The sequence below is a fragment of the Phoca vitulina genome, unplaced genomic scaffold (genome assembly GCF_004348235.1).
Source record: "Phoca vitulina isolate PV1807 unplaced genomic scaffold, GSC_HSeal_1.0 scaffold5, whole genome shotgun sequence".
Classification (NCBI taxonomy): Eukaryota; Metazoa; Chordata; class Mammalia; order Carnivora; family Phocidae; genus Phoca; species Phoca vitulina.
The window spans coordinates 12,899,923-13,024,050 of record NW_022589708.1 but is presented as its reverse complement, the minus strand read 5'-3'; the positions used below and the strand labels follow the sequence as shown (position 1 = coordinate 13,024,050).

The window sequence follows — 124,128 nt, the reverse complement described above, 5'->3', positions numbered from 1 at the left end:
TTTCTTTCTTTCTTTCTTTCTTTCTTTCTTTCTTTCTTTCTTTCTTTTGCAGTCAGAAAGGAAAGCTCTGAAGAGGCTACCGGTGAAGTTTATCCTTAAACAAGAGCTGGGGAGGACCTGAGACCACCTAGGGGAGCGTGAGAAAACCAGCAAGGGTTGAGAAGGGGAGGGAGTGGGTCCCCAGCTCCTGGAGGAGCAGAGCGGCCTCAGGACAGCCTGGCCCTAACCAGGTGAACGAGTTTAGTCCAGGCACTGAAAGTGGGCTGGGGACAACAGCACTGCTTGTTGCTCTAAGAAGCTGCGGTGGTGTTGCTTTGTCTTCAGGGGGCCTCCCAGGCAACACTGAGCAAAGTGCCAGGTGACCCCCAGCAGCTTCCGACTTTGCACAGCCCATCCGGACTTGTCCAGGACCGAGGACACGTGCATATGTTCCTGAATGCACCCTGATTCTTGAGTAAAGTGCCACCTATCTCTAATGGTTGTTTTAAGGATGCAGGAACACCCCCCCGAAAGCACCCGGAACAACGTCAATCTCAGCTCTGTGGGTGTCCATCTTCCTCCCTCTAAGGCAGGCCCATCTCTCACCCCAATTATACATTAATTGGCAGAGTGCCAATGTCACTTGGACAAAGCACCCTATTCTCTGATAACTCAGAAGCTTACAAGAAAGGAAAAAGACACAGAATTAACCACATTGTGTGAGTGTAAGTGATGAGGTTGATTCTCCTAAACATCTCCTAAACATGGCAATCTGACTGAACACAATTCCCAACATGAAATTTCCATATTGTTTTGAGCAAGGGTGCAATCACTGGAAAAAGCATAGTCTCCCTACTTTGAAGATAGCCCTCATTTAGGTGTGTAAACTCTGGTGTCTGTCATTCCGTTTTCTAAGTCTTGTTATTATGTAATTGGCCTCATGAATATCCTATTTGTCATTGCCAAAGGTGCTTTTAATTAGCTTTTAAGGTCCTCAGAAATCATTAGGCCCACAAAAAAAAATCTATCTGGACTGCAAAATTTTCATTTTTATGTTTACATTTACCAGTTGAATCTCTTCCATTACCAGGCAACAACTAACATCAGGACTTACTGAGTAAATACCAGGTACATGCATTGTTATAGGCACTGAGGTGTTACAGAGGAGAAATCAGACACAGTCCCTTGACCTCCCGTGTCTGCGATCTGACCAAAAACATAAGACGGCTTAACAGTGAAATCAATAGAGCTGTGCAGGAAGGGTCAACTAGAAATATCCTTAACAATTTTTACAATTCACATGGACTTTTACAAGGCCAAATTCAAAAGGAAAATATTTTATTAATTTTTTTAGGTTCTTCACTTTATTCACATTTCATTTTCATGTCTGCTTTAAGTTTTACTATGCCTTGTTCATTAAGTTTAAGAGGAGATGAGAAGACCAAAGTGAAATGGGTCCCAAAAAAAAAAAAATTAGATGATGTAAGTTTTTTGAAGGAAAGAAGCCTGTCAATGACAGTGTTTTTGTTTTGAACTCCATATAAACCATTGTTAAAATCTTTGCATTACAATATTTGATCATTTAATCATTCAATGGGAACATGTCTTAGGAGCAAGGCATGCAGATTTTACGATGTCCACTTTACATAAAAGAAAGTGTACGTGAAAGGTCATTTGACTTCTCCAAAATCTTCCCATGAGTCATAAAAGCAGATATCAAGTGTCCTACCTTTTAGTCTTTTGCTGTGCCCACTTCACCCTATGTTCACTTATTTCAAAACATTGCTACTTCCATGTATTTCCAGGTTCTTTTCATAGCTGATTAGTTATGCCTGCAATGGCTCAAGAAAATATCTTTATCTTGGGGCGCCTAGGTGGCTCAGTCGTTAAGCGTCTGCCTTCGGCTCAGGTCATGATCCCAGGGTCCTGGGATCGAGCCCCGCATCGGGCTCCCTGCTCAGCGGGAAGCCTGCTTCTCCCTCTCCCGCTCCCCCTGCTTGTGTTCCCTCTCTATGTCTCTCTCTGTCAAATAAATAAAATCTTTAAAAAAAAAAAAGAAAATATCTTTATCTTATATGTCCATGCTTTCTCAAAGGATACTGGCATTCACACAACTTCAGAGCTGGGAGGGGTCTTTGAAATCTAGCCCAATGTTCTCATTTTAAAGATGAAGGCCCTGAGGCCCAGAGGTTAAGAAGCAACAAGAGCAACAAGATCACAAAGGCGATCAATGGTGTAAAAATGGATTCTACGAGAAAAGGTTAAAGACACTGAAATTGGTTCCCCTAAACAGATAATTTAATAATGACCTTTTTGTATTAGAATTATGATTCAAGGTAAGGATTTTTTTTTTTTTTTTTTTACTTCTCTCTGTCATTAGCAAAACAAGAAGGAATGAGTTTTGATTACAGTGAGCAAAAATAGTGAGGCTGAATATAAAAAAGAATTTTCTGGCAATCAGTATAATCAAAAACTGAGCTAGGAAACCTGGAGATATAATTTACATAACCTACAATTCACCCACTTAAAGTGCACCATTGGGGGCACCTGGGTGGTTCAGTTGGTAAAGTGTCCAACTCCTGGCTCTTGATCTCAGCTCAGGTCTTGATCTCAGGGCCATGAGTTCAAGCCCTGCATTGGGCTCCATGCTGGGTGTGGAGCCTACTTAAAAGATAGATAGATAGATAGATGATAGATAGATAGATAGATAGATAGATAGATAGATAGATAGATAGATAATAGATAGATAGATGATAGATAGATAGATAGATATAGAACAATGGTTTTTAGTATATTCATAGTTGTGCAACAATAAACGGAACCCATTTTAGAATATTTTAATCAACTCAAAAAAACCTCTGTACCCCCATCTTCCCCAGCCCTAGGCAACCACTAATCTACTTTGTCTCTATGGATTGGCCATTCTAAAAATTACATGTAAATAGAATCATATAACATGCAGTCTTCTGTGACTGTCTTCTTTCCCTAGCATAATGTTTTCAAAGTTCATTCTTGTGCCATGTATCAGTACTCTATTCCTTTTTATTGCCAAATAATACTCCATTGTATGGATAGACCACATTTTGCTTATCCATTCATTGGTTGTTAGACATTTGGGTTGTTTCCACCTTTTGGCTTTTATGAATATGCTGCTATGAATATTCATGTGCAAGTGCTTGTGTGGACATATGCTTTTATTTCACTTGGGTATATACCTAGAAGTAGAAAAGCTGGGTCAAATGGTAACTCTTTATTTAGCTTTTTAAGGAACTGCCAGACTGCTTTCCAAATTGGCTGCACCATTTTGTATACCCACCAGCAGTGAAGAAGGGTTCCAATTTCTCTACATCCTCACCAACACTGTTATTATGACTTTTTTATCATAACCATTTTAGTGAGTGAAGTGGTATCTCATTGTGGTTTTGCTTTGCATCTCTTTGATGACTAATGATGCTGAACATCTTTCCATGTGCTAATGGTTACTTATATATCTTCTTTGGAGAAATGTCTATTCAGATCCTTTTCCCATGAAAAATTTCTTTTTTTTTAAGATTTATTTATTTATTTTGAGAGAGAAAGTGAGCGCGCACATGTGTGCATGAGGGGGGAGGGGCAGAGGAGAGAATCTCAAGCAGACTCCCCACTGAGCAAGGAGCCTGATGCAGGGCTCAATCCCACAACCCATGAGATCAAAACCCGAGCCAAAACCAAGAGTTGGACGCTCAGCCAATTGAGCCACCCAGAAGCCCAGAAAAATTTCTTTTTGAAAGGTTAAGTGTAGACTAGATTTTTTTTTTTTTTAAGATTTTATTTATTTATTTGACAGAGAGAAAGAGACAGTGAGAGGGAACACAAGCAGGGGGAGTGGGAGAGGGAGAAGCAGGCTTCCTGCTGAGCAGGGAGCCTGATGCGGGGCTTGATCTCAGGACCCTGGGATCATGACCTGAGCCAAAGGCAGACACAACGACTGAGCCACCCAGGCGCCCCCTGCATACTAGATTCTTAATCTCTGGGTTGCTTCACACCTAATCCTCCATTATATAAATTATATGAGTCCTAATCAAATGAGTTTGATTTATTCCAGTTCTTTCTAGTTCTATGAATCTATGGTTTGCAAGAATTTTCATATCTCATGTCAGATTTTCATAGAATGGAAGCTGAAGATAAAATGAGTCAAAAGGTCCCCACTTCCTGCAGAGAAGAACTTTTGAGTAGAGGATCATGGAGATACATTTCAGGAAGGCCCTTTGAGCAGTGAGTCCTGCAAAACAGGCTCTCTATATTGGTGCAAAAACTGACACAGAAGGGGCCAGTGGGCAAATATGCTTCATTTTCTATGACACTTTGAAATTATTGCCTGAAAAGATAAACCCGGTTTTTGTCTGAATTACATTATGAGGTGATCCATCTTCAACCCCAGCTGAGAGTATAGCTGAGCTGTTTCCCTAAATGAATGATGTAACATGAAAACGTGCATCTCAAGATAAGCAGTTCAGCAGGGGCTCAGTGCGAACATGTTCATGAAAGGTACAGCCATGGATGGGCAAACCCAGCCCTCTGCTTCCAGGCCTTTCCCTTCATCTCTATAATAATTTATCATGTTGCTTCATTTAAATGTGAACATTTCAAAAATATTTTTTAAGTTTTTTTTTAAGTCTGTAGGCTCAACAGTCCCAAAAATAAGGCTCATGATGGTAGGAAGGAAATAAGGATGTACCCACTTGTGAGTGGGTAGATGTAAGATTTAAGAGTTAAGAGTAAAAAAATTATGACCAGTTCTGGGGCAGCTGAACGCACCACAGTTGATCACTTGAACACAATATGAGTTATTAAATATTTAAGAATTGAGGATAGGAGTTTTTCTTTTTTTTCTTTTAAGACAAAAGGCCACTTATATTATCCATCACTGACATGCACACCACCATCCCAAATAGTAGTATTAAAGGAAATGTTATGAAGGTTACATGAACAGCTTGAAGGATCTGAACTATTGTTAACTGAAGAAGGGCAAAATATCTAAATGATAATTAGAAATTTTACATTTTAGAAAGGAGAAGAAAAACAAGTCACAGAGCTTTCTGATTACCCAAGACTCTTCTGGCTCATCTGTGGCTAGATACTGAGTGGCATAAAAGGCAAACAGGGCCATAATGCAAAACACCCATCACAGCCCTCCCCATACCTGATTCTCCAGCCTACCTTTATCTACTGTGATGCTTCCTACTCAACTATTCTTGCACTTGTTGTGCCTGCTGCTGAACAAATCAATAGACATTCCCCTGAATCCAGTCTTTGGTGTAGGTTTGTAATGCCCGAAGTTCAGCCATGGCAGCCAAGGTCAGCAAGCACCTTCTAAAAAACAAAACAACTGTCAGTATCATAGGGGTTGGAGGAAAGACTGGAATTCTTTCTTTTAATGTGTTCTTCATACATCTTATAATCACCTTATAATTCAGTCAGTGATTCTTAAGCTGCAAAAGTTCTGGTTTTGGATTCTTGGTAGGATCCTTGAGCAAAAAGCCACGAGGACACCTCACGGCCATCACCCCTGCCTATGGGCCAAAACATCAGAACATGTGATGGAAATGAGGACAAAGAAGCAAGGAATGGAGCCGAGGAACTTTCAGGATTTGCAGAGACTTTGAAAGTGCTTAGACCTCACACGTCACCAATAAAAAATATGACCCATCCAGAAGGGTCTGAACATGTCCTATGAAACAATTTTAAAAACCAAAAAGTTGAGTTTTAATTAAAGTTTAGCTTTAATTAATTACAAAAATAAATAAACAGAATGATGGAATGCTAGATGTAGCAAAACTAGGTCACGGAGGACCAGGACAATCTAGGCCAAACTTGGTAAGTGAATATATCATATAAGAACTTGAGCTATAAACCAAACTGCCAAAAATACATTTAATAGGGAATTTCTTGGGCGCCTGGGCGGCTCAGTTGGTTAAGCGACTGCCTTCAGCTCAGGTCATGATCCTGGAGTCCCAGGATCGAGTCCCACATCGGGCTCCCTGCTCGGCGGGGGGTCTGCTTCTCCCTCTGATCCTCTTCCCTCTCGTGCTCTCTGTCTCTCATTCTCTCTCTCTCAAATAAATAAATAAAATCTTTAAAAAAAAATAGGGAATTTCTCTTGTTTCCATAGAAATTTATCTTTATCTATTTTAGAAATCAGTTTCTCTTTTTAGTGTTGATTACTAGAATAGAATTGAAATCCATAGATAAGGAAACCACTCCTATAGTTTCAAAGCTGAAGTCCATGACAACATGTGTACCCAATCTGAGTAGCCCTCAACAGCATGAGTTTTGTGTTCCCAAAGGTCAGAACTCCCTTTGCCTTCTGTGGCTTTGGGAACAGATTGGTTAACCTACAGTATCTGAATGCCTGGATGGACTATAAAGCTTGTACGGTGGGCAAATTGAAACAGGCCAACAGCATGACACTGCTTGCCTACAGCGGGTCATAATTGCAGTCAGTGTCTCCATGGTGACCTCTCTGAGCCATGAAGCCGGAACTGGGGATTAATGACATCCCACGACTGGAGCAACCACAGTGCCGAGAACAGCTCTGACTACTGTAAGTAATCCCCAAACCTCAAATTTAGATGAAAAATTTTAAGAACCTAATCCATACCAAGGGACCGATTTGGGTGGTTTTGGATGGAGAAGTCTCTCTGTGTGAGATCCAGGAAGCCCTGTTAGCCCTCTTACCTTCCGGAGGCCCCATGGTAGTATCGACAAGGAAGGGAAAGGACAGAGAACTTACTAGACAGAAACCAAGAATGAAAGAATGAGAATACCATGACTGCTCAATGTTCCTTGACACTGTGTCTTCTTAGATTAGCTGTCAACTGCTTTCATGTACTTAAAGCATAATTTGTTTAGGGTTGCCCAAAAGAATGTAGACCGTTGTCTTAATTATGTGTGTAACCACCCCAAAACAGTAAGAAATGAGGTTTTATTTCATTTAGGTGGTTCCAGGGAGAAACCTTTCCAGGACCCATGTATGGGCACAGCTGTTCTCCCTGATCAGGATCCTTGCAGTACCTAAGTAAGACTATCGCTGTCCGACCTTGTTCTGTCTCTGGCCGCTGCTAATTGTGTTACTTCTTTTATGACAAAAAGGTCCTACTTTTTCCTACAATTGTGATATTCATGATCATTTCACCATTTATTCACCGACTAACCAAAATCCAGTCCACCAGGATTTTCTATCCTACTTTCCTATAGACTCTTAATTTCTCAAGTGCCTCAAAATAAATCCTATTTAAAATCTTTAGAGGTCCTACCTTAGGCCTCTAAAAATATTAAAAATATTTAAATATCTTATGGTTGTGTCCTCTCAGAGGCTGAGTATATTTCATCTTAATTTTCACCTCACTAGTCAAGTAAATGAGGGAAAACATAATTCATATTCATTGTGGGAAAACTAAATCAACCACTAAGTAGTAAAAAGACTACTAACCTAATGGATTACCTTACTTAATTGCTTCTCCTAGAGTTTAATCCCCTAACTACGTCTAAAAAAGTCAGGATGCCTGGCTGGCTCAGTCGGTTATGTATCTGACTCTTGGTTTCAGCCCAGGTCATGATCTCAGGGTCATGATCTCAGGGTCATGAAATCAAGCCCCGCTTTAAGCTCTGGGATTCCCCCTCCTCCTCCTTCCCCTTCCTCCACTCACACATGCCCTCTCTCTAAAATAAATAAATAAATAAAAACTTAAAAAAAAAAAGACAAAATTACAAAGAAAACTATTAGAGGCAGGGGACTTGTCAATGGCAATGCCTTTATTACACAGAGATTAATTTAGACTTTTCTGATCAGTTTTGCTCTATTCTGTCACTTGCTTATACGTATATGTGTTGGAACATCCATAACTCTAGTCGTGGGAGACGGCATTGTGTTAGCATCTTAGGAGAGTTATGCAACTGGAACACACTTATGAACCCTCAAATTAAAAATACCTGGGCGGCCAAATAATAATTGTCATAAAGCTCATGCGGGGTGGTACTCTATAGGCTCTGCTCTGTCCTCTGTGCCTGTTTCATAGCCTTTTAAGGTTACCTGGTTTCCAAAGCACGGCAAACCAGATGATGAGAGCAGGTGACAAGCAGAGACAGCCATCATTTTATGTTGGCAGCTACATTAAGTGGCAGATGACTGACAGGAAAATGAAAAAAAAAAAAAAACTTTGAGAAAAGCAGGCAGTGATATAAGACCTCAAATCTCAGAGATCCAGAGGAATTTCATTTTCAGGATGAGCATCCCTAAGTGGCTTCCGTACTCATCACCCTATTTGAACACAGTGTGATAATTGACTTAATGACCCTCAAATGCTGGGACTGGGAAGATAATCCTAGGGATCGAGTCCAACACTCCCGATTTACAGACGAGCAAATGGAGGCCTAGAGAAGCCTTCAGGGCCAAGTTCAGGATCATAGCTGGTTGGTGGTGGAACTCCCACTAGAACCGGGATCCCCTGACCCTAGTGCATCTTTTTTTTTTTTTTTTATGAAAACATGGTTGAAGCCTCATTGGTTAAACATGACAGTTGATGAAATAATGTACAGAAGGGTAGCACTCAGACACAGAAGGGAGGGAAGTCTTGTTGGCTAGGATATTGTGAATCTGATACATAAAACGGTGGAGCATTTTTAATATTAATATTTGAAATAACTTTGCTCTTTCAGAAAATTAATTTCCATGAAGCAGTCCCTTCTCAGATGTTAAAATGTCCGCTCTTCAGAAAGGTCTCCCCTGACCACCCTGTTAAAAATAGGACCACTATCACTTTCTATCTCCTTACCTTGACTTAATATACTCTATAAACTATCACTTATAGATACCTTTCCTCTAAAGCTTCTTTTCAAGTTAACAGCTTAAGTCTTGTCGTTTTCTTCTAGTTTTTAAATAGAATAAATAGTTTTCTTTCCTTGGAAGAGATTAGCCCTGATTCTGAAGCTCAGAACCACTAAACAGTCAAGGCATATGGGCCGAGCCCCCGGAAGAAGTCCCTGCAACTGATTCTGCCTGAATCCAACCTGAATAAGAAACGATGGAATCCCTTTATCATGATGGTATTTAGACACAAGTACCAATCAATATTCCAGCTTTAAGCTTGTGCCTCTGTCAAGATTTTCTATAGGCAGTTCTGTTTTAAAAGAAAAGACTTGACTTACAGCTGAATCCAAGTAACACAAGCCTTTCTACAACATGGTTTCAGTATCATTCTTATTTTACTTGGCACTGAGAGCTTAAAACACATTCCTGCTTTTCCCCACTCCCTTCCCACATTCTTTAAAAGGGCAGGAACTATTATCTCTTTGATAATAGAGCAAAAACGTCAGCATAAAGCTAATTAGATACACACTTCTATTGAGATGGGAGGACAGCATCTGACATCTCCGTATTAGTTTGAACTAATGTCTTTAAATAATTATTTTAATTCCATATTGTTATAGCCTTGTTTCTAAGTGAGAGGTAGAGAGGTAGATTAGATGGTAAGAGAGCTGAGTAGCTGAAGAAAATTTAGAGAAAATAGTATTTCCTTAGCACCAAATAAATACTATTACTCCTGAAGTACAAAAAAAATACAGATAAAAAATAATCCTTTCAAATAAAATGTTATAGGATTGACTTTTTCTTTAACATCTGTGCCTACTTGTTCTTCCAACTATCTTGACATTAATTAGTGGATTCCTAGGTGTCAGTCCCTTGCCAACCTGAGATCAAAAGGGAATTAGAATTTAAGATGACTAATCATGTTCAATGTACTACCATCGGTTCCCCCTTAGGATTATATTTATATTATGTGTAAATTATAAACCTCCTCTGCAGACGAACCATGAGAGACGATGGACTCTGAGAAACAAACTGAGGGTTCTAGAGGGGAGGGGGGTGGGGGGATGGGTTAGCCTGGTGATGGGTATTAAGGAGGGCACGTTCTGCATGGAGCACTGGGTGTTATACGCAAACAATGAATCATGGTGTACATCAAAAACTAATGATGTAATGTATGGTGATTATCATAACATAATAAAAAAAATTTAAAAAAATAATAAACCTCCTCTGCCTGGCCTCTTAAATGTTGGGATGTCTCAGGGCTGAGTCCTTAACCCTCTTGTCTCTTCCCCAGGTGATGCCATCCATTTCCACAGCCTTAAATGCCATGAATATGATGCCTCAATTGGTATTTCCAGCCCCACCCTCTTCCTGAGCTCCAGGCATCCCTGTCCAACTGCTTGCTGGACATCCCCCACTTGGATGTCTCCTAGGCATCTCAAACTTACCATGAATGAAACTCGCCTCTCAATTTCTTCTCGCCAGAACTTACCCCACACACATCCTCATTTTAGTGGCATTGTCGTTGCTCAGACCCAAATCCTAGGCAGCCTCGACTTCTCTATCTCACTTCCTCCAGAGGAGGATTCACCACGGAGCTCGAGAAGCTTAAACTTCCAGATCTTTCGCTCGCACGAAGCCCCTCCAGAGGACCTCATTTTATGTTCGGTGTTTCGTTTTTCTTATAGAGGGGCCTCAAATTGTGTTAGGTTTCAGGTCCCACAAAACTTGGATCTGCCTCTGCACCCTACATCCTGCTCTATTTCGGAAAGCCAACTATCTCGATCAGACCACTCTGGACACTGTCAATTGCTGTAGTCCAAGCCACCTTATTCTCTGGCCTGGAGTACCACAGTGACCTCCTCATGCTCCCCCAGCCTCCTCACTCCCTCCTACTGTTTTCTATATTACTCCAAAATCACCTTTTATAACTGTTTAAATGTTAAATGATCTGTTAAAACCAGTCATATCCCTTACTTAACCCGTTCCACTTAGAATAAGTCATACTACTGAAGGATTACAATGCCCCCGGCGATCTGGCCCCGGTTTGCCTCTCAGCCCTCCCCTCATGGCTTACTCCTCTCTGGCTGTACTCTTCTTTCCTCCCTGGAATACACCAGACTCCATTTTGTCTTGGGACTTTTACACTTGCTGTGTCCTCTGCTGGAAATAGGAATTTCTCCCATTTCTTTAATCGTCTCATCTTTTAAGTCTCTGCTCAAGTATCTCCCCCAACGTAGCACCCAACTCCACCCAGTCATTCTTGACCCACTGTCTTCCTTTCACTGGTCACCATATGAGTTATCTAATCTACTCAGTTGACTTTTTTATTGTCTGGCTTCTTCTAAAAGATAAGCTCCATGAAGTTGGGAACCCAGTCCTGCTCACTACTGAATCCCCACAAGGAGTGCCCACTGCCGAGAAAGTGCCCAATAAATATTTGCTAAATAAGTGAATAAGTAAAATGTTAAAAAAAAAATGCTAACAGAGTAAAGCGTGGCATAAAGCAGTACAACACATAGTGTGGATGGAATTAAAGAGTATGAACTATATTATGAGGTTCCTTTTGTTTCTACTTCATTAACTACAGACAGCTAAAACTCTCTCCTGCCAGTACATGAAAATTTGAGTTGTAGATTGATGTCACAATTGATATTCCATGTGAATGCCATCATAATGCATGAGGTAAAATGTGCACATCATAGTATCCAAACTGTGAGATGCTTGCTATAAATAGCAAATGCATGGAGAGGAAAATAGATAGACTAAATCATATCAGTATCTCTCTAGTCCCTTTCCTCCAAAATAATGGCTTAGGAATGATCAGGTTTGAAGGTGAGGAATGCTATCATCCGTGTATTCTGAATTGAATTAAAAACAGTGTGAAAATAGGAAAAAAAATAGTAATTGAGGTCTGGATCAATTTCCTTCAGATCACTAAGGAAAAACAGTTTTTAAAATAACAGTTTTTTGAGGTATCATTCACGTACCATAAAGTTCACACTTTTTAGATATACAGTTGTTTACTCATAGAGTTTCGCATCCATCACCACTGTCACATTCCAGAACATCTTCATTGCCCCAAAAAGAAACTAGCAGTCACTCCACCTTCCCTCCCTTCCCCTCCAGGCCCCTGGCAAACACGAATCTACTTTCTGTGTCTATGGATTGGCTGCTTCTGGACATTTCACATAAATGGAACCAAAAAATATGTGACTTTTTGTGTCTGGCTTCTTTCACTTGGCATAATATTTTTAAGGTTCATCCCTGTTGCAATATGTATCAGTACTTTGTTCCTTTTATTGCCAAATAGATATGCCACATTTTGTCTGTCTATTCATCAGTTTATGGATATTTTGGATTATTTCCACGTTTTGGCTATCATGAATAATGTTGCTATGAACATTCATGTAAAAGTTTTTGTGTAGACATATGTTTCCATTTCTCTTGAGCATGTATTTAGTAGAATTGCTGGGTCATATGGTAACTTTTTGCATAACTTTTGAAGAACTGCCAAACTGTTTGTCAGCTTGACTGCACCATTTTATGGTCTGATCAGCAATGTGCCCGGGGTCCAGGATGAGGGGTCCCAATTTCTCCACATCCTCATCAATACTTGCTATTGTCTTTTTTATTATAGTTATCCTAGCAGTATACCCTTTTTTGCTTTTGACTTATATTTCCCTAATGACTAATGATGTTGAACATTTTTAACATACTCTCTAGCCATTTGCATTCATGTATCTTTTGTGGGGAAAGGTCTATTCAAATGTCTGTTTTGCCTACTTTTTAATCGGGTGTCTTTTCGTTATTGAGTGTAACAGTTCATTATATATTCTGGATACAAGTCTCTTATCAGATATAGGATGAGCAAATATTCTCTCCCATTCTATGGGTTGTCTTTTCACTCTCTTGATGGTTTCCTTTGAAGCACGGAAGTTTTTAATTTTGATGAAGTCCAATTTATCTTTCCTCTTTTTTTGTCTTTTGTAATTTTGGTGCCATATCTAAGAAACCATTGCCTAATCAAAGGCCTTATGCTTTCTTCTAAGAATTTTACAGTTTTATCTCCTATATTTAGGTCTATGCCCCATTTTGAGATTCGCATATGGTACAAGGTAGCAGTTCAGCTTCATTCTTTTGCATGTGGATATCCAGTTGTACCAGCAACATTTGTTGAGAAGACTGTTCTTTTGCATGAATGGCCTTGGCACCTGTATTTGTCAGGGTTCTCCAGAGAAAATGAACCAATAGGATATATATAAAGAGATCTATTTTAAGGAACTAGCTCATGTGATTATGGGGACTGGCATGTCTGAAATCCTTAGGGCAGGACAGCAAGTGTAAATTCAGGCAAGAGTTGATTTTGCAGTATGGAGTCTGAAATTTGCAGACCAAGCCAAAAGGTGTTTCTATGTCCTGAAGCAGAAATGCTTCTTCCTCTGGAAACCTGCCTTTGCTATAAAGGCTTTCCACTGGTTAGATGAGACCCACCCATTATGGAGGGTAATCTACTTAGAGCCAACTGATTGTAAATGTTAATCACATCTACAAACATCTTCACAGAAACATCTAGTGTTTGACCAAACAACTGGGCACCATAGCCTAGCCAAGCTGAAACCTAAAATCAACCATCATAGCACCCTTCTCAAAAATCAATTGACCACAAATATAAGGTTTATTTCTGAAGTCCTCATTCAAGTTCACTGATCTTTGTGTCTATCATTATGCCAGTATCACAGTGTAGCTTTATAATAAGCTTTAAAATCAAGGTGTGAGTCTTTCAACTTTTGTTTGGTTTGAGATTATTTTGGCTATGTGTAGTCTCTTGCAATTCATATGAATTTTAGGATCAGCTTTTTCTGAAGAAAAAAAGCAGTTGAAATTTTGATAGGTATTGCTTAAATCTGTAGATCAGTTTGGGGAGTATTGCCATCTTAATATTAAGTCTTCCAATTCATGCACATGGAATGTCTTTCCATTTATTCAGATATTTCTAAATTTCTTTAGCCATGTTTTATAATTTTTGGTGTATAAGTCTTATATGTTTGTTAAACTTGCTCTGAGTATTTTATTATTTTTTGATGCTATCGTAGAGATTTTTTATTTCATTTTTTGATTGTTCATTGCTAGTACATGATACATGATTTCTGTGTATTAATCTTGTATCCTGCAACCTTGCTGAATTCATTTATTTGTTTTAATAAAATTTTTGTGGATTCATCAGGATTTTCTCTATACAAGACCATACCATCTGTGACTCTCCAGTATAATGTTGAATAGAAATGATGACAATGGACATTCTTGTCTTTTTCTTGATCTCAGGAAGAAAGCATTCATTTTTTACCCCAGTAAGTATGATATTAGCTGTGGGTTTTTCATAGATGGAAATTTTAGGAAGTTGCCTTCTATTCCTAGTCTGTTGAGTGTTTTTATCGTGAAAGAGTGTTGGATTCTGTCAAAGGTTTTTTCTGCATCAATTTCGATGATCATGTGGTCTTTATACTTTATTCCATTAATATGGTATATTACATTGATTGATTTTCTTATGTTATACCAACTTCACATTCCTAGGATAAATCCCACCTAGTCATGATATATGATTCTTTTTATATGTTGCTGAATGCAGTATGCTAGGATTTTGTTGAGAATTTTTGCATCAATATTTATGTTGGTATGCAGTTTCCTTGTGATGTCTTTGGTTTTGGTATCAAGTTAAAACTGGCCTCATAGAATAAATATTCACTCTGCTTCTAGTTTTTGGAAGACCTTAGAAAGGATTGGTATTAATTCTTCTTTAAATGTTTGGTAAAATTCCCCAATAAGGCCATCTAGCCCTGGAATTTTGTGGGAAATTTTATTACTAATTCAGTCTCTCTGCTTGTTATGGGTCTATTCAGATTTTCTTTACTTTTTTTAAGATTCTATTTATTTGTTTGAGAAAGAGAGCAGGAGCAAGGAAGCAGGGGGAGGAGCAGAGGGAGAGGGACAAGTAGACTCCACACTGAGCATGGAGCTGGATGTGGGACTCCATCTCAGGACCCTAAGATCATGACCTGAGCCGAAATCAAGAGTTGGACACTTAGCCAACTGAGCCACCCAGGCACCCCACTATTCAGATTTTCTATTTCTTCTCGATTTCATTTTGTAGTTGTGACTTTTTAGGGATTTCCATTTCATCCATGTTATCTAATTTGTTAGCATACAACTGTTCATAGCATTTCATTATAATTTTTTTATTCCAGAAAGTTCGGTATTAATAGCCCCTTTTATTTTTAATTTTAGTAATTCAGTTTTTTTTTCTTGATCTAGCTAAAGGTTTGTCAATTTTGTTGATCTTTTCAAAGGAACAGCTTTTTTTCCTCTTGGTTTTTTAATTCTCATTTCACTTATTTCCTTTCTCGGTTGTATTATCTCTTCTGCTTGCTTGGGTTTAGTTTGCCCTTTCTCTAGTTTTGAAGAAACTGGGTGACATTATTGATTTGAGCTCTCTTTTCTTTTTTACCAAAGATGTTTGCAACTCTGAAGTTTCCCAAGAGCACTGCTTTCACTGTATCCCTTAAGTTTTGGTCTCCTGTGGTTTTTTCATTCATCTTAAAGTATTTCCTAATTTCTCTTGTGATTCCTTCTTCAACCCATTTGTTATTTAGAAGGGATGCTGGCCCACTTTTTTGTGAATTCCTCAGATTTCCTTTTGTTCTTGATTTCGAATTTCATTTCACTGAGGATGGAGAACATACTTTGTATGATTTGAGTCTTTTTAAATCTACCAAGACTTGTTTTATGGCCCAACATGTGATCTCTTCTGGAGAATGTTCCCTGTGCACTTGAGAAGAATATGTATCCTGTTGTTGTTGGATGGTGTGTCCTACAGATGTTTGTTAGGTCTAGATGGTGTATAGTGTTCTTCATGTCTTCTGTTTGTTGTTCATCTTCTGCCTAGAGGTCCTATCCATTATTAAGAGTGGAGATTGAGAGGAGTTCCCTGGTTTCTGCTGATTCTTGAGGCCTAGGAAGGCACCCTCCCCCAACAGAATTCAAAGACCTGACAATGTCCCTGTATTGTGGAATTGCCTGCAGGAGAAACTCTTTTTGGTACTTTAGGCTGCTGTCAACTTATGTCACTAAGACTCGGTATTTATTTGAACTGAAGGAAGATGATGATGCATGTAAAAAAGCCCAGCAGACAGGAGCATTTTATCTCTTTCATAGCCTGGCTCCTTTGCTTCAGAAATCGGGACACCAATACCAGGCCTCCAGGCATAGCCTACTAGAGTTGGAAAGGCTCCTGGCAAGGTTTGGACAGGACACACAAAGAATAGAAGACTCTGTGCTGACTGGATGCTCTGAACAGCATGAAGCGTGGTTTGCTCTGGATCTAGGTCTAAAAAGCTCCTCTTCCATAAATGCTTCCTTACAGAAACCAGAAATGGAGACAGAGCTCAAGGGCTCTTTCACTGAGCTGAGGAAGGCTCTTTCAGCTGAATACAAAGGATGCCTCCTTGCTGACCACGGCTCAGGCTCTTCTCCGTTGGCATGATGCTCATCAGTACTGTAGCAGAAGCAGGCAGCCCACCAAGAAGAATATGGCTGGCAGCAAGCGTGTGTGCCCTTCCAATAAGATTCTCTATTATCCACAGATGGCTCCTGGGGTGATCACTCTGGTGTCAGATGGGACTCGATGTCTGCTTGCCCGCCAGAGTTCCTCTCCCAAGGGAATGTATTCTGTCTTGGCAGGTTTTTGTGATATAGGTGAAAGTCTAGAAGAGGCTGTCCGGAGAGAAGTTGCAGAAGAGGTGGGATTGGAGGTGGAAAGACTGCAGTACTCTGCATCCCAGCACTGGCCCTTTCCTAATAGCTCACTCATGATTGCTTGTCATGCAACTGTGCAAGCAGGGCAGACAGAGATCCAGGTGAACTTGAAAGAACTAGAGGCAGCTGGCTGGTTCAGTCATGATGAGGTAGCCACAGCCCTGAGGAAAAACAATCCATATACTCAGCAACAGTATGGGACATTCTGGTTGCCCCCTAAGTTAGCCATTGCCCACCAACTGATTAAGGAGTGGGTGGAAAAGCCGTCCTGCTCTACTCTGCCCGCTTAGCTCAGATTGAGCCACGTAGATCAGTATCCTGGAGGTGCATAAAAGAGATCAGTTGATAAAGGGGAGGTGACCAAAGGCCATCTCCAACTTTATACTAAGGCAGAGCGAGGATGAATATAGCAGTGTAAGGAAGTTCCTGTTCATAGGTAATCAAAGTGCCAAACTGATAATGACACTCGTCGAAATCAGAGGGAAGTTTGAAGCATTAGTTTGGATATAGGCCCCCATGCACCCATTTTCACTGTCTTGGAAGCAAACATCTTTTGGCATGTATCTCGTTAATGCTGGGTTTACACTAACTGCCAAAATGTGCCTGGTATAATTTTAATTTTATCTTAGTATTGAAGATACATAGCAAATCTCAACCCACTACTGAGTTACCTTTCATCCTCATAGGACTAAGAAAAATGGCACAATATAACATTAAAAAATTCATGTACAGGTATTTTGTACATGGTATTTAAGTAAAAGCCTTATTTAAGGCATCTGAAGGGATGAAGAAAGTGGGAGCCAAGGTCTTCCTCAGAGTACTCTGTAATAAATCAGACGCAGTGATGTTCTGCTGGGGTAATTGCATCCCAGTGGTGCTTAAGAGAGCTATGTCTTTTGCTGTTACTTGCTCAGCTTGTGACCCAAGGAAAAGATGATCACTTTGCCGTGTCCGATTTCCTAAATATAAAATGGTCACTGCCATTTGCATACTGTTAAGTGTTGTAACTTCAGCTAAGGGATTAATGAGAGCGAACCATTTCTTGTTTTATGGGATAAACTAAATTTAGGATTGCTCATCATTCATGTATGTCATTCTATACCTTGTCATAAGGGAGAATTTATCTGGAGGAAATAAAATAAATTTCCACACACACACACAAAAAGAGTGGAGATTGAAGTCTCCAACTATTTTGTTGAATTTCTCCCTTCAGTTCTGTCAAGTTTTGCTTCATGTATTTTGGGGCTCTGTTGGTAGGTACGTGTATATGTAACTGCTGTGTCTTCCTGGCTGATTGACCCTTTGATCATAATAAAATATCCTACTTTGTCTTAGATAATTTTATCTTAAAATCTATTTTGTCTGATACAGGATAGCCATTTTGGCTCTCTTTTGGATACTGTTTACATGGGATATCTTTTTCCGTCCTTTTACTTTCAACCTACCTTGTTCTACAGAAAAACACTTAAAACTAAATTCTTCTGCTATGTATATTTTTATTTCAGGTGTGAATGATGGCTTTTAAACCATTCACCACATTTAAATGAAAATCAACATTAAAAAAATAAAAAATAAAAAGAGTTCTTCTTTCCCCCAGCTCTTAACTAGTTCTTGACTTAACTTATAAGGATTTATTCTAGAGGATCAAATTTGGAGTCTTACTTTCTAGAGGTTCACAAATCTCTTTAATGTCCAACCAGCAGGGAAAGGAAATTCCTAAGCAAGGAACACTGCTCAGGAAGTACTGTACCATGTCTCCAAATCCCTGAGAATCAAGTCGGAAAACTGGAAGCAACAGAAAGCACTATAAGGTAACTTATTTTCACTTTGTTGACAAGTCACTTCCTAAATCTAAATTAACAAAGTATGTAGGACACTTGCGTATAGCTAGTTGGTTATTTTACTCTCTAGCGAAGTACTGTTGAATAGAAATAACATGTGAACCACAAATGCAAGTCACACATGTAATTTTAAAGTTTCTAACAGTCATATTTTTAAAAGTAAAAACGGAAAAATTGTTAATGTAGTTAATAATTATCACTTATTAATAAGTATAATTAACATATTTTATTTAACCCAGTATGTTATCATTTCTGCATGTGATCAACATAAAACTGTTAATTATTCCTTTTTTTAAGATTTATTTATTTAGGGCACCTGGGTGGCTCAGTCGGTTAAGCATCTGTCTTCGGCTCAGGTCATGATCCCAGGGACCTGGGATCTCAGCAGAGAGTCTGCTTCTCCCTCTCTCTCTGTCCCTCCCCCTTCATGCGCGCTCTCTTTCTCTCTCTCAAATAAATAAGAGAGAGAGCAGGAGTGGGAGAGGCAGAGGGAGAGGGAGAGAGAGAATCTCAAGCTGACTCCCCTCTGAGCACAGAGCCAGACTCAGGGCTCCATCTTACAACCCTGAGATCATGACCTGAGCCGAAATCAAGAGTTGGACACTTAACCGACTGACCCAGCCAGGCACCCCAAAATTGTTATTCTTAATTTTCTACTAAGTCTCTGAAATTTAGTCTGCACCTTACTCTTAAAGCACACTTAATTTCAAACTAGCTACATTTCAAGTGATCAATAACCACAATGGCTAGTGGCTACCACTCTGGACAAAGAACTATAGCATTTAAAACTGAAAATGGCCTTAAAATGCTCTATTTTGATCACATCAAACTTAAATAATTTTTTCTTAACCACAATTTATTATACATTGCAATAGCATGACTGCTTATATAATAGGAGTATAAAAACATAATAACCTAACAAGTAGATGTACAATCAGAATTAAATTTACAAATCTTGGAGGTTTCAATCTGAATCAGTAATGACAGCTAACATTTACTGATGACATTTATTAATGACAACTAACATTAAGCATTTACTCTGTGCTAGGCACTATGCCAAGTATTTTAACACATGGTGGAAGGTACTTCTGTTATCTCCATTTCATAGAAGAGGGAACTGGGGCTGAGAAAGTTTAATTAACTTGGGCAAGATCACAGCATGCAAGTTGTCAAGTCATTATTTGATTTCTCATTCTGGCTGGCTCTTGGAGCCTGTGATCCTAGCCTCCAAACTCTACACCTCCCTAAAATGTATCCAAAAACCTGCAGAATTCAGTAATTTTCATATATAAAACTATGAGAGAGAGAAACAGAGAAAGAGCAAAAGAAACTAATTGAATCCAAATATCCCCTGCTTGTGTTCAATTTAACAATTTGCTGACTATTGTGTGCAGTAGCCTTTGGGAATATGAAGGTTTCACTTGCCCCTGGTTGGCATGCTCTCACTGTAACAGACAGCTTCAGACTGGGGTTTGAAAGTCTTGATAAAAAGCAGCTGAAGAAATGTAAACAGTTCAGCATTTTATTTTCAGCAAACAACTTTTCTCAACAGTTCTCATCTCTTTTGCTGGCTCTTATCTAAGCAACAAATAGCATCAATATTAGAAAGAGTTAGAAATCTTATTTATCAGTCCAATGCCTATTAACTATCCTTAATCCATCAATGTACTATTTTATTCTGCATAATTGGGAGGGAGACTAACAGAAAATATACAGATACACTTTCTACACACACAGTGTGATGCATACATCCATATCACATGTAGCTGTCTGAGGTCTATTCCTTATTTAATCCTAAAATCCGTCTAATTAATAATAGCTGATAATTATTGAGTACTATACAGACACCATGCCATGAGCATTTACAAATATTATCCTAACTTTTACAATACCCCTATGAAGAAGTGTTATTCCCCTTTTACAAATGAAAAAACAAAGCCAACTTTTTTCATTGTACCAAGTTAACTATTAATACAAACACCTGTAAAGAATACCATCACCTCATATCTGTATAGTTATAGATTATAATATTTTCATTTATATTATTTAAACTGACCCTCATAATAAGTTGTGATACAGAGAGCACATGTGCTTACAACTACCAGGACAAGTAGTTGAGGTTCTTTTGGAGTCCTGGGGCAACTTTTAAAAATTTACAGATTGCTCATTTGGGAGAATCTTATTTTATTTACACTCAGCATCCAATAAACCAGAAATGACAGACAAGACCAAATTCTACTCCAGCTGAGAGAAGCTTTCGCAGGGTTTTTAAAAGCCTAACTTCTCCAACCACTCCCATTAACATGAAAACCCATAAAACCAAGAGCAGTACCTGAAGAAGATTCTGATGCTCTCTCGTTAAGGAGTCTTGCCTCCTGTATTATGATAAATAGGTCATGACCAGGCTGTGCAGTACCTTCTGACGAACATCAAAAATCCCAAATTACCAGAGCACCTTGGTGGCTCAGTCAATTAAGCACCAACTCTCGATTTTGGCTCAGGTCATGACCTCAGGGTTTGTGAGATCGAGCCCCAAGCCCCATGTGGGGCTCTGCACTCAGCGGGGAGTCTGCTTAAAGATTCTCTCCATCTGCCCCTCTCCCCACTCCCTCTATCTCTAAAATAAATAAATCTTAAAAAAAAAGAAAAAAACTAAATTACCTAGATTTCATGTCCTAGTTGAGAGAAACTTCAAGTCTTCCATTTTCCCAACCTCACCCTTTTTCACAAGGGGTTGTAAATGCTCTGAGCAAATATGCCCCCAGTATTTAATAGAGGTAGGGTCAGGTCTAATAAGCTGAAGTGAAAGGTATCAGGAGCTGGCTGTTCACAGTTAACTGGGCCAAAGCAATGACAGCTAATCGGGAGTGAACAAAACTTAAGGTTTTCCACCCCTCCATTTCATTTCCAATTATAATTTAATGTCAGAACTGTTGTGATTAATATCATACCTTAACAGCCATTATTATTCCATTTTATAGATGAAAAATCGAGGCTTAGAGACATTAAGTGCTCACTCATGTGCACATAAGTAGTAAGAGACCAAATACCCAAATTCACTCAACTCAAGTTCAAGGTTCTTTACCTTCCAACATCTAATCTCGTTGGGAAATAAACCTATATTCCTGTGGGCTGCCATTATACAATATCCGAGCTATTTTCTTATGGGGAGATAATACTCATAAAACAAACAGGACTCTCTCCATGGGAAATGGGTTTCTAAGTGCCATAAATTCCAAAAGGCTGAGCATTTAGGAACTCTCCAAACTGGCAGGCCTGCTGTTGAAAATGCAGTTCCCACTTTGGAGGCTTCCTGGACACCAGAACTGGTCTCAGTTGTCAGGATGGCTGATAATCACCCCAAGTTTACAGAAATTTCTCCCATTTGGGGATCTCTTTATTCCTTACCCTTAAAAATCTCCTTCCCTTTTGACTGGAAACTTACCATATTAAAATAAGGGTAGGCTGACATTTCATATTCTAGCAGTTGATGTCACCATTAACTTGTTTTATTTATAACCTGAAATAATAAGTTTATGCTTTGCCTCACCAAAAAAACAAGCTCCCTACCTTGACATATCTGTAGACTTACATTGGAATTTCTATTATTTAATAATTATTAAACAAATATATGTAATCTACAGAGTCATTGCCAATAAAACACATACCACAGATTTTTAAAAAGTAACTGGAGATCAGGCCATACCTAAGCAAGCCTCTAGACAGGTCATCTTATTTCCCTGGTAACCTAGTCATAAAATGGTTTTGGTAAGTAATTCCCAAAATCTTAATAATCTTGAGTGAGGAAGAAGACTCCTCAGAATCCAGACATGACCACCGCTGACCTAAATAAATAAATATCAAGCAAAAAAAAAAAAAGAACTACCCCAAATTAATCTACATAACGGTCTATCTTTAAAGAAATAATGTGTCATAAGAACAACAAATTGTCACATCTAAGAAACATCAATTCTACAAAGATAAGTCTGCAGACCTCTTGTGGAGAACGCATCACTGACACAGCTAAAACTTTCTAAGGGAGTTTTCTCCACCAATTCGTTAGAATCCTTTAAAAGATCTTGGCTGGCAATCACAATTGCATAGCGATCCCAGGGTCTCAGCCCAGAGATTCTGGACCCACTGGCCTGGATTCTAACATACAGCTAAAGCTTAAAATCATTCACTTAAAAGCAAATGTTTTAAGTAAATTTCCAGAGAGCAGAACTTCAGGATAGCCAATAGGAAATTAAATTCCCTACGGGCTACCCGAAGTGTAGTACTCTCACCTAATGTGGAACCTCCTCCCTACCACTGTCCTTTAGAGGCAAAAATGAATTCTTTTCTTCACTATCACCCTTAGCTCAAAACACTGGACTCGGTAGGGGCTCAAGAGAAGTGCCCTTTGATTTAAACATTGATTTCTCCGATTTGGGCAGCTCCAGTAGTAAAGGAAGATTGGGTGTATTGTTCATGCCATTGAAATCAGGTCTCTGGGCCCCTCAGTACCGGTAGGAACCCATAAACATTTAGATCAGCTCTGCAAACCAGTGTTGCTTTAGGGAGGGGTTCTTTCTCCCAACTCCTCCCGATCATTGAAAGAATGGGACCCCAAAACAAGGAATTCAAGGAATAGTCTCGGATCCTGGGTGGGGAGGGGCTGGAGGCACATGCGCTACGTGGACAACTCCCGACGACCCTGGGCTGGAGAGGGGAGGGGAGGCCTGGCGGGAGAGCCCAGGGCTGAGTAACACCTCTGCCGGACAAGCCGAAGGTGTGAGTCACTGGTGAGCACCGCGGGAGGAAGGGGCGGCTTGAGTCATAGTCCCGGGGGAGGTCGGAGGGTCTGAAGGATGAAGAAGCCTGCGAACCCGGGAGTGGAATTTAAGTGGGAAGTGGGCTTCAAAGGAGCTCCTCCCAGGGGAGTGGGGGTTTAGGGTTCCAGAGACCTAGGGGGCTGGAGCTGGGGGGCACTCCTCGGGCCGCCGGGAGGGGCTCGCAGGCGGCAGAGGAGGAGGCCGGACAGCCCGCGGCGCCGAAATCTCCCGCGCTCTGAAGCTAGCCCCACCTCCCCAGCCGGACCTCACGCCCCTCGGCGCGGCGCGGCGCGGCGCGGCCCGCCAGCCAGCCCCTCCCGCCACCTTCCCGACGTCACCCCAGGCCCCAGCTGGCCGGCAAAGTCCCCGCCCCACCTCGCCCGCGACTAGCCGGGCTGCCCGCCGCGAGTCGCCAGTGACGGCACTGCAGGGTGCGTGGCCAATCGGCGCGGCCCCGGAGGAGGCGGCCTCGGCCCCGCCTCCCGCGCCCAGAGCCAATGAGAAGCTGGCGCTGGGGGCCGCGGCGGGGTGAGGGGTCGCGAGGCCCCGCCCCATCCTCCCCTTTCCCCTTTGCCCCGCCCTTTCCCGCCCGGCCCCCCCCCCCCCCAGCCCCGCGCCGCCGCTGGTGCAGGTCCCCGCGCTGGGCCCGCCCCCACCCCTCCCGCCGGCCCGCCAGCGCGCCTCACGGCTCCTGTCTCCCCTCCCTCCTTCTCTCTCACACGCCTAGCGCAATGGCGGCGGCCGCGGCGGAGCAGCAACAGTTCTACCTGCTCCTGGGAAACCTGCTCAGCCCCGACAATGTGGTCCGGAAACAGGCAGAGGTAACCGAGCTCGCCACCCCCGACTCCGCGCCCCGGCCGGCGCGCAGCCCTTCCCCCGACGCCGCCCCGCCGGGCCTCGGCTGCTCAGCCGTGGCCGCGCAGGCCGGGCCGGGCGGCGGCAGCGCAGCCCACGTGTGAGGCGGCCCGCGGCTCCTGGCCGTGCCCCCGGGCCCTTCCGGCCCTTGTCCCCGCGGCGCCCGGCGCCAGTTACCACCCCGCCACCCCTCGCACACACGTGCGGCCACTCCTGACACGCTGCCCCCGCCCAGATGGGGAAGCCGGGCGGCGGGGAGGGATGTGGGGTGTGGGGCGGGCCCGGGGTTCCCCTCGCCCCTTTCCCGCTTTCTCCCGGTGGGATCCTCCCCCGCCCTTCCAATCTCGGTCTCCACCCAGCCTAGCCCTCCTGGTGCCCCAAACCCCAGCTGCTCCCTGACCCATCACCTCTGTTTCTCTCCTGTCCTCGTCTTTCCCTCCCTCCCCCATCCTCTCCTTTTGAAATGTGTGTCTTCTCTTGCCTTTCCACTTCCATTTAGTCCTCTTTTTCTTGTCTAGTTCCCAGCATCGGAAGCTGGATTTCCCTCTCCCTTCCACCCGCCCACGGTTTTGTGAGTTGCCTTTAGGGTTTCTTTCCAAGCACCTTCCACCTTTATTCTTCCTTCGGACAAATTTTCTTTGATCTCTAGAGATTTGTGGTCTCATAACATAACTGCGATGTCCTGGGACTTCGTTGTTTAAGTGGGCCAGTGCCACCGTATGTTTAAGTCTTTAATTTCATTAAATCTAACCTGAATCTCTCTCTTTTCTTTTTTTTTTTTTTAAAGCCACCTCTGGCTTCTGGCCTCCAAATTGTGGAGCTGTGGATATATTTTCAAGAGACAGTATTTCAGATGTATCTGCAAGTTCCTTTACCAAGTAGCAGCAAGACACACGTAGTTCAGTATAAGACTAATAATGTTAATGCTGTCAGTGTCGAGACCACGATATATATGGGAGACACTAAAAGGGAAGGGCAGAAACTTTCTAGATTCTTTTAAGTGCATTATAAGAACCTGTCTTCAAACTTGATTATATGTAGAGTTCTCTGCCACCACGAGATTAAAGATTTTTATAAGATTCAGTGAAGGATGTTCAGCCAGATATTTTTACAGAGATTTATTTTACATGTGGCTGATGAAATTGGGGGACAAGTCCTCTTGTCATGAATTTTTACATGTCTTTAGAATCACAATGTTGTTGATATTTACTTTGACTAGATTAAGATAGGCTGGCTACGCTTAGTGGTTTTATAATATGTAAAGTAAATACAATGGAAGTTCAGTTCTGTATGAAAAAGCACTTTAAACAATTATTAACTTTAGTCTAATGATTTTTGATTCATGTATTATACATGTGATATGTGTTCAGGGTAAAAATTTAAACAGCGCAAATCGTTTTTTTCCCATTCCCCAAAGACAACTACTTTTAAGTGTCTTGTGAGTAGTATTCCCCAAAGATAACTACTTTTAAGTGTCTTGTGAGTAGTCCCTGAAAATATCTTTACTAGTGCAAATGTATACATTCATTTTTACATGAATGGGTCTTTCATACGCATACTGTTGTGCAACTTGGATTTTTCACTCAACGTATTTCACATTGCCACATAAGAGATTTTGTTAAAGCAGCTATGTAGTATTCCATCGTATGGATGTATTATTTATTCAGTCAACCTTCCTATGAATGGACATTAGGTTTCCATTGTCCTCTTAAAAATGGGAATACATGCATACCTATCTTTTCAGACTTTGCCGGGTTTACTTGTGGAATACTTAAAAGTAGCATTTGTCCTTGGAAGTAATGTGCATTGATTAGTTGCATCAGTTTGCACTCCTGTCAGAGGGATGTGATGATGCCTATAAAAACACTTTAATGCATTTTGCTAACTCTGGAGGTAATTTTTCACCAAAATAAGTTCTTAATCCCAACCCATAATAGAAATTGCCATGCAATTACAAAGCAGAACAGCATTGTAATTAGTAAGCGAGTTTAATTCTCCCTCTTCCCTCCAGTTGCTTAAGTCTCTATTGTCAAGCCTAGTGGGGAATCTCTTTTCTATTGAACTAAATACCAGTGTCTGGTTCAGCTTGAATTCCAATTGGTGCCTGTTGTAAATCTTTTATCACTTCCATCACTTTGGGGATAGTTAGGAGCATTCAGCACATTTTCTCATAAAGAACAATTGAAAAGTACAGTTGACCCTTGAACAACTCAGAGGTCAGGGACACCAGCCCCCACACCCCCGACTCCCCAAAAACTTAACTAATAGCCTCCTGTTGACTGGAAGTCTTACCAATAACATAAACAGCCAATTAACACATATATTGTATGTTATGCATATTATATACTATATTTTTACAACAAACTAAGCTAGAGAAAAAATGTTAAGAAAATCAAAAGCGGAGAAGAGACATTCCAGTACTGTACTGTATTCATAAAAAATCCATATATAAGTGGACCCGCACAGTTCAAACCCATGTTGCTCAAGGATCAACTGTACTGTTAGTCTCTATTCCTATCATTCAGGTAGTACATTTTGACTTTCTTTGTATATACTGAAAACATTAATATGTAAATTAGGTACTATAAAATAGAATTTTTTTTTTTTTTTTAAGATTTTATTTATGTATTTGACAGAGAGACACAGCGAGAGAGGGAACACAAGCGGGGGAGTGGGAGAGGGAGAAGCAGGCTTCCCGTGGAGCAGGGAGCCCGATGTGGGGCTCGACCCCAGGACCCTGGGATCATGACCTGAGCCGAAGGCAGACCTTAATGACTGAGCCACCCAGGTGCCCCAGAATATTCTTAATTTGACACCAAAAAAGGTAAATGTTAGAGGGGAAGTTTCCTGGTCTCATATAACACAAAGCTGGACTGTAAATAGAGCTTCTTAAGAAAGCAAAATATTATTTGAAAAATAAATAGCTGCATATAATGATATTTTAATACCCCTTTTTTTGCCTTATGAAATGAGCTGTTTATAAGTAATCAAACTAAATTAAATGGAGTATTACTGTCTGAAATAGCAAATAAATTTTTTTTAACTAAAGAATTGGCAGAAGGTCAGTAAATATCTTTGTAATTTACTCCGTCAAAATAAAAATACTTAATTGAGGGCGCCTGGCTCAGTTGTTAAGCATCTGCCTTCGGCTCAGGTCATGATCCCAGGGTCCTGGGATAGAGCCCCGCATTGGGCTTCCTGCTCCGCGGGGAGCCTGCTTCTCCCTCTCCCACTCCCCCTGCTTGTGTTCCCTTTCTCGCTGTGTCTCTCTCTGTCAGATAATAAAAAAAAAAAATCTTAAAAAAAAAAATTAAATACTTAATTGACACAAATACCAAACTGTCGAGTAAGGTGACTTCTTTTATATTCAAATGTGAAATCAAGTACAGTAGAAGACTTTTATTGTAATATATTGAAAACATTAAAGTTCTTCAAAACTTTTAAAAGTTTTTAAAACTTCATTGTATAAACAATGTGGTGGGCTTTATATTTTCTTTCTGTTAAATCTTCAAGGATTTTTTCTCTTTAACTTTACAAAAAATATTTCTGATGCTTGAAGAAATGATTTCAATTCTCCTAAGTCTCAAAATACAATAACATGAATAAACAGTTGAATAAGTAGTTGACAGGTAATACAAAGTTGAATGTCCATGGCATTCATGACTAGACATTTTTATGACATAAGCTTAAGTATTTTATTAATCATATGCATGGATTTTACATTCTTATTTTTTCCATTGACTTTGTTTTTCATTGATTCTAATATAGAACTTCATTAATGAGATTTTAATTGGAGGAAGGTAACATGGAAAAATGTACTTGATTTTTGAGGAACCAGGGTGTTTACTAGGTAAAACTTGTCCCCTCTTCATATGCAAGGTAGGCTCATGATAAATATTTATGGAATGAGTGAAGTAAGTACTTATTAGCATTTCTTCTTTGTGGGCAGGAAAGGGGGAGGTGAAATCTGCTTTACATTGTGTGATTGCACACGGTGAAATCAAATGGAGTTGAAATTCTATTTGCCATGACACTGGCAACATTCACTGAACCTGCCTGGCCTGGTGCTAGGAATATTCTTAGAAAGAGTCTTTATATTTTTATATAGTCTTTATATATGTGTTCTTTGTATTTGCTGCACTCCGATGTGCTGGGAATACGAGGAGAAAGAGATACCATCCCTGTTTTGGTGGAACTCAGTCTATTTAGGCTAATAACTTGATTTTAAGGCTGTGTTCTTTTTGCCAAACTGTTATCCTTGACCAGTGTTATGGTGTAAATGTAATACAATATCTGGATTGCCACAGTGGAACATAACAAATGGGGAGAACCCTCTCTCAGGAATCAGATGTCACTCATACTAAACTCTTTCTCCATTGACTTTTAATTCCTTATGGAATAGAGTTCAGTATTTGACTTAATGTTTGTAAGTGTCTACTAGAATTAGCATAGTAGAACTGTCAAACTTATAGTCCCAGCTGGGCAAGGTTTTCTGAGAGTGATATCCTAGTAAGGAATTTTTTTTCTGAAACTTGATTTAGACCACTGGAAATGAAAGTGTTAAACATTTATAGCATCTAAGATAGGTACAAAGAATAAAAAGGCATTTTTATGTACTGTGAGAGACTGTTTAAATGAAAAGGCCATAACCCGTCTTTCAGTCGCATTCATAAAGATTAAGTGAGAAACCTCAAGGTACATATCCATTTTTGCAATCGTCTTATGAGTATCTCTACATAAATCACCTCATTTCTGTCTACATGAATCCAGACCATCTTCTCTCCTCAGCTGTAAATGCTTGTCACAGTTTTCTGCATCATTGTGTTCCTGTGTGCTTATGTACTTGAGAAGAACTTGAGGTTATCGGAAGATTTTGAATTCTTCTTTCCCCCACATGTATTCTTCGGATTGAGATATGCTTGAGAAGTTTGAGAACTGTGTAGCACTGTATAAATAGAACTGGTTGGTTGGTGGAGTCAGACAGACCCCAGGAGTGAAACCCGGAAAGAGCGTTCAGTGCTAAGGAGATTTTGAGTACAGCTGGCCTCAGAAAACCAGAGTTCTTTCTACTGCTTATTGTATGTGACCTTGGGCAGGTCATTTCACTTCTGAGCCTTTATTTCCTTATCTGTCAATATTTCAGGGATGCCACAGAACACTTAATAAAAGTTATAATAAGGTAGATGTGGATTCAGGGAGACCCTTTGTTCCCTCCCTTGTCCTTGTCACTTCTGTCCAGAGAAACCAAGTAGTTATAGGGGTTGGTAGCTCTTAGAGAGCAGACAAGGTAAACGTCTTCTGGGGGAAAACAATTCCAAGTGTATTTCAAAGAATGATGTATTTTCCACAGTAAAAGACTACTCTTGTTAGAATTGGTATATGTGCACCTGACAATCCATATTTTGATTAGTGTCAACTTTTTATTGTTAACCAATTTGTTCTCATTTTACATTATTCATGGAGAAGGAAAGAAGTGCCCTGACTCACAAAACCTAGATTTAAGTCTCCTGGCCATATTCATTTATTTATGTATATAAGTTTTAGTATAATCCTTGCTTGAAAGAAAAAGTAGCATAAAGAATTTGAATACTTTCTTTCCCTTTCTTGGATTTACTTCATCTGAGATATGTCTGTGGTGGTTGTAAGTAGTGGTAACTTGAACCAATTCTACATCATCTGATCTAGAAAATGTTGACAAGATAAGTAGTTTTCCATGATGTAAAGGGATATTAGGTGAGGACTTACTTTACAGCATGGTAGCTCAGGTCACATTTAAGAATTTTTTGGCCCTCTTTCACCTTGAGTTTTGTTCATAAAATAAGCAAAAGTTGGGAAAATGTGCACATACATTAGAAAAACCTAAGAGCTAAAGGTGGAAGGGAGCTTGAAAGTCACTCTCTGGACATCCTTTCCTAAACAGCTGAAGTGTATTTTGTGTCACAGGGGGAAATTTTACCAACAGACCTAGATTACATGATTTCTCGTGCATGGACCTTGCCCAGTCTTCGTTTCATTTCTTTTCACTCATGTGCTCATGACATTTTTTTAACATATTCTAACCTTAAACGTTTTTCTTTCTCCTATAGGAAACCTATGAGAATATCCCAGGCCAGTCAAAGATCACATTTCTCTTACAAGCCATCAGAAATACAACAGCTGCTGAGGAGGTACTAATTTAGTATTTGAGAATATGACATTATTACAAAACAAGTTGGGTATTAGATGGTGGTCCGTGTGGGTAATGAGAACTGTTATTTACTGCATAGACGTTACCAGAACTTTGAACTTAGTATTTGCTAAAAGCTGTTTTGCAGTTATAGTTTTTTTGAGTACCCTGTATTAAGAATGAAATTTCTTTTTTCTGTGTCAGGTGATGTGTCCAGGATATTTAAGTTAATGGTTTTCAAATAATTACATAAAATTTTATTAAATTTAAGTGATTTCTGTAGCTATAAAAAAATTTTCTTCCTTGAAACAATTCATTCTGAGGGAGGAAATTAATTCATTCCGTGTTTTAATGTGTTGCCAAATGTTTCTGAGAAAATATGTATTCTGTCTTTAAAATTTTTATGCTTATAGTCGTCTCTAAGTAATGAAGAATATATGCTAAAGATGTTTAGGAACAAAGAGACACTTTGTTGAATCCTTTATAAATCATGGTTTTTAGCAAATGACCTTGTTACTATGCCAAATTCAAATTTATTGTTTCTTATTGCTTTTCTATGCATTTAGTGGATTTTTTTTCTTCCCAAAAATAATATCCTTATATATATTAAATGTTAAGTGAATGTTTTCTTTATTTTGGAAAATTTGTCAAAATATCCCAAGTCTAGAAAACCAATCCCACCTATGAAACATGGAATTGAGAATTTGTAAAGTGAGGGAAGCCTGGCCGGCTCAGTTGATAGAGCATACAACTATTGATCTTGGGATCATGAGTTCAAGCCCCACATTGGGCATAAAGATAATTTAAAAAAGGGGGGGGGATTTGTATAGTGAGACTTCTTTACTAATATTAAAACATGATGGAAATGGAGTCACACTAAACTTCCACATAGTATTACACCTGACTTCTTGTGGTCAATTAGTTTAAATTGGCAATTTGAAATTCTTTGGTAATGCTTAGAAAACAGTATACAAGTGCCCCAGTTTTTAAAAATAGATGACAGAAGGCGCTTCTTCACCTTTGTATTCTTTAATTCAAAATGAGTCAAATATGAAGAACAAACATAAGTTAAATCTCTAAAAACAGTTGGCTATTTTAATTATGGAAGATTGAATCAAGTTAGTTATGAAACAGATTTTTTTTTTTTTTAAGGTATTTATTTGAGAGAGAGAGAAAACTCACGAGAGAGAGGGAATGAGCAGGGGAAAGGGGCAGAGGGAGAGGAAGAAGCAGACTCCCCGCTGAGCCCAATATGGGGTTCGATCCCAGGACCCTGGGATCATACCTGAGCCGAAGGCAGACACTTAACCAACTTAGCCACCCAGGCACACCCACTATGAAACAAATTTTAAAGCCAAGAATAAATACTACTAAAAACTATCGAATTTTATTTTAAAAAACCTATATTGAACCCTTTTTAAATCTTGATTTGATTTAGGAATTAGATGATTGTGAACTAGCCTCAGGATCTTGATTGTGGCTTCATAGTTGTCAATGTAAGTGTGAGAACTGCATAAACTTGAACTACTTTTACAGGGATTTTAACCATTTTGAATCCTTTCTAGAGCATTAAAGATTTCTTTAAAAGTTTGCTCTTTGCCAAAAGTAATTCAAATAAAAAGATTCATTGAAAAGTGACTTGAGAAAAAAATTGGCACGTTTTATTTGTGTAGCTTAACTCCTTTTTTTTGGTCACAGTCCCATACTGATTATAGTGATAATGAGTTGCTGCAGCCCGGAAATGAAAGAAAACATGAAAAATTGGGTTTAATAGTTTCAATGGCCTATTGATTTAATATGATAAAATTTTAGAACGGTATTTGTCTTTGGGTAATCTAAGGGAATATTATACAGAAAATGCCAAACTTAAATATATTTTACAGATTTTTAAATGGGATAAGTATACACATTGAGATTGATTAGCACTTTTAGGCATTAGAAACTTGTAATGTTTGTTTGCTCGAATGAAGCATAAAGATAAATGGATTTGATAGCATGTTATCTAAGAGGCTAATGAAAGGGCTGTGATACAGCGAGATAGGCCAGGCTGGGAGTAAGATTAGGTACACTAGAATGAGAGCCAGATGGAGGAGTAGGAAAAGAGCATTCTAAGGTTTGCAGTTTATATTAATTTCTTTTTCTTTAAAGAATGTATTAAAAATAGAAATTAAAGACAGGTTCATCATTGCTAAGATGTTTCCTATTTGTAATCTGATGTGTTCAGGGGTTTTTCCTTAGCTATGAACAAAAAATAGCTTTGGGGTAGCATTTTCTATACAGTAGGCTAATGTGATAGAGTTTTCTGTATTTTACCTATTTAAAAAAAAATCTAAGTGCTTTTGAAATGAATTGTAAAAATAGAATAGTAAAATACATCAATGGTAGAGTGAATGTAGTTTGTTGGAAATTTTTTTCTCTTGTAAGACACCAAGTTATTAACCATGTTATCCATTTATAGGCTAGACAAATGGCTGCCGTTCTCCTAAGACGTCTTTTGTCCTCTGCATTTGATGAAGTCTATCCAACTCTTCCTTCTGATGTTCAGACTGCCATCAAGAGTGAACTACTGATGATTATTCAAATGGAAACCCAGTCTAGCATGAGGAAAAAAATTTGTGATATTGCTGCAGAGCTGGCCAGGAATTTAATAGGTGTGTATGCAGATACATTCATTATTATGTTATAGAAGAAAATGAGTATATCCTTTTTTTAAGTGGAGTCTTCTCAAAGGAAGATTCGCAAGTACCTGAGTACCATTTATTCTGTTCGAATTGAGAGTGATTATGGATTCTGCATTTAGAGCCAAAAATTACAGATGTTTGTGGAGTATAGTCATAACACCTACCTGTTGGTCTTCAGAACATCTGTATGGAGAAATAATTTTGTAGTTTGCTTAAAAATTGTCAGTTTTATTTCCTCCTTAATCTGTAAAGTTTTGAAAGCACAGTGTAATTTACAACCTACTTTGTAGATTAAACTTTCCAACAGAAGTAAAAATCAGTGGACTCCTGGAGCTTTTGCTGTTACATTTGTGTATTAGTAAATTATGCACATAGGCTATTATACCACTATACCATATACTTTATGAAATACCCCCAAAATATTTTTAAACAATGAAATAAAAGGAAAATCTCTAAAAATGCATTTTACCAACAATCAAAACCCTTTTTGGTCACACTAAAAAATACTAAGTAATTGAATATGCTTTGTTATTTTTTTTGACAGATTCAGATATGATTTTTTTTTAAAAAAAGATTTATTTAGGGCACCTGGGGGGCTCAGCCGTTAAGCATCTGCCTTCGGCTCAGGTCATGATCCCAGAGTCCTGGGATCGAGCCCCGCATCAGGCTCCCCGCTCCGCAGGAAGCCTGCTTCTCCCTCTCCCACTCCCCCTGCTTGTGTTCCATCTCTCACTGTATCTCTTTCTGTCAAATAAATAAATAAAATCTTTAAAAAAAAAAAAAAAAAAGATTTATTTATTAGAGAGTTGTGGAGGAGGGGCAAAGGGAGAGGGGAGAGAGAATCTTAAGCAGACTCCACGCTGAGCATGAACATGCCCAGCACAGGGCTCAATTTCACGACCTGAGCTGAAACCAAGAGATGCTTAACCGACTGCACCACCCAGCCACCCCATTCATAGATATGATTTTTAACTGAGTTCATATTAGGCAGCATTTTTAAAGGTTGAAAAGGATGCCTCACTAAGATAAGGGCTAAATGGGAGAATATTGTTGGTGTGCTTATTAGTAAATCATGACACTAATTTTTTTTTTAATTTAATACTTAGTTAACATATAATGTAGGATTGGTTTCAGGAGTAAATTTAGTGATTCATCCCTGAAATACAACACCTAGTGCTCATCACAACAAGTACTCTCCTTAATACCCATCACCCATCTAGCCTATACCCAGCCCACCTCCCCTCCAGCAACCCTCGGTTTGTTCTCTATAGCTAAGAGTCTCTATGGTTTGCCTCCTTCTCTGTTTTTATCTTATTTTTCCTTCCTTTCTCTTGTGTTCATCTGTTTTATTTCTTAAATTCCACATATGAGTGAAATCATATGGTATTTGTCTCTCTCTGACTTACTTCACTTAGCATAATACACTGTAGCTCCATCCATTTCATTGCAAGTGGCAAGATTTTGTTCTTTTTGATGGCTGAGTAATACTACAGTGTGTGTGTGTACCATATCTTTATCCATTCATCAGTCGGTGGATATTTGGGCTCTTTCCATAATTTGGCTACTGTTGATAGTGCTGCTATAAATGTTGGGATGCATGTGCCCCTTTGAATCCACTTTTTTGTATCCTTTGGATAAATACCTAGTAGTGCAATTGTTGGGTATTAGGGTATGACCCTAATTTTTTAATCTCCACTACCAATAATGCCAAAATTCTTGTTCAAGTCAGTTGACTGATACCAACCAATTCTTAAAAATATTCCTGTACGTTAAATTTTTTACTTTAAGTTCAAAACCCACTGAAGCCTTTAAATTTGAATTTTTGGGTAGCCTAGAAAATCTCTTTTCACGTTTTTTTAAGTGTGCAGATAAGATTTTTATAGGTGACATATCTAATTGAAAATCACAATAATGGAAAGGTTTCCAAAATGTTTCAAAGTGCTCTCTCCATAGATTTTTTTTTTTTTTAATAGAGCTTTCATTCCCCTTGACCCCCAAGCACAATCTTTATGTTTAAAGGGACTGATTAGGGTATTTTTTTTTAATGTCAGCTGAGTAGCACATTTGTCATTTCAGAAAAGTTCAGCAAATATGGAGGGAAATTTTTTTAAAAGAAAAAGTGCATACATAACTCACTGTAATTTCTACAACTCTTAAAATTCTCTGTGACAGTATGATTGTTGAGTCTTTTAACTGGTACAAATTTGTGTGGTCGCTCATTTTTATTACAAAGTACCACAAAAATTCTTTATTTTAAAATCTTGTTTAAAAATAAACACCTTAGTAGCATGAGTGCTGCTCTGGGTCCTGGGATTCCCACTCCTGGGTCTTCCCCAGTTTGAAGGCATATTTACAGTATTTTGGCTTCAAGACCTTGATACCAAATATTAACTTTGCCTACTTTTTAAACTCTTTAATAGCAATAGTATATATAAATAAATAAAATCTTAAAACAAAAAAACCCACAAGGGTGCCTGGGTGGCTCTGTTGGTTAAGCGTCTGCCTGCGGCTCAGGTCATGATCCCAGGATCCTGGGATCGAGTCCCACATCGGGCTCCCTGCTCAGCAGGGTGTCTGCTTCTCCCTTTGCCCCCCCCCACACACACACACTCTCTCGCAAAAATAAATAAAATCTTAAAAAACTCTTTAATAGCAATAGTATAAATAAAAGATTTAACCAATCAAATAGTCATAGTGCTGCCTTTTCTCCAAATGCTATTCCTTAGAAATAACCACTGCCGATAATCTGTGCTTATGTAATCCAAAAGCACAGTTGCTTTTTACAAGATTAGATTGCCATGTTTATGGGTAAAGAATCTAATTTTATTAGGATTTTTTAAAAATATAGAGCATGTGACATTTCCTACTACTACCTACTTTGAGGCTTATGAAATGAAAAGATTCACCCTTCATTTTTTTGAAGTTTTGATTTACACATTTTGTGCCTGGATTTCTTTACTTTTAGATGAGGATGGCAACAACCAGTGGCCTGAAGGTTTGAAGTTCCTTTTTGATTCAGTGAGCTCTCAAAATATGGGACTGCGGGAAGCTGCCCTTCACATTTTCTGGTACATTCATTGATCTTATTTTCCTGAAAAATTGAATGTCATAAATGTGCAAAGCACATTTTAATTGATTTGTTTTAGTCTGACTTTTTAGACTTAAATAAGGCCTTTAGATGAGCTTTGTATTTGTGTTGGAAGTAAAATTGAAAAAACACAAAGCTTTTAATTTTATTTTATAATCCTTTTTTGTATACAAGGGTCCTCTGCAATTTTTTTCTTTCCTTGGTCTTTTATGATTCCATGAAAGACAGTTTCTTCTCCTTTATTTGGAGATTGACACAGTAGTAAATATAAATATATCTTTTAAAAAGCCACTTGAATGATGAAATCTTGAAGAGAGAAAAGGCTGGTGAATCCCCATTGTTTTCTGGGTCTTTTATAACTAAACTTTATAAAAATACAGTATTTTAATAAACTCCTGTATATTTATAAGCAAATGGTCTAAGTTTAGAATTACAATTATCTGCACTAAGAAAAATTTTGTCCATGTTATACAGTTCTACAGTAAAAATATAATTGGATTTATAACTTTTCAAGATTGTATACTTTTAAAAATGAGATCTACCTTGAGCATCAGAAGAGGATAAGGGTAGATATTACACCATTTTCTACTTCTGTTGTCAGATATATCTTACCTATATTGGTAATCCAGAGTAGAGAATGAATTAATTGAAAGTATTCAGTGTAATTGTTAACCACATTTAAAGTAAAGCAGAATTTGGACGACCTGGAGCACTGACCGAGCCTAGGAGCAGATTGTCAGGCAGTACTGCAGCTACCATCTGAAACCTTGTACTTGCTCTTGTCCCGTCCTGCACTCCAGGTCACCTTCCTAAGGAGACAGAGTGATAAGGATAAAGCATGGGGCTGGGATTGGCCGCTGAGTCACGGGTGCGCGCACCTGGATTGCCCCTGCTCCCAGCCTAATCCTCTCTGCTCTGTTTGTTGCATTTGCCCAACCCCAAAAGAGGATTGCTTGGAGGATGGGTAGATGATGTTCAGCCTTCAAGGTTAATGCACACTTGGGTCAGGCTGATGTTTAAGGTTAGATTAGAGCATTAGATGTTCTAGCTGACGCTTTACTAAAATATGATGTCATTTTGGATCTTTTTTAGGAATTTTCCTGGAATTTTTGGGAACCAACAGCAGCACTATTTAGACGTTATCAAACGGATGTTAGTTCAGTGTATGCAAGATCAGGAACATCCCTCGGTAAATAATTTCAATGCCATTAATATTAACACCTAATTTAATATAACATTTAACTTGTGAAAGAAATACACGTATTTTGGAGATTGTCTTTAGTTTTAATACTTTAAAATATAAATACTAGTTTTACTGATGAAGAAAATTTTCATCTTAAGAAATCTTGAACCTGCATCCATCAGAAATTGGGCCTGATTAGTACTTGGATGGGAGAAATTTCTCATGTTTGACATATTTTACTGTCTTCATTTTAGATCAGGACATTATCTGCTAGAGCAACTGCTGCATTTATACTTGCAAATGAGCATAACGTTGCTCTATTCAAACATTTTGCAGACTTGTTACCCGGATTCTTACAGGTAAGGAAACAGTATAAAATAAGTGATAATTGTATGTTTATGGGTTTTCTGTAGTTCAAAGTCTCATCAGAGTTTTCTAGTGCATTCATTTATTCAGTATATCTGTTGCCTACTGTGTGCTGGCATTAGATGCCAGGGACTCAGCAGTGCACAAAACATGCAAATCTCTGTCCCCATTGAACTTAGATCTCTTGCCCTTCATAGACTCTTAGTCTCTTAAAATATTTAGGGTTTCAAAATTTTTCTATAACATAAATGATGAAAGCAATTTATGGCTATTATTGAATATGTAATCACATAGGTTATTGCCTTAGAATCAACCAAATAACCTATAAAATGTAATGCCCCTTTTACATAAGGAGAAACTAAAGAGGGTGGGATAAGAAACTTGCCCAAGATCACAGTGTTGGTAAGTGATGGATACATGATTCAAACCCAAATTGGATAGCAGTCCTTACTCTTAAACCCAGGTCTTGTAATGGTTTATACTATGAAGTGACTAGTTTATGGTTAATTGTCACTATTGAATCCAAAGGGTGTTATTATTTTAAGGTTACCTTCTGCCTCATTCAGAAAGTAAAATAAGATTGGGTAAGTTAGAGCAACTTGTTAGACCCATATTTTGTAATAACTGCATATTCTATTTTGAAGTGCATGGGTAACATGCTTATGTACACATACAAGTTATAAAAATAAAAATATATTGCCCTAAGTTAACACAAAGAAGAAATAAAAAGAAAGAACTAAACCGTAAAATGGCATGCTTTTCAATTTATAAATGGTAGGGCATGACTATAACGAAAGACATAGACTAGGTGATTTTTAAGTGACTTATACAAACACGGTAGCTAAACATGTGGACTGATAGATATCATTGGCAAGGCAAACACCAGGAATGCTGTTAGTATTGATGATTTGATTTCCAGAAATGGTAAAGAGCTGGACAAAACAAAGTATGTGTTCATTCTCCCCCCCCGCAAATGAGTGTGTGTGTGTGCGCGTGCACGTGTGCGTGCTTTGTGCAATTTGTTTTTTTTAATTTTATTTTATTATGTTATGTTAATCACCATACATTGCATCATTAGTTTTTGATGTAGTGTTCCATGATTCATTGTTTGCGTATAACACCCAGAGCTCCATTCAAAACGTGCCCTCTTTAATACCCATCACCAGGCTAACCCATCCCCTCTAGAACCCTCAGTTTGTTTCTCAGAGTCCATAGTCTCTCATGGTTCGTCTCCCCCTCTGAATCCCCCCTTCATTTTTCTCTTCCTACTATCTTCTTTTTTTTTTTTTTTTTTAACATATACAGTATATACATTTGGGGGCAGGGGGAGTCCTGGTACATTAAAACCAGACAAAAAATAATTGTGAGTTGGGTTTTAGGTTCAGATCATTATAAATGAGTTTTTCATTTTTAGAAGTATCTGACTTTTACGATCATGTGAGATGCATGGTAAGGTCATATGAGTTCGTCAGAAGCATTTGCATCACAGATGTGGGACATCTAGGAACCCTGACTTTTGCCCTTCCTCGGTCATTGTGACAACCAAAAAATCTGGGAGAAATAGTGTCCCCGTTGAGAACCACTGGGTTAGAGAGGATTTGACTGAAAAGTTCTGTGTGAATTCTGCATGTTTCAGGTTAATTTTGCAGGATTTAGTAGAAACTTTTCTCCCTATGCCGTCAAGCTGAAAAGATGGTTTAGGTCAGTGACAAACACGAACTTTTCCATTATATCGTTTTAGTAGATTATTACCTAAAAATTTTGTGAGGTACTCACTGCTTAAGTCTAATCTCAGATTTTTCTTCCCCTGAATTTAAAGTAAGTTAAAATGTTAGCCAGAACTTCTAGGAGTTGTCACTCTGAAACAGGCAATGGTAGATGCAGATGTACACTTAAATAGCACAGTGAGCTAACCTGATGTCAAAGAGAAATAAATTGAGTAATAATGGACACCTTTTTTTTTTTTAATTTATTTGTCAGAGCACAAGCAGGGTGAGCGGCAGGCAGAGGGAGAAGCAGGCTCCCCGCTGAGCAGGGAGCCCGATGTGGGGCTCAATCCCAGGACCCTGGGATCATGACCTGAGCCGAAGGCAGACACTTAACTGACTGAGCCGCCGAGGTGTCCCTGGACACTTTAAATGTATCACAGGGTCTAGTATTTACTGCATGTCTGAAAAAGACAAAGATATGGTTATTGGAGGGACAGAGGAAGGGGATTCCTTCTGGTTATGAAAAGAATTCCTTGATAGCCTTAAGTTTGTTGTGCTGGTTCCTATAATTCTGACTTAGATTTAAATCTTTGTATGTTTCTAGTGAATATTAGTCAAAAGGAAGGTATACATGTGGCTATGAGATTTTGCGTTCTGTAGATTGATAAGTTATTTAGTGAAAAATACTCTTTGATAATATTATTCTGTTGTCTGCCTCTTAATGTTTTGACAGTGAGGCATCACATCTATAAAGTGACTCTTGAACGTAGACTTTTTTTCTTTTCTCTTTGATTTTTTCCAGGCTGTGAATGACTCATGCTACCAGAATGACGATTCAGTCCTAAAATCCCTTGTTGAGATTGCGGATACCGTTCCAAAGTATTTGCGTCCTCACTTAGAAGCTACTTTACAGCTAAGTTTAAAGGTAAATTTGGCATTTCGGTAAATGTTCTGTTTATTCTTTTCAGTGAATAATCTACACTACTAACTATGTACAAATACATTTTCTCTGTAGTTGTGTGGAGACACCAGCCTGAACAATATGCAGCGCCAGCTTGCCCTTGAAGTCATCGTGACCCTCTCTGAGACTGCGGCTGCCATGTTACGAAAACATACCAACATCGTTGCACAGACTAGTAAGTCAAAGGTCTTTAAATAATTGTGTTAAAAGTGGAAAAATTGTTGGATGAACTTGCTGAGAATTGTGTAAGCTCAGATTTGTTGAGAATATAATGAATGTCCTTTTACAGGCGGATGAATGTGGAGAAATGTATCTCTGTACGTATTTATGTGCATGGACCCAACACGGTGGCTATGCCGCAGATATTCTGAAATCCCACAGTTGTAGGCGTGACTTATGATACATGGAAATAAATCAAAAGATGTAGAAGACTTTTATGGGGGAAATAGGGTAACATGTTGAAAGACTGATAGAAGAACTAAATATCAGTTCTCAAATTAATCTATAAACTAATAACAATTTCAGTCAAAATCCCAATAGAGTTGGTCATAAGGTTGATCCTAAAATTCATGTAAAATAACATAGGGCCCCAAGTAGCGAAGACAATTTTGACAAGCAAAGTGGAGATCTTGCCTTCTCAGCTATGAAGATTTAGAAATTGTTGGTGGTAAAGGTGTAGACAAATGGATCGTAGGAAACAGAGGGATCTATGAGCAGATCCACTCACACGGAAACAAAGCTGACTTTAAAAGATAGATGGTTGACCAAAGGTCATTTCCGTGGCAAAAATATATCCCAACCTCAGATACCCTATAAAAACCAATTTGGGGTTGATTAAACACCTCATTTTTAAAAGTGAATTCGCAAGGGAGGAATCGGAAGGAGCTAATGAGGGCTGCTCAGTGTCAGTAAACACCAGTGCAGTTGTGGAATCGAGTTGCCATAAAGTTCAACAGTTATCAAGTGTTGGTGAAAGGTGTGAAGCAGAGGACTCCTGTAGCTTCAGGGCATTTCACACATGGTCGAGAAGTAAGACAGGTCTGTCTTCAAACTTCCTGGAGCAGTGCACGTTTATGCATCCACTATGCAGAACAGTTAGTCTTTCTTAGTAATATTGAAGATAGCTGTAACAATTTCATGCCCTGAACTCAAACTTGTCAAGGATATGTGGGTAGGAATCTCATCAAAGGAAATTTTGTAATAGGGAGAAAATTAGAAACAACTAAAATGTCCCATCAGTAGGGTAGTGTGTTTATGTAATAGAATGCTGTGGAGTAATTAAGTTGAAATCCATGTGTGTTGAGAAGAAAGCAAATTGCCAAAGGATACATGTGTAGTATGGTACCATTTATTGTGTAAAAATTAAAATCTTAATATAGTACTATGTTTTGTATACAGAGAAATCTATAGTTCAAGTGTAAAAACACTTGGGAATAAAAAGCATCGATTTTATGCAGTGCTCACCTCTGGTGAGTAAAGGAGAGCATATAATAGGATCTGGGAAGTTTGACTTTTATCTTTAATGTTACTTCTTAAACAGAACAAGATCTAAAGCAAATACGGCAAAAAGGTTAAAATTTAACAAATTTTCTCTGGGCTAGATGAATAAAATTTTCTTATCTGTGAGTAAATAGGTCTTAAGTATATTTTCAAGATGCGTTTGAATATATTCTAAAGATCATTTACAGCTTCCTCTTTATAGTCTCCTCCTGACAAAAAGGTTAAAATTTAACAAACCAGATGTTGGGGGAACAGGCAAATAATTTTTCTGTCTTAGAGGCAAAGTAAATCCTTTGTTTTTTACTTCTTAAAATTCTTGTTAATAAATGGTGATATTGATAAAAATTAAAAAGCCACAGTATGCAGGTATGAAGTGATGATTCGCTTTAGTTCCTCAGATGTTAGCAATGATGGTTGACCTTGAAGAGGATGAGGACTGGGCAAATGCAGATGAGCTGGAAGATGATGACTTTGACAGGTAATCGCGCCTGCCAGACACTTTGTTGGAGGCTCCGTTGGCAGAATGAGCTCGGGTGGCAGCGAGAGTTTGGGGTTCTAGGGCCTGTCTCTCACCACTATATTCTGTAATCTAAAGTTAGACTTCTAAGTTTGGAAACTGGGACACCTTAGCTTTCTTCCATTGTTTTTTTTTTGTTTTTTGTTTTTTTAAGATTTTATTTATTTGAGAGAGAAAGCACAAGAGGGGGGAGGGTCAGAGGGAGAAGCAGACTCTCCAGTGAGCAGGGAGCCCAATGCAGGACTCTATCCTGGGACTCTGGGATCACGACCTGAGCTGAAAGCAGACGCTTAACTGACTGAGCCACCCAGACACCTGACACTTTGGCTTTCTGTGTCAAATTTTGTAAATAATTTATTTTTAATAAAATAGATACCTTTTCTACTCCATTTTACTCTAAATTTTCAAGATTTTTTTAGTATGAGTATCTTAAAATATGTATAAAAAAGCTTTATTGTGAAAAATTTCTTTATATGCATAGACCTCACTTATAATAGTTGTTTCCACACAGTTCCCTGCAAAATGCCCTGTATTCCCAGTTTCGCAAAAGTTAACTTTAGACTAGAGAGGAGACAGTGGTAGCAAGATTTGTACTCTAGGGTAGAGTGACACTGGAGCTACTTTTTAACTTAGACTCGGGAGGCCCTCATGTACAGAGATACCTATTGCAGACTCCACCAGAATCTAAATCACTGTCCAGTGGTGTTGATGGCCTCTTCTTACATGCGTATGAGACGCAGCACTTCAGAGCTCTTTTATCTTCGTGGATTCTTTCAGTGGTCCTAAAGGTATATTCTTAGGTAGATTCAGGAGTGGAGAGGGGGGTTTGAGTGATTTGTCCAGGTTTTATAGACTGAGGTTTAATGCCATTTCTCTTACTCTTCCCAGTGCATTATACTACTCCCTTTCTTAAAGAGAACCAAAAGTATTCCCCTGAAAGACTGGTAGTCAGTATAAGCTACTGTAACAGGTATTAGGTAAAATTAAAGACATTTGACTTACACAATATACAGTGTGTTTTGCAGCTTAGTCCCATTATTAAAAATGACTCCTCTGGCTTAAATGCCATTTTGAAGTATATGAAAGTAATCCTTCACTGGAAATTACTTCATAGGGCTGAAGGGAAGACCACGCACAGATTGGGTTTCCTTTCCCTGGTTCATTTACTATAATGTGCTGCTCCCTGGCTTTTAACTTTCCCTGTACAAGGCACTTCATTTATATGACTTAGGAAGCTATTTTTCTCTGGGCTAGATGAATAAAATTTTCTTATCTGTGAGTAAATAGGTCTTAAGTATATTTTCAAGATGCGTTTGAATATATTCTAAAGATCATTTACAGCTTCCTCTTTATAGTCTCCTCCTGACAGTTTGAGATGATGCACATGCACGTGAGACACTCACTACTAATGTTGCAGTTCAAAGACAGTGCAAAAGGCTCTTATGGCCAGGTTTCTTCCGTTTTCAGTGAAAACACTGGAATCGAGTTTCACCTGCCCATAATTTGTGGCAATGCAGTTTGCACCCCTTTAAAAGCAAATAAGCTCACAGCAAGGAAGACATCCTCCAGAGTCTCAGCATGGCTTTCAATTTTCTGTGTTTTGTCCATTGAGGAGTTTGAAGGATGTATGTCCAGGAAATGAGATAACATGGCTCTCCTAAACTGCTCCTATCTCTGAGTCTTGAAAGCATCAAAGCTTGAGTGTCAGCCAGTGAGGGGTGTGTGCAGGGAGAGGAAGAGAAAGAACAAAGTCTTGAAAATTAAGATTGAGACATAGGACTTTTTACACCATGGTGAATGAATCATGAAAATGTTATGTGCCTTCCCCCTTTAACTCTGGATTTTTAACCCATAACTTCATACATTCGGAAGACTGCTTGAATTGGTCTTTCTCAGCCTTAGTTTAATGTGATAATGTGTTTAGATGTACATGTGTACAGTGCACTGTTCTTGCGTCTGTTGACTGAGGTGAATCCATTCTCTGGTCTGTGTGCAGCAATGCGGTTGCTGGGGAGAGCGCCCTGGACCGAATGGCATGTGGACTTGGTGGGAAGCTGGTGCTGCCGATGATCAAGGAACACATCATGCAGATGCTCCAAAATCGTAAGCCGGATCTCCCTCAAATGCTAGAGTAGTGTGGTGTGGCTTTCTAAATCCTAAACTCTGACAGGCGCTTAGACTTAATCTTTCTTCGCCTTTTTTATCCTGTGTTTAGCCCAATTTTTATATTATACTGATAAAATCCTATTTAGTCCTCTTTTGGAACCATTCAGTCTTATGCTAAAGAATGTTTTTCCTCACTACTGCAAATGTTCGATTCCCTCTTTGGAATTGGCTTCGATGCATAGGAAAAAATTGTAATTCCAAGGAAAAACTATAGATTTTCTCCCTAGCCAGAAATATCTAGGTTTTAATTTTTAAATAAGACATCTTTATTTAATGTTTATAAAATATTAGCATATTTGAGTCATATCGTCTTCCTTTATTTTTGTTTTTGTTTTTAAAAATGTATAATCAGAAGAAAAGCCACTTCTCTATTTCTGCTATTGTTTCCATAGCAAATATTTGGTCATTTGTCAGTCTCTGTACCTGTAATTTACATCAATATCGAAAATTGTTGTATAGATGTTATATTTTTGCCTTTTTTTTTTTAAGATGTTATTTTTAAGTAATCTCTACACCCAGTGTGGAGTGCCAGCTCGCAATCTCAAGATCAAGAGTCACATGCTCCACCAACTGAGTGGCGCCCCTTATTTTTGTCTTTTTAATTACAGAGTTAAGGTGCTTAACTTTTTTTAAAAATTCAAATACAGAAATGTAAAAACTAAAAGTCCTTTAACTTAAGATTTAGAGATGGCCACCGTTAATAGGTCTCTGAGACTTTTCTCTGACCTCCTTTGTGCATACATGCAGTTTTTAAAAAAAAAAGTGAACATACCATATGGACACACCATACTTACTTTAAGCTTTTACCCCAGGATGTATCGTATCACCATATAATAGCTCCCCCTCATTTTTTTTTAACAACCACGGAGCCTTCTACAATACCCCATTAAATGTTAATAGTTTTTGTTAACTACAAATAATGCTAAGGCATACACTCTCCTACAGAAATCCTGGCCTACTTGTATAGATATTTATATCTATAGGGTACATTACATACAAGAGACACACTTGAGGGTCAGACCATTGATTCAGCATCTTTAAGTAGTAAAACGGAGTTGTAACAAAATACCAGCTTCAAATGAAGTGAACCGTTGAGAACTAGAGGCCTTATGCAATATACCTAATTCTTTCTTACCCTATATAAGATTCTTCTCTTGAAGAGGCATGGCCCAAAACCATTATCCCTTTTTAATGATGTGATTGTATATCTGGGTCTTGAATAATTGTCTTCCCCTTTTTTTCCCTCCTAAATTTCTTGACTTTTTTTTTTTCCCCTCAAAGGGATGGAGACAGCATCAAAGATTGCTTAAGTTATAAGAGCTGCTAGAACGTATTTAGCTTGTCCATTTTTAAAATGAAGAAAGTAGCCCAGAGACCATAAAAGATTGCACGAGGTCACCCAGCTGCTGCTGTTTCACCCTTGGCTCACGCTATTCTTCAAATCAGTGTGGATGTGATTATGATTTGTAGTTCAAGAATTTGGCTTTTAAATTTCTGCTACAGCTTACTAGCTGGATGCCTAAGGCTTTATATATATGGCAATGAACTCTTAATAAGATTTGTTACTGTTAACTATATGGCTTTGAGGGCGCCTGGGTGGCTCAGTTGGTTAAGCGACTGCCTTCGGCTCAGGTCATGATCCTGGAGTCCCGGGATCGAGTCCCGCATCGGGCTCCCTGCTCAGCGGGGGGTCTGCTTCTCCCTCTGACCCTCTTCCCGCTCGTGCTCTCTGTCTCTCATTCTCTCTCTCTCAAATAAATGGATAAAATCTTTAAAAAAAAAAAAAAAAAAACTATATGGCTTTGAGCAAGCCTTTTGCACCTTAATTTCCTCGTCTGTAAAAGAGGAAAAAATGATGCAAAGATGTATTTCATGTGTGCAAAAAGTGCTTCAGCAACAGCAAACACTATGTATCTCCTAGTAACTTAACATGCGCCCCACTTTATTTTTAAAGATAGTTTTACTGGTTTTGCTTTAAATAATAAAAAGCAAATTTTAAAGGAGAAAAACCATTTCCAAATCCCCATACCAAAGCATCACATTCTGCTGAACATACTTTCAGGAACTCTGCCTGTTGGAGTTATGTAGGCATATCTTTTTTTTATTCCCTGAGCCAAATATGAACATCTTTAGTATTTATTGCATCTTTTCTTTAAATTAGTAAATTCAGTGTGCAGAGATGAGCATCTTATTTACCAGTTTCCTAGGATGATTATTCCTCAGTTGAAAATTTTTGGCTTACTGGTCTATTGAGTAATTGAAACACATTAAAAGTAAATATTTTAGTAAGGTTTTAATAATTAACAGCAAAATTAGGAATTTTTCAGAAATTCTTTCAAGTAGATTTAGTCACAACAGAGTTCATCTTTATGTGGGTTTTGGACTCCCCAAAGTGAACAATTAAGTTCAGCCTTTCCTACAACTTAACCCTTATGCCAGCAGTTCTCAAACATTCTGTTCTCAAGACCCCTTTACACTCTTAAAACTACTGAAGACCCCAGAGTGCTTTTGTTTATGTGGGTTATATTAATGTTTATACCATTAGAAATGAAAACAAACATTTAAAATATGCACTTAAAGATAACAGTAATAAACCCATTACACATTAACAAAAATAACATTTTTCATGAAGAATGACTCCTCCAAAACAAAAACATGTTAGTGAGAAGAATGTCTTAGGCATTTTTTTAGATATCTTAGCTGAGTTCCTATTTCTGCTTCTTCATTCAGTCTCATGGGATTTTACACGTGTTGTAATCCTTGGAGTACTCCACTGGAGCCTCAGAATGAGAGTGAAAGAATATTATCAGGCGAATAATTTTGATTCAGAGAATCCCAGGGTTTTTGGGCCCCACTTTGAGAACTATTGCTTTACACAGATACTAGCTTTCTATATTTATATATCTCTTGTTTTGTGCCACAAGTTAGGTGAAACAGCTTAGAGGGAACAATAATGTAGTAAATATAAATATTTAGAAATGAGAGGGAATTATATGTTAGAATATGATGGGAAGGTTCAGTAAAATAAATATTGCTTAGCTAATATTCTGTTAGTCTAAAATCACATAGCCTTTAGTAATAGAATACAAATAAAGTTCAACTATCGTCATTTACCATATTGTTAAATAAAAATTCTTTAAAAGCATCTGTCCTCCATGGCTTTTTTTTTTTTTCTCTTTAAAGAAATGTGACTGGGGCACCTGGCTGGCTCAGCCAGTAGAGCATGCAACTCTTGATCTTGGGGTTATGAGTTCAAGCCCCATGTTGGGTGTGGAGATTGCTTTAAATAAATAAAATAATAAAATGTGACTGTGGATGGAGATCAGTGAATCTTTATTCAGTAAATAGCAGTGTGTGACACAAAATCCAGATATTTGTTGCTTACGGTAAATCTTAGGGGGAAAGCCTTATTTTCAGTAGTTGGTATAAATACTAATAAGCTCTTTGCTTCCATATTGCCTTTGAACTACTTTTAGAATAGAAATGCTCATGTGATGTAACCGTCGTCACTTTAATGAAATAGTCCCAGTCAGGCACTCTTTCTGTTCATTTTTCTAATTAGTGTATAAAAATATTTTGATAGTCTTTTCCAAATAAAAAAAACTTTGTTTTATGCTTCTGACTACCAGAGTGCATGTTTGTACTGGTTAATTGCTCTTCTTTCATGTGTAATTATTTTCTGTAGCTGACTGGAAATACCGGCATGCAGGATTAATGGCCTTATCTGCCATTGGTGAAGGATGCCACCAGCAAATGGAAGGAATTTTAAATGAGATAGTAAATTTTGTTTTGCTTTTTCTTCAGGATCCTGTAAGTACCAGTAAATATCTGACTCATAGTTGTTACCATAGTTTCACATGGGAACCCATTGCCTTTACTTATACAAAGTAACCTATTCCAGCATCCAAGAGTCAGGTATGCAGCCTGTAATGCCGTGGGACAGATGGCTACAGATTTTGCACCTGGTTTCCAAAAGAAATTTCATGAGAAGGTAAGTAACAAGGCCCCAAACACTCAAGAAGAGCGGTGGCATTTTGTGTGTATACTTTGAAATGTGGCATTTCAAAATGTGTGCTTATCTGTTTCATTTCACAGGTGATTGCAGCACTGCTGCAGACAATGGAAGACCAAGGCAATCAGCGAGTGCAGGCCCACGCCGCTGCCGCTCTTATTAACTTCACTGAGGACTGTCCCAAATCACTACTTATCCCATATTTAGACAATCTGGTGAAACATCTGCATTCCATCATGGTACTTAAGCTTCAAGAGGTAAGTTTCTAGGTCTTCCAGCTCCTTATCTAGAGATTAACGTAGGTTAATTTGTTGGGTAAGACCTAGAGAAAGAGAAACTTTTCGGCATGGCCATAAAGAATAGAAAGTTAGGTTCAGCTATTTGAAGTAATTCAGTCTTGATGAGAGAATAGGCCAATACTGGAGTTGGGGAAGATGATAGAGCCTAAAGGTTAGGTAAAATCAGTATTTGAAGTGCCTTGAAATCAAGGCAATTATTTTGAATTCTGATTTATGTAAATTGGAAGAACCATTTTGTTCTTAACTGCTGCAAGAAATCATGATAATGTGATTGCAGGAAATTAGCATGGTAGCATTGTGAGGCGTAAACAAAAAGGGAGAAGATTTAAGTCAAGACTCAGAAGATTATTGCTCAGAGAGCTTAGGTGGAAATTGGGGAAGAGGATTCTAAAAGTCATTTCTCCTTTCTGCTGGTTTGAATTTAAAAAGAAGTAGTAAAAAATGTTGACTATTCTTCTCACCTGGATGACCGAAGTAAAGAGATGAGAAAAAATACCTTTTTTGCTTTAAATATGTTGAATTTCAAACAAGGCCTGGCTATCCAAATAGAAGAAAGTTTATAGTTATAGCTTAAATAAGAGGTGCAGCCTAAAAACTATTGGCTGAACGATGTTTAGTACAGCAGTGTGTGAGAAAGAGGTTGCAGGTGAGAAAGGTGAAGATTTAGGCTTAGTTTGTTGTCAGATACAATGAAAATGCTGTAAAAATGACAGGAATAAAAAGGACAAATAAAAGCCTTTTTTTAGCTATTATATTTAACAGTCATAAAGTTACTGTCAAGTTGCTGTAAAAGTAAAGCCTAATATTAGAAACTCGGTTCTTTTTCTTTTCTTTTTTTTTTTTTTAAGATTTATTTGAGATGGGGGAGGGGCAGAAGGAGAGAGAAAATCTCAAGCAGACTCTCCACTGAGTGCGGAGCCCAGCGCTGGGCTCCATCCCAGGACCCTGAGATCGTGACCTGAGCCAAAACCAGGAGTCAGACACTCAATCAACTGAGCCACCCAGGCACCCCTAGAATCTCAATTCTTGTACATTAATTCATTGTGAACCAGTGACAGTTTGCCTAGCCCTGTTCTAAAGGAGAACAGGGTGGAAGACAGATACAGTGTCTCAGAAGGCAAAGAAAGGGGTTTGAAACAGGATGGGTGTTCAGTGTCAGATGACAGCAGACTAAGAACATGAAAAAGGAACTTGAGTTAATCTGAAGACAAAAGAAGTAGACCCAAGTGGAAGGCAGATGAGTTGGTTATTCAGGAATAGATGGATCAAACGTGACTTTACAAGTAGGTTTGGGTCGAGGGTTGAAGTGTAAAGAAAGTTTCTGTTGCATCCCCTAACCCCAGATGGGCAACATGTCAGATTTTTAAAGACTAAAAGAAGGAATTGCTAAGATGGGATGGGAAAGAGGATAAGGTATGTGGTCAAGAGCTGTACAAAGAGAGGGTAGCCAAGGAAGAACGGCATTCCTCTGAGATCAGAGGTAGGCTCAAGACCTGAAATGTGGAGCAGATGCAGAAGGTAGTAGGGTACCCTCTGAGAGGGGCGGAGGAAGTGGTAGTCCAAGTTGAAGAGCTCTGTGGAGAGTGGCTGGAGTTGATGAGCGGAATGAAAAAAATTTGGAGTACTCACTGGGCCAGGTATTCATATGAAGCCACAGGGATTATAAAATAGTATTACCAGGTGACAGCGTGAGCCCAGCTGCGAATACCCACTGCTTGTTACCAGCCAGGTCAGAGAACACCACAGGTCTTCGGTGTAGGAGCAATGTGAGCTCATCAGTCTCACCAGACAGTGGGACCATTTGTGAGAGGACTCTGGCACCGGTGGTGCTACTGGGGGGACCTTCCGGGGAGAGGCAGGTTAGAAGACAGAGGGAATTCTCCCCACACGGGCCAGCACAGCACCAAGTGTACAGTAAGGAGTGGGAGGACTAACACACACAGGCACTAAGCTGGGGATACAAAAATTGGAAGAGGAATCAGATTCGTGCTTGAGCACGAGCTGCTCGGAGATGAAGCAGACATGAGAAAGGAGCGCTGCGTCACCAGGGGAGCGAGGAGACCCTCAGTAGTTCCACAGGGGTCCTTTCATCTGCTCTGGAACCTGCGCTCTGCACTCTGGCTGCTGGACGGTGGTCTCAGCTTGCTGTTGCAGGGAAGCGTTTGGAGAACGCACAGGGGGTGTTTCTTCCAGTTTCTCATTTCCACGACTTAATTTGTGTGTCTTCCTTCTCCTAGTTGATTCAGAAAGGCACCAAGTTAGTGTTGGAACAAGTTGTGACATCTATCGCATCAGTTGCAGATACTGCAGAGGAAAAATTTGTCCCCTACTATGATTTATTTATGCCATCACTAAAGCACATTGTCGAGAATGCAGTTCAAAAGGAACTCAGACTTCTCAGAGGAAAAACTATTGAGTGCATCAGCCTCATTGGTCTGGCCGTTGGGAAGGAAAAAGTAAGTGATTTTTCGAAGGTTGAATTTACTGTAAGTAATTTGGCTGTGGAGGCATTGAGGGTACTAGAGGGCTTTTTCTTCGGATAAACGGTTTTCTGGATGCTTGATTTTTTCCCATCATCTTACTCTCCTTTCACTGCTACTTTGTATATAAATTCATTTTATCAGTGTTAATATTAAGGCTTTTTCTTAATTATGGTCTTGAAACTTCCTCCTTTTCCTACCCCATGTACAATCTATCTCCTGGGAGGCATGTGGAGTTCAAGATCCATACCATATGTTTAGTTTCATCCATTTCAACACGTACATTCCACTTGCTTTCTTGTTAATCCAAAAGCCTCAGGTGTTCCAAGAGAGAAATCCTACATGCATGTAGCTCTTCAGAAAATAATTAGCAAGGACCATTCGCCAATGTATTTTTCTTCCCCCGCCAGCATCTCAGAGTTGTCAAAGCTGATCCAAAGAAGTTCCTCTGTCACTGACCCCTCAGGTTCCAATTCTCAGAACTATCAATGTTAGAACCTCTGGTGGGTTTCTCCGAAACGAGCATCAGTATTAACTTACCCTGTAAATTGCTTTCTGTGGGATATTGAGAACCTAACCAATAATTTATGTCCCATATTCTCTGTATCTGGCCTTCAAACTGTCTTTGAAACACTGCCTGTTTACACAGTGGAGATTGCCAGAACTACAGAGTTAAATGAAAATCATATGGTTCTAGGGAGCAATCCAAAATTTTATTTCTGGATTCGGATTATCTTTTTACTGCTGGAAATGCATAAACCATAGACCAAAACTTGATGTCATTAGAAATACCTCTATTCCACAGTTCACCCTGACCTTTACTGGAGAATATATTTTTCTAGAAAGAGCACTAAGTCTGTGCAATATATAGATGAAAATTTGTCAGTGTAACTTTTGTCTGAGGGGTTATGACCCATGTGGGAAATGTAATAGATTTTCTTTTGGAAAGTTTTGTTACTATACAAGAAACAAAATTGGGTAGCAATAAGCACCTCTCTGATCTGGTAGCCACAAGTACCACTAGCGTTGATTTTCCCAAATATTTTCTTCTAGTTCATGCAAGATGCATCAGATGTGATGCAGCTCTTATTGAAGACCCAGACAGACTTCAGCGATATGGAAGATGATGATCCTCAGGTAAAGCAGCTTGCACACATTCACCTTGATCCATTTGGGAGTTGTGGCTAGTGCAGGGTTAATGTACTCAAAAAAGAAACAGTAATAGGCTTCTTAAGATAACCCCTGGTGTCAGAGACCGTCTTCACTGGTTTTCCTTCACTTGTCCTCCCACCTTTTTCTCAGTCTGCCCCCTCTGCCCTGACTCTCAATTTATTTTTGGTGCTCTTAGGGTTCTGTCCTGGACCCTCTTATCTCCTGAGCAGTGTCATCTACACCGTGGCTTCAGTTTCCCTCTGTATGCTGTGACTTCCAGATCTTTCTCTGAATTAAAGGTTCATTTATCCAACAACTTACTAGACATCTCCATTTGGATGTCTCCCAGCCTTCTCAGTGCCACATGACTTCCTTCCCCTGTCAAAGAAATACAGAAACCTAACAATCTTAGAACATGCTCTGCTTTTCTCTTTCTGCCTGCGAACAAACATTCGTTTCACTTAGAACCTGCCCCCCATTCGCCTCATTCCTGCTCATATTTCACGTCTGGTCTAAGTCTCGAAAGTGAGTCCTTATGGCACCGTGTTGTAAATTGTGTGTGTCGTAATTCTAGTCGTAGTCACTGTGCCTGACGTGTAACAGGCACTCTAACTGTTGAGTCACATTTTGACTTCATGGAGCCACGCTGTAATTGTTTCCCGTAAACTTAAAATTGGTTTGGTTTTGTTTTGTTTTAGAGTAGGAGTGGGTCATTTGCGTCAATATATGCGACATAGATATGTTGGGGAGTAGTAAAAAACCACTTTCTGGGTTACCGGGATGATGAATTACAAACTAGATTTTCTGTAGGAATTTGCAGGTGACTAAGTACGTGACCACAGTGGTAGAAGAGGTGTCTTTAGCATACCCAGCCGCTTAGAAAATTAAAACCGCTACGAGAAAGGGATGTTTTGTTTCTTGGGTGTTAATAAATGTTTAATGAATGGAATGCAAGGCAGTAGGGATACGGTCAGATGAAATAGGTTCCTACCTTCAAAAAATTAGTGCCTAGGAGTTGCTGTGGTTAACTGGGTTTTATTTATGTGGTCTAGATGCTATTAGAGAAAAACTATGTATTGCTTTTTGAAAGTAAGAAACAATAAGACATAGTCCTGGTCTTTCTCTTTTGTCTCACTTGCTGTCTGTATCAGAAGGTAAAGGTTCACAATGATTTTGTTGTTGTTTCTGAATGTTTTAAGTATATGACCTTAGAAACTGTACTTACTTCTTAAAGAGGGTGAATGTAAAATAAAACATTGTTTTTATGAAATAGGGAAATGGCTTTCTTTGTGATCTCTTTTTATCCATTGTCTTAAAATCAATTTTAATTTTCCCCCCCAGATCTCTTACATGATCTCAGCATGGGCCAGAATGTGCAAAATTCTTGGAAAAGAATTTCAGCAGTACCTTCCAGTGGTTATGGGGCCTTTAATGAAGACTGCTTCGATTAAGCCTGAAGTAGCCCTTTTAGATAGTAGGTATCTTCATAAAGATATAGCAGTTGTAAGGTTCTTCTCTGTAATTATTTTTAACATAAATTTGTTTTCTTTCCTGTTAATAGCCCAAGACATGGAGAATATGAGTGATGATGATGGTTGGGAGTTTGTGAACCTTGGGGATCAGCAAAGTTTTGGTATTAAAACTGCAGGACTGGAGGAAAAGTCTACTGCTTGTCAGATGCTGGTGAGTGTGTACAATGTTTACCAGACGTCAGTTGACAACCTCCCATAACACATACGTACACATTCCAGAGGAGTTCTTTTCATAGATGCTAAAGAAATTATTTTAAAGAGCAGGAATATATTCTTTAAAATGTAGAAACCTTCTGACCCAATATTTCTACTTCTGGATAAAGAAATCATGTAGGTGGAGCATCTGGGTAGCTCAGTCAGCTAAACAGCCTACTCTTGATTTTGGCTCAGGTCATGATCTCAGGGCCCTGGGATCAAGCCCCACATAGGGCTCCTCCGTGCTCAGCAGGGAGTCTGCTTGAGGATTCTCTCCCTCTGCCCCTCTCCTTGTTCGCCCTCTCTCTCTTTCTAAAATAAATCTTTTTAAAAAAGGGAATCATGTAGGTAAGCTTCATTATCAGTGCTGTTTCTAACAAGAACAAAAAACAAGCAGCTTGAATGCCTATTAGTAGGAAGATAATAGTAATGTACCCTAGACTGTTACACAGCTGATACAGAGCTACGTGGGGGCAAGGACTTTTGTCTGTTTTGTGCTTAGTGTATAGTAGATAAGATGACCAAGAAATATTTTTTTGAATGAATGAACAGAAATGTGCTCATGATACTGAAAATAAAACTGTATGGTTTCACTTGTTAAAAAAAATATATATAAACATGGTAGGGACATCAAAATGTTTGCAATGATTATCTCTTACAGTATTATGGGGTCTTGCGTGTAAGTTCTCTTTGAGTTGTTTTTTTCCCCTTTATGAGCATATTGTTATAGACAGGGACAATATATTTTTTAAAGGAATTTAAAAATTACGGCTTTGGGTTACAAATTTAGCAGTTAAGTAAGCCTAAGTAAAAGTTAATTGCTTACATTTTATTTTGTATTAATAAAGCACTGTTGTGTTCTCGAATTCATTTAAACTTTATTTCTTAAACTTACGCTTATCAGTACTTGCTATATTTTATAAATATTTGTCTATAATTTATAAACATTTTGGATTTTTGTGGTATCTCAACTAGAGAGCAATTATAAATGTCACATCTCTAAACAAAACTATCAAATCTTTTAATGTAGTGGAAGAAAGTAAAGAAACAATTATTTTTAAAACCGCGTTGTTTGGAGCACCTGGGTGGCTTGGTCATTTGGGCATCCAACTCTTGGTTTCAGCTCAGGTCATGGTCTGGGGGTCGTGAGATTGAGCTGCATCAGACTCTGCACTGAGCATGGAGCCTGCAACCCCTGTTCACAGGGGCTCTCTCTCTCAAAATAAATAAGTAAACAGCACTGTTTTTTGTTTCACTGCCAAAATTATTTCTTTTTTAAGATTTATTTGAGGGGCACCTGGGTGGCTCAGTCGTTAAGCGTCTGCCTTCGGCTCAAGTCATGGTCCCAGGGTTCTGGGATCGAGCCCCGCATCGGGCTCCCTGCTCAGCGGGAAGCCTGCTTCTCCCTCTCCTACTCCCGCTGCTTGTGTTCCCTCTCTTGCTGTGTCTCTCTCTCAAATAAATAAAATCTTTAAAAAAAAAAAGATTTATTTATTTGAGGGGGAGAGAGAATACTCAAGCAGACTCCCCACTGAGCACGGAGCCCGAAGTGGGGCTAGATCCCAAGATTCTGAGATCATGACCTGAGCTGAAACCAAGAGCTGGAAGCTCAACTGAATGAGTCACCCAGTCACCCCTGAAATGATTAAAAAAAAAAAAAAATACAAGATAACATTTGCAGTTTTACAGAGTAAGTGATACGCTACAATTACATATTTAGATTTTTTTTTTTTTTTTTGAAAGCGAGAGGATGAGCGTGGAGGGAGAGGCTCCTTGCTCAGAGCATAGCCTGACACAAGGATCGATCTCATGACCCTGAGATCACGACAGGAGCCAAAATCAAGAGTTGGACACTTAACCAACTGAGCCACCCAGGAGCCCCTATATCTTTTTTTTGTTTTTTTAATATTTTATTTATTTGAGAGAGAGAGAGTGTGCACAAGCAGGGGGAGGGGCAGCGGGAGAGGGAGAAGCAGACTCCCCACCAAGCAGGTTGCCCAATGTGGGGCTCGATTCTAGGCCCCTGAGATCATGACCTAAGCTGAAAGCAGCTGCTTAACCAACTGAGCCACCCAGGTGCCCCTTATCTTTTTAAATTATTTTCCTTAATTGATACATTTTGTTTAAGGTTTCTCAGAGTGCCAAAACTTGCAAAATTCTCCCATGCATAAGAACTAAAATGTTTCGTGTGTGAGCCTTTGAACAACAGTGTATACTGCAGTCACGCCATGGCCCTTTCCCATTTTACAGTTCTTTTTACATTTATATTTGTGTTTCCCAAACACCTTTCACAGTACTGCATGCAGCTTTTTTTTTCCTTAAGATTTTATTTATTTGAGAGACAGAGTGTGTGCAAGCAGGGGGAGGGGCAGAGGGACTCTCCAGGAGACTCCGTGCTGAACACAGAGCCCAACACAGGGCCTGATCTCACAACCCTGAGATCATGACCTGAGTAGAAATCATGGGTGGGATGCTTAATGAACTGAGCCACCCACGTACCCCCCTGCATGCAGCTTTAAATGTATTTCTAGTCAGGATGCAGCATTATGTGGTCTTTATGATTCTGCTATTTGTTAATAAATATTAATATCTTAAAACTAACGTGGATCTTGATGTCTTTTCCAATATTTTGTTTTCAGGTTTGCTATGCTAAAGAGTTGAAGGAAGGCTTTGTGGAATATACCGAGCAAGTTGTCAAACTGATGGTCCCTCTACTGAAATTTTACTTCCACGATGATATCCTGCAACTTTTGAACGCAAGACGTTTCTAGAATTAGTTAAATTATAGCTTGTTCAAGTATTAGACTTTGTGTTAACTGAAGCCTACGTCACCGTTACTGTTTGCACGAAGCTTCATTTTTTGCATGTGCTTTAGTTTCATGGTTTTTGCTTGTGCCAAAAACATGAAAAAGAAAATGTTACCGAACTACTAGTTGACAGCTTTTTCTGTGAACCTCTGAAGGATTTTAAGGATTGATATTTTATTAGCGTATGTTTGCAGTTATATATAATTGCTATTTTTCTCAAGTATTTTTTGGTGATGTTAAGAAACTAAGATCTTTCTTAATAGGTTAGAGACCCACTGATAATTTTCTGTGGTTCTACATTGGGGAGAAATATTTCTTAATAAATCTACATGTTAAAGGTTTTCTTCTCAACGTGATAATAGCAATTAATATATACAGAAACATTTTTATGCCTTTACACACACACACGCACGCAATTTCATAGATGGATTTTGAAAAAAGGACAGCCCAACAGTGTTGGGAGTCCAGACCCAAACCGAGATCTGCCTGACTCCACAGCCCGTTTGTTGTAGTTCTTCATGCAGTATTCTGTAGTGGCATCCTTAACAAAAGACAGCTTTTGCCCAACAGAAACTTACCATGATGCCAGAGGACGAGCTAGTCTCAGGACCTTATTTTACAAATGATATTAGATAGGGAGGGGCAACTTGATCTTTAGTGAAAACCGAAAAGGCTCTGACAGGAGGAGAGCCTCATTAGTTTTCCCAGGAGAATCATAGCTTTGGTTGCATTTATTAGAAACCTATACTGCCTAAAGTTTTGAGATAGGAACATCTTGAGATATGCTCTAAGGATCCCAGATCCTTTCACATTTCAGACTCATTGGTGCTGTATTATAGGTGACAGAAAAGACAGGAGATAAGTCACATGGGTAGGGAGATGTCTGTTTTTGTACCCATATTCTACTTACCACAAGCTCCTGTGTAGCAATCTCGGATAAACAGTCGTTCCTGGTGCTCAGTGAGCACTTTAATGTTCACATAAGCAAAGAAAGTGATAGAATGATCTTTTGAGGATAGGGAGTACACTAAGTGTATCTAAGAATAGTGATTATGTTTCCTTAACAATAAAACGTGTTCGAGTGGCAGCAGCAGAATCCATGCCTCTTCTCCTGGAATGTGCGAGAGTTCGTGGTCCTGAGTATCTCACACAGATGTGGCATTTTATGTGTGATGCTCTAATCAAGGCCATTGGCACAGAACCAGATTCAGATGTCCTCTCAGAAATAATGCATTCTTTTGCGAAGGTAAATATTTTTCTCTTAAAAATATGTATAAGGTTATGTGTTCATTTATTAGTCTTGCTAAATAAATTGAATCTTTTTGTGCTATAACAGATGATTTTCTTATTTACTGGAATTGTTTAATTCTTTTTTAGTTTAATGTTTTGGTATTGTCATTCTTTTTGTTTTGTGTTCGTTTTTTTCCAGAGTCGCTGCTCTTATAGTCCAGTCTTGATTAGTTTCCACCATCATTTCCCTAATAATCCAGCTGCAGAATCTTGGCTCATTTCCAGCCCACACCTAGTTTGTCCTATTCTCTCCTATATCCCTCTGCTCTTCACATTGCCTATGTCTTCTTTGTGCTGAGCTAGCCTTTCTTGGTCTGTTCCAGAAGTCTTTGTCCTTACTCTCCCTCTCAGTTCACTCTCCTTTTCTCAGGCGTGAATTTGCTTGTTACTTGTCACTCCTCTTCCCATATTCTTGTTCAGCTCCGTGGCGTGCCCCTAGTTCGTTTTAAAAGTTCTTCATCACCTTTGTTTGTCCCTATTTACACCCCTGCAGTTTGAATTTTCTTCTATTTTTCCAAAGAATGCCTGCTGCTGGGCCTTTGCACATATCATCTCCCCCAGCTGCAGTGCCCTCCCAGCACACGCTTGCCCTTTCTCCAGCTGGGTTCGTGTAGAAGTCTGTGTGTGGTGATTGAACTCCCTAGAGGCTGGGTGCTCTGCTCCATCTTTGAGACCTCAGCACCTAGCAGTAATGCCTGGCATTTAAGATAGGCTCAGGATCTGTTTCATATAAAAATATTGCTTAAATTTTTTTCTTTGAAGTACTATCATTGTAACACACACCAAGCATTATCTACTCATTCAATCATTAGTCTTCCAGGGTACCGGCTTAGTGAATTTTTCTCATGCTTCCATGTGATTCTTAATGGAATTTAACTTTTGGACTCTAAAACCCTTAAATCCCATGGCTTGCTTTCTTTCCTCAATTTCATTGCAGTGCATTGAAGTTATGGGAGATGGATGCCTTAATAATGAACATTTTGAAGAATTGGGAGGAATATTGAAAGCTAAACTCGAAGAACATTTTAAAAATCAAGAATTGCGGCAAGGTAAGTTTTCCACGCTTTTCTTTCTGAAAGTAATCCTTGACCATTTTGGCGACATTTAAAAAGACATTTATTTGGGTGTGTTTTAGTTAAAAGACAAGATGAAGACTATGATGAGCAGGTGGAAGAGTCACTACAAGATGAGGTAAATTATTCCCTTCAGAACTTAATTTATATGATCATTTGCATTTGGAAGATTTTTAAATGCTTAAGTTTCTAATTCATCTGACTTGTCATTCTGATGGTAATGATCAGTAATTTTTAGCAGAAGAATCTGACATGTGTTGCATTTACAAATTTAGAGAATAAGTAATTGAAATTAGCTGATTGTGGTTTGGATGCTGTGTGTGAGTTCTTGTTGCAGAATCTCACGTATAACAGCGCTTGTCAGTTCACCTAGTATTTCATTTACATACTGCTCTGAACAACTTTTTATTTGGTGGTGCTTTCAGCATTTTAAAGATAAGTGAACTCAAATTCAGATGTTGAATGACTGTCTAATGCCACACACTATTGACAGTCTGGGGCTTAAGGCCAGATCTTTTTGTAACATCAGCTGTTTTTCTCCCGGACCACAGAATATAATACAGATTTCCTTATAAATAATACACATAGAGTGGCTGATGTAAGTCTTCTTTACCTTGTTACTCAGTTCTCTCCTCATCGAATCACTTGATGCCATCAATTCTATTTCTGCTGTGTGTTCAGGGTCCAAAGTGTGGCATGTAGCCATCCTGGTGGACCCAGGTCAGCCCATTTCTGTGCGGGTTGCTCACATGCTGACAGGCGCGAATTATGAGTAACTGACCCCACGTCTCCGCCAGTCTGCTCCAAGATTAGAAACATTCTTGCAGAAAACAAAAAATAGTACTCAAGTAAAAACACTTCTGTCTCAGAATCTTTTGAAACTTTCAAGAAAACTCTTTGGAATAAGTACAATACTTGCCCATACCTTTATCTGTCTATAGGCAGGTAGGAGATGCCACCCCCAATCATCGAGGTAACCGCAGTCTCCAGATGTTTGCTATGCCCTTAAGAAAATGATGAGAAATTTAATTTTCTATATTTCTTAAGATTTTTTTAAGTAAATGTAACTGTTCGTCATAGTGGAGATACTTTTTAATACATAAGGGTGTTGTGTGTGTTTTTTTGTTTTTGTTTTTAGGATGATAATGATGTTTATATTCTGACCAAAGTGTCAGACATTTTACACTCAATATTCAGTAGCTACAAGGAAAAGGTGTTACCATGGTTTGAACAGCTGCTTCCATTAATTGTCAACCTAATTGTAAGTGTTGCCTCTCTTTGACAGTTATTTTAGATAGTTGCCTGGAATGTTTTCAGTGCAGCACTTGAAAACACACTTTCAGGTTAAAATGGATCTTAGAAATCATAAAGACCTTCCAGAGTACATCTTTAATTTTATCAAGTTTATTGCATTGCCCTTGATATTTTCTCATTTAAGGTTTGCTAATTAGGTTTTCCATAGTTCAATTAAATTACAATGCGTTCCAGAGACCTACAAATGACTTTTCATTATTTGAGGTTACGTGTGCCCTGCTAAATTAACAAAATGATTACTTTTTTTGGTGGACCCTAGAGGATTCAGTTAAAATCCTTGTTACGTACAACCAGCAATCATACATTGTGGATGATGGCCTTACGTATTCAGTTTTTAAAATATGCATGAAAAGCAATCAATAGAAGTTTGTCTTGCTTTGGCTTTTAATTTTGCATTGTATTTAGTAGCACAGCACATTTTTTAAAACGTTTAGGCCCATGTGACTTAGCCTGTTGAGTGGATATATAAAGCTAAAACCTGTTCACAGCTTTTCTTGTTGTTTCTTAAAGACAGCATTATTATCTTTTTTTGAAGCAAATGTACATATGTTGCTGCTGCAGCTGGTTCTTCCTGGTATATGGTAATGTCAGATTGTGGGATTCTATAGAAAATCATGCAAAGTCTTTTAAACTTGTAGTTTATTAAATCTCTGTTGTAAGTTGAAGATTGTTATTCATAAGAAGTAATTATTACTGTGTTGTTTTTCATTGCTTGTTTCAGGAATATCCATGTAAGCTGATAGTCTATAGTGAAATTTTTTTTTTTTACATTCTTTATGTACTCCAGTATTCAAAGCTTAAAAGATTCTCTCTTTTATAGTGTCCACATAGACCATGGCCAGACAGACAATGGGGATTGTGCATCTTTGATGATGTCATAGAACACTGTAGTCCAGCCTCATTTAAATATGCAGAATATTTCTTAAGGCCAATGCTCCAATATGTATGTGACAACAGCCCAGAAGTCAGGCAAGCAGCTGCATATGGCTTGGGAGTCATGGCACAGTATGGTGGAGATAACTATCGTCCTTTTTGTACAGGTACTTCCGTTTGTTTGGTTCCAGGCATTCCTTTTATCGCTTCCTTGTTATCTTTTCCACACCCCCAAACCCCCAAACATTATATAGCTATTTTTGCTGTCACCTTCCCTTTCTTAAACATCTCACCTATAGCGCATACGTGGTGACCTCTTTATTCTCCTAGAAATGGGAATGAAGTCTGAATGGAATCTGAGCCTCCCCACCCCGTCCTCCAGAGTACAGTTCTTGTGGGTTTGGGAGTTACACCCTGGCTCTAGCAAAGGACCTTTTTTTTTTTTTAAGATTCTTTTGAGAGAGAGCACACACGAGCGGGGAGGGGGGGCAGAGGGAGAGGGAGAAGCAGGCTCCCCACTGAGCGCAGAGCCCAATGAGGGGGCTCGATCCCAGGACCCTGAGATCATGATCTGAGCCGAAGGCAGACACTTAACTGACTGAGCCACCCAGGCGCCCCTAGCATAGAACTTTTCAGACATACTGGGGTCCCTGTAGGGTTAGCACAGGAATGTAGCTGGGGGCTTTTAAAAGCTGAAATACCCTGAGGTGGTCAGGGGTATAAATCTGGAGACTCCTGACCTTGACATCATGGGGTTCTCGGTAGAGTGAGTGCTGGTACTCCTGGCCACGTTGGGGCAGCCTGCCTTTCTTACTTCTGGTTTTGCAGCCAAGAAGACAAAACATGCCTTAGACCTTACTAATTCTTCACTGTAATCGATAACTGGGCCAAAGATAGAAAAAGGAATATTGCCATGAAAATGTGAGGTTTTAACTGACCTTCTTGCAATTGCCTATTTTAGAAGCACTTCCACTGCTGGTAAGAGTTATTCAGTCAGCCGATTCTAAGACCAAAGAAAATGTCAATGCTACAGAGAACTGCATCTCAGCAGTAGGGAAAATTATGAAGTTCAAGCCCGACTGTGTGAACGTTGAAGAAGTCCTGCCACACTGGTTGTCTTGGCTTCCACTACATGAAGATAAAGAAGAAGCTGTTCAGACCTTCAATTATCTGTGTGACTTGATTGAAAGGTAAGAAAAAAAGGACAAATAGACCTTATTTCTTCCTCTTTCTGTAAAACAGTGTTTCCTGTGCACTGCCCTCAAATACAGTATAGGTTTCTAATAATGTTGTCTTTATAAATCATGCTAAACCATATCACAGTTAATGCTGCCTTACAGTTAGATCTAATTTTGACTTATTCTTTATGGAATTAGATTCAACAGTTGAGGGATTGTAGAACATAATGTTTTAAGAAGGTTCCCTTTTAATATTGTCACCCACCCCATTTATCTGTTTTTTGTTTATTTGGCTTTAGATTTTTTTTTTTTTTTCAAAGATATTTATTTGACAGAGAGAGCACAAGCAGAGGGAGAAGCAGGCTCCCCGCTGAGCAAGGAGCCCAATGCGGGGCTTGATCCCAGCACCCTGGGATCATGACCTGAGCTGGAAGCAGATGCCACCCAGGCGCCCCACTTTAGATTTTTTTTTTTTTTAATTTCAGCTTTACTGACGTGTAATTGACCTGTATCACTTACTAGTAGAATGAGATTGAAGAATGTTGGTAGTGCCATTATTTGACCCTCTAGAATTTTGGTGTTTTTCTTTGGATTCAGGAATCAGTGGTATAAGGAAAGTATTCCAGACAGGTAATCAAGATCTGGCCCTGGGCCCTGGCATTATTAATGCTATTTTGTGTCCATGAGTGTATCTTAAGAATTGCAACAACTGGGAGGCTATAGAAGCTATCAGATCCCAAGGCGTGTTCTTTGGTGTCTGTTTTTCTAAATCCAAGTTCTCCTAAATATTAATCAGATCTAGGCTCTGTCGCTCTTAATTACTGCTTTTATTCATGAATAACTCTAAGGGCTACAACCACTCCTTTCCTGGAATTTGTAGAAATAGGCCAGTGGGCATATTCCTTCATGCCCGTTTAAGTTCAGGTTCACACAAATGTTGTGGTTGAGTGTTCCCACAGAGAACTATCATTTAGGGATGTGGTGGCCATCCTGGAGACTATACACTCCTTATCTGCTCCTGCCTCTGAAGCCACCACTTCTCCATCATGCTATTTGATCATCTCCCTTGGAAATGAGTATTCCGAAAGTCTCTTAATGAAAGACTAGAATTCTAGTTAAATTCACTGTTACGTTTCTTTCCATGAAACTTGCCTAAAGTTTATTTCCCAGCTTACTCTTGAAATGCTCCTAAATCCTTTTGAACTTCAAATTTATTTGGAAACCATTTTGCCATATATAAATTCTTAGTAATAGCTCTTTTTTTCTTTAAATAAGTCATAAATTATAAAGCACTTAGAACATTCTTTCCTTGGCCCTTAAACCTGAGAGATGAGCCAAGTATTTTTCCTCATTTACATGGGGAGACCCTGAAGAGCTAATAAATACAATTAGCTTGTTTTCCTTCCACTGAATTTTATTTTAGTGAATGCATAATTATAACAAAATTCTGTAACAATTCTATGTTGGAGGAAGGATGTAGGAAAGTATGAGTGCTTGAGTGATTTCTCCTTATAATTTTCATTTATAATGGCTTTCTTCTTTTTGGTCAGTAATCACCCCATCGTTCTTGGCCCAAACAATACCAATCTGCCCAAAATATTCAGTATAATTGCAGAAGGAGAAATGCATGAGGCAATTAAACATGAAGATCCTTGTGCCAAACGTCTGGCTAATGTAGTTCGTCAAGTACAGGTAAGCTGTTCTGCTTAAATTGGGGCAGGGGAAATAAAATAGTTTTTTGGGAGGTGTTTTGGTTTTGTTTTTTGGGGTTTTTTTTTCTTTTTTTCTACATTAGAAGAAAGGAAGCCACACTTTTTTTTTTTTTTTTTTTTAAGATTTTTATTTATTTATTTGTCAGAGAGAGAACCCAAGCAGGGGGAGCGGCAGAGGGAGAAGCAGGCTCCCCACTGAGCAGGGAGCCCGATGCAGGACTCGATCCGAGGACCCCAGGATCATGACCTGAGCTGAAGGCAGACGCTTAACAAACTGAGCCACCCAGGCGCCCCATAGAAAAAAGAAATAGATACCCAATTTCATTTTTATATTCTCTCGTCTCCAAGGCTCAAATTACTTAACATATAATCTGTCCATATGGTCTTTTTTTTTTTTAGCGCTAAAACATCTGTCCTAAACTTGACACATTTTGAACCTTCCAGTTGGTGCATAGCATATACTCGTGTAGGTTTTTTTTTTTTTCATTGTCTGAAGAAAAATAAAGATGAGATTTTAATAGTAAATAAGCTGTCAGCTGCCGAAGTTTTTTAAGTGACTTATGCTCCCTGAATTCTTAACATGTTGTTTCCTTGACTGTGTCCTCTACCTGGTACAGTTTTATCAAGTCAGACTGAATGAAGAAAACTTAGTGTAAATGAAATGAACTTTAAAGATATGAACAGATTTCTTGCTTTTATAATGATACTCGTGAAACTACCTGAAAAGAAAGAATTGGGCGTTCTCATAGTCTACGGAAGGATGAGTAGCACAGTGCGTCTAAGTGACCGCTGCACTGAATCTAAATGCCTCAAACTGTTTCTTCCTAGACTTCTGGAGGACTGTGGGCCGAGTGCGTGGCACAGCTGAGTCCCGAGCAGCAGGCGGCCATACAGGAGCTCCTGAACGCTGCTTGAAGGGCCTTGACCTCTCCACCAGAAAGCTAACTCCAAATAAACGTTTACCCTTTTGTTTAGGTTTCTCTGTTTTGTTTTTGAGCACAAGAAAACGGTAGAGTTGTGTCGTGTAGGCCGTTCTCCTGCAAAGCCACAGCGGCGAGAAGAGAAGCACTGGGTTTCAGAGTGGTGTTTGAAAGGATTCCCTCGCACCACAGAAGAGGTTCCCCGTAAGCCCTGCGCTAGCACTGAAGAGTATTTTTCTATTGGTATAAGCCACCCACATGAAAGTGAAAGGGAAGTGAAATTAAGTTTTCTCATTAGACATAAGGAAATTTAAGACAAAACAGCTTTAAGATCAGTTATTCAGCGTAGATGTGTGTTAAAACAATTTGCTATACACCTAGTGTTAATTTTATTAATTGGAGTGTGAGTCTTTTTGTAGGGTAGAAAGAAACCTTCTACCCAACAAACTAGTAGATCTAAAATTTGAAAAAAGAAAAAAAAAAGCTGAAGACAAAAACAAGCATGAAGATGTCATATTTGATGTCACTTTCGGTTTTTTCCCAGAAGGCTTATGCAGTGACTCAATCTGGAAAGCTGCTCAGCTTCCAGCCCTTGAATGTGAAGTGTCGTTGGCATGTCCGGCAGTAGTCTCTCATTCACTCCTCAATAAACAACATTGAAATACAAAAGAAGTTCGTGTAAAAATTCAGTACCGTCTGGCTTTGATTCATTTAATGTTTTTAATATAAGAATAAGCTAGTATTTTTTTAGCGTTAGTAATTGTGGCTTTGAATGTTTTCTTTTTCCCCTAATATTTTCCTTGTGCAGTTGGAACATTAAAAGCATCTAGTTTTTACCATCTTCCACTTTAATTTAAGCTAAGTTATATACCTAGTCCTTCACAACTGGTATCCTTTTAAGGTTTGCAAATTTCAACCAATAGTTTTTTAAAATTAGGATTGTTCTGGTAGATAAAAAAAGATTTGGCTTAGAATTTTCACTGCAAATTGTAATTGACACGGAGCCACACACAACTTTCAAACTTTTAATTTTATGATAAATATTCTGCCTAAAATTATTTACTGGTAAATTCAGTAAAATGTGTGAATTTTTTTCCTTTGTGTGTTAACCTCATACCAGTAAATGACTTGCTGTTGTTTCTTTACATAATTTTTCTAAGGGATCTTAATAGATTTCTGTTGAAGCTTCAGTGTTAACATTTTTATAGTTTGTACTAAATTTAACCGTGATAAAAAAATGAATTTTATGCATAGATCAGAATTTAAAATTAAAGATTTTTTCTTTAAGTGATTTGCTTTACTTTATTAAAATTAAATCTGAAATGGAATAGAAAGAATGAATTATCTTAAGATGGTTCAATTGGTAGCAGATACCCTGCAAATATATTTTCCGCTTTCAGCACAACATCGTTAGCCCAGCAGCTTCAGTCTCTGGCAGAACAGCACTGAATGACTTCACCAGCACAAGGCAGTTGCTTTCAGTGGGTACCGACGTGGGGACTGTTCTGTAATGTGAGGGGGGCAGTGTTTGGAGCTCCTTTATAGCCTGTGTTCCTGTTGGAGTAAAACGTGTCAAGACAACTCCTTTGTGCTTTCTTACGTAGAATAGAGTTTGAAAAGCCAGTTTGTGTACTGATGCCAACTGCAGATTTCGCTTTTGTTTTTAATTTAAATTATTACTTACACTTGAAAGAAAACATGTTAAAAATGTGGCACACTTGCCTAAGTTGAGATGGACGTGTGGTCGGAGGATGGCTGCATGTTTTTGGAAAATCTAGTGTCTGCGGAGCTTTGTTCTAAGCACTTTCAGGTACGACTCTTCGTAGCTTCTGGTTTAAACATTAATGGACAAGTGAAGAGTCGGTAAGATCCCTGAAGGAAGTAAAGGGGTGCAAATCCATCCTCTGGATAGACGTAGAGAAAGAGACATGTCATTGAAATTGAATCAAATTCATCGGGGAATGTTGGTATTAAAGGCTGTTAATGTGACGTGATCCTGAAGTCCAGGACTCATAGCTCATTGTAATATGGTCCTGAACTAACAATTCTTTGGATTATCTGGGGAAACATTTTTAATACCTCATTTTGTCTACACAAGATGAAAATTCATGTTTTTTCCTTTTGTACCAAATTTAGTTGCCTAGTGTGTGTCAGCCAGTGATGATGTATTTATGAATCCAAGCTATTTCTGGGAGGAAATAATGTGTGTGGCTCTTACATTTTCTGGGTATTTTGTAACAAAGGATTAAGTTACGTGCACAAGTGTTAGAAATTTGTAGCAGAACTCATTTGGAGTATTTTTTTAATGCTGTAAATTTAAAGAAAAGTAAATTGTCTTAAAGCTAATTTGACACTTCTGTAATGGGAAGGCAACTTTATCATGACTCTGGAGTTGTAGTTTGACTAACAGAACCATCACTAAATACATAAGCAAATAAACATTCTTGATGCACCTGGTCTCATAATAAATAAGGGGGGTGCATATTTATAGTGGTGTGAGCATTATAGTTTTATGATCTAATCTTGAATGCCTATTTGGAATTTTAAGCAGTTTGAGAGACTAAGGGGCTAGCTAAATGTTTTAGTATGGCTTCATTCTGCCTATGAATGTCGTATCAATTTTTTGGCTCTCATCTTGTTCCATAGAAATCACTTTGCCACCTCGTATCCCTCTTTGCCTCAAAGGAGTGATGGCCAAAATCTGCGCCATCTTTCATTTCCTTCACTGCAAACGTTATGAGTACCACTGTTGAAGAAGAGAGTGAATTACCTGCAAGGAGTAGGCTCAGCTTTTTATTTCCAACACTTGAACTTCTGAAGCACAGGGGCAGGGGTAACTCTAAGACCATCCTGGACTAGACTGCCCCCCCACACACATTTTTTTTACTTCTACAGCTCTATAATCCTGACAGCCATTGACAATATTTGACCTTGTACTACATATTCTATTTATTTGAATAGAACACTGTGAAGATAAATTATAGCTCAATTGTTAACTTTATAAAAAATGAATCTAGAAGCAGTGCAATATGTATGGTTTTTATGCATAACACACAGAAAAATTTTTTAAAGATTTCATTAGTGCCAGTGAGAGGACAAGCAAGCAGAGGGAGAGGGGGGAGGAGACTCCCCGCTCTCCCTCTGACCCTCCACCCGCTCATGCTCTCACGCACGCTCCCTCAAATAAATTTTTTAAAAATCTTAAAAAATATATTTCAAGTTTATTATTATAGGGTCAGAAAAGATACTTTAAGAAAAGCAACATAATTTTTAGTGTTCTTGAATTGGGTCTCAAAAGAAAAAAGGTTACCACTATAAATGATCAATAAGCCATAACCAGAAGTTCACATTGTGGCTGGTGTTTAAAGAAGAAAGTAAGTAAAGGAGTACCTGGGTGGCTCAGATGGTTAAGTGTCTGCCTTCGGCTCAGGTCATGATCCCAGGGTCCTGGGATCGAGTCCCACATCAGGCTCCCTGCTTGTCGGGGAGCCCGCTTCTCCCTCTCCTGCTGCTGCTCCCCCTGCTTGTACTCTCTGTGTCAAATAAAATCTTTTTAAAAATGAATAGAATATAAAATAGGAACACTAATGTGGAGACATTACAATGGATTGAATTTATAACCGTTTCTTTGAAGAGCAGTGACTCTCCTGAATAGCAGTAGGAAGGATTCTGAGGCTCAATGAAGATTGCTTTGGAGATACCAAGGGGCCTTTTCTGATTTGCAATGGAGATCACCCCTTGCTCGCCTTCTGAGATGGAAGCCTCCAGGTCTGTCACCAGAGACTGAGTGTGAGGCCCCGCACCGGCCTTCAGGGATTCCACTCATCCCAAAACAGCTTGCTTTCCCAGTGCAGAGGCCAGTTCCCAGAAGTCATTCCCGGAGGCCTGCGAGGCTGGGGGCCGGCCAGTGGGGCCTGGTTCCACCCTGCCACATGACTCCAGTCCACAGCCCCCCACAGCCCTGCCTCCCCAAGTCCCCAGCAGCCCCAACTCCCTTCCCTCCTGGGAGGGAGCCCTGGCCCCACAGGCTTCCTGCTGTTTTGAAAACTGCTTAGACCTGCAGGTCAGGGGCTGTTTCCCTTCATCCCCGCTCCGCTTTGTTGTGCCAGACCATTTGTTTCTTGCCTGGGCCTGTTTTCGTGGCAAACATCCCATCCTGGCCTTTATCTGAGCTAACTAGAATAGATGACATTATTTCCAAGTAGTTTCTCTTGGATGCTCCAAAGGCTTCCTCTGATGTGTGGTGGAGAGTGCTGGTGACAGTTTGGTGGAATGATGTAACCCAAGTGGCCAGGGGGTTCAGGGTAGTGGCCTCACTGGGACTGTTCCGCCTGGGCCCCTGGGGACCAGCCCCCAGTCAGTCAAACATTCCCAAACCAAGATTGAAAACCTCCTGATAATCTGAGCTTTCTGCTCAGGAACTCATCCGAACATTTCACTGGAAATACTTTAATTATTTATGAAAAGATCCTTGACATATTTTCTGCAACAGATGGCAATGGATAAGTAAGGAACGCTCTCTTCCTCAGTTCGTATATGTGTATTTTTGAGAAGAGGCTCACATTCTGCCAAGTCTTAATTCTTTTTAAATTAACTTTTTACACAAAGGGCCACCTCTACCTGGTTCAAAATTCAAGATTTATAAAACATTATTCAGGGAAAAGTCTCTCTTCACTCTCGTGCCTTGGCTAGCCCCTCTCAGCTTTCCTTGTGAAAGAAAAATTCATAGACTTGGTCCCAACAGAACATTCTTGCTCTGTGTAATTCATAACCACCTTCTGGAAGGAAATTAGCATTCCTGATGAAAAGCCTATGTGTCTTTCTGGTGGACAGGAGTTGGGGTAAAAACGGTTCTAAGAGAGGGGATGGGCTGGCTCAGTGAGTAGAGTGTGCAACTCTTCATCTCAGGGTTGAGTTTGAGTTCCACACTGGCTGTAGAGAGTACCAAAAAAAAGTTTTTTTTAATGTATTTCTAAAAAAATGTAACTGTTCTGAGAAACTACCCACCTGCCTAGTTAACCCAGCCTAAACCCTAACCAGATATTTGGGGTTTTTTGTTTGTTTGTTTGTTTTTAATAAGGCAACAGTGATCAACCTTCTAACCTAATTTTTTGGTCTCTAAATACCTCTGCTTTGAAAGAAATCTTTGAAATTGGCCTGCTCAAGGTCTGTGTTCCTGCAATAAATTTATACTAAAGTTCCAACATAACTAAATTGTCTGAAAGGATTTTTTAAACATCTTCCACAGAAGGAAAATGATCTATTTGTATGTTATCCTTCCAGGGTGATAAATATTCAAATGGATTTTAGGAATAAAAATTACATCATTTTGGCTAGGAATTAGCAATAACCAGCTCTATTAAAGATGGAGGTTAAACGTCTTTTGCCTTTTAAATTAACATGCTCAGTACCGGTTATCATCAAAATGTTAAAACTAGATCATCATATTGATTTAGAACCTTTTTTCATTTTAAACCAAGTGGCATCAGGCTAAATATCCTTTTATAACTAAATCAGCAGAGAAAGTCTCACTCTCATTAGGGAACATATTTTCAAGTATGCATTTTCACAAAATAATTATCTTTACTAGCATTTCATTTTATTTTTAAAAATTTAATATCAGAGTTCTGTTTTTAATGTGTTTATTTTTGTGGTTGCCTGCTATTTATAGCAAATGATACCAGTTTTTCATTTGGGGTAACCATTTAAAATTTTAAAGTGCTTTAAAAAAAAGTGAGTTGATTTTTTTTTTTTAAGATTATTTTGAGAGAGAGAGAGCACAAGCTGGGGGAGAGGCAGAGGGAGAGAGAGAAGCAGGCTCCCTGCTGATATGGGGATCATGACCTGAGCCGAAGGCAGACACTTAACCGACTGAGCTACCCAGGCGCCCCAGTGAGTTGATTTTTAAAATTATAATGTAAACAGAGGCACAGTTGCTGTGAGGGTACAACAAAAATCATGCAGATGGTACTCATGATTGAAGTCTAGTCTATGAGATACTTTTTCTTGACCAAGGTTCGCAATGCAGTCCTACAGGATCAACAAGTTTTGTTCTTAGTGATGAGAAGTGCGATGCACTGATAATTCTGTCAGGTTAGACGAACAAAACTCAGCAAGATTATGGCTTGGCCAACAGACATTCGGTTGCATGAACCAAAAACTAAAGAACTGTACAGGTTTGGGGGTTTTTATTTTTTATTTCAAAACAATTTCAAATTCATAGGTAAGTGTAAGAAATAGCACAAAAGAACTCCCATAAAGCCTTTCTCCAGATTCGCCACCTTCAAGTTACCTCCGGAATCCCTTGAGGGAGACGAAGATTGCCTCCTTGACCCAAGCCCTGATCGGGCTCCTCTGAGCTCTTTTGGGCTTCCGTGGTCCTCCCTGCCTTGTCCAATGTGGCGAGAATCATGCTGTCAGGGGAGCGCCCTCCATGTCCAGTCGGGTTCCCCGTGCCCCACCCCATCCCCCTGGTGAGGCAGCAAGGGTCCTGCCAGGTTAGTTCAGCCGGAACCCCAGTACCCCTGATGTCACCTCTTCCCAGTTTCCCATGCGCCGAGCTCCACCCTGCCCCTGGGCTAGAAATCCCCACTTGTCCTTGTTGGGGTGACAGTTGAGCCCCGTCTCTGACCCTGCAGAGCCCCATTGCACTGGACCCTACACCTATCGCAATGGTCTCCCTGAATACAGTCTGCCTTGCCTTCCTTAGCAAGTGTCACCAACAATCTTTTCTTTGGCAAAAGTTACAGAATCCTAACCCCTTGTTCCTTAATACTTCAGCACGCATCTCCTAAGAATAAAGACATGTCCCTAAATACCACAGTATGCGCACTGTCGGGAAACTTCCCATTACTACCCTATTACCTGATAGAACATCCAGGCTGCAAATTCACCAGTTGTGCTGGTCACTCACGTGCGGTCTCTTGGCTCCAAGCTTACCTCGCTCTGCTCCCCCACACTGGGGCTGGGACTTTGCCCAGTGCATTTGCAGGACTCCCTGGCCAGCTGGCCTCTGTTTGGATCCCACGGATGGGAGGCCCTGGTGGGAGATGTGGCAGGGAGAGGAGAAGGGGCATCCTCCCGTTTCAGCTCCCGGCAGCGCCCCTGAGCAGCGGGAGTCGGGCCCCAGCCCCTCTGTGCTCCGGTTCTGGCCAGCCCTCCGCTGCTCCCTGCTTCCCCGAGCAGTGACATCGCGCTTACCTCCGCCCCACGCATCATGGCTCATTTCTGAACATAGCACATTTAAGTATCCCCTTTCTTCCTGCTTCAGCCTTCCAACATCTCTACATAACCGATTTTTTATTTGTTCCTTGTCTCATTTTTTTCTAATTGAATTTTTAAAATTGTGGTAAATACACATAAGGTAGAAGGTACCGTCTTAGCCATTTTTAAGGGTGCAGTCGAGTAGTGTGAAGTGCATTCACATTGTTGTGCAGCATCGGCGCCTGGGGGTCCGGGCATTAGATCTGCCTTCCAAACCGGAGGGATTTCAACTCTTACCTTCACGGCCCAGGAAGGGCAGGTGCTCCATGAACGGCTTGAATGGAGGGGTGAATGGAAAGCAGGAGCCTAAGTGAAAGAGGGAACGAATGCGTGTTTTCTCCTAGGACTAGCGTGCCGTGTGGGAAAGTGCGGGCACTTTGAAGGCATCTGAATTGCACATATGCTGTTTATTAAGTGGGGGATTTGGAAAACGTACTTGACTTGTGGATGCCCAGTTTGCTTACTGGGAAATGGCAGGCTTGCAGTGAGAGCTAAGTGAGGTCAGGAGTGCAGGGGGCTGGGAAGTCATAGGTGCACAGTGGGCCCTGCCCGCCCCCAGGCCCTTCATGCCTAGTACAATTCTGGAAAATTCTTTTTTATCTCAGAACAAAAACGGACTTGATAGGTTGATGGTAGACACAGTGAAACAATAATCAGGAGGGAATTTGTGACTCATTCATACTGTGGGTATCCTAACTAAAACCTAAGAATATTAGATTCCGAAAAAAGGTTTTGCTCTTTTACCTTAAAATGTATGCAAAATGTATCTTTTAATTGTATATCTTAAAGATTCATCATCCTGAAAGATGCTAGTAGGAAGTAAATAGCCACCCCACGAAATAAGTATGTGGAAGATAGTATTACTGTTTTTTAATAATTGAGACTATCAGTTTGTCTTATGAGCAGCTTACGGGTGATTTTCATATTCTATTTTGTGTGGTGTTTTGGGTTATTTAAAAACTTGTCTTTCTAGAGAAAAATCTGAGAACCTTGAGGGGGCAGCAGAGGAACATCATGACTTCAAAAGGTAAAGAACAATGACTTCTGAGTTGCATCATTTTGGGGAAGAAATACTAACATATTTGAAGCTGTTTCTAAAGAAATTACCAATTCTAGGGGCGCCTGGGTGGCTCAGTCGGTGAAGCGTCTGCCTTGAGCTCAGGTCGTGATCTCAGGGTCCTGGGATCAAGCCCCGTGTTGGGCTCCTTGCTTAGTGGGAAGCCCATTTCTCCCTCTGCTTCTGCCCCTCTCCCCTCCTGCTCCCTCGTTCTTCCTTTCTCTCTCTCTCTAAAATAAAATAAATGAATAAAATCTTTGAAAAAAAAAGAATATACCAATTGTATTTGAAATACCTGAACACGAGGCCTTCTCTTCAGTCATCATGTGTACAAGGTGGCTGCCATTTCCTGTTCCTGGTCAGAATTCTACTTTCGTCCTTCCATGGCCAACTTTCAGAGCATAAATAGGCAAGAAATACAGGCTATGGTGAATAATTAGAGCCCGTGGGGCAAAAAGAGTAGCAGATGATTCTCAAGTGGAATAATCCTCTCCTGAGTTAATTGTCAGTGTGTTTCGATTGTATCATCCTTTCTGATCCTCCTTCACTGTTGGGACGAATAATCTGATTAACAGCATAAACTTGGTAAAGCTTGAGGCCTGAGCTGCTCCTTATGTAAAGTTATTTTGAAAATTTTCCCAGTGGAGGATTTCTTAAAAACCCTTTCCATATAGTCAGTGCATGATAAATGCCAACTAATTATTTGACCTTCAATAAATATATGGCAAATAATTCATTGCATTTGAATTACGCATACTCTTTTTTTTTTTTAAAGATTTTATTTATTTGAAAGAGAATGAGAGATAGAGAGCACGAGAGGGAAGAGGGTCAGAGGGAGAAGCAGACTCCCTGCTGAGCAGGGAGCCTGATGTGGGCCTCGATCCTGGGACTTGAGGATCATGACCTGAGCCAAAGGCAGTCGCTTAACCAACTGAGCCACCCAGGCGCCCGCGCATACACTCTTTATTAAGTGGGGGGATTTGGAAAATGTACTAGCGTTATTCTTTAAAGCAATGTGTTTATTTTAAAGATTTTATTTATTTGAGAGAGAGAGAGAGAGACAGCACGAGCAGTGGGGGAGGGGCCGGGGGAGAGGGAAAGCAGACTCCCTGCTGAGCAGGAAGCCCGATGTGGACTCAGGACCCTGGGACCCTGGACCACAGGACCACAACCTGAGCTGAAAGCAGATGCTTAACTGACTGAGCCAACCAGGTGCCCTTTAAAGTAATGCTTAAATCACAGGTTCTGCCCATTCCCATCAGAATTATGGCCTGGTACAATACGGTTAAACAAATAAGTAAGAAGTTGGAGAAACCATGAGAGTTTTACAATCAAAATAACAGCATAGTAGGATTAAGGGGATCAGTGAGGACAAATATTAGAAAATATGAAAACTAACATCTGCTACCCTAAAATACAGGTTAAGCTAGCTCTATGTACTTAACACATTTTTGAAAAGGAATATACGTACCATATGGTGATTACCCTTTACATTGTTATAAATTTGGCATATGGCTCTAGAGAAAACAATAGCATTTCTATGTGGTAAAAACACACCATTTTGACATAATACTGGATTTGTTCGATTCTTCCCTTTGTCATCAGTGGCCAATATGAATGCATCTAATTCTCCCACACTAAGCCGTCAACATGAACGCTCAATTTATTAATGTCTGTGCATGATCAAAGCTTGTGTGTACTAAACTATGACGTGGCTAATGACGTTGAACATCTTTTTTCATGTGCTTATTTGCCATTCATACTCCTATTTGGTGAAACATCCATTTATATGTTTTGCTATTTTACAATTAGATTGTTAATTTGTCTGGTTTCTTTTACTCTCAAGTTTTGAGAGCTCTTCATATATCACAGGTGTAAGATCTTCGTGAGATATGTGATTTGCAAATACTTTTCCCGGCCAAGAGCTTATCTTTCACCCTCTTAACAGGGTCGTTTGCAGCGCAAAACAGGATAGGATCTGTATGCTGAGAATCACATCACGTGGTCGAAATAAATGCAAGAAGATCTAAATAAATGGAGAGGTATTAGGTACTAATGAATTGGAAGACTCAGTTTAGGAAGACTCATTTCCCCCCAAAATGATTTATAGGTTCAACATAGTTCCTATAAAAATCTGAGCAAGATTTTTTTTTGCAGATATAGACAATCCAATTCTAAAATTTATATGGAATGACAGAAGAGCTAGAATAGCCAACATCACTTTGAAAAAGTAGAATTCAGTGGGAAGAAATACTCTACCTGATGTTAAGACTTACTATATAGTCTTAGTAACCAAGACTGCGTAATACTGGAAGAGGAAGAGACACATAAATCGATGGAAGAGAAAAGAGAACCCAAAAATAGATCAATGCAATATGTCCAATGAATTCTTAGGAAAGGTACAAAAAAAAAACAAAAAAAAAAGGAAAGGTACAAATCAATTCAATGGAGGAAGGACAGTGTTTTCAACAAACAATGCTGGAAAATTGGACATCCAGAGACCAAAAAATGAAGTTCAACCTAAAATTCACACTGAATACAAAAATTAATTCAAAAATGGATCATGAATTTAAATGCAAAATGTAAAGCTCTAATAATTGCAGAAGAAAACTTAGGGAAAAAAAATCTTTGGATCCTAGAGCTAGGCAAACAGTTCTTAGACATGATACCAAAAGCGCAAACCATAAAAAAATTTTTTAATAAATTAGATCTCATTAAAATTTGTGTGTCTATCTCCTTTTGAGGAGACATTCTTTCTCCCTCCCTCCCTAGATATGGGAGCTGCCATTGGCTACAAGGGATAGAACATCTGACCCAAGCGGGGCTGGTTGATATACCAGTCTCTTGGTCATGGGAATTGGTGGGAAACATGAACACATGCTGCAAACCTGGCTAATCGGACTATCCCTGGGATTTTTCTACCTGTGGCCTGGGGGAGTGAGCCTCCTTTCTTCTCCAGCCCTGGGCTGTGAGGATAGGAGCCCATGAGGGTCACTGGTCACATGAGATAGCAGGTGTGTAGTGGGAAAGCAGAGTGACCAGTTTCACATGTTCTTATGTCAAGGCGTCAGCCCTGGAAGACCCCACTATCTCCCCAGGGCTGAGGGGAAGAGTACCACCGCCCACCTATAACCCATGTACAACACCCCGTTCGGGAAGCTTTGCCATCGTCAGCAAGTCTCCTTTTGTTTGCATGGGCTGTTTGAGTTGGGTTCTTGTCACTTGCAATGGAAGTAATTCTGACTTCCTCGAAGCAAAGTTAGTTTGAAGACCTAGGACTGTCTGCTTTCAAAGGCTGTGCTTTTTACCACCGTGTGGCATACTGCCCCCACCACGGGAGCCCTCTTCTTGTTGAAATTATACTTCACAGAGACACGTGTTCTTTGGAAACTCTCCCTTTTGGGGGGAATCATCATTTGTATGTCCATCATGGTTTCCACTATCTTTTCAGCTACATTGAATGCTCCTGTTCATAAAGGACGTTGAGGTTCAGCTAACTCTTGTCTACACTGTGCCAGCAAGGATGCTTTCTCATGTTGTTTTCATTTAATACCCAAGTATTCTGTGATGTCATGGTCTCTGTGTTTCACCAATGAGGAAACTGAGGCTCCATGTAAGTAAGGAATTGGGCCAAGGCCAAAGGTAATTTTCATCCCGCTGATATCGCTGTGCCCCCTGTAAACACTGCCCTTAATGAGCTCTGAGAATTTATGACCTCTCTAGTGCCTTTCCTTTTTATTTTTTAATTAAAAAAATCCTGTTGAGCCATCCTATATTCCTGGTGGGAATGCAAAATGGTTCAACCACTGTGGAAAACAGTTGGATAGTTCCTTAAAAATTAAACATAGAATTGCCATATGATCGGAAGAGAGGAAAAAATAAAACAAGATGAAATCGGAGAGGAAGACAAACCATAAGACTCTTAATCATAGGAAACAAACTGAGGGTTGCTGGAGGGGAGGGGGGGTGGGGGGATGGGGTACTGGGTCCTGGACATTAAGGAGGGCACGTAATGTAATGAGCACCGGGTATTGTATAAGACTGATGAATCACTGACCTCTACCTCTGAAACCAATAACACCTTATATGTTAATTAATTGAATTTAAATAAAACAAAATTAAACTAAAAATAAAAAATAAAAATTACCATATGATCCAGCAATTCCACTCCTAAGTATGTACCCCAAAGAATTGAAAGCAAGTACTCAAACAAATACAGGTACACACATGTTCAAAGCAGCACTTTTTCACTGCCAAAAGGTGGAAACATCCCAAATGTCCATCAGTGAATGAATGGATAAATCAATTGGTGTATATTCATACCCTAATAATTCATACCCCTAAATAATGGAATATTATTTAGCCATGGAAAGGAACAAAGTATTGATACACGCTACAACATGAATGAATTTCAAAAACATGCTGACCGAACGAAGCCAGACACAGAAGTCCATTTCTATGCAATGTCTAGAATAGGTAAAGCCGTAGAAACAGAATGCAGATTGGTGGTTGCTAGCAGCTGGGGGGAGGCAGGAATAGGAAGACACTGCTTAATGGATACAGAGTTTTATTTTGGAGTGATGGAAATGTTTGGGAACTAGATAGAGGTGTGGTCGCACAATGTCATGAATATACTAAACGCCGATGAACTTTTCACTTTAGAATGTCTAATTTTATGTTATGGGAATTTTACTTGAATCCAATTTTTCAAGTTCTCATACACAATACATACCATTACACCAAAGTGCTTGAAATGCATAAATATCATCATGCTATACTGTGATGGTTAATTGTGTGTGTCAGTTTGCCTGGGCTCGGGACGCCCAAACAGCAGGTAGAAAATGATTTCTGGGTGTGCCTTGGGAGGGTGTCTCTGGGAGAGATAAGCATTTGAATTGGTAGACTGGGTAAAAAAGATCCGCCCTCACCAATGCAGGCAGGCATCATTCCCTTAGCTGAGGGCCTGAATAGAACAAAAAGGCAAAAGAAGGGCGAATTTGCTCTCTGCCTGAGCTGGGATGCCCACCCTTTCCTGTAGTCCAACATTGGCTCTCCTGGTTCTCAGACCTTTGGACTTGAACTGAATTAAACCACCACCTCTTCTTCTTCTTCTTCTTCTTTTTTTTTTAAGATTTATTTATTTATTTGAGAGAGAGAGAGCATGCATGAAAGGGGAAGGGGCAGAGAGAGAGGGAGAGAGGTTTTTAAGCAGACTGCATTGAGCATGAAGCCTGACACAGGGCTCGATCTCACAACCCTGAGATCACGACCTGAGCCAAAACCAAGAGTTAGATGCTTAACCGACTGAGCCACCCAGGCGTCCCCCACCACCAGCTCTTTGATTCTCTAGCGTGCATATGACAGATTGTGGCCTCGAACTCCATAATCCTGTGAGTCAACTCCCATAATCTCTCTCCCTCTCTCTCTCTATATATATATACTTATACTGTTTAATGTATGAATATACACATGTATATATAAGTATGTATGTATATATACATCCTATTATACATGTACATATGTTTATATGTATATATACTGTTTCTCGAAAGAACCCAGACTGATACATATACACATTCTTTTTCTTTGTTTTTTTTGTTCAGTTGGTTGGTTGTGTTTTTTGGTGTAGTCTGTGTTTCTGTTTTGGCTTGGCTTCTCTTCTTCCCCTCCTCCCTACATCTTCCTATCAGTGTCCTCCCCAGAGTAACTAATGTTAACACTGTGTTTCTCTAGAAATGATAAGACATTCATGCATATATACATAGATGTATACAAGGGTTTTAGTTATCTTATAAAATGGGATTATACTATACTATATATTCCTTCTACATCTTGCTTTGTTGTCTCCAGAAATTCCTACAGAAATAGATCCAAGCACTGATATATCACTAATTCTTTATTTTTTATTTTTTATTTTTTTTAGATTTTATTTATTTGACAGAGAGAGACACAGCCAGAGAGGGAACACAAGCAGGGGGAGTGAGAGAGGGAGAAGCAGACCTCCCGCAGAGCAGAGAGCCCGATGTGGGGCTCGATCCCAGGACCCTGGGATCATGACCTGAGCCGAAGGCAGACGCTTAACGACTGAGCCACCCAGGCGCCCCACTAATTCTTTATTTTTAATGGACATATATTGCTCTTCTAACTAAAGCTGAAAGAAGACCTACATTCAACCTACAATACTTACTCTGCGTTCTTATTCTTCCGTCAGTTCCTTAAGAGTCCTCTAAGTCTCTTCTTCATCCCTAAGAAGGCACAGAAACCCCAAGATCAGTGAGTTGTATACTTTGACAGTGTTTTTCCAATTGTGTGATAAGAATACTGTCTCTCTCAGGCCCTCTTGGACGAGCGACATGCATTTTTAAGAGGGCCAAAGTCAAGATGCATTTTGTAATTGTGTTAGGAGCAAAGTTAACTTGTGCACTTGGGGCCCGAACCCAAGACCTAGGCCTCATTACTGCCAGGCTTGAGCCACAGAGGCAGCCAGGGGGAAGATAATTAGCTGTGCAGTCAGACTCTCTCCTCTCATGGGTCCTTAATGACCAAAACAATCTTTTGAAGCTAACAAAACAAGCTGAGATTGTTTTTACACACTAAAATGCAATCATTTTTCCTCAGCTTCCTCCAAAACAAGATTTAGTAATAAGAGTTGTTGGTTTCAGAGGTTAGTCACACAGGTGGTAAAAAGGCAGAAATAATCCCTTACTTTGTTTATTCAACTTGCTGACAGCTGAGGCTGTTTTCAATTGTTGTCTGCAGGCAAGGGAGAAGGTAGGGAACACTTTCTTCTTAAATTTAGGAAGCACACGGCTTAGCAGGCTGCCCACGCAATGTTCTGCGTCCCAGGAAGGTGCCAGCCATTTTGATTGCTCTGAAGAATGAATGAGTGGTCTTCACTAATGAAGATGGAGCTGCACGAGTCTCTACTCCTCAAGGGAAAGGTAAAATGAGCTACACTGCGGGGGCTGAGCAGTGGTGCCAAGTCATGGTGGCCTCAGACGCTCCCACAGGCCTTTCCTTCCTGGTGGATGGAAAACGTGCTTCCGCTATTGATCAAGGTGAGGAAAGTAACTACAGTGTTTTTTAGCAGGAGACCTTCCAGATTTTGTGGCACTTGAAAAAAGAATACAAAAATACAAAATATAAATACAAAAATAAATCACTTTTACAATTTTCCCAAAAACTGATGACCGAGGGAACAAATCTCTAGGGACCTTGAAAGGAGCTCCTGCTACTACAGCTTAAACTCCCATTTCCTGTAACATAACTCCACCCCTGCCTTTTTCTTTTAAACATTTATTTATTTGTTTTAGAGAGAAAGAGAGAGACAGCGAGCAGGGGGAGGGGGCAGTGGCAGAGGGAGAGAGAGAGAATCTCAAGCAGACTCCCCACTGAGCGCAGAGCCCGACGTGGGGCTCGATCTCCCGTCCCGGAGATCATGACCTGAGCCGAAATCAGGAGTTGGCGGCTCAACCAGCTGAGCCACCCAGGCACCCCTCCACCCCTGCTTTTGAGGACCTACTATGTTCTAGACATTTTCACATGTGGTCTCTCATTGTGAGGTGGTTGTTCTTACCTCCATTTTTTCAGAATGCTAAGAAAAGTAACCACTTTTTTTTCCCCTTCTTTGTACTTTTTGAATTTTCTATATGATATGTATTTTCATAAACAACAGTGAAGTCATTTTCATTTTGGAAAAGTCCAAGAAAGAAAGAAACATGCCCACAACTTTTGTGCATAGGGTTTAGTACTATTTTGCCAGCATGGGGCTGGAAACCTGGCACACAGTAGGTCCTCAGCAGTATTCGTTATCTATCTACACCCGTGGATCCTGCTTGGCAGGCTGCATTCTCCATACATCCAAGTTGTCTCTAAAGGGCTCGATGCCAAGCTAGGGGAGCAGGAAGACCACCTCATAGATAATGGGTCTATATAAAAGACCATGATTTCAGAAAAATTAGGAAGGCTCATTCTGCCCAAATTGTCAATCTCCTCTCCTTCTCCATCATCATCCCTACAAAAATAAGCCATATTCTTGTGCCTGTTGAAGCTTGATAGTTCCTTAATAAGAGGTAACATTTTGTCTCATAATTGGAATTAAGGCTTTGTATTTCCTCTGGGATTTTGACACAAATGCCCCCCCCAATCTCCCACCCCCACCCCTTACTGCAGTTGACTCTTTTTTTTTTTTTTAATTTTTATTTATTTATTTGACAGAGAGAAAGACAGAGAGGGAGGGAACACAAGCAGGGGGAGCGGGAGAGGGAGAAGCAGGCTCCCGGCCGAGCAGGGAGCCTGATGTGGGGCCCGATCCCAGGACCTTAGGACCATGACCCGAGCCGAAGGCAGACATTTAATGACTGAGCCACCCAGGCGCCCCTGCAGTTGACTCTTAAGAGCAGTTTTGGGAGAAGGTGGTGTTCTGAGGATGTAGTCAGCTCCTAAAGAACTGAGTTCTGGGGAAAAGAGAGCCCCACTTCCACCAGAACCATAAAATCTGGTTGTGCCACACAGAGGACAGCTGTGGTAAGTTCAAGATCCTGGGAGGGGATCCTCGTTGTCTACAATAGGGACTGAGAGTGTTCTGCCTGGTTCTTGATAGCAGGGCCTAGAGCAGTCGGTGAAAGCTCTGAGTCCAGTTGGTATCTAGAGAAGGAAAGAGTTACCAGTAAATAGAAGGGATCCACAGAGGAATGGGTACCTTGTGAAGAACTGAATTGTCATCACTATTAATGTCCAACCTAAGGCTGATGGATGGAAAGAATTTCTCAGTCTCTAAGGGGATTGAATGAGGCCATTCACATATTAAGGCTTTTAGTTCTTAAGAATACACTTCTATTGAGCTAAGAATTTCGGGGGGGGGGGCGCCTAAAAGAGTATCCCAGGCGCTACATGCTTCATTGTGCAAAATATTTGCTTCTCCTGTCATAAAAATCGTATGTTTTTACCAACACAAAGGTCATTTTTCTCTTAGAAAACTTTACATCAGTCATGGGGAAGGGCTCCATTTAATGTCGCCTGGAAAATAATAGACTTCTTAAACATTTTGTGAATACAGGAGGGAATTGAGAGAAACTACCTGTTTGAGCACATTTTATTTGTAAAATCTTTTATTTTTAAGATTTTATTTATTTATTTGACAGAGAGAGACACAGCGAGAGAGGGAACACAAGCAGGGGGAGTGGGAGAGGGAGAAGCAGGCCTCCCGCTGAGCAGGGAGCCCGACTCGGGGCTCGATCCCAGGACCCCGGGATCATGACCTGAGCCGAAGGCAGACGCCCAACGACTGAGCCAGCCAGGCGCCCCTTGCTACAACTTTTAAAAGAGAAAAAAGAAGAACACTGCATTGCACGTTCTTCTTTTTTTTAGCTTTCTTTTTTCCTCTCAGTTTTATTGAGATACAACAGACACACGACATGGTGTAAGTATCGATTGCAAACTGATTGCCACAATAAGTTTAGTTAACACCTCCATATCCATCACCTCACGTAATCACAATTTTTGTGTATGTGTGGTGAGAACATTTAAGATTTACTCTCTTGGCAACTTTCAAGTATACAATTGAGTACTACTGTTAACTATAGTCATCATGCTGTACGTTACATCCCCAGAACTTAAACCATTTTATAACCGGAAGTTTGTCCTCCTTGACCAACATCTCCCCATTTCCCCACCCCCCAGCCCCTGGCAACCACCATTCTACTCTCTGTTTCTATGAGCTTGGATTTATTTAAATTCCACACGTAAGTGAAATCCTACAGTATACGTCTTTGTCTGGCTTATTTTACTTGGCATAATGCCCTCCAGAGCCATTCATCCATGTTACCATAAATAGCAGGATTTCCTTCTTTCTTATGGCTGGGTAATATTCCATTGTGGGTATATATGCATACCACATTTGCTTCATCCATTTATCTGTAGATGGACACTCGGGTTGTTTCCATGTCTTGGAGATTGTGAATAATGCTGCTGTGAACATGCGGGCATGTTCTTGAAGATGTCTCTTCAAGGCCATTTCCTTTCCTTCAAATATATACCCAGAAGTGGGATTGCTGGCTCCCATGGTAGTTCTATTTTTAATTTTTGGAGGAACCTCCATACTGTTTTCCATGGCGGCTGCACCCATTCGCATTCGCCCCAACAGTGCACAAGGCTCCCTTTTCTCCACACGTTCGCCAACACTGTTGTCTCTCATCTTTCTGACACTCGCCGTTCTGACAGGTGTGATACTTCACCCATCCTTATCCATGGCTTCTAGTGGCCATACTCATTTTTCCTGAAATTGTGGAATCACAGGGTAGGTGTATGTTTAACTTCAGTGGCTGCTTGGGCCTGGTTTTAAGTTTTGAAGGACCAGTCACATTCCTGTGAGGTGGTTGTCTTCATTTCTGCTGTCCTATAACAAATGAGCACAAACTTAGAGGCTGAAAACCAGACCCATTTGTTATCCCACAGTTTCTTGGGGACAGGAGTCCGGGCACAGCGTGGCTAGGTCCTCGGCTCGGGGTCTCATGAGGCTGCAGTCAGGGGATCTCATGGAAGACTCAGGGGCCTCTTCCAAGTTCATGGGGTTGGTGGCCGAGAGCGACTCCTTGCTGGTGGGTCATTTCTGCCTTTCACGGTGACTCTGCATGCTGAGATTTCCATCTCTTTCTGCTGAGGCCTGGAGAGCTGGCATGGCAGCCCTTAACACCTCTGATGTGTTTTGAAATGTGTGGTGTCTCCCTGTGTGGCCGAGTCCACGTCCTGCCCCGGGTCCTTCTCACTGCGGGGGAGGTGAAGGGTGGAGAAGTGCCCCGCTGGAGCATGGGACAGCTGGGATCAGAGCGACTGAATTTCCCCCTTGATCTCCGTGGGGGACAAGAGGCGATGGCTAAATGCTCAGCTTCCCCGCACTCAGGTGGGAACTTCTGAAAGATATTCTGTCACCTCCTCAGGGGGCCCCGCGGACCTGACCCTTTGAGATTTCTCCATTGTGACTTTTGGGTTGTTGTGGTTTTTATAATGTTCTAAAGGTTCAGAGAAACTTCTCTAGTAGCCAACTATAGAAAGGATCCCTGAACATATAGTTTTCCATTGTTACTGTTTAAAACCCCAAATGGTTCATCTATCTAGCTGTCTAGCTCCTACATAGGTTTTTTAGCTTTTAATTTTGAACTAATTTTATTTCATATAATTTCTGGAACACTTTTTTTAATAACATATATTTGTAAAAAATATAATTTCAGAAGGTTTAGCGTCCCTTATTTGACAATGCGATTTAACATACCAAATAAGTCTATTTACTATCCCTCTTCTATGAGGGGAACAAATCTTTGACTTGTTCCACGGACCCTCTTTGAAGTCATAAGATTTTCTTTTCTTTTTTTTTTTTAAGATTTCATTTATTTATTTCAGAGAGAGAGAGAGCGCGCGTGCAAGCATGAGCAGAGGGAGGGGCAGAGGGAGAAGCAGACACCCCGCCGAGCAGGGAGCCCGATGTGGGGCTCCATCCCAGGACCCTGAGATCATGACCGGAGCCCAAGGCAGACACTTAACCAGCTGAGTGAGGCCTCAGGCACCCCAGACTTTATTTAGAATTTTATTTTGGGACGGTCTGGACTTTTTACTAAATAGGATCACTGATCATTATGAAACAATACTTAGTTATCCATTTAACCAAAGTGGCTGTTAAAGGCACCACAGGCAAATACAGAAGGTTAACTAGGTGTTAAAAAGGCTTAGCTCTTTTAATATTGAATAGACTCAGTTTTTCCCCCCTCAGTAATCAAAGACCTGATAATGACAAAATGTAGAGTCTTTGTTTTTGTAGGTAGATGATGTGAAAGGTAAAGAAAAACTTGTGTTTACAATTCCTTGTAAAAAGCAGACCAAGAATCAAATGTTTTCTTTTTAACAGAGAGGAAAACCAAATTCTAATTTTGCATCCGCTTACTCTTGATATTAAAACTCATTAAATATATTTATTGTAATCTAAGCCAGTTTGACCACATCCTTTTAAAGATGTCTTTTTTCATAAATCTTTATCACATTTTTTCCCAGATTTTGTCCTAAGTTTTTCCTCTTTAAATAACTAGCCTCAATTTAAGACAAAAGGACTTTTTTTTTTTTTTTAAAGATTTTATTTATTTTTCAACAGAGAGAGAGACAGCGAGAGAGGGAACACAAGCAGGGGGAGTGGGAGAGGGAGAAGCAGGCTTCCCGCTGAGCAGGGAGCCTGATGTGGGACTCGATCCCAGGACCCTGGGATCATGACCTGAGCTGAAGGCAGACGCTTAACGACTAAGCCACCCAGGCGCCCACAAAAGGACTTTTTTATCCTCAACAAAAAATGTATTTTCTTTCCTCATACCTTCTTTTACCCAAAGCACAATCCTACTTTTCTTTTTTTCCCCAAGTTTTAATTTAAATTCCAGTAGTTAATATACAACATAAAATGAGTTTCATGTGGAAAATTTAGAGATTCGTCACTTACATACAACGCAGTGCTGATCACAAGAAGTGCGCTCCTGGATCCCCATCACCTGTTTAACCCATCCCCCGAACTAATTTTAGACTTGCAGAAAAGTTGGAAAGATAGTTCAGAGTTCCTATAAAGCCCTCACCCAACTTTCCCTACCGTGAGCCTCACATAATCTTTACATAACCATAGTGCAATAATCAAAACCAGACAATTTACACTAGAACAATATTATTAACTAAACTAGAGCAAATGTCACTAGCTTTTCCTTGAACAACCTTTTTCCATTCCAGCATCCTACGCAGGACTCCACATGGCACATTTAGTGGTTGTTTCTTTTAATTTTTTTTAAAGATTTATTTATTTATTTGAGAGAGAAAGAGACTGAGTGGGGGTAGGAGCAGAGGGAGAGAATCTGGAACAGACTCCCCACTGAGCCCAAAGCCCGAAGCAGGGCTCGATCTCATGACCCTGAGATCACAACCTGAGCTCACTAGTGGTTGTTTCTTCTTAGTCTCCTTTGGGCTGTGACACTTCCTTGTTCTTCCCTTGTCTTTCATGACCTGGACACGTTTGAAGAGTTCTGACCAATTATTTTGTGGACTATCTCTCAGTTTTGGTTTGTCTAATGTTTTCTCATGACTGGAATGATGTTACCACTCTTGTGTCCTCGGTGTGGCAGACACAAAGATGTGTGATGTCAGAACACCTTCTTAGTGGTGATGTTACCCTTGCTTGTTTGGTTCAGGTGGTGTCTGCCAGGTTTCTTTACTGTAAAGTTACTATCTTTTTCCCAGGGAGAGACTTTCAGACTAAACCAATGCCCTGTTCCCCCTCAAACTTTCTCCCACCAATCTCGGCATTCCTTTGTTCAATGGATCTTGTCCGCAACAACTATGTGTTAGCCAAGTGGTGATTTTCTACTTCCCTCTTTTCTTCTGCATTTATTAGTTGGAATTCTTCTGTAGGGAAGCGCTGTCCCTTCATGTATTTGTTTGATTCCTTCTATCAATATGGAAGAGTGGATATTATTTTATTCTATGGGCTGAAATCCAATTTTTTCTTACTTTCTTTGTTTCTTTGCTTCTGTCTCTCTCTCTCTCTTTCTTCCCACATTAAATTGTTGCAGCTTTGGCTATTAGGATCCCCTTCAGACTGAGTCCTGTGATCTTTCAACAAGCCCCCATTCTTTTGTGAGCACTCCCTTACTCCTGGCACTGCAAGGTGTTCCAAGATCATCTTGTGTTTTCCCTACCCGGCCCTAGAACGAACCAAAAGGAACCTGGTTCCTTTTATTGGAGGATGGTATTTAGAAACCAAGACTGGGGTGCTAGGTGTTCCCATTGTTATGGAGGTACCATTGCTTCTCAGCCTTCTAAATAGAACCAGGAAACATATGTATGCGTATATACTTAGCCGCACGTTCACACAGGCACAACCACATGGGTATTTCTATATCTACCTGTCTGTGTATATATTTAAAACCATGAATTTATACTAATATCTCTGATTTAAATCCACTGCTCTGGGGTTCATTCTAGCCTTTATTTGGAGCTTCTTTGTCCTATGGGGAGAAACCTTTCATTATCTACAGTACCCCTACTTATTTGTTCAATTCTTATATACCCATAGTAATTTCAGAATTGCTAACCCATATACCTGTGAGACACATACTTACTAACAAGACAATAACATTCTGTTGGTATCCAGTAAAGATATTGGTTACCAAAGCTACCCAGGTTAGTTCTTTTCTTGCCTACCCGCTTTAGTGCTGTTAGTGATTCATGTGTGATACAGCTAAGGTTGATTTGTTGGAGTTTGTTTCATTTTAGGTATTTGAAGGGTACCTAAAACAGTACTGTTGTTCTACAAGTCAGAGCTACACAAAAGATATTCTCAGAGAAATGTCACTCTCTCCATGTCCCTGATACCCCGATTTCATTCACCCTTTCTTCTCCCTCCTTCCCATCCCTCTCCCCCGTAAGTAATTGGTGTCTTTAGTTCCTGATTTACCCCGGCTCTATTTCTTTTGGACCAATGAGCAGATACATGGGCTTTTTTTTAAAGATTTATTTATTTATTTGAGAGAGAGAGAGAATGGGGGGAGGGGCAGAGGGAAAGAATCCCAAGCAGACTCCCCACTGAGCATGGAGCCCAACACAGGGCTCAATCTCACCACCCTGAGGTCATGACCTGAGCCGAAATCAAGAGTTGGGCACTTAACTGACTGAGCCACCCAGGCGCCCCCATGTGTATTTTTTTATGATCCTTTCTTCCTTACATGAAATTTAGCATCCTACATATAAGTTCTTGTTCTTTGCTTTTCTCCATATCAGTTCACAGAGCTCTTCCTCATCCTTTCTTACATCTGTACAGGACTCCATTATGTGGACTTAGCATAGTTTATTCCAGCCAATCTCCTGAATAAAGGCACTTATGTTGTTTCCAAGGTTTCACAATACAAACAATGCTGCAGTGAATGATCTCATGTATGTATATTTTCATGTTGTTGGAGGCATATCTATGCCACAGAGTCCTAGAAGCCGAATTGCTGGGTCAAAAAGTAAAAGCGGAGGGGCACCTGGGTGGCTCAGTCGGCTAAGCGTCCGACTCTTGATCTCAGCTCAGGTCTTGATCTCAGGGTTGTGAGTTCAAACCTCACACTGGGCTCCATGCTGGGCATGGAGCCTATTAAAAAAAAAAAGGAAAAGTGCATATACTGTACTGTTAGATACTACCTGGTTTTTCTGCAGAAGGACTGTGGCAGGGCGCGGTCCCACCAGCAGCGTATGAGAGTTTGTTTCCCCACAACCCCGACCACAGAATATACTGTCATATTTAAATATTTGTACCAGTCAGAGAAGTGAGAAATGGTATCTTAGTGTGATTTATATTTTGAATGAGCTTGGACATTATTTCATTCCTTTGAGGGCAATTTTATGTCTTTTTCGTGAAATGTTTGTACATACCTTTTTCCCATTTTTCTATTGTATTTTTAGTCCTTTGTCCCTCAATTTTTAAGAGATTCCCTATGCATTAGGGATATTAGCCCTTTGCAGTATAATCTTGTGAATATTTTCTCCTAGTTCATCAGTCATCTTTTTTTTTAAAAAGATAAATAAAATAATAAAATAAACAAATAAATAAATAAAATAATAAAATAAATAATAAATAAATAAAAATAAATTGTATTTATTTTTGCAAGAGGGAGAGAAAGAGAGAGAGATAGAGAGCAGGAGCTGAGGGGGGGCACAGAGGAAGAAGCAGGCTCCCCACTGAGCAGGGAGCCCCATGCAGGGCTCGATCTCAGGACCCGGGGATCATGACCCAAGCCGAAGGCAGACGCTTAATGACTCAGCCACCCAGGTGCCGCTGTCAGTCGTCTTTTGACTTTGTTTATTTTTTTATGCAGTCAAATTTATCAACCTTATTGCCACTGGACCTTGTCATAGTTGAGAAAGGCCTTTCCTACCCCAAGTTTAAAGGGGAATTCACCCCCATTTTATTGGTAGTCCTTGGATGGTATTTTTTTTTTTTTTACCTTCAGAGTCCTGATCCATTTGGAATTTGCTTTGTGTGTGGAGTGAAATATAAATCTAATTTTATATTTTCCCAAATGGCTGTGCAGTGCTGCCAACACCATATATTAAAAAGTCCATTTTGATCCACTGATCTGAGATGCCACGTTTGACATCTACTAAATTTCCCATATGTTTGAGTCTAATCTGGTCTTTCCATTCTAGTCCCATGGTCCATTTCTCCATTCACCTGCCAGCACCACATTGTTTTTTTTTTTTTTAAAGATTTTTATTTATTTGACAGAGAGTGAGACAGGGAGAGCAGGAACACAAGCAGGGGGAGTGGGAGAGGGAGAAGCAGGCTTCCCACTGAGCAGAGCAGGGAGCCTGATGTGGGGCTCGATCCCAGGACCCTGGGATCATGTCCTGAGCCGAAGGCAGCTGCTTAACGACTGAGCCACCCAGGCACCCACCACATTGTTAATTATAGAGGCTTTATCCTGCATTTTCATGTCTGCCGGGGCTAATCTGCCCTCATAGTATTTATCTTCTGCTATATTCCATGAGAACTCTAGAGTCACACTAACTATAAAATAGCTTGTTGGTATTCTTATTGGGTAAGGTTGCATTGAATTGGTAAATTAGCTTAGGAGAAGAGACATTTTTAAAATGTTGAGTCATCCTATCCAAGAATAGGGGACATTTTCCTTTTTGCTGAAGCCCATTTTTGTGTCTTTCAGGAGTATTCTAAAACTTCTCTCATACCATCTCTGCATGTTGTCTGTTCTGATCATGTCCTATTCACCCCCCCAGTGAAGGAAGGATTCTACGCCCTACATAGTGTTTGATCACTGACCACACAACACCAGCACTAAATGATGAGATGGACAGGGGTTCATTAGTCCCATGCATTCACAGCCCAGGGGAGGAGGACACCCGAGCCATGCAGGGTCACACAGGGGCTGCACCTGGGAGCAGAGTGACCCAGCAGGTGCGGTGGGAGGCAGGCTTTGTAGTGACAGGAGGGTGATGATGGTTTCCATGGGAGGACATGACTGGCTGGTCTGAATAAACATGGGGAGCCTTTCCCACTGGGTGGGGGGCTTATCCAGCAAGAGCAGAACTTACCACCAAGGCTTTGGGGCCCCAAGAGGCTCAAAGCTATTGAGGCAGCATATGGAATTTCACACCTTACAATGCAATATCTTCCTAAATTTATTCCTGAATAGTTTCTCTTATTTGTTGCTGTAAGTGGGGTCTTCTCTTCCATTACGTTCTGTAACTAAACAGTATTTGTTTTAAATTGCCGCAAGCAGCAGAGTAAGTAGCTGCTGTTCAGAGATATGAAAACAAGAAAGCCTCAAGTTTACAAGTGAAAAATCAGGGAGGACATTTATGAAGCGATTTAGGACCAAGCATTACCATCCCAGGTCAGTTACCCTGTCAATTTATTCTGCTTTGACAGTAGAAGAGCACCATTTGTAAATCCGCAAGAACAGAAAAGGCTCCCATTAAAAAGCATTCATTTCAAGGATCGTTAAAAATGGACAATTTAATTTGCATTTCAAAGGTAGATTCAGAAAAGATTAATTTGGCAGTATGACTAATGGGAAAGTTTGATGGCATAAATTATTATCTTTTGTCTTAAGGAAAATACAGTATATAATAACAAGGTACTTAAAAAGAAACTAAAAAGATTTCAAAGCAACGATATTAAGGACTTAACAAAGATAAGGAAGAAGACAATGACACCAACTAGCCCTCAAAAAGAACTCCAAACCATTTTATTTTATTTTATTTTATTTTATTTTTATTTTATTTTATTTTTATTTTATTTTAAAGTAATCTCTGTGCTCAACGTGGGCCTTGAACTCATGACCCGGAGATCAAGAGTTGCATGCTCTAGCCAGCCAGGTGCCCACAAACCATTTTAAAATCCATAAATAGCAAGATTAATGTCTCATTCATTTATGTATTCAACCACCATTTATTGAGTGCCTACTGTGAGCCAGGATACATTCTAGGAGTTGGCCTTCAGAGGTCAGGTTTACCATCCTGGCCCTCAAGTTGCTCACAGGCTTGCAGGGAAGATGGATCAGCAAACAAAGTGGTACCAGGCGTCAAGGGGCTCTATTCAAACTATAAAGGGAAGCAAGGAAGGGACATCTACCCCAGACTAAGAAAGAGAAGGCTTCTCGGGGGACGTCTAGCCCTAAATTTCAAGGATAAAGAAGAGTTAGGCAGACAGAGAAAGAGCCAAAAGGAATTCCAGGCAGAGGGAAGAGAATCTGCATTCGGGGAGGTAGAAAGGGAGGCGGTGTGCCTGGAGCTTAGGGAGTGTGCGCACGTGTGTGGGGGCGTGTATCGGAGGCGAGATGCCTTCTGCATCCAGGTGGTGCACGGCCAAACGCAGAGCCAGCAACGAGGACGAAGTGGACAAAGGGCCAGCTGACATCCGAGTTATGTAAAGACCATCTCAACAAAGCAAAACACACACCAAGAGGAAAGATATTGTCACGTGACATTTACAATGTGGACCAAATCTCTAAAAAGGAAGAGTCACTGAGTGAATTTAAAAATTTAAAAACCAAACCCAACCTGGGTGGCTCAGTCAGTTAGGCATCCAACTCTTGATTTCGGCTCAGGTCCTGATCTCAGGGTCCTGGGATGGAGCCCGCATCAGGCTCCCCGCTCAGCAGGGAATCTGCTTCAGGATTCTTTCTCTCCCTCTGCCCCTCTCCTGCCTCTAATAAATAAATAAATCGTAAGAGAAAAAAAGAAAACCCAACCCAAGGATTTGATGACTTTTGGATTATGTCCAAAGATGCATTGAAAGTAAAAAGAAAAGGTAAACTAAAATTAATGCCTGTGTAAATGGAAGAGAGGCAGGCATTTTAATCATGATCTCTGACAAAACAGAATTTAAACAAAAGCCCAAGGAAATATCAACGTTGGCACATTCGAATGATAAAAGGCACAGTGAATAATGAAAACATGGCAATATTGGGCGCCTGGGTGGCTCAGTTGGTTAAGCGACTGCCTTCGGCTCAGGTCATGATCCTGGAGTCCCTGGATCGAGTCCCGCATCGGGCTCCCTGCTCGGCAGGGAGTCTGCTTCTCCCTCTGACCCTCCCCACTCTCATGCTCTCTCTCTCATTCTCTCTCTCTCAAATAAATAAATAAAATCTTTAAAAAAAAAAAAAGAAAACATGGCAATATTCATTAGGTACCACACGGTTTCGTAACAACAAAATATATATATGAAAAGGTGACAGTTATCCAAGAAAAAAACAAATAAAACTCGGGATTCCTTAGTACCCTGGTTTCAGAATATGGCAGATCAAATAAACAAAAAGATGGTAGAAAACATCACAGAGCTGAAGAGCACCACCAGTCAGAATTAACAAAGGGTTTCAGAGAACTAGAAGCAAAATTAGAGAATCTACCTTTTAAAAATGTATATAGGGCGCCTGGCTGGCTCAATCAGTTGGGCGTCTGCCTTCGGCTCAGGTCATGATCTCAGGGTCCTGGGATCAAGCCCCGCGTCCAGCTCAGCGGGGGGGTCTGCTTGTCCCTCTCCCTCTGCCCCCCCCATGCTCTCTCTCTCTCTCTCTCTCTTGCCCTCCTCTCTCAAATAAATAAATAAAATATTTAAAAAAATAAAATAAAAATGTATATGAATCTCCACTCTAAATAATCGTATAAGAAGTTTCAAGTAAATAGAATAGACGGGCCATATGTTGATAAAATCAGAAATACAATAGCAAACATGTGGACGGTGTTTGTTACGTGACAGGCGCTGTTGTGTGTGTGTTTACAAATATTAACTTATTTAATTTTCACCATAACCTGATGAAGTCAGTATTATTAGGATCCTCATTTTACAAATGAGAAAACTGAACAGAGAGGTTACTGGCCAAGGAAAGTGAGGAAGTGAGAGCCACCCCACTGGGTCCACAGGGGTAGCTGTCCAGGTCCCACTTCCCCATCCTGGGAGCCCCAGTGACACTCAGACATGGCTCCTCAGGGGTCATGTCTGTCTTGTATCTTCCCACTGGACCGGGAAGTGGACACCTGGACCCAGCCAGGTCAATAGATTTTCTCTCCCAGAAGCTGAAACCTGCCAAGAGAGATCCAGAGGCTTGACTTGATTTCCTAGCTCGGTCCCCTTGAAGCAAGGGGACTCTGGAGGACTCAGCCCCGGCTGGGCTACCAGGCATCTGCATCCCAGAGCTGGCTCATCAGCAATTCCTTTACTTTTTTTTTTTAAGTATATTTATTTATTTAAATAATCTCTGCACCTAATGTGGGGCTCGAACTCACAACCCTGAGATCAAGAGTCTCATGCTCCACCTACTGAGCCAGCCAGGCGCCCATCTCTTCCTTTACTATTAAGAGCTGCCCCAGGACCCTTCCAATACTTTACACTTTTGCCTAAGTTACCCAGGACCCAAAGGAGCCTTAACTAATACCCCCAACAGAATTTAAAACACTCCCCACCATAACAATCGAGTTACAGAGAAAGTCCACAAAAATTGCTGACATCTTATTTTAAAAACAAACTCCATGCACCAAAATTGATCAATGCAAAATGTTATTTAGAAGAAAATAGATTTCTCTCAATAAATATATTAAGAAGAAGGCAAAAGGAAGGCGCCTGGGTGGCTCAGTCAGTTAAATGTCCGACTCTTGATTTCGGCTCAGGTCCTGATCTCAGGGTTGTGGGATCAAGCCCCGCGTGGGGCTCCGCACTGGGCGTGGAGCCTGCTTAAGATTCTCTCTCCCTCTCCTTCTGCTCCTCACCCCCCTCCCACCCCTGCTCGAGCTCTCTCTCTCTAGAATAAAAAATTAAAAAATAAAAACGAAATAAAAATAAAGAAGGCAAAAGGAAGACATAAAATAATCTCAGCTGAAGGATTTAGAAAAGGAACAAAGCAATCAAGCATTGTTCAACGGAATAGCACTTAACAAACTGGAGACTTAAAAAAATAGAAAAGTTAAACCAATGATTAGTTCTTCAAAGGGTTAACCAAAATAATAAACCATTGAATTAAACTTTAAAAAAAAAAAGCAAAACACGAGAAAGAATTAAGGAAGTGAGAAAGCTATTAATTCCACAAGGGGAGGGAATTGGCAGTAAAAATAGGACCACACCCGTGTAATATAAAGTCACGGATTAGCTGTGCTTGTAGGCTTAAATTACACATTTATTAAATCTTTGTATGGTTAAGCTACACTGTATCTTTGCCTCCTACCAGCTAATTCCTCTGGGGTTTTTTGTTTTTGTTTTTTTTAAGTGCCTTGTTAAAGAAACCTGCCAGGAGTTACAAATCAGAATACTCAAATCTCAGAAGATGGAACCCACTCCACAAGGGGTCACATCCTGGTGCTGGAGCATCCACAAGGTCCTCTGAGATGAGCCAGCAGTTAGGTTAGTGGCTTTTATCACAACTCTCCCCCCAGCGCCGTCCCCAAGGACTCTCACTGCCACTCCCCTGCAGGGTGGGCCCTGCGCCCATTCTCCATATTCACAGTCCACCTCCACTCACACACCCCTACCCCTTGCAAGGTGCTGGTGCTCCTGGGGTGTCTGCCAAATGCACAAATCCCCAAACCACCACCACCCTGGCCTGTTTCAGGGGAAGCTCGAAGCCCCTCTCTCTTCCTTCTGCCCCTCTCAAACCTTTCTCAGTCCGGCTCCTCACCTCTTAAAGCCTAGGGCATTCACCCCCAAAATGGGGTGATGACTCTCTGCTGGATGCCTGGCATTTCTCCTTTTGCCTCAGCATCCCCCAAAACCATTTATGAACCCCTGAAGCAATGAAAGGCAGACTCTTGCTTCCTTGGAACAGAGAGGAGAAAAAATATTCACCGCCGCAAGAGACAGACACAAATTACACTCTAGCCTGCCATGGTCCCACGTGGGTTTCGAGGAGGACTCCTCAGCTCCGTGAGCGAGAACTGCCCATGGCTTGAGCAGGTTATCAGCGGTGCTGCTTTGGGCATCCACCCAGGAGGGGGACGGGAGGGAAGGGGGAGGAGCACGCCACAGAAAGAGGTGCTGGACCCTTTGACAGCATGGCTATCATCCTTGTAAGTAGGCAAATGCAATTCTTTTTTTTTTTTTTAAGATTTTATTTGAGAGAAAGAGAGCACAAGTGGGGGGAGGGGTAGAGGGAGAAGCAGACTCCCGCGGAGCAGGGAGCCCGATGCGGGATTCCATCCTAGAACCCGGGGATCCTGACCTGAGCTGAAGACAGACGTTTAACCGACTGAGCCACCCAGGCACCCAGAAAACGCAATTCTTAAGAGGCTAGGAAATATCTCACCAGTAGAAAAAGAAATCTATTTTTTTTTCTATTTTCTGGAAAAAAAAATAGGCTATTCTAATGAATAAGTCAATGTAATGGGTAACTGTAACAATAAATAAAGATCTGTAGTCTTATGGATTTTCCCTGAGAACACTGCTGTTGAAAATTATTAGGAATTGCAGCACCTGGGTGGCTCAGTCGGGTAAGCATCTGACTCCATTTCGGCTCAGGTCATGGTCTTAGGGTCGTGAGATGGAGCCCTACTTGGGGCTCCGAGCTGGGTATGGAGTCTGCTTGAGATTTTCTCTCTCTCCCTCTCCCTCCCCCACCCTCACACGCACACTCTCTCTCTCTCTCAAAAAAAAAAAAAAAATTGTTAGGAATAAATTATCAGAAATAGAAAGCAATTACGGAAGGACAGTCATCCGTAAGTCTTGTTACTGAACACCTGCCCAATGTGTTAAGTATTTGTTATCAAACAACTGTGACTGTGATTCATCAGATTTTAAGATCGATTTCATGTCTTTTGGAATTGGGAAATATAGATCTAAACCTAAAAATATATCCCAAAATGCACCATTACAAAGCATCAGGGGAATTGTGCTACTTTAGTTAGATTAAGAAATTATCCTAAAAGAATAAGATGGCAGTTTGCTAATACATTAATATTTAGCAAATTATAATTATAATTATTATAATAATACAATTAGGATAGTAATAATTATTTTCTAATAGCCAGTAGACTAAGTGCTAACTTGTGGCCTATTCTTTTCTAAGCACCGTGTGGGTTTTAACATATCTAATCCTCATGAAAAGGCAGTTACTTTGGGGGCCCCTGGCTGGCTCAGTTGGTAGAGCACACCACTCTTGATCTTGGGGTTGTAAGTTTGAGCCCTATGTGGGGTGTAGAGATCACCTAAACATAAAAAATCTTAAAAAAAAAAAAAAAAAAAAAGGAGTTACTTTTACTGCCCCCTTTTTGAGGTGAAAATTGAAGCCCAGAGAAGTTAAGACACTTACCCAATGGCGCACAGCTACTGCATGGTGAAGTTGGGACTTGAGCACAGTAACTATAGCTCCCCCTAGGTCCCTTTTCTATTTTTATCAAAGTAATGCAAGCTTACTGGTTAAAGGAAAGATGGTCCCGTAATGAAATCAGTAGTGCCCTAGCCCACCCTCCCCCTCCAATCAATCCTGCTCATCAGAGGCAACAATTTTCTTGATAATATTTTTTTTTTTTTTTTTTAAAGATTTTATTTATTTATTTGAGAGAGAGAGAATGAGAGACAGAGAGCACGAGCGGGAAGAGGGTCAGAGGGAGAAGCAGACCCCCCGCTGAGCAGGGAGCCCGATGCGGGACTCGATCCCGGGACTCCAGGATCATGACCTGAGCCGAAGGCAGTCGCTTAACCAACTGAGCCACCCAGGCGCCCTTGATAATATTTAAATGGTTACACAGTACATTTGACTTTTTTTAGTGTATAGTTCCACGTGTTTAACACAGACACATATTTGGGTAACCGCCACCACAATCAGAGCACAGAACTGTTCCATCACCGCCGATGTCCATCATGCTGTTCATTTATAGTCACGCTGCCCATCCCGATCTAACCCTTGGCAGCCAGTGGTATGTTCTCCATCATTATGGTTTTATCTTCGCAAGAGTGACATACAAACGGAATCATGCAGTATGTAACCTTTTGAGACTGACTTCCTTCGTTCAGCATAATGCCTTTGCAATTCATTCAAGGGATTGTACGTATTAGTAGCTTATTCTTTTTTCTTGCTTAGTAGTATTCTGTTTTATGGACGTACCACAGTTCATTTATCCATTTCACCGTGGATGGACCTTTGGACTGTTTCCAGTTTGGAGCCATTACAAACAAAGCCACTAAGGATTTGGGTAAAATTTTTGTGTAAACATAGTTGTCATTTCACTTGGGTAAATACTGAGGAGTGTGATGGCTGGGTCGTAGGGTAAGACTATGTTTAACTTTAACAAAACTGCCAAGCTGTTTTTCAAAGTGGCTTACGGTTTTGGATTCCCACAGCAACTTATGAGAGTTTTATTGCTTCACATCCTTATCAGCACTTGGTATTATAGGTTTTGTTTTGTTGTGTTTAATGTCAATGGTGTAGAGGCATCTCATTGTGGTTTTGATTTGCATCTCCCTATTGCTTAATGATATTGAGCATCTTTTTATCTGCATATTTTCCATCCATATATCTTCTTTGGTAAAGTGTCTGTTCACATCTTTTTGCCAATTTGTTATTGGGTTACTTTTTTCTTATTATTGAGTTTTGAGTGTTCTGTGTGTGTGTGTGTGTGTGTTGTTTTTTTGAGGGCTCTTTATATATTCTGGATACGATAACTGGTGAAGCCGGTTAGGTGACTTGCAAGTACTTTCTCTCAGTCTGTGTCTTGTCTTTTCATTAGCTTCACAGTGTCTTTCAAAAAGGAGACATTCTTAATTTTAATGAAGTCCAGCTTATTAATTTTTAAAAATGAATTGTTTTTGAGTTATAGAAAAGAAATCATTGCCTAACCCAAGGTCACAAACATTTCTTCCTATGTTTTCTTCTGGAAGTTTTACAATTTTAGGTTTTATATTTAGATCTATGATCAGTTTTGGGTTAATTTTCATATATTGTACAAAGGATGGGTTGAAGTTTATTTTTTATGTAGAGATGTCCAATTTTTCCAGCACTATATTCTGCAAAGACTGTCCTTTCTCCATTGGATTGCCTTTGCACATTTGCTGAAAATCCACCTGCCATGTTTCTGTGAGTTTGTTTCTGAATTCTCTGTTCCATTGATCTATGTATTTATGCTTTCCTCAATAGTACAATGTTTTATTAATGGTAGCTATATAGCAAGTCTTGAAATAAGGTAAGGGGAGTCTTCCAAATCTGTTCTTTTTAAAATTTGTTTATTCTTGTTCCTTTGCTTTTCCATATAAAATTTAGAACCATCTTGTCATTTCAAAAACAAAAAAATCCTGCTGGGATTTTTTTTCCCCATTGTATTGAAACTGTAGATCAATTTGGAAAGAAGTGCCATCTTAGCAATATTCATTGTTTTGCAGTTTTTGGCATGCAATCCTGCACATTTATTGTTAAATTTATATCTAAGTATTTCGTGGTTTTTGGTGATTTTGAAAGTAGAGCTTTTTTTAGTTCAGTTTACAATTGTTTATTGCTAGTTGTTGGAGGCAGGATTCCAACCTGTGATGTCCACCCTCTGTGTGATCCCCTCCTGTTGAATGCTAGCAGACCATTTCAATCAGTAGGCAAAGGTGAAGACCTTTGTGGATCTAATTAAGATCACTTGACTTTGAGTTACTCAAAAGGGAGATGATCCTGGGTGAGCTTGATCTAATCAGGGGGCCACTTTCAAAGAGGGTCTACCGACCAAGCATGGGAGAAGTCAGAGAGATGCTTTCCTACAAGCCCCAAAAGAGAAAACAAGCAGTGAGGTGATCTGCCTCAGAAAGGGCCTAGGCCTCTAGGAGCTGAGGGTTCTGCGCAAGGAAGTGAATTCTGTGCCAACCTGAAGGAGCTTGAAAGTGGACCCTGAGCCTTAGATGAGATTGCAGCCCCAGCTAAAACTTCCATTTCAGCCTGTTCAGAGCTTGGAGCAGAGCGTGGAGCACTTAACCTGTGTTTAGACTCCGAACCCATGGAAACTGTGAGATAATAAATTTCTGTTGTTTCAGCCCATTAAATTTGTAGCCATTTGTTACATAACAATAGAAAACTAATACACTAGTACATAAAAATATGATTAATTTTTCTGTATTGATTGTGTGTTCTGCAATCTGACATACTCACTTGTGGTTCTAGTAGACCTTTAACATTTGTTGAGATTTTCTACAAAGACACTTACATCACCAGTGAATAGAAAATGAATTATTCATTTCCAAACTGTTTTCTTTTTATTTCCTTTTCTTGCTTTATTGCACTGGCTAGAACCTCCAGTACAATGTTCAATAGGAGTAGTGAGAGCAGACATCCTTGCTATCCCTAATCCTGAGAGGAAAGTATCTGTGTTCCTTGTTAAGTATGATGTTAGGGGCAGGTGTTTGCAGATATTCTTTATCAGATTGATAAAGTGTCCCTTTCTATTTCTTTCAGTTTTTAAAACTGAGAATGGTGTTGAATTTTGTCAAAAGTTTTTTCTGCATCTGTTGAGATGATCATATGGCCTTTTTTTAATTTGTTGATATGGTGAATTACATAGATTTATTTTTAAATGTTGAACTGGCATTACATTCTCAGGATAAACCCCACATAGTCACATGTCTGTTTCACTGGATTCTGACTGATAGCATTTTGTTAAGGATTTTTTGCCTTCATATTCATGAAGATGTTAATCCTTTCTTTCCTTCCCTTGTAAAGTCTGCCTGGTTGTGGTATCAGGGTAATACTGACCTCATATAATTCAATTAAAATTTTCTTGAGAATGCTGGGGTTTTTTTCTTTTTCCTTTTTAGCAGGCAATCCACCCAGTTAGGTTCAGAACGAAGTTCTATCTTGCTTTCTGTGGATAGTGGTTCCAATCTCCATTTAATTTTCCAAGACTTCATTATGCTGCCTTGGGTCTGTCTCATGCACACACAGGTCAGAAGTGAGCCCCAATTATGTGGGTTCACACAGGATTAGGGAACCACTTTTTTTTAAATAATCTCTACACCCAACATGGGGCTCAAACTCACCACCCTGAGATCAAGAGTCACATGCTCTACTGACTGAGCCATCCAGGCACCCCTAGGGAACCACTTTTGCCCCCCTTCTCTCCAAGGCTTTTTCCACACTCTTGGGCTCACAGGCACCCCCTTCCCCATTCCTCTGGGCAGAAACATGGGTTTTCTCTCAGAGGTTCAGCTGCCTGTTCCACCATAGCCCCACAGCTCTGCAGCTGACATCTGCCCTGAGGGCAAAGCCATGAGAGAAAAGAGAAAAACAAAATTATGGTCCCATCTTCCACCCCTACCCACTCTTCAGACCACAGGGGCCCCTTTTCTTGAGTTCTGTGGCCAGAAATAAAGGGTTTCCATTTGAGTTTTGCCCTTGCAGTTCTGTGATCGGTGCCCACCTTCAAGACAAAGCCATAAGAGAAAAGAGGGAGGAAAAAAAATCTGAGCAACTCACTCTCTTGTGGGCTACTTCTCCAAGTTTTGACACCCTGCCACCCCCACCCCTGCCAATCTGCCTGCATTTGGTCACCCATCAGAATTCTCAGTAGGTATTTTTTGCATTTTGTCCAGAATCTTTCATTTTCATCAGGGCAGAGAGAGGCTATGGTGGGGCTTGCGCCATCTTACCTGGAAGCAGAAACCCAGCCAGGAGTTCTTGATATCTGCTAGCAACTTGATTTCATTTGGCTAACATTCCCCTAATGCTGGGGACCTGGAACTGCTGACTCCTATGGGAAGAATCTGAGCAGTCATAAATACTCTTTCACCTGAGTCAAGGAAGACAGATATTTATACTGAAACACGTCACAGGGATGTCCGGCTGGCTCAGATGGTAGAGCATGTGACTCTTGATCTTGGGTTGTGAGTTCAAGCCCCACGTTAAGTATAGAGATTACTTACAAATAAAATCTTAAAAAAAAAAAAAAGGAAAGAAAGAAACATGTCACAGAAAAGTTTGACAAATGTCTAATCTTGAATAGTCCAAGTAAAGTTAGAGATGGCTTCACATCGTCGTTGAATAGCTGCCTTCCCTACAAGCTCCCAGGCTTAAAAACCAAACCTTTTTTGATTGGCACAGCCCAAGTGTAGTGAGAATCCACCTACCTGAGGAGGCTTGGCGTCACTGTCACCAGGAGCCGCCTGCCCCACAGAAACTCCTTCCAGGCAGAGCCTTCCCCCTTGTGGAGGTAAAACTCTGGATACTCAGCTGTGTCCTCATAATAAACTCGACTTTTATCAAAGTCATTTAAGTGAATCTCTGTTTCTTCCAACAAAGAAAAACAAACTAAAGCAGGAGCACTGAGCAGTATATGAAAAGAAATAGAAATAAGAGACATAGGGAGCCCTGGGTGGAGCAGTCGGTTAAGCATCCAGCTCTGGGTTTCAGCTCAGGTCCTGATCTCAGGATCTTGAGATCAAGCCCCGCATCAGCCTCCAAGCTCAATGAGGAGTCTGCTTAAGTTTTTCTCTCCCTCGCCATCTGCCCCTCCCCCTCCCCCCTCTCAAAATAAATAAATAAATCTAAAAAAAAGAAGAAGAGACGCAAATATTGAGAAGGAAAAACAGAATTAGCATTATTTGCAAAAAAGCAGTAGCCAATGTTCAGAGCATTTACTGTATGCCAGGCATGCCTCTTAGACTTTACAGATGCTTTATCTGTAAGGATAATCTCACGGGATCATCTCAGCGCCCTGGAGGGGTGGCCTGCTCTGTTTGCCGCTGGGAGTAAACCCAAGTATGGAGTCAGTAGGTAACTGGCCTGAGGACAGACAGCTCCAGCGAGGGGTGGAGGCGGGGATGGGAAGCCAGACAGGGGGGCTGCAGAGCCCCCACCCAAACCACCATGCTGCCCTGTTCCTGTGTAGTCACTCTGCGTCCCAGGATTCTGATACAGCCTCCCTACAGAGGCCACTGGTGCCTGGTATGTTCCACTCAAAGGTTGGAAGTTCCTTTAAAGTTAAGCTATTTTTTAAAATATTACATATGTGATATATTGGACCTGGTTAAAACAATGAAAACATTAGAAAAGGATATTAAGCAAAATATTAATGTATCATTAAGAGCAGTTTCCTTTCTATCGATCCAGTAAGGTTTTAGGCACCCATGTGCATATACATAAATGCAACAGTTTAGGCGTAAGGTTAATATTTTTATTTTTACAGAAATGGTAATACGCCACTTATACTATTCTAAAACTTAAAAAAAAAAATCTTAGCATATTTGGGCCAACCTTCCAGATTTTTTCCTTTAAAAAGCCACATAGTGGGGCATCTGGCTGGCTCAGTCAATAGGGTATGCGACTCTTGATCTCAGGGTTGTTTAAGTTCAAGCCCCACACTGGGTGTAGAGATTACTTAAAAATAAAATCTTAAAAAAATTAAAATTAAAAAAGAGCCACATAGTATTCCATTGTCGATGTGTGTCCTTGCAGTTGACACTTGAACAACATGGGTTTGAACTGCTTGGGTCCACTTACACATAGACTTTTCTCGACGAATATATTGGAAAACTTTTTGGAGATTTGTGACAATTTGAAAAAAACTTGCAGACAAACCACGTAGCCTAGAAATACAAAAAAAAAAAGAAAGAAAAAGTTAGGTGTTATTGTCAGAATACAGTATATAACATGTAACATACAAGATACGTGTTGATCACCTGTTTATGTTACAAGTAAGGCTTCTGGTCAACAGTAGGCTATCAGTAAAGTTTTGGGGGAGCAAAAGTTACAGTGGATTTTTGACTGTATGGGGGCGTTATGTCCCTAATCTCTACATTATTCAACAATCAACTGTATTTTATTTTTACCAGTTCACTCTTGGTGGACGTATAGATTGTTTTCTAGGTTTTACTATTATAAATAATGCTACCATAAATATATTTTTATAGATCTTTGTACATGTGCTGATTAAGGGGATATGTGCATTTCAAAGTTAATAGGAAATGTCAAGTTATTACAAAATTTGTAATTCTTTCTATCTGAAGGTTTAGAATAAGCTTTTCAAAACCTACATTTTCTCATTGCACTCTCCCACAGAGAACCTCTGAGTTTTTTTCATTGCAGAGAGAACAGACTACGCTCCTCCATGTGCACACAAAGCTCTCTGCAGGCCCACTCTATGCGGTCTTCTCAGCCTCATCCCTTCTTCCCATGCACCCTATTCCTCAACCGCGCTGAGCAGCGTCTCATTCCTGGGGGACGTCAGGATCTTTAGGATCCCATAGCTCGGCACAAGCTTTATTCTCTGCCTGGAATGCCCTTCTCCTTGTGCTCATTCTTCAAGATCCAACTTAAATGTCTTAGTACTTATGAAACCTTTCTTGGTGCTCGGGGCAAAGTCTGTCCCATGTCCCCACAGCTCCAGGAAAGCTCTTACTACAGTATATTGTACCATTGGCCTCACATGTCCGGCTCTATCACTAAAATCTAAGCTCCCTGAGGCCATGTGTTATCTATTTTTCAGTCCACAGTGTCTAGCCTGTACTGGGTACAGGGGAGAAGCTCAGTAAGTGTTTGCTGACCAAGTAAGCAGACAAACAGAGGAGGAAGAAGAGATCTTGTAAACAAAGTGCATCTATTACAGTTTTGTAGACGGTTACTTAGAGCAAATGTGGATGGGTTTATTTAGCATACACCTTTTCTATTAATTTAATACCATACTCACTCACAGTTCTCTATGTACATGAGCTACAAATGAGCAAATCTGAAGTCCATAATTTGGTAAGATGTTGAATAAGTAATCATATTAACCTATTAACACAAAGGTAGTTCAGTAAAGTACCCATTAATGCAACAAAGCACATTTTTTGGACAAACATTTCCAATAATCGATTTAGATACTTCTAAGTTTTACTAAGTACCTAATATGCTTGGCTCACTAGCAGACCCTTTCGTGTCTGTTGAATTATCACAGCAAACAGACGATTAAGTATCATCCCAATTTCATTGGCAAGAAAACAGGCTCAAATAGTCTACCTACCTAGTCCAAGGCCACATGCACATATAAGCCAGGAGCTTAGGGTTCCGATGCAAAGCTGCTGGTTCCAAACCTAGTGCGCTACTCACCAACCTGCAAATACCTGAATAGCACCCTGGGTTCACCTCTGAGCATTTTCACCTGCTTTAGTGTGTGCGCCACCGAGTGGAACGGACTCTTCCAAGAAACACGGGGTTGCTCAGACACACCCCCACCTGCGTGCAGGTTTGCTCCTAATGTCAGTGTTGGATTTCCAAGACATGAAATCGGCAGTTAGAGGAATGGCAAAAAACCAAACCAAACCAAACAACAAACAAACAAAAAAACAAACAGCAGCCAGAAAAAATAATTTCTGTGTGAAATAAGGCAGAGTAACAATTCTGTCTTCTGATCAATGGGGTTTGTAAGAAAAACTACTTCTCAGGGCACCTGGCTGGCTCAGTTGATGGAGCCTATGATTCTTGATCTCGGGGTTGTAGGTTCGAGCCCCATGTTGGGTGTAGAGATTACTTAAAAATAAAATCTTTAAAAAAAATACAAAAAGAAAAATTACTCTTAGTTTGAATAATGAAAATGGATTCCACTGCCAATTTCAGCTTGCTTATTTCATGGTCACTGGGAAGAGAAATTACATTTTAAAAACCAGTACCGAACAAGAGTAAGGTTAAAGATTTGGGGGTTTTTTTGTTTTTGTTTTTTAGGTTTTTTGTTTTGTTTTGTTTTGTTTTCTTTACTAAATCTTTAAATGCTTTACTAGAGGCTGAAAAATAAGGGATGTTTTTTGCTTTTTTTTAAGAATCATAAACATTCAGAAAGTTAAGCAACAAAAATTGATTGGTGGAATTTTGTAGGAAGAAAATCTAACTTCTTACAATAGCTTTTTACCTCACTGAATATTTATAGTGGAGCCCCCCCAAAGAGTTTTTTTCTTCTGAAGTTCAAGAATTACAATTCACATTGTAATTATAATTACCTAAAAATCTATCTATATGAGTTTCGTTATATCACATGGAATTAAAATGAGGGAAGCTCTGCCCCCTGACCCGACTAAAGTTTAGGTACAAATGCAAGAGTTTTCCAGAAAGGAGGATCATGTCTTCTTTTTCCCTTCATATCATTGCTCTTCACCATTGATAGACTATGACCCACGTTCTGGGAAGATGTTCCTCATTGCTATGGTTACGGGACACCCTGTGTCACCCCCCTGAGGGTGCATTCCAGTGCTTTCCATAATGCAGCAGTTTCCCAAGGGCAGGTCTCCCTGGCACCCAGTGGGCAGATTGTCACTGAGTTCCACCAGTGTGGAACCTTAGCCAACGTCACCATCACCCAGCGGCGTGGCCTTACCGTCTTCAATAAGGTCTGTATCCCAGCCTTAGCTGGGGGAAAGGGGCCCCCTTTCAGGTTTCTTCCTTTTTTAGATGCTCTAACTCAGCCCTGGAAATAATAACTACCCGTACACCTTCTTTTCCTGTATTCTTCTGGGTTCTCTCTACCTCTTAGTAGGTAATCCCATGTTAGAGTTAGTAATTCTTTATATTAAACACACCCTTGTTGAGATTACTGTGTGGTTTCTTTCTCATGAATGGGCCCCGACAGACACAGTGAGCTATTCCCGTCATAATTTATAATAAAGTCTCCCATTTGTCGAGTGTCTCTGATGAGGGGGACACGGCATGAAGCACGCTGTAACCATTATCTGCCTGAATCCTACCAAGAATGCTGTGATGTTGATATCATTGTCTGCATTTTCAGATGAGGAAATTCAGGTTCAGTGTTGTTTAGGTACGAAATGACAAGCCCGGTCTAGTGGACTCAAAGCCTATGCCCTTAACCATCATACTATGCAGAAGTGCAATTAAGAAAGCTACACAGGGGCGCCTGGGGGGCGCAGTCATTTGAGGGTCCGACTCTTGATTTCAGCTCAGGTCATGATCTCAGGGTCATGCGATCGAGCCCCACGTCAAGCTCTGAGCTGAGCATGGAACCTGCTTCGGATTCTCCCTCTCCCTCTGCCCTTCCCCATTCATGCGCTCTCGCTCTCTCTTTCCATAAAAAAAAAAAAACCACAACCTGATGTAAGTAAGACAGAGGTACCTTCCGCATTCATCCACAGCTGAAATCACAAGGTGTCTCGGAAAACCTATAAACAACTAAAATTGTCTTCCCTCATAAGTATGTTCATCTGCTCCAGGGCAAACTGCCTTCCTTGATAGTTGTCAGCTAATCAGCACATCCAAAGACAAAAAAAAACCCAAAAAACCAAGAGCAATCTCTGGTCCACAGATGGTCTGCAATTTTTACTTTTATAAACCTTGCCCTGCCTTTTTTCAGTGATATTTGATTTACAAATAATTGATCTCCCTTGTATACAAGTTAGGTTTCAGCTGGGCTTTTAACTATACTCATTTTTCTGAATTCTTTTTGACAGTAATTGGTGGAGGTCCCAATGAGATCTGCTCACTGGAATGTGCTTCTAGGAGCCTGCAGGAGCGTGCAGCTTGCATGTACACCTCAGCTGGATCCCAGGAGCCCTGGCTTGCCTCCTTGTGGTCCCTCTGGTGCATGTCATTATGTGCCAGTTAAGTTCCTTCTCTCTTGATTGTGGGTTATCCTTCCGCTCTGCCCATGGCTATTGTATGGGGGACGGAGGAACTGCCAGACAGATCACAGAGTGACAGTTCTCTGGGAAGGTAGTGTTTTGGGGAGCTCCGGGGCCATTCTTCTCCCCAGGTGGCTGATGGGCCGCCAGCTCCCACACAGACGGATTCCAAGACTGTTGGGTTTCAAGGCTACCACAGAGTTAAAGAAAGGCGACGTGGAATAGGGCAGATTACAATGCCATTGTTCTTACCAAGATTCAGTCAGTTTTCTTGAAAAACAGGCTCTAGGTTGTTGCAAGCCTTTAGTTCATCTCCAGACTTCTGAAAAAGTTGATTTTGACCATTTTTGCTGGTGTTTTGGTTGCTTTTATGGAAGACTGGATTGTCGGAGATCCCTACTCCATCATTCTAGAAGTGCTTTGATAACAAGGTTTAAATAAATCATAAATTTGAGCCCTTAATTTGGCTGACATTCTTTCTGAACAAGTGCAACAGGAAACAGTACAAAACAAAATAGGAATCGGCTGCAAATGCCTCCACAGTGACCTTATCTTGCCTGAGGAGAGTTTTCCATTGTGTGAATGTGGAGAGATTTCTAAACAGACTTTTATATCTTTGGCCACTTTGGGAGGAAGTTAATAAACTGAACTATAAAATCTCTTAAATTAAAAGATTGCCTAGGGGCGCCTGGGTGGCTCAGTCGTTAAGCAACTGCCTTCGGCTCGGGTGGGTCACGATCCCAGGGTCCTGGGATCGAGCCCTGCATCGGGCTCCCTGCTCGGCGGGAAGCCTGCTTCTCCCTCTCCCACTCCCCCCCTGCTTGTGTTCCCTCTCTCGCTGTCTCTCTCTCTCTCTCTCTGTCAATTAAATAAATGAATAAAATCTTTAAAAAAAAAAAGATTGCCTATTCTGATTGATTTGTAGAGCTAGATAAACACCTGTAATAATAAAAAAAAAAATTTCTGAGTTGCAGTTTACTATTTAAACCTTTTCAAAGGACCAGCATTCTTAAAGCATGTGGAGTTAATACTTATTTTTTCTCTAAGTATTCTTGAATTATGTTATCTTGATTTATACAAGCATTTGTTAATCTCCATAAAGTAAATTATCGGCCTTGGTTGTTAAATTATAAGATAAAAAGCAAGAAAAATTTGAGTTGTTACCAGGCAAAAAAAAGAGAGAAAATACTAAGAAAAGGCCAGACATATTCAACAAAATGTAAAGGTTTTAAGAGTTTGGGTATATAAATACAGAAAAATTATATAAGGGCAAGTACCAGTAGTATTACTAAACATGATTAATCCTTGGACAAATTATATTGCTTTGATACGTCTCGTTTTATTTTTAATTTATTTTTGAAGATTTTATTTATTTGAGAGAGAGAGAAAGCATGAGCAGGGGGAGGGGCAGAAGGAGAAGCAGACTCCCCGCTGGGTGCAGAGCCAGGCCTAGGGCTTGACCCCAGGACCCCGAGATCATGACCTGAGCCAAAGTCAGACACTTAACTCACTGAGCCACCCAGGCGCCCTTTCTTGTTTGAAAAGAACTGTGTCTTCTCCCTGATTTTGTGACAGTACAAAAAAAAAAAGCTCCCCTTGTATTCTAGCTGATATAAGGCCTGGGTTTATTTTCACGCAGAAAGCTTAATTAGTCTGAACTTCTTAAATTTCCAAATCTGTTTTTAATGGTCAAATAATACTTTCACTAAATGCTTTACATTATAAATGATTAATTTTAATAACAGATACTTTCCAAAATAATTTACTCTTTAAAAAAAAGATTTTATTTATTTATTTGAGAGAGAGAGAGTGAGCGAGGAGAGGGCAAAGAGGGAGGGAGAGAAAGGGAGAGTCCCAAATGGACTCCACACTGAGCACAGAGCCAGATGTGGGCCTGATCCCACAACCCTGAGATCATGACCTGAGCCGAAACCAAGAGTCGGACGCTTAACTGACTGAGCCCCCCAGGTGCCCCTAAAATAATTTACTCTTATAAATTTCACATAATGCTACAGATTACACAAATTTTATTTTTCCATTTGCACGTGTATATAAAATTTTAGATGCCATATTTCTCTTATGTATTTTTTCTTCAAAAAGTGTATTCTCATCATCTGTACCATATTACATCACATGGTTTTATCATACTTAGCCATTATCCAGTAAATGGACATCACTGGTCCCATTTTTCCGATTTTCTTTGACTACATCTCTATTTGCTAAAGGTGGGATCTTAGAAGCGATTACTGGACAAAAGTCATGAGCTCTTAAGCTTGTAAGATGTATAGTCAATGCCTTCACAGAAGTGTTGCACCAATTGGCAGTCCCACCAGCTCCATTTAAAAGGGCCTATTTTGGGGCGCCTGGGTGGCTCAGTCAGTTAAGCACCTGCCTTCGGCTCAGGTCATGATCCCGGAATCCTGGGATCGCACCCTGCATCAGGCTCCCTGCTCAGCGGGGAGCTCGCTTCTCCCTCCCCTTGTGCTGCTCCCTCTGCTTGTGCTCTCTCACTCTCTCTGTCAAATAAATAAAATCTTTAAAAAGGGGGGGGCCTATTTTACCACATTGGTATTTTCTTTCATTTTCTTTTCTGTTTTTTAGAGAGGGAGGGGGGAGAGAGAGAGAGAGAGAGAGAGAGCATCTTTTTTTTTTTTTTTTAAGATCCATTTATTCATGAGAGAGCACATGAGAGAGGGGAGAGGCAAAGGCAGAGGGAAAGGTGAAGCAGACTCCCCTCTGAGCACAGAGCCCAGTGCGGGGGCTTCATCCCACAACCCCGAGATCATGACCTCAGCCCAAACCAAGAGTCTAACGCCCCAACTGACTGAGCCACCCAGGTGCCATGAGAGAAAGAATCTTAAGTAGGCTCCAGACCCAGCGTCTGGAGCATGAGTGTCAATAAATGGTTGGTTAAGTATCTGACTCTTGAATTCAGCTCAGGGCATGATCTCAGGGTCGTGAGATCGAGCCCTGTGTCAGACTCCCCACTCAGCAGGGAGTCTGCTTGAGATTCTCTCTCCCTCTGCCCCTCCCCCCACAGTTGTACCCAGTCTCTCCCTCTCTCTCTCAAATAAATAAATAAATCTTAAAAAAAAATAAAAGGAAAACAAATAGTCCCTCAACCCCATCACCAACTTCTCTCTCTCCAGGGACCACTACTTTTATTTCTTTTAACTGATTTTTTTTTCTCCATCTCTTTTTTTTCAAAGATTTTATTTATCTAGAGAGAGAGAGAGAGAGCGTGCGCATGAGCAGGGGGGAGGTGCAGGGGGAGAGGCAGAGAGAGAATCTCAAGCAGACTGTGCTAAGCGCAGAGCCCAACTCGGGGCTCAATCTCACCATCCTGAGATCATGACCTGAGCTGAGATCAAGAGTCGGACACTTAACCGACTGAGCCACCCAGGCACTCCTCGTTTTTTTTTATAGCTGAGAAAATTGAACTTGGTCAGTGTTGCACAGTTAGTGACTGAGTTAGCGTTCAAACCCAGGCATCCTAATGCCAGAACTGTGCACTTCACCATGGAGAGTCACACGCACACACACACACACAGCACTCATGTATGCACTGAACACTTCTGGAAGGATATAAGTACTGGTAGGATGTTATCAGTGGTTGCCTTTGGGGAGGGAAGTTCATAAGTGATAGATATCTTAGATGAAAACAAAATAATGATTATTGAGCCCTTTTGTGTCATTGGTGTCTACTACATGTTCTTTTTTTTCAATAACAAAAATGGTAGCACATTTTAAAAAGTCACATGGTAGATTTTGACTAGACATTGTGGTGATCATTTCACGATATATACAAATATTGAATCATTATGTTGTATACCTAAAACTAATATAATGCTGTATGTCAGTTATACCTCAATAAGCATAAAAATAAAATAAAAAGTCACACAACATGAAAAATGATGAAACAGGAACAGTAGAATATTACATCCATGACTCTACTATGTGGAATATTTTTCTTTTCTTGTCCCTCACTTTTTATTTTATTTTTTTTTTAAGTAAGCTCTACACCCAACATGGGGCTCGAACTCACAACCCTGAGATCAAGAGTCCCATGCTCTATGGACTGAGCCAGCCAGGCACCCCCAGTCCCTCAATTTTTAACTCAAAGTCCCAGTCAGCCTGCCATTGACCCTAAATCCCTAGCAAAATCAAGAATTCTTGTGTAAATGCCTTATCTTTAGCTACATTTAATGACACCTCCTTAAAACTACAGAATTGGAATACCTTTTGTAACATTTATATGATAAATAAAATTACTCCCCTCTAATAGCAATTACAATTAGTGCCATAAGCCAGTTACTAACCCTAGCTCACGACTGTAAAGAAAGATTTTTAGTACTTACTTGTACATGGCATCTCACAAAAGCAGGGTACAATTTGCTTTTTTTTTAATCTGTGATATGACCCAGTGCAAAACCTAAAATGTGACGGACAGCCTTCTAATTTCACAAGACGGCGACTGTAACAGATCACATGTGAGTCTGTCCTGCCTCCAGTGTTTTATAGGAGAAATTCATTATGTGGCTTATATACTCCCTGGAGAATGTTCAAAGTTATTTGTGAATGAGCTGCCTGAATTATGGGACAATTTAGGCAGTTGAAAATTGTTTCAAATTGACCACTAAACCAAAAAGTTTGCTGGAGATTATGAAATCAGATTGTAGTAAGGGATCGCAAGACGTCTGCCTATGTAGTCGTTCCCAAATATAGCTGGTCACCAGAATCATCTGAGGGACATTTGTTGTTCTTAAAACAGATTGCTGGGTCCTCCCTAAAAATTCACTCACTCTGGGATGGAACCCAAACATTTGCAATCTATCACCTCTGATTTCTGCTGCTCAGCCAAGTTTGTGTATCACCGGGTTGGCTTATCCTACTCTATTTACCTACATAGTTTCGACTCATCTAATTGTGTTTTCCTGAAGTAGCCAGTTAGCCAATGAATAATGAAATGCCCTGTAACACATTTAAAGATACATTGAGCTGCACTGAGGGGCACCTGGGTGGCTCAGTCAGTTGAGCAACCGACTCTTGGTTTCAGTTCAGGTGATGATCTTGGGGTCATGGGATCCAACCTCACATAGGGCTCTGCGCTTGGCAGGAAGCCTGCTGGGGACTCTTTCCCTCTCTCTCTGCCCTCCCTCTGCTCACATGAGCACTCTATCTCTCTCTCTAAAATAAATAAATAAAACTTAAAAAATAAATAAAGATACATTGGGCTGCATTTATATGGACTATGTGAGTTATAATACATAGAACAATAATTCATATGTGTTCAGCTTTTTATAGTTAATAAAAGGCATTTGTAGATATTGTAATGGAAGCGATAATGTGTGTAGTGGTCAAGAACACAGATTCCACTCTGAAACTTATAATACACTATATGTTAGTTAATCGAACTTAAATAAAATTTTTAAAAAATACAATTTCCAGGGATGCCTGGGTGGCTCAGTCAGTTAAGTGTCTGACTCTTGATCTCGGCTCAGGTCTTGATCTCATGGTGGTCAGTTCAAGCCTTGCATTGGGCTCCATGCCAGGCAAGGCATTGACTTTAAAGAAAAAAAAAAAAAAGAATACAGATTCCAGGGTCAGACTTAGCTTAGCTTCTGAAGGAGATCAGAATCTGTATCCCAAAATATCCCACTCTGGTTTAAGGATTATTTTGAGCTGAAGGCAACTGAGAATCAACAGATGCAGGAAGTGCTTTCTGTCTTCCCTCATCTGCCTCAAAGCAGGACATAAATTTCCCCTTGTGAATGTGTTTCCCCCCGGTCCTGAAAAAATGAGAACAACACTTTAATTATTGAGATATAAATAACAGACAATGTTATATTAGTTTCCATTTTACAACATATTGATTTGACAATTGTCTACATTTCTCAGTGCTCACCATGGTAAGTATAGTCACCATCTGTCCCCATACAATGTTGTTACCATATAACTCACTATATTCCCTATGCTGTACTTTTCATCTTGGTGACTTATTACCTTATAGCTAGAGGCTTGTACCCCTTAAACCTCTTTATCTATTTTGCCCATCCTCCCACTCACCTCCCCTCTGGCAACCCACCAGTTTGTCCTCTGTACTTAGGAGTCCATTTTTGTTTGTTTGTCTATTTTATTATTTATACTCCACATATAAGTAAAATCATATGGTATTTATCTTTCTCTGACTTATTTCACTTAGCATAATACCCATCCATGGTTTTGCAAATGGCAAGACCTCATTCTTTTTTATGGCTGAGTAATATTCTATTGTATATTCTTTTCCATTCATCTGTCCATGGACACTTGGGCTGCTTCCTTATCTTGGCTATTATAAATAATGCTGCTATACACAGAGAAGTGCATGTATCTTTTTGAATTAGTGTTTTCATTTTCTTTAGGTAAGTACCCAGTAATGGAATTACTGGATCATTTGGTAGTTCTATTTTTAATTTTTAAAGGAATCTCCATACTGTTTTCTCCAGTGGCTGTACCAGTGTGCATTCCCATCAGCTGTGCACGATGGTTCCTTTTTCTACATCCTCGCCAACACCTGGTGTTTCTTGTGTTTTTGATTTCAGCCATTCTGATATGTGTGAGGTGATATCTCATTGTGGTTTTAATTTGCATTTCCCTGATGATGAGTGATTTTGAGCATCTTTTTGTGTGTCTGTTGGCCATCTGCATGTCTTGTTTGGAGAAATGTCTGTTCATGTCTTCTGCCCATTTTAAATGGCTTATTTGTTTTTGTGTGTGAGTTGAGTTGCAGAAGTTCTTTATATATTTTGGATATTAACCCCTTATCAAATATATCATTTGCAAATATCTTCTCCCATTCAGTAGGTTGCCTCTTTGTCTTGCTGATCATTTCCTTTGCTATGCAAAAGCTTTTCATTTTGGTGTACTCCCAATAATTTATTTTTGCTTTTGTTTCCCTTGCCCCAGGAGAGAGATCCATAAATAAATGTTGCTAAGGGTGATGTCCAAGAGATTACTGACTATGTTTTCTTTTAGGAATTTATGGTTTCAGGTCTCACATTTAGGTCTTTAATCCATAGTGACTTTATTGTTGTTTATGGTGTAAGAAGGTGATCTAGTTTCATTCCTTTGCATGTAGCTGTCCAGTTTTCCCAGCACCATTTGTTGAAAAGACTGTCTTTTCCCCCATGGTATACTCAAGAATGGAGACAGACAACTGACACCAAGACAAGTTTGCATAAACAGATCTTACTAAAAATAATGCTTACCTTCCATCAGTTCTTTCAAATGTCTCCTAGTCACTTCCCCATGATTTATCATTCCTCAAAGTCCAAATCTGCTTTCTTTTGTTAAAATGGTATATTAGCCCTTAAGTCTGCTTTTTTGAGTTTTGATTCTTCATTGTAAACGCTCATGTGTGTAAATGTTATTAAAAATTGTATGCCTTGGGACGCCTGGGTGGCTCAGTCAGTTGAGTGTCCATCCAGCTCTTGGTTTCAGCTCAGGTCATGATCTCATGGATCATGTGATCAAGCCCCGTGCTGAGCTCTCTGCTCAGCAGGGAGTCTGCTTGAAGCTTCTCTCCTTCTGCCCTCCCCGCCACTGGCGTGCTCTCTCTCTCAAATAGATAAATACATCTTGGAAAAAAATTGTATGTCTTTTCTCTTGTTAATTTATCTGTTGTTAGTTTAATTTGCAGGCCCCCAGTGCTTGAACATAAGATAGTAGAGGAAAAGTTTTCCTCCCCACACTTCAAATCTCAGTCCTACAACTTCCTGTCTATATGACTTTGGACTCGTTTTCTTTTTTTAATCTTCTATGTGCCCTTATTTTCTTTATCTACAAAATGATGATAATAATAGCACTCTCATGGAGTTGTAAAGCTTGAATGAGTTAATACTTTTAAGCCCTTAGATCAAAGTCTGGTATTTAGTAATTACTTGGCACATATTAACTGTTATTTTATGTGATCTTCAAAAGATATAACTGCAATTTTATGATTGTGGAAATTGAAATTTGGAGAGTTTATATTACTTGCCCCAGGCCAGATGAAAAATAGTGGAAACTCAAAACCAGATCTTCTGACTCCAGATTTTATGCTGTCTGGCTTTTAAGCATTTATTATTTAAAATCATAGCGTTGTTTATAACTTTGATTCTTGCCAAGAGGATTTGGGGTGAAGATTTAATATTGATTGACCAGAGGACTCTAGAAATATAAGCAAAAGTGGAAAGATACAAAACAGCAGAGAGAACTCACCTCAAAAACAGCTATTGATACTGAGTAGGAGAAGCTTTAGACAACAAAGAGTAAATGACATATGTAAGGTTAGGTATGAAATTGAATTAGATAAGTGAGATGATAACAAAAATAAAAGATCAGGTTTGCTTTTGCTGAATCCACTGTAAACAAGGGTAATAACAAAGAACAGACAAGAGGAAGTGAATACCTTTTCACAGTGACTGCTTCCCAGATATCGTTCACTGGACTCAGAAACTGTAAAGATACAGCCCACTCAAACAATGCAATGGATTTCAGCTCCACACTGGGATGAAATTGCACAGAGATCCAACTAGTGTTATTGGTCATGTGGAAACAGAAAATTATAAGCTCCATATTCTTTCCTTCACACTTGGCAAGAAATTATAACGGAAGCCAGAAACTACAGGCCCTGTTGGCAGGTAAATTTTTGTTTTAAGATTTAATTTTTAGGGACGCCTGGCTGGCTCAGTCAGTTAAGTGTCTGCCTTCGGCTCAGGTCATGATCTTGGGGTGCTGGGATTGAGCCCCGCATCAGGTTCCCTGCTTGGCGGGGAGTCCGCTTCTCCCTCTCCCTTTCCCTCTGCCTCTCCCCCCCATGCGCTCTCTCGCTCTCTCTCTCTCTCTCAAATAAATAAATAAAATCTTAAATAAAAAAAGATTTTATTTTTAACTAATCTCTACACCCAACATGGGGCTCAAACTCACAACCCTGAGACTAAAAGTCACACGTTCCACTGACTGAGCCAGCCAGGTGCCCCTAATTTTTAAAAAAATTTTAAGAATGCGGCTGCTGCACAGGTTCTTTAAGATGACAAGCTTTCAGGGCGCCTGGGTGGCTCAGTTGGTTAAGCGACTGCCTTCGGCTCAGGTCATGATCCTGGAGACCCTGGATCGAGTCCCGCATCGGGCTCCCTGCTCGGCAGGGAGCCTGCTTCTCCCTCTGACCCTCCCCCCTCTCATGTGCTCTCTCTCTCTCATTCTCTCTGTCTCAAATAAATAAATAAAATCTTTAAAAAAAAAAAAAAAAAAAAGATGACAAGCTTTCAGCCAGCCAGCAGTCTCTTTAAATAAACAAGGAAAAGTTACCAAATACTTACAAGCCCCCTTGTTACCTTAATGTTGTGTTTCTAAATTCTTTGTTAAGAATGTCAAAGGGCAGGGCGCCTGGGTGGCTCAGTCGGTTAAGCGTCCGACTCTTGATTTCGGCTCGTGTCATGATCTCAGGGTCAGGCTCCATGCGCGGCACAGAATCTGCTTGAGACTCTGTCCCTCTCCTTCTGCCCCTTCCCCCAATCCTCTCTCTCTCAAATAAATAAATCTTAAAAAAAAAAAGAATGATGAAGGGCTTTCTTATAAATCAAGAGGTTACTTTTAGTAGTTTTAAGGAATATTCACTTGTAATTTAGAATTTAAATATTTTTTATATGAAACTTGGTTTCTTAGAATTTTTGATTGAGAAACTGTTTCTTTCCTTTGAGCTTATAGTTGATATCAAGCTTATGATTGGAGCAGGGCTTGATTTATCTACCACATTCATAATAATTTACTAAGTCCTCACTAATCTATCTCTACTGAACTAAAGATCCGTGTAAACTCTCTTAAACTTAGGCACAAAAGCATTTAGTACTTGTGAAATTCTGGGTTTTTTACAAATAAAAATAAAGAGTTTCTAGCTGAGTAAAAGTCTTGACATGTGCATCAGGGGCCGGTTGGACATGACTTGGGAGTCTTGGCCAGAATATGAAATGCCTACCTGTTTCCCCACCCCTTTCCCAGTGGTCAGATTAGCATCAGGGGCTGAAGGCTTCCCCAGCCTCGTGCTCGTTTCTGTCCTCCCCTTATCTCTTACCTCTCAGGCATGGTTCCCACCCCTCCCCCAATGCCTTGCTGGCACTCCTCAACGCCATCTTGGCTTCTGCTTCCTGAGAAACCCCAAATGAAGGCCTAGGTCAATGCTTCTTAATACTTAATCCCTCCAATTCCTCTATCAAAGGACCAGGTTACAGCAGGACAGAAAGCAAAATTCTATTTTTTTTTAAGAAGGATGTTTAAGTGTTGGCGGCCTCCTTTGAATACTTTGATGGTTGATATAAAAACCATGGGTCTCATCCTGCTGTCTTTGTGAACCAGCAGTAGGATGTGAGCCTCTGGTGAGCCTTCCTACGCCATCTCTTCACATACTATCTAGCTTTAAAGTTTTTTGGTTCCATGAATAACTGAGTGTTTTCACATAAAAGTAGAAGCCGATTTCTTCCAGGTTGCTCTAACAAGTAGAAATAAAAGTAGTTATAGGAGGAGAATTTTACTCCATATGGAGAACCTTTCAACCACCAGGAGAGTCCAAAACAGGATGGATTGCTACCAGAAGGTGGAAGCCCCTCTATTACTTTGCTGGGCCACTGTAACAGAGCACCACAGAGTAGGGGGCTTAAACAACATAAATTTATTTTCTCACAGTTCTGGAGGCTGAAGTCCAAGATCACAGGGTCAGCAGGGCTGGTTTCTTCTGAGCCTCTCTCCTTGGCTTGTCGAGAGCCACCTTCCCACTGTGCCCTCACTTGGTCTCTCCTCTGTGCCTGTGCAGGTCTACGTAATTTCCTCTTCTTCTCAGGACACTGGTCACGTCCTATTGGATTACAGCCTACCCACCTAGTGACCTCAATTTAACTTAATTACCTCTTTAAAGATACAGTTACGTTCTGAGGTACTGGGGGTTAGGGCTCCAACATACAAGTGTTGGGGGAACACAATTCAGTCCATTCCATTACAGCCTCTCCGAGGACATTTTCAATTGGAGTCCTGGTATCACTGTTAGAAAGTTGTAGACTGAGTGTATCTACAACTGAGTGTGTCTAAGGCTCTTCCTTAGACAAGGATTCAAGTGCAAGTAGTTTGGGAGGTGGTAACAGGAAATACTGGGTGGGCAAGGAGTGGCAAAATGAGGCAGGAAAGAGAAGGAAGTCAATCAAAACTGCTTTTTTTTCCCCCTTAAAGATTTTATTTATTTATTTGAGAGAGGGAGGGAGAGAGAGAGAGAGAGTACAAGCAGGGGGAGGGGCAGAGGGACAAGCAGACTCCCCACTGAGCGCGGAGCCCAACGTGGGGCTCGATCCCAGGACCCCGAGATCATGAGCCAAAATCAAAAGTCAGTCACTTAGCCAACTGAGCCACCCAGGCACCCCCAAAAGTGCTTTTTAAAACCATTTATCACTGTGGGTAACTGGGGCGCAAGCCTGCTGGGTGTGTACAGAGATGCACCTCAGTTGTCCCATCCAGAGGCGGGAGGGCTGGAAAATTTGTCTACTGGCTCCACCACTTAGGGCTGCTTTCTGGGGACATTCACTCGTGACACGTCCCTCCTGCCCCACACGGCCACAGCCAGTTGCTGAAGCCAGAGAGCCTCCCGGTAACGAGCTGCAGATGCTGACAGTTGGAAGTCAGGCCTGCATTTTCACGAAGGGTTCCTGCCAAGGAGCCATGGGCACGGCACTGACGCTTCTCCCACAGTGTGAGCTTTATTTTAGCCACAACTGAGGTGGTTCATAGCAGACAGAATGTGCAGTAGAACCGGTCACCATTTGGTCTAGAATGGGTATTGCTTGCCATATGTAGGAGGTAAGAGACAGAGCACAATGGCACAAAAAGAACATTTGTTTCTTGGAACAAGCAAGAACTTTCCTTCAAGACTGTGAAGGGGAGTTCTGTCAAGGCTGTCCTACTCAAACTATCCTACTGAAAAAACATTACCGTATGATGGGCACCTGGGTGGCTGGGTCGGTTGGGCGTCCAACTTTGGTTTCATCTCAGGTCATGATCTCAGAGTCATGAGATTGAGCCCTGCATTGGGCTCCCCACGCAGCTGGGAGCCTGTTTGTTCCTCTCCCCCTCTCTCCCTCTCCCCTGCCTTCCCCCCCCCCCCCCCCACTTGCACAAGCTCTCTCTCTCTCCGAAAGAAAGAAGGAAAGAAAGAAAGAAAGAAAGAAAGAAAGAAAGAAAGAAAGAAAGAAAGAAAGAAAGTTAGTTTAAAAAACCGACAAAACATTACCATATGAAACAGCAATCAAGTAAAGAGTAAAATCACCAGGCATATCATATAAAATATACATAACAGGGGGCGCCTGGGTGGCTCAGTCGGTTGAGCATCCGACTCTCGATTTCGGCTCAGGTCATGATCTCAGGGTTGTGAGATGGGCCCACGTCAGGCTCCGTACTGGGTGTGGATCCTGCTTCAGATTCTCTCCCTCTCCCTCTGCCTCTCCCCTGCTCTCTCTCTCTCAAAAAAATATATATACACAACAATTTATCATGTTAACATCTCTCTGTATACGGCTCTGTGGCATGAAGTACATTCACACTGATGCACAACCTTCACCACTGTCCATCTCCAGAACTGCTTTCCTCTCTCCAAACTGAAACTCCATGCACATTAAATAGGAACTTACCATTGCCTCCTCCCCCCACCCTGGCAACCACCATTCCCCTTTCTCTCTCTATGAATTTGACTACTCCAGGTACCTCAGATAAATGGAATCAGACAATATTAGACCTTTTAATTCTGGCTTATTTATTCCACTCTGCATAATGTCTTCAAGGTTCATAGTGAAGCATGTATGAGAACTTCATTCCTTTTTAAGGCTGAAGAAATATTCCATTGTATGTATATACCACATTCTGTTTATCCATCCATCCATCATTGAACACTTGAGTTGCTTCTACCTTTTGGCCATTGTGAATAATGCTGCTATGAACGTGGGTGTACAAATAAATATCTGTTTAAGAGTCAGCTTTCAATCCTTTGGGCACGTGCTCAGAAGTGGAATTGCTGGATCATAAGGTAATTCTGTGTCCTACTTTTGAGGAACCACTATACTATTTTCTCTTCTTCCATATCTTTCTAAGCCCTCTGTAAATCCTATTTTTTAAAGACTTAAAAATTATTAAACATGCTTAAACACAAAAGGAATGAGAGCACATAGAAGACGACTAAAACAATGTAAGTTTTCTCCTGTGATGTGTCCTGGAGGTACCACATGGTTTGGGATTTGCAGGGGTGCATGGTGTGTTCCTTGTCCCTGGATGTCAAGGCTCCTCTCTTGGTCTCTCCATTGCCACTCTCTCCCTTCTGTGACGTATTCCAATTATCACTGCTCTTGTGTCCACCACTGATGCTCCCAATAGGGATATCTGCCTGTCTCCCTTTCTTGTCTCTAAGCTTTCCTTTGATCTGATCTTCTCAGAATTCTGGTTCCTTCCCCTCCCCCAACAATTTTCATCTTTTCGCAAAAGGGATGACCTTGTGTACATAGAAGCCATCAATCAGAGGACTCCTTTGCTTCTTTGGAATAAACTGATCCATTACAGTCCATCAACGGAAGTTCTGGGTCTTCAGCATTTAGGGTTGCATTCATTTTAATGTCTTGTTGGAGTTGTCTGCTCCATCTGTGATTACCCAGGATAAATTCAGAAGAGTCAAATATAACTAACTAACTATATATGGTTTTGCTTTATATGATATAGCTCTAAAGCCTTGACTTCACATAAGTATATTGAATCTCAAATAAATATGAGTCCATTCTGATCATGATGGTGGGCCATGATAAAAGATGAAAAGGAATTTCAAAACCTACATTGGTTCTGGAGGACAGTAGCAATCTGATCAGGAGACAGCTGCTCTGAGCCTCACCATTATGTGAATAGCGTCACCCTCAAAACATCCACTGCTCTTGGCCCTAATTCTCTACCTACCAAGCAACCTTCTGGTTACTCATTTGGGCTTTCCAAGAACCTAGATGCCTGTAAATGAGTACCTAGGTTAGTATGACTTTGCAGGGGCATGAGAAGAGGGATGTAAATAAATCACTCCAGTTATTATCAGAAACTAGTAAATGGGTATTCTGGGTTATATATTATTTGTCTCTTCTAAATTTGGTCAACACCAATGTGGCCAATTGTGGGGCATGACAAGATTGTGCTTTAAAATATATAAGATGGAGCATCAGATTTAAGATCCTGGATGCTGATAAAGTACTAATATGATGTGCAATGTATATCCAAACTGCTAGGGACCGCCGCCGCCCCCCAGCCCCTGTCTCTCCCTGAGCTTATTTCAAACTATGGCAACGATCTCACCTTGTCTCTCCTTTAGAAATGTTCCAATGTTGTCTCACAAAAGGGCTGTTCCTGTAAATGATATAAAAGTCAGTGGGAAATGGTCATTTGGACTCCTTTCATCCTTAATATTGTAACAAATGGTCAGAAGTGGCCCTGTCCAACCTTTCCAAGAAATTCTTCTCTAAAAGGAAGGGCAGTTGACAATCATTGGGGTGCATTTCTCTTTCTTCTCTGTAGTTTATAAAGCTGTCACTTCCCAGGACATATCCTTTGCCCTTGAAGTCAAAATGAGAAGAAAAAGTAACACAGTGCTAATTAAGTGATCCACTCTGAATGACCTTAATTTTTTTTTTTTTTTAAGGACAGCTGTCTACCATTCAGTTACAGTCCTGAAAGACGGAGGTGTTCAGCCAGGCCAGGACTCATGCAAACTTACAAGCTAAATACTGAGTTCACTTAGGTAACATTCACATGGGTTCTCAAACTCATACAGTAAAAGTAATATTCAACAAACATCAGGGACGTGTTCCAAATTGCTAATATTATTTTTATTCTTTCACTATTCTGCATGTTAAAATCATTAGATTTTATGTAACATCTATAGGTATTAATTCAAAAGTAAAAGGAAATACTGGCTTACGTCTCTGCCCTCCACTTGTTTATATAAGTATATGCTGAAGAGAAAATGATTCTTTTTAAAAAATATTTATTTATTTTAGAGAAAAAGCAAGTGAGTGAGGGGAGGGGCAGAGGGAGAGGGAGAAACTTTTGAAGACTCTGTGCTGAGCCCGGAGCCCAGTGCGGGGCTCGATCTCACAACCCTGAGATCATGACCTGAGCCAAAATCAAGACTGGGATGCTTAACTGACTGTGCCATCCAGGGGCCCACAGAAAATGATTCTAATATGAATATTTGTTAAAGTCTTCCCCAAACACTAGAAGTCCTAAAAGGCCTCCTAACTACTCACTCGCCTACTCACATTTTCATTTAAATTGGGTAAATGAGCTAGATTATAGAAATAGGTAGTAATAAACATTTGAATTCTATTAAAACTGTTACAAAATAAAAATGTTATTGAAGAAAGCTAGTTTCAGTGTATCACCATAATCTAATTATTTTGAAAGAGGGAACCTGACCTAGAGGAATAATTAAACCATTTTAAAAAGGGCCTCACATCCCTTGCTAAATTGGCAACTGGAGATTTGGGCTGCACCTTACTTCAGGGAAAATTGCACAGCGTTTATTTCTATAGAGGGAAAGCAGCAAAGTAATGCCACCTTTGGTCCCTCTGATTCTTACTGTTGCTCGTTATCCATTGTCATTTTTAGGTTATTTAGAGAGAAATTAACTCTTAACAAGCTGAGGTATTTTTAGTGAGTGGGCAATTCCTCCAAGCATCTGGAATATTCCGGAGAGTCCAAGAATTTTTTGTTAGAACCTGGCCTTCAGATTATTATGAAGGAATATTTGTCAAGGTAGCAGGCTCCGATGTATTTAACTTGGCACTTTGTTAGCTTGGCTCTACCTCTGAAGGATTTTAGTCCCATGGACTGTGGCCATGAATGTATCACTCGGATCTCTGCCTTCATCTTCGTATTTTTTTTTTTTTTTAAGTCTGCAAGGGTGGACATAACTAAATACCACAGACTGGATGGCTTACACAGCAGAAGTTTATTTTCTCACAGCTCCAGAGTCTCTAAGTCCAAGATCAAGGTGTTACCAGGGTTGGTTTCTGGCAAGATCTCTTTTCCTGGCTTGCAAATGGCCACCTTCTTGCTGTGTCCTCACATGGCCTTTTATCTTATGCACCTACAGAGAAAGGGAGCTCTCTGGGGTCTCTTCCTCCTCTTTCAAGGACACCAGCCCTATTAGGTTAGGGCCCGACCCTATGACCTCATGTTACCTTATTACCTCCTGCAAGATCCTGTCTCCAAAACCAGTCACACTGGAGGTTAGAACTTCAAACGTATGAATTTGTGGGGGATACAGTTCAGTCCAAAACAATTCTGTGTCTCTCTGCTCTTCTTACGAAGTCACAGGTCATGTTGGATTTGGACCCAGGCCACTCCAGTAAGACCCCATCTTAACTTAATTACATCTGCACAGACCTATTTCCAAACAAGGTCACATGCACAGGGCCCTGGGGTTAGGCCTTCAACACATCTTTTAGGGAACACAGTTTAAGCCCATGAATTTTAACAAGTGTTAATGTTCTGTCAAATGACTCAGCCATCCTTCTGACCATGCACGTGCTAGGTTGCGATTCGGTGCAGTCTTCAGGACACGGTCTACGCTCATGGTAGCCATCGACGGGTCCTCGGGGCTGTACCTTTCAGCAGATGGACCTGCAGGGATCCTCAGCAGCTGTAGGGCTCGGTTTGTCTGTTCAGTGAGGAGTGAGTGAGACCAGGGTGGTCCACACTGTACAGACATTTGCTGGGTAATTGCTTCTCTCGCTCTACCTTCTGTCCGGTGATTACATCGTATCTGGGGAGAGTTAGCGCTCACAGCCTGACTCCTGGGCTTGAGTCCCGGTTCTGCTAATGACTAAATGTACGGCCTCGGGTGAC

At 40.3% G+C, this 124,128-nt stretch overlaps 2 protein-coding genes across 2 annotated transcripts; both read left to right on the top strand.

Annotated features, from left to right (window-relative positions):
* The first annotated feature begins 15,155 nt into the window (after positions 1 to 15,155).
* On the top strand, positions 15,156 to 17,352 carry LOC116631276 (nucleoside diphosphate-linked moiety X motif 13-like). The gene is given in 2 exon segments (XM_032402462.1): positions 15,156 to 16,297; positions 16,299 to 17,352. Coding segments are annotated over 2 exon segments (1,050 nt in total). The 5' UTR covers positions 15,156 to 15,878; the 3' UTR covers positions 16,930 to 17,352.
* A 6,673-nt stretch (positions 17,353 to 24,025) lies between these two features.
* On the top strand, positions 24,026 to 67,775 carry IPO5 (importin 5). The gene is made up of 26 exons (XM_032402726.1): positions 24,026 to 24,115; positions 30,236 to 30,316; positions 32,774 to 32,966; positions 35,962 to 36,064; positions 37,177 to 37,273; positions 37,522 to 37,626; positions 40,145 to 40,267; positions 40,358 to 40,478; positions 42,194 to 42,281; positions 44,317 to 44,423; positions 48,172 to 48,296; positions 48,388 to 48,477; positions 48,582 to 48,755; positions 51,035 to 51,253; positions 52,331 to 52,414; positions 53,771 to 53,903; positions 53,991 to 54,112; positions 56,796 to 56,892; positions 58,037 to 58,209; positions 59,191 to 59,302; positions 59,389 to 59,444; positions 60,465 to 60,587; positions 61,461 to 61,680; positions 62,475 to 62,703; positions 64,242 to 64,383; positions 65,232 to 67,775. Exons 1-26 carry the CDS (start codon positions 24,026 to 24,028, stop codon positions 65,316 to 65,318), a joined length of 3,294 nt encoding a protein of 1,097 aa, XP_032258617.1. The 3' UTR covers positions 65,319 to 67,775.
* The last annotated feature ends 56,353 nt before the right edge of the window (positions 67,776 to 124,128 follow it).

Excerpts from the sequence above, each read along its gene's own strand:
- IPO5 (XM_032402726.1), top strand. The coding sequence starts at position 24,026 with ATGGCGGCGGCCGCGGCGGAGCAGCAACAGTTCTACCTGCTCCTGGGA. Across the intron at positions 54,113-56,795 it reads CTACTGCTTGTCAGATGCTG|GTTTGCTATGCTAAAGAGTT; the intron begins GTGAGTGTGTAC and ends TTTTGTTTTCAG. Across the intron at positions 58,210-59,190 it reads TAATGCATTCTTTTGCGAAG|TGCATTGAAGTTATGGGAGA; the intron begins GTAAATATTTTT and ends ATTTCATTGCAG.